The sequence below is a fragment of the Rhododendron vialii genome, chromosome 12a (assembly GCF_030253575.1).
Source record: "Rhododendron vialii isolate Sample 1 chromosome 12a, ASM3025357v1".
Lineage (NCBI taxonomy): Eukaryota > Viridiplantae > Streptophyta > Magnoliopsida > Ericales > Ericaceae > Rhododendron > Rhododendron vialii.
The window spans coordinates 24,101,095-24,243,346 of record NC_080568.1 but is presented as its reverse complement, the minus strand read 5'-3'; the positions used below and the strand labels follow the sequence as shown (position 1 = coordinate 24,243,346).

At 38.7% G+C, this 142,252-nt stretch overlaps 9 protein-coding genes and 2 long non-coding RNA genes across 27 annotated transcripts; 6 read left to right on the top strand and 5 right to left on the bottom strand.

Moving 5' to 3' along the window:
* Positions 1-478: 478 nt before the first annotated feature.
* On the bottom strand, positions 479-13,375 carry LOC131311678 (uncharacterized). 6 transcript variants are annotated; one of them, XM_058339218.1, is made up of 13 exons: positions 12,918-13,375; positions 12,582-12,842; positions 12,148-12,230; positions 11,928-12,038; positions 11,006-11,180; positions 10,839-10,895; positions 10,330-10,493; positions 10,161-10,220; positions 9,951-10,028; positions 9,328-9,401; positions 6,547-6,623; positions 3,587-3,663; positions 479-2,466 (listed from the first exon to the last, which is right to left on the bottom strand). In XM_058339218.1, exons 4-13 carry the CDS (start codon positions 12,009-12,011, stop codon positions 2,398-2,400), a joined length of 915 nt encoding a protein of 304 aa, XP_058195201.1. In that variant the 5' UTR covers positions 12,012-12,038; positions 12,148-12,230; positions 12,582-12,842; positions 12,918-13,375; the 3' UTR covers positions 479-2,397. The 6 variants fall into 6 exon arrangements, with proteins under 6 accessions (XP_058195201.1, XP_058195198.1, XP_058195199.1 ...); XM_058339215.1 differs by lacking the exon at positions 12,148-12,230 and having other exon boundaries at positions 12,582-12,680; positions 12,798-12,842; XM_058339216.1 differs by lacking the exon at positions 12,148-12,230 and having other exon boundaries at positions 10,330-10,466; positions 12,582-12,680; positions 12,798-12,842.
* A 14,196-nt stretch (positions 13,376-27,571) lies between these two features.
* On the top strand, positions 27,572-32,798 carry LOC131311965 (transcription factor BHLH089). 2 transcript variants are annotated; one of them, XM_058339636.1, is made up of 7 exons: positions 27,572-27,916; positions 28,075-28,515; positions 29,659-29,853; positions 30,045-30,110; positions 31,072-31,140; positions 31,243-31,314; positions 32,293-32,798. In XM_058339636.1, exons 2-7 carry the CDS (start codon positions 28,228-28,230, stop codon positions 32,419-32,421), a joined length of 819 nt encoding a protein of 272 aa, XP_058195619.1. In that variant the 5' UTR covers positions 27,572-27,916; positions 28,075-28,227; the 3' UTR covers positions 32,422-32,798. The 2 variants fall into 2 exon arrangements, with proteins under 2 accessions (XP_058195619.1, XP_058195617.1); XM_058339634.1 differs by having other exon boundaries at positions 27,572-28,515.
* A 1,530-nt stretch (positions 32,799-34,328) lies between these two features.
* On the top strand, positions 34,329-36,239 carry LOC131311966 (large ribosomal subunit protein eL21z/eL21y-like). The gene is made up of 2 exons (XM_058339637.1): positions 34,329-34,669; positions 35,861-36,239. Exons 1-2 carry the CDS (start codon positions 34,433-34,435, stop codon positions 36,116-36,118), a joined length of 495 nt encoding a protein of 164 aa, XP_058195620.1. The 5' UTR covers positions 34,329-34,432; the 3' UTR covers positions 36,119-36,239.
* A 736-nt stretch (positions 36,240-36,975) lies between these two features.
* Positions 36,976-44,156, bottom strand: LOC131310138 (protein SHORT HYPOCOTYL IN WHITE LIGHT 1-like). Of its 3 annotated transcripts, none has more exons than XM_058336977.1 (4): positions 43,827-44,156; positions 42,856-43,077; positions 38,190-38,255; positions 37,004-37,435 (listed from the first exon to the last, which is right to left on the bottom strand). In XM_058336977.1, the coding sequence occupies exons 1-4, from the start codon at positions 44,001-44,003 to the stop codon at positions 37,289-37,291; spliced, it is 612 nt and encodes a 203-aa protein (XP_058192960.1). In that variant the 5' UTR covers positions 44,004-44,156; the 3' UTR covers positions 37,004-37,288. The 3 variants fall into 3 exon arrangements, with proteins under 3 accessions (XP_058192962.1, XP_058192960.1, XP_058192961.1); XM_058336978.1 differs by having other exon boundaries at positions 37,106-37,435; positions 42,856-43,074; positions 43,827-44,154; XM_058336979.1 differs by lacking the exon at positions 38,190-38,255 and having other exon boundaries at positions 36,976-37,435.
* A 1,894-nt stretch (positions 44,157-46,050) lies between these two features.
* On the top strand, positions 46,051-69,144 carry LOC131310137 (phospholipid-transporting ATPase 3). 2 transcript variants are annotated; one of them, XM_058336976.1, is made up of 27 exons: positions 46,051-46,847; positions 52,860-52,925; positions 53,608-53,664; positions 55,957-56,038; positions 56,256-56,366; positions 56,944-57,021; positions 57,194-57,290; positions 58,672-58,778; positions 59,072-59,137; positions 59,505-59,626; positions 59,719-59,806; positions 59,888-59,965; positions 60,050-60,166; positions 60,439-60,588; positions 60,679-60,783; positions 61,423-61,565; positions 61,871-61,972; positions 62,062-62,125; positions 62,211-62,423; positions 64,928-65,093; positions 65,214-65,293; positions 65,396-65,635; positions 66,572-66,793; positions 66,884-67,051; positions 67,392-67,745; positions 68,012-68,115; positions 68,629-69,144. In XM_058336976.1, exons 1-27 carry the CDS (start codon positions 46,813-46,815, stop codon positions 68,933-68,935), a joined length of 3,522 nt encoding a protein of 1,173 aa, XP_058192959.1. In that variant the 5' UTR covers positions 46,051-46,812; the 3' UTR covers positions 68,936-69,144. The 2 variants fall into 2 exon arrangements, with proteins under 2 accessions (XP_058192959.1, XP_058192958.1); XM_058336975.1 differs by having other exon boundaries at positions 53,603-53,664.
* Positions 69,145-81,007: 11,863 nt separating this feature from the next.
* On the top strand, positions 81,008-83,815 carry LOC131310136 (CLAVATA3/ESR (CLE)-related protein 25-like). Its single transcript, XM_058336974.1, has 2 exons — positions 81,008-81,498; positions 83,274-83,815. Exons 1-2 carry the CDS (start codon positions 81,269-81,271, stop codon positions 83,311-83,313), a joined length of 270 nt encoding a protein of 89 aa, XP_058192957.1. The 5' UTR covers positions 81,008-81,268; the 3' UTR covers positions 83,314-83,815.
* Positions 83,816-105,055: 21,240 nt separating this feature from the next.
* Positions 105,056-108,182, bottom strand: LOC131310135 (transcription factor MYB1R1). The gene is made up of 3 exons (XM_058336973.1): positions 107,595-108,182; positions 107,002-107,210; positions 105,056-105,689 (listed from the first exon to the last, which is right to left on the bottom strand). The coding sequence occupies exons 1-3, from the start codon at positions 107,860-107,862 to the stop codon at positions 105,333-105,335; spliced, it is 834 nt and encodes a 277-aa protein (XP_058192956.1). The 5' UTR covers positions 107,863-108,182; the 3' UTR covers positions 105,056-105,332.
* Positions 108,183-113,690: 5,508 nt separating this feature from the next.
* LOC131310134 (uncharacterized) lies at positions 113,691-116,573 on the bottom strand. 3 transcript variants are annotated; one of them, XR_009195132.1, is made up of 6 exons: positions 116,439-116,573; positions 116,275-116,344; positions 114,860-115,170; positions 114,695-114,783; positions 114,496-114,591; positions 113,691-113,776 (listed from the first exon to the last, which is right to left on the bottom strand). It is a non-coding gene; the product is annotated as an uncharacterized LOC131310134 (long non-coding RNA). The 3 variants fall into 3 exon arrangements; XR_009195130.1 differs by lacking the exon at positions 113,691-113,776 and having other exon boundaries at positions 113,855-114,591; XR_009195131.1 differs by lacking the exon at positions 113,691-113,776 and having other exon boundaries at positions 113,856-114,591; positions 114,860-114,934.
* Positions 116,574-118,945: 2,372 nt separating this feature from the next.
* On the top strand, positions 118,946-124,322 carry LOC131310132 (protein COFACTOR ASSEMBLY OF COMPLEX C SUBUNIT B CCB4, chloroplastic-like). 5 transcript variants are annotated; one of them, XR_009195128.1, is made up of 9 exons: positions 118,966-119,163; positions 119,265-119,431; positions 120,630-120,729; positions 120,842-120,915; positions 121,331-121,575; positions 121,697-121,767; positions 123,068-123,151; positions 123,566-123,726; positions 123,832-124,322. XR_009195128.1 is itself a non-coding variant. In XM_058336970.1 (8 exons), exons 1-8 carry the CDS (start codon positions 119,023-119,025, stop codon positions 123,653-123,655), a joined length of 912 nt encoding a protein of 303 aa, XP_058192953.1. In that variant the 5' UTR covers positions 118,946-119,022; the 3' UTR covers positions 123,656-123,743. The 5 variants fall into 5 exon arrangements, 4 of the variants coding, with proteins under 4 accessions (XP_058192953.1, XP_058192952.1, XP_058192951.1 ...); XM_058336970.1 differs by lacking the exon at positions 123,832-124,322 and having other exon boundaries at positions 118,946-119,163; positions 121,391-121,575; positions 123,566-123,743; XM_058336969.1 differs by lacking the exon at positions 123,832-124,322 and having other exon boundaries at positions 121,358-121,575; positions 123,566-123,743.
* A 329-nt stretch (positions 124,323-124,651) lies between these two features.
* On the top strand, positions 124,652-125,158 carry LOC131310133 (uncharacterized). The gene is made up of 2 exons (XR_009195129.1): positions 124,652-124,842; positions 124,941-125,158. It is a non-coding gene; the product is annotated as an uncharacterized LOC131310133 (long non-coding RNA).
* On the bottom strand, positions 124,749-133,833 carry LOC131310131 (TORTIFOLIA1-like protein 5). Of its 2 annotated transcripts, XM_058336967.1 has the most exons (5): positions 132,420-133,833; positions 131,000-131,108; positions 127,443-128,293; positions 126,341-126,852; positions 124,749-125,152 (listed from the first exon to the last, which is right to left on the bottom strand). In XM_058336967.1, coding segments are annotated over exons 1-5 (2,298 nt in total). In that variant the 5' UTR covers positions 133,245-133,833; the 3' UTR covers positions 124,749-125,151. The 2 variants fall into 2 exon arrangements, with proteins under 2 accessions (XP_058192950.1, XP_058192949.1); XM_058336966.1 differs by lacking the exon at positions 124,749-125,152 and having other exon boundaries at positions 126,240-126,852.
* Positions 133,834-142,252: the final 8,419 nt, after the last annotated feature.

Below are 142,252 nucleotides of genomic sequence, written 5' to 3'. Positions count from 1 at the left end.
TGGTAACGTGTTCAGAGCGCCTTAAGCCAGCCGATAATTGTACTGGTAAACAAGAGAGTGGGGACAGGTGATCCAGCTTGCGTGTCGCCGTGTACCCCGCTACCCGGACAAAAACAAGTTTCAAATTTGGCAAGCCCAGCTCTCAATTCATATGCACTACTTGGAGGACCCCCACACGAGGGGGTGTCACTATCGAAACCTTCCCCGATCAAATAAAATAAAATGAGGATAAAACAAAAATAATAATAAAAATAAAATAAAAATCGGAAAGAAATTAATTTTGACACTCTGCTTTGTGTTTTTTTTTTCTTTTTTTCCACGGAAAGAAGCAAATTCATTAATCAACTCCAAACACAGAATAGGATATACGATAAGTACAGATTTCCACCCAAATACAAAAAAACAGAGACACAATACAAGAAAAGACTAAGAAACGAAACTAGTGTCTAGTACCTATACAAGAGCCAAACGCTCACTTCTTCACATCGTCAACATGGCCGGCTAATGTGGAGCTAGTACCCAGACACCAACGTCTCAGGATGGCGAAGCTCCGAATCAAAGATAACATTGAACTTGTGGAAATCAGTCACCCTATTTGGGAAAACCAGATCTGGACAAAACACTCGAGAAGACCTATCGGGACAAAAACCGGACCTAACATCCAGACAAAAACTGGCTAAAACAAAACAAAATATAAAATGCCACTAGCTAAAACTGAAGTGCCAAAATCACATCCCAAATTGAAACCTTCTCATTTACCAGAGAGAAAAGTATTTGTCATATCCTATAAGAGCATCCACAATATAATAATCAAAACCAAAAGGTTGCTAAAATTAGCAACGTTGCTCAAAAAAAGAGCTAAACATTGTAATGTAACCAAACTTTAGCAACTTCTTAACAACTCATCAAATTTTGGCCATTTGATAATCAAAACTAGCAATATTTTACCAATAACCAAATTTATTGGACCCCATATCTTTTCAATCAAATGCAACCATCATTGGTAAGTAAAACTCAATCTCCACGAAAACAAATGCTTTATGATTGTACATTTAACAATATTGATCGTTTTATGAATTTTAATAAAATGTTCTCCACTGTCATTTATTTTACTAGAATGTCAGTCAATGTAAACTACTCATATTAGATTGAAAAGAAAAAAAATTAACCGTTAGATTTGAATTTTTACCAATTCATTACTGACTTTAACAACCTAGCAAATCAAAAAAAAACTTTAACAACCTTTAAATAGATAATCAAAATTTGATGTGACAAATTTTGATTAGGAAAATGATTTTAGCACTCCACTTTTTTACAATGACACTCCCAAACTTGTTTTTTAGTGTATAAATTATACATAACAAGACATACTAAAAGACAAATTTTGAAATATCATCATAAAAAACTGGAGTGCCAAATATTTTTGATTACTCACATTTGATTATTACATTGAGCATTGAGGATGCTCTAATATGAATACTTGATTATCGTCAGGCCTTGAAAATCCTCATCAATTGGTTTCCTTTCCAAAAGCTATATAAGTCCAGAAATCGATGAGCTTATCTCTTTCACCAAAAAAGCTTCTACCTCAGTGTCCCCGCCATAAGAGAGAACAGAAATGAAACTTCCATCCCGCAGCAAAGGGAAAATCAAGAAGGCTCTGATTTTGTGAATACACTGAATAGCATTTTGTGGGAGAGTACTAATGCACTTTCCGAAACACTCTCAATGTTTTTTGTTTTATTATTATTTTGTTTTCTTGTGATAATAAATGAAACTTTTTCTTTCGCTGTTCCAGCAAAAAAACAAAGAAGGGCTCTGATACTTATGTGAACAGTTTTGATAGCAGGGGAAAAGTACGTTTCAGGCATCAGAAGATGCAATGATTTATCCAACTTGAGTTCACCAAGCAAAAAGTGAATTTTGTTCTTATTCAAATTTTTTTTAGCGTTTGTTAGTTTTACGCCAAATTTTTGTGAATTGTTGATTCGTCTCGACAAAAGCAACCGGAAAAACCCAAAAAATTTACTTTTACCCAAATATTTTGAAAAATATCCACCTTAAGCATAAAAGTGGACATTTCCAAAAATATTTTGGCTAAAAGTAAAAAATTTAACTTTTCTGATTCCTCTCATAGAGACGAATCAATAATCCACAAAAATTTGACGCAAAAAGCAAGAACGTGATTTTTTTTTTAATAAGGACAACTTTTAAAAAAATCCTAAAAATTAAGCGGAACTCAACCTCAGTCTGTTATCGAACTTATGGAGCCATGATTAAGTGAGACTTCTAGTTTAAAGAAAACGTCCACAAAAATGCAGCATAAAAAGGCTACTACATAGTACTTGAACCTGATCTTTTATTTAACACACACACACACAAAATAGAACCTGCATCCTATGGGTTTCTGCTTGGTGTTGTGGAGCTTTCTGAATCTTGATGGTGAACTAATGTTGTGCAGTTGTCCTGTACAATCAAGAAATCATATAAAGATGGCAGCTAGGTAGCTAAAACTTAAAGGAAGTCGTGTCAAAATTCAACCATTTTATTTATTCTTTACGTAGCTTAAAATTGTTTAAGAGGCATGTCGAAACCTTAATTCTACACTCAAAACCAACAAGATGTATTCCGTCACATTGTCCAAACCAAAAGACAAAGTATGAGAAAAGGCTAAAAGTGAAATAAATTTGTGTTGGGATTTCCAACCCACCACAGAAGCACACCACAAAATTAAGCAAGCACAAGAAAAAGAACACCACAAATAATTTATGTGATTCCGCCCCAGTACCTACTCCACGGACAAGAAACAATTCCATTATAGTGATTGAGTACAATGTGATAGAAAAATATGAATCCTCAAGCATTCGCTCGCTCATATTTTTTCCTCCCCCTAACTCTCTCAATACTTTTTCCTCTCATGCTCCGTTTTTCTCTCTCTCGCCAATTCTGTATAACACAAAGGCCATGCAGTGAGTGTTTTTATTTTTCAAAAAAGGGGAGACCGGGTTAAAAAAGAACCCAATCTGATGAGGCCCCTTTGCCCTTTTGGAGTGAGCTAGGAACAACTTTGTTTGTTCACTCCTTCACCAATAAGGAGATAAAAGTCCTAGACTCCTAGTGAACCTAGAATACCCAAGTTCTCATCCACTGTGAACTTTATCAGATTGATCAAAAAAATCCAAACCATGATATCACCAAAATCATGGCAGCACTCAAACACCACCCCACGATGGGTTTTCATGCCAGCTTCAAATCACCAATTTGAACAATCCAAATACAAATTCCAATACCACTTGCAAATTAACCATAGCAACTCAAAGGGTATTTATTCCAATACCACTTGGAAATTAACCATGGCAACTCAAAGGCTATTAATATTATTACTGGGTGAAGCACAACGCTTTGCTTCAGTTTCCGAAATGCTTTCCAAATTTTCTGCAGACTCAGGTTCTAAATAAGTTGGTTGTGGGGAAGAACAAGTAAACTGCTAATGCATCATTGCATAAGTATGTTTATTAACACATCATTGTACGAGGACTTAAGACAACTTCTTCCCCAGTAATTAGAGGGAGGGAAATCCACATACCTCTGAGATACAGGAGTCCAAATTGTTGTTCCCTTGCAAGGGATTGCATACAGAATCGTGCTCCTGGCCGATTGAAGCTGCATTGAAAGAAGATTAAAAGAAGGAAAAAGAATATGAAGTTGTGCTTCTGAAGTGGCATCCCACCGTGAAACTGGAGAAATGTGATATCAATTTCAACACCAGTTTGTCATTACTTTTAGGCTCTCACTATTAAACACCAGTTTACTTTTCTGTTTAACATGTTAAATTCTAGAATATCCTGGGATGACGTTTCATTTCTATCTATAATACTATGTGGAGATGACTCCATTCTGGAGGTTGATTTTCTTCCTCAAAATTTCAGAGGTATAGAGTGATTTAGCAATGCCCTAAATGATTACAAGCTCCAAAAAGAAGTATCCGTGAAAACACAATGAGTTAGCATATAACTTTCATACTGATCCAAATAACGACCCTTTCCAAAGAGGATCAGAAGAATCGCATTTGGGTCTCTGTTAGATAACCTCACGAGAGTCATGACTAAACCTACTTTTATTAAACACAAATAAATTTATGTAGTGTCAAAATAAGTAGTGTTGCCATTTGGAAGGCCCTCACCACAGGGGTGCATACAGGTAGGTCCATGCCCCACCGTTGTAGAGTAGACAAGGAAGCTAGATCCTCCGTCATTGCCCTTACAATGTCATGAATGTCACAAGAACCCCTTCTATAGTGGGGCATTATATCTCAAGGAGTTCTTAAGGAGATCTGCCCCATTGACCCTTAAGAGCAACCACCTCAGATTAGCTCCTTAGGAGTAGCTCGACAAGGTAAGCAACAACATAGCAGGTCTCTAAAAATAAAACACTCACCAGCTACTCATAAAGACTTTCACCATTTGCATAAAGTCCTGAAGGCTCATTTGTCTGGAGCTCCACAAAGTTAGGAGCCGCTTCCAACATCAGGAGCTCCTCCAAAATAAGGAGATCCTCCAAGGTCAAGATACCCTCTAAAGTCAATCATAGCCCCTCTGAACTAGGCTCTTTCCAAACTTCTCACTGAATTGATGCCAACAGACTTGAAATTTAAAATGCTTAAAAAATCATGTGTTTGGGTAGTATCCTCCTTTTACCCATCCATCTCTAGCTCCGGTTCACACTCTGAGCTATACTCTATCTTTCTCCAAAGAGGCACCTTTTCAAAAAGCATTATCCAGGAGCAGTCTCTGCCTTCCACCCTCAAGGCTTACAATACCTCACGGCCCTAGCTTACTTTTGAATTCCAGCGGAGCAACATTAGCTACCCTTTTACTTTTGGTTTAGATTCACAACCTCTGTAAGCATTTAAGATTGCAAGCCCCCATACCACGAGCGTAAGCTATACTCAATGTTCTAAAAATCGCTAGGCGCAAGTCGGCGGAAAAGGGGAGCCTAGGTGCCGACTAGTCGTCAGCCTAGCACCCTAGGCGGGGACCAAGGGCCAACTAGTCGACTGCCTAATCTAGGCGTTGGACTACCGCCTAGCGCCTAGCCAGGGGCTAGTCGGCCTAGGCGGCCGACTTTTAGAACACTTGTTGTACTCCACCGCTTCAACAATGTTTCTTCTCCAGAGATTATCCCTCGGAGAGTAACGTTTTCTCTTCACACTTGGAAGTGTATGATGCTCTAAAGCTTCCTTGAATCAAGGGGAAGGAGCATGTGCAAACCCCATGTAAAGGGAGACTGACTCCCTTCTCTCTGGGATAGCGAACTTGACATACTCCAAGAGACAGAATGAAGGAATGAACTCAGCTACAAATTATAGAGTTCGTATGCCCTTGTTTTCCTGTTGAGTTTAAGGGTAACCATTGCATGTTTCGTGATCATAAAAAGGGGAAGGACGTGATGCCTGGTATACATTATAAAAAATTGTTATCATGGCCTCATGCAACATTTCTAGCCACTCTCGCCTAGAGAAATCTTAAATCAGCTCCAGTCAAATCACCTGAGGCAGAGTCACCACAACAATGTTATTTCTTCACCCATAAGCACCTCTCTGTGGCGAACCTCCAAGCGATGTAGCTCCTCCATAGGAGTGTACACACATACAACGAGCCCTCATGGCCCATGACTTCTCCAAGGATTGATCTTCACTCTTCAGCAAGCGAGCTGCCTCGACTCCCCTCCAACCTAGAAAATGGTTTCTCGTTGAGAGCCACTGTCTTACTGTGGTCCTAAGTCCTAACCACTGCACCACGGGATCACGAGCCTAGCCTAATCTGGGGCTTAGTTATAGTTGGTTTGGCTTGGTTTGAGCCTTATACATCATCGAAGGCATCCACAGATAGCTGTGTGTTTTAAACAGATTACAGTGTTCCATGGTAGAAAGTCTATTCTGGAGTTCACAGTCACCGTCATGTGCAGACAACCAGAGTTAGAACAAAATAAACTACAGCTCTGTTGTCTACTTAGTGCTATTTCTGCTCCTAAAACGATTATCTACAAGTACCAAGCTGGAAGGCCCACCAGCTAGTGTGTCTCCCAAACCTATGAGGAAATAGAAAAGTCTTCACTACTTGTCATCATAATGAACAAAATGAAGACTAAGACAGGAGTTACATGGAAAATAAAAACCTTTTATCGGATTTGAACCAATGACTCTCGCTGTATGAAACCGCTGAGTCAAGGCCTTGCCAACCATCAAATACGAGATTGGGCCTCTTCTCAAAGATTTGATGGAATGGCCCATCCCAAAAAAGGAAGGTTATAGTACACAATGCGTTCCATTGGTATGAATCGTGAAGATACCACGCACAACAGGACATAGAGCCGCTAAACAAGTTTAGTTTCCTCCACAAATTCTAAATAGTGTACTTAAAGATTCCAAAGCAAACATGGGCCATACAATTTAATAAATACCATAAATTGAGAAAATATTGTTTGTTTCTTCTTTTATTATTACACAATGTCAAACCTCAACAGTAGAAAATAACAAGAGTAAACCTGCATTTTTAGCAGTGCCTCCCTCACAATCATGACTAGGATAATTCTCTTCGATATTTTGATCCACATCTTCAATCCTGAGATCATATCCAAGAAACAAGTTAGACCACAGTTGATAACAGGAGAAATACCTTCACGAAAAGGAAGAAGAATTCATTGTTAGCATTGTGGAAAGTATTTAGCTTTATCGTCGTTTATCATTTTTTAGAAGGGTAGTAGAGTATTTTTGGCTTCATGAGGGTTTGTTTAATGTTATTAGGGTTAGCATATAAATGTCTTTCTTTTTGTAAGACAATCTTTTGCAATACAATAACTTTTTTCTTCTCTCTATAATCAATCATAACATCAGAACTCAAGTTGCGAGAGCCGAGAGGTCATGGGTTCAAGTCTCTCTGTTTGCATTTTCTTCTCATTTGATTATATTTATCCCCTTTTGCATTCTTTCACAGCATGCTGCCCACATCTCCAAGTGCAAGACAGGGTTGCACGTGAGAGAGGGTGTTGAATAGCTTGATATATATTGTTGGCTCATTTCCTAACAGCTTAAGCCTTTGGGACAATTGATATCTTAATAAGTATCACAACATTTGGGATCTAAAAGGAGGAATACGAATAAGAAACAATAGAGGAATTATATTCCTTAATCCCCACAATTTCTTTGATCATCATCAACACAGCTATTCTCATTCTGCCATTGCAATAACTAGAATAAATATCGTAAGCAAAAGCACAAAATGAACAATCAATCATGCATTCAGACAGCAAATCTCTGGTTTCATAACAACAATCAATTCTGTTATGTTTGTTTATTCATTTGTTTAATTGTCTTGATGATCTAATTCCTATGGTTGCATGATAACATGACAATGAAGATAGAGAAAAATAAAACAAAACGCTCACCAATATAGTCGCATCCTTACGGATAGGAGCATCGGGCTCTACATATATGAATTGAATGCTTGATGAGCACCCAATATTGTAGATATTTGGTGCGACTAGTCCCGTTTTATGTTGTTTTATCTTGCGTTTATTTAGCTTTTATAGTGATATTGCACGTAAGGTAGGTTTTTGTGTATTTCAGGTAATTCGTACAACGCGTTTGAACGCCAAGGAATGCTTCAGGTGCAACCAAGTACTCAAGGCCACGTGCCACCCCGTGGTGGTGCTCGAAAAGTCATGAAAAGGTGGTTTGGAGGTTGCTCGGGTTGCCCAAGGGTCAAGGGAATTGAAGGACATGTGAGGGTTTTACCAAAGCAATTCATCTTCCGACCAGCTGAGGGTAGAATCGTCATAACTTTTGATGTACAAACTACTTTTGATCCAAACCTCTTGGGTTAGAAAGTAGACTCGACAAGCTTTCTAACGGTCCAAAGAACACCCAAATCCGAGTTTGGGAGTGTCTGGAGAGAGCCCACGAAGTTGCCCAAAAAATCTGTCATGCTTGTACCGGTACTGGCCAACTCCCAGTACCGGTACAGGGTGCCCAGAGATTGATTTTGCCAGTCCGTTGAAGCCTTGTACCGGTACTGAGGCATTTCTAGTACCGGTACAGCTTAGGAAAATCTGCAGATTTTTGGTTAACTTTTCAACCTTCCATTTATGGAAAGTTTCCACTTGTGAAATGTTTTTGGGATATTTTAGGGACCTTTTGGTCTTTTGTAAGGGATATTTTGCAAGCCCTATAAATAGGCTTGTATGCCTTTTATGGAAATGATGGCCATTTCTAGTCTTTTTAGTCCTAAGTTTTCTTTCTTGCTTTCTAGGAACTCCATTAATGTTCTTCAAGTTTTTCTAGTAATTTCCTTCAAGAACTCAAGTAAGTATTTGTCTTATGTTAATTTCTCGTTCATTAATTTTGTAGCTACGCCTTGGATCTTTGCATAAATCAAGTTTATTAACGTTTTCTTCGGTTAAATCTTTTGCTCTATTTTCTTACCATGTCTAGTCTTTTAGCTATGTGTGAGTAGTATCTTGGCTAAGTCTTGGGTTAATCTTTCCCAAAGACTTAGGTTGTCGTTTGGTTCTCGAACCTTCGGGCTTAAAATCATGGTTTTCGGAATTAAATTAACCTAGCCATTTTGGTCTAAGCGAGGGGTGTTAACTCCTTGATATGTCATTTAGTCAAGTAGTCTTGGCAAGCGATATACTGAGAGCTCGTGGCCTCCTACGTGTTAGATACATTAGCAAAAATAGGTTGGTTTAGTTCCGTTTAATCACATCTTTTGATAATCGTAGTCGTTAAAGCTAAATCCTCCAAGTGTGAGCGCGCGGTCGTGACTCTCATTTGAGTTATATTCGAGAACCGATAACGACCTTTGTTAAGGGATAGATGATCTATAAAGCACTTTTCTAGTCTTTTTCTTTGGCATTTCCACCTTTCAAAGTAAAACCACGTTGGCCATCTTAAACGCCGCAATCCACCATATTAAACCTTCAATCAGATTAAGCTATTTTCGATTCTCTGTGGGTACGATCCCGGACTTTCCGGTTATTATGCTACCGACGATCTAGCCCTACGCTTGGGGTTTTCAACCTTATTCGAAGGCAAGGTTCGGAGCTAAGCAATGCTGCAAGGTAACTCGTAAAGCAGATGGTCACATTATATTGGTGAGCATCTCTCTCTCTCTCTCTCTCTCTCTCTCTCTCTCTCTCTCTCTCTCTCATGCAACCATAGGTATATAGCCTCTACCTCTTGCACTTATTGTTATAAGGTATATGCTACTTTTAAAGTTAGTCTTCAACTTGAATACAGGAAAAGAGGACAAAATACATTTAGCCAACCTGTTATTTTCCTTTTCTTCAACAGGTGTACATTCTTCTTGGCCTCCTACTACTGAGGAGAATGTTCTTCTATCCTGGCATACCGATCAATGATATGATGAGAGTAGAAAATCATTTACAAAGAAAAGCTGCTGGAAGCTATAGTAAGGATATAATTGTGCATTTCTAGGTACTCCTTTGTGGCAGCCATCAGTGAAACCCGAAATGTCAGGCTGCTAGATGCATTAACAAGGCACAGATAATAGCTGATTTGAGAGGTCGAACCAAGTATAGCACAGTTTAGAATGACCAAATTAGACATTTTAACGGTTGCTTTCAAGTGGGTGACAGGAAAACCTTTGGTGGCACAGGCCACAAGATTATGTAAAAAATGGTCTTAGACTCTTAGTGGCAGATTAATACAATTCTATACAGTATCTTGGGTGAACAATCTCATCAAAGATTCCCATCTGCCCTTTTCATAGCCCCACAAGAGTGAGCAAATGGCAGATGTCCTATGATCCACCGCATGTGCATCACATGTTACTAGTCAAAAAGATCTTGTCACCACACAATATTTTGATAAGTTAATTGAAACCAAAATGGCTTGAATGTTACCCAACAACTCTCTTCCCACTTCTTACCTCATCATTCAACTGCGTGACAGCTTTCTGAATTTTGTGTAAGAAAACTCCCAGGCTCCGCAATTCCAATTGCAATGCCTAACCATTTGATTCTTACCAGGGAAGTTAGAAATCAATGATGACTAATGGAAATCAATCAGCTACAGATTTTCTCTCTATCCATCCTTTTTGTTCTATTTGGAGAAGAAAAAACAGAATCTCAGACCATACCTTTTTTTCCAACTGCAAATTTTGTATAACCTCATCCTTTGTTGATAGTGTATTCTGAAGGTGTGGCTAGTTAAGATATATCACTCCCAAGAAATATCTTTAGCAGGAAGTTCAAGTTATTAATCAGAGAATAGCAAATTTAGATATTAGACAATGCCAGTATGGATATCTCTTCTATCTGTGGTTGGCAGTTGTTACTAATTTTGGTTTCCTCCAGCTGTGCTTGCAGCAGCAAAATTGTTTTCTCCTTTCTTCGGAGCTCATGTTCACTATTTCCCAGTTTACTTTGCAAGTCAGAGATTTTTTCTGCGTGAAAAAGATTGCAACTCCAGCCTTACTGAACCAAAAACAATGCGCTCATGCAGCAAAATTAAGGCTTGAACAATTAGCTAAGGAGTAAAGATGACAGATATTACGATTCTGGAAAAATCACCAAAGTTGCTAGATAATTACAAAATCAATAATTCAATATGTTCTCTCAAATTTACTTAAATTCAGTGTTCTAGAAACTCGATGTCATTTGACGTGAAAGATGATCCAGAAGCACCCTAGAAAACTCCATAGAATTTGCCTTTAAATGTTAACATAAATAGCTAGGAGCATGGTCATCACTCGTCAGTTCCAATACAATCAAAGCCATAGGCTAAATAAGTTGAAAAAATGAGAATGTGGAATTACCAACAAATACTTTCTCATAAGCTGACAGCTCGTCCATTTTGCTCTTTAATCTGGCCACTGAACACAAAAGCAATGTTAAGAAGGAATATCATGCTGCCTTTAATGCTGCAGATCTATGCATGAACAATATAGCATACTTAAAATATTAAGTCGAGAAATCTACATGCCTATTCCCTCTTTTTCGCTCACAAGATGTTGCACATAATCCAAAACTTGCTTGACAGAGAAAGCCTCCTTTTCTATTGTATCAAATTGTGATAAATGAGCATCTATCTTCTCCGATAAAATAGCGAGCTTTCTATCTCTAGCTTGTATAGATCGCCTCATCTCACAAGTAGAGTCCTGCAATCCATATGAGGATGGATTTTTTGTTAATTAGCAGCATTGGATAGCGTATTGGTTGTGTCAAATACTTTATGTGACAAAGCCATAACCCTCACTGATATGGTTCATTCTATTCAAACACTTATGCGATTTGCAAATAGAAAGAAAAGAGAAATATTAAAACCCTTAACCAAATCGGCAATATATTCTGTGGCATAGAACCACAACATTGTTTCTAACATAAAACCAACATACAGTTGACTGCTGAATGCTAATACAATGAGCTTCAAGAAATTTAAGATACCAAATTGTAGATTCAGACACAGAAGTCTCCAAACTTTAAGCCACCAAACTGCCTATACCACAAACAATAACACAAAGGCACTTGCTATTTCTTTCAAATAGAAGTCAAATTCTCAGTTAGACGAATGCTCATAGTTTAACCCTATGCAGTTTCTCAACAAAAGTTCCAAGGCAATTAACATCACTTCATCCAGTACAGAACAAATAGATATATGCCAAACTGCCAGATCAAATTACATGAATGAACAGGTAGTTGTGTATATATTAAACCACTTCGGTTAAATTTTTACTTAGTCATAGGTTCTTAACTTTAGGCCTATGTTTCTCTCCAACAAGTTCTCATAACTAAAACGTCAAAACATATCCGTACACCTAATTGCAGATCTTTAAAAAAAAAAAAAACGATTGTCAGTATTAGCAATTGATGAAAACATAACTAAAACAAGTTTATCAGATACAAACCTCGTAAACTTTTACAAAAGATTCCCTTGCCTGCAGTAAGCTAGCTATAGTTCCCTTCAACTCTTTTTGCTTGTTTTCAAGCATAGCATTGTCATTCTCAAGGTAACTCACCTACAATGATGTACTTGAACAAATAAGGAGAATACAAGAATTAATTGACTGGAGAGGCTTTTTTAAAGTCCTAGATTGGACGGTCCAGTCCAAAGCGCGTAGGGCTCACCACAGATTCATTTCAAATCGTTCGCTCCACTCATCTTTTGCATCGCGATGTGAAGATCATCCTCTAAAAAGTTCAGCTTGAGCCTACAAAGGTAGCCAATCATACTTGCTTTTGTAGTATATTCCCAAAATATACCTCTCATCCAAATCTTATGGAAGCAATCATGCGCAAGTTATGTAGCTACGAATTGATTTATTTCAGTCTGATTTTTTCGTTGACGATCTATCAACTGTAACCAAAAAGACTAATGGATTGGAGCATCGAAACAGAACCCGTGGCGGGCACTAGGACGCTAGACACTAGAAGCCCTTCCCTGATCAACTATTCAGAAAAGAGACTGCTCAAACACTCACTTGATCTCTATCTACATTTGTACGAACAAAATATGTGCATAAAAAACCCACCACGTATTGAACTACGACTAGACTACAAACCTTCCTTCCGAGTTTTTGCCGAAGCTCATTGGACAAAGCCAATTCTGCTTGCAATTCCGATTGCTTTCTTTCAAATTCTTCCTTTGTATGCTTTTGTTTCTATGTTCAATCATCGACAGCCTTGTTAAAATTTCGATATCCCTGATCTTAGATAACTACGCATGCATTCAGGCAAAACGTATGAATGCATTGCAGCTGAAAGGTACCGAAATGAACCTGATTTGAAAGCGTGAGTTGTTCGGTGGCAAAGTGTCCTCTTTCCTGAAATGTACATGGATAAAGATGAGAGAGAGAGAGAGAGAGAGAGATGAATGAGAAGGCGAAGGAGAGACTCACTCTGAGTTGACGAACTTCGGTGACTAGGGCTTGAAGCTGGAGCTTGAATCTAGACAATTTGAGCACCTCCATTTTCCCTCCAAAGTTTCTCTCTCCTCACTAAGTTTTTGGCCTATGAATTGTGTGGTTGCGGGGTTCGCTGTTGTTTGGGAAGCGTATCCTCCCCAATTTCAGGGCTCGAAAGCACTCGACGTGGATGTCTTGACCCGAACTTCAGAATGGTTTTTTACGGCCCATGTTTCGAAGAAGGGTTAACAGAACTTCCACTGTGTCAGTCGATTGGGAACCCTCTTGTAACGGGGTGTTAATGGTGAACACGGAAGGTGCAGTGGATGATCTTGGTAATGCGGCTTGCGGGGACTGATTCGTGACCATAACGGTACTTTTATCGTGGGTTTCCAAAGGAAAATTGGGAGCTGCTCGGTGATGGCGGCAGAATTATGGGGCGTTAACAATGTAATAATTAAAATTAGATAATCAAAATTTGTCACATCATCCATTTAAGACATTGTTAAGATTAGCAATGTTGTGGTCCATAATGTAATAATTAAAATTGGATAACCAAAATTTATTGCGTCACATTTTCAAACTACAAAAATCTAAAAACTAAAAACTGTGATAATAACTTGAATAGTTTTTTTGAAAAAACTATAATTTTAAAAAAAGAGTTTAGTGAAAATATAAGTTTTTTTTAAAAGAAAACAATTTTTTTTTGTGTAAAAACGGTTTTGAAAACAGTTTTAAAAAAAAATAGTTTTCAAAATAACAGTTTTTTAAAACTATTTTTTTAAAGTTTCTAAAAAAAATAGTTTTTAAAAATTATTTTTTGAAAACATTGTTGAGAGAGAAAAGGTTTTGTGTAATGATGGGTGTACTTGATTGAGAAAATTTGAAGACCATTAGAGCATCCGCAATAGGAATAATCAAAATCGATAACCAAAATGTACCACGTCATCATTTGATTATCCATTTAGTTCATAATCAAACCTAACAAACTTGATCACCACATTGGTTATTTTTGTATCCCTATAAAAAAGCCCCCACAATATGCAATGTATCTATGTCCAATTGCAAACAAGTTCCAATCACGCGCCCGACCACACCAAATTATTCGTCTCAATGAGACGATTCTAATGTAAGGTGTTTTTTAATTTTTTAGTTTTGAATTTGGTTATTGGATTTGGTTATTGAGTTTTGGTTATTGGTAAAAGTTGTTAAGTTTGGTTATTCAAAGGTCAAAATTTGATGAGTTGCTAAGAGGTTGCTAATTTTGGTTATTACAATGTGAACACTTTTTTGAGCAAACATTGTTAATTTTAGCAATCTTTTAGTTTTGATTATTACATTGTGGATGCTCGTAGATTTGATTATTAGCAAAAAGTTGTTAGTTTTGATTATTCAAATGCCAAAATTTGATGAGTTGCTAAAAGGTTACTAAGTTTGGTTATTACAATGTGAGCACTTTTTTTAGCAAATATTGCTAACTTTTATAATCTTTTGGTTTTGATTATTACATTGCGGATGCTCTTAGGTATGGGCTCATGTTAGCTAAGGATCTTAATTGTTCAAATATTGTTGTTTGCGCCGATGCTATTGCAGTGATCAAAGCTAGGCTTGTTACAAACCCGAGCGGACCGAAAAAATCGATCGATCGATTCGGTTTTCGATCGGTCCAGAGGCGTTTTTTGGTGGTTCGGGGTGGGCCGAGACAAACCGAACCGAATCTAGGTCGGTTCGGTCTCGATTTTCTAAAAATCTATACGGGCCGAATCGACCGAACCAATGTAGGACCGAACTATATATATCATATACTATATTTATATTAATCGTTTTAATCTTGACCGAACCAAATGCGGACCGAACCAACCGATCCTGAACTGAATGGCCAAACAGTCTTTAGTAACTTAGGTTTTGGAAATTGGCCCAAATGGCCCTAAGGGCCCATTTCGAGGTGGACCAAAATCCCCAAACCGAACCAAAATTAATACCGGTTAGGATCGGTTCCGGACTTATATATTCCGAACCCGATCGGTTTTCGGCAAATCCACCTCAAACCGAATTGAACCCACCGAATAACACCCCTAATAAAGACCATTCAGGACCGGAGTCAATCAAGTGCTCATCCTCTTTGCAACTTGATTTTTTATTGCAGGTTTCTATTGGACGGTTTCACGGTGGTGCAAATCAAACATTGCTTTGTCGCAACCTAACCTCTTGAAAAGGTTCACACCCCAAGCGTAGGGCTAGGTCGTTAAAAGTATAATAACCGGTAAGACCGGAATTGTTCCTGTAGAGAAATCTTCTTTAGTGAATTTGGATTAGACGTTGTGTAGAGAGTTGTGGCGTTCAAGCGGCCAATTTTGGTTTTCGAATTGAATGACGAAATTTAAACTCGGAATTAAACTAGATTAAAGATGGTTAAGTCAAAGGGATTGATTTACCCACGACTTAGTCGTCAAACGGTTTCTTCATCTAACTTAAGAGTGGACCGAAACCGTCCAGATTCCACTCGAAGAATTAAAAGCTGAAGACTACTTATAACTTAATTTAAAGCTCTGATTCAAATTGAACTCATTTAACGCAAGTGAGAGACGAAAAAGGATCGTTCGCACGCGTAGGATTATCAAGCTCGTAGCACAAAGCGATAAACTTCATTGATCAAAGAAGCCACCAACCCCATGATCAAAACTAGACATTATGGGTTTAATTCATTCAAAACCTTGAAATTAAGCTAAAGTTTAAGAGAAACCATTTGAACAACTAAATCATAAAGTGAATCTCACCCCATGACCAAACCTATATACTACTCACACATAGCAAAAAGACTAGAAAAAAAGTTTAGCATAGAAAACATAATTCACCGATGAAAACGAAAATAAATTAGATTTAATAGAAGATCCAAACCATAACTACAACATTAATACATGAGAAAACATCAAAACACTTAAACTTACTTTAGTTGTTGAAGATTGAGAGCTTGAAAAACTAAGAACACAACATGAAAATCTTAGAAAGCAAGAAAAAAACTTAAGCCTAAAACTAACTATTGGCCATCCTTCCATAAATAGCATACAAGCTTATTTATAGAGCTTATAAAATCAGCCTTACAATGGACAAAAAGGCTCCCAAAATATCCAAAAAACATACTAGAAGTAGAAACTTTCCATATATGGAAGGTTGAAAAATTCAGCAAAAAAGTGCTGGTCGAAGGGCATTGGTACTGGTACCTCAAAAATGAGGTATTGGTACCAATCCAACTGTCTTCCATTTCAGTACCAAGGTACCGGTACCATGTTTTTGAGGTACCGGTACCATTGTCTACAAAACTGCAAAACATGGCAGCTTGGCCTTTGAGCTCTTGTGATGTCCCGATGGCCTTCCGATACTTCGAGACTCAATCAACGGGACTTGACGGAGGTGTGCCATGTGGCCTTGGTCTCTTGGATACCCTCGAGGGCCATCCTCGATGCATTTGCATTGCTTGCTAAGCTTTGGCACGCCCCTCGCCATTCTTGACCATTGAGTGGCCTCCGGGGCTTCTTGAGGTACCGTTAGGTTCCGCTAGCAGAGAAATGGGTACCGACGTGCACTTGAACACTTGGTTAAATTCCGGAACATCCCTTGGAGTTTAAAACCGCCTTACTAGCACATTTTACCTGAAACACACACAAAAATACCTTACGTGCATTGTCAAATAAAAACGACGACTTATGCATATAAAAGCTACAAATTAGAAGATTAAAGCCCCAAGATTATACAATCTTGGGTGCTAATCAAGCATGATTACCGGGAGGCTAATCGGTGTGCTGATATTCTAGCAAAGAATGCGTTGTCCCTAGCTTTGGGTTTTAGTTGTTTTAATGTTGTTCCGTCTTATTTGTTATTTCAATTAAATGTAGACTCTGTAGGGATTTAAATACCCCACACTTATTTCTATTTTGTAATCTATGTTTCTCCGTTCACTACCAAAAAAAATAAATTAAAGAACCATGCTACTGGTACATACAATCTGTGCACAGGTTGTGCACAGATTTTGTAATGGGACCCACCACGGGTCGCACATAAATGATCCGAGTCGTTCATTAAATGTAAAATATTTTTTCAAGAGTCCTCGTAAAAAATCAGCTCAATGTAATATCTATAAGTGCTCGATCCAATCATCTAAATTTTCATTCAGATTTTCGGGTAATGAAAAGTTAGATAATTAGATCAAGCACTTATAGGTATTGAATTGAGCTAATTTTTTACAGGAACCCTTGAAAAAATGTTTTACATTTAATGAACGGCTCGGATCATTTATGTGGGACCCGTGGTGTGCCCCACCACAAAATCTGTGCACATTTTGTGCACAGATTGTATTACCAGTAGCATTTCGGTAAATTAAATAGACGTTCTATTAAGAGGATCCTAGTAGAACTACTCATGTTATCATTCTTAAATTGATTGAATGGCCAATGTTGTTCTTATTAAATAATTATTTCTCTCTCCGAAATTTATATTCTCTCATTCGATAAATTTATATTGGATTTTTAAGTTATGAGTTGAGATATTGATCTTTATCGTTAAACTCAACTGTGCTAGTTAAGTAAATTGTTCCACTTCCTTAGGTATTGTTTGATTCTAAGAAAGAATGAAATGAGAGTTCAACCTGTACACATAATTCACACATATGTGAATTATTTTGCGGAGCTATGTGTATTGTGTACTCCCTTCGTCTCAATTTAAATGTTTCCTACGGCAAAAATTCGTGCATTTTCAAACTCAAAAAAAAATAAAAAATTTATTTTATTTTTTTATACCAAATTAAAGTATACATTAAGTACTTAGGCCACTAGCGCGTTGGCCTAAAAAAATCCGAAATGCTACTGGTACAGCAACCCTTGCACATACAGTATGTACAACGCGCTTTTGGGCCCGTCTTGGGTCTAACAAAATATTTTGTTTAGGGTCTATGCAAAAAATCAACTCCATCTAATATCTTCAAGGACGTTTACGAAATGTCCATATTTGCTAGCCTAAATTCTGGAGCAAAATTGAAGGTTTTGTATGTGTAGAATACTCTAAAAATATATGTGTAAAATGTTCTAAAAGGTAGTATCTACATACGAGTATTAGTTTAGAATATTCTAGATATTAGTCACATGTTGAATTACCACAAGAATATCTTAGGTCTAGAACCATCCATTGAGTATTATAAATAGGGAATGTGTCTAGCCACTTTGTGTAAGAAAAATCTTGAGTGTTTAATAAAAGTTTGATTGTTTCATTCACCTCTCTCACTTCCAAATCACTTCCTCCTTACAAATCTTAAACATCCTATAACCAACATCTCCAACATCCTCAGCTTGTGAACACATCCTCAGCTTGTGAACGGGCTTTGAAGTATTATCACAATATAAAAGTTCATCAGGAGCTAACGCACTAACCCCCAACTCTGTGAAAATTTCTCAATGGGTTTCTCGGCTCTGTACAAATACTGTACTCCCGATAGACGACGTGCAGTCCTACGTTTCGAGTGGGGTAACACTTGTGTACAAAATCTTAACACTTGTGTACAAAATCTTGATACCTCTGATCATGACAATGAACGCAGAAGCTTTGATAATCAGCACATTGAATATCACACATTGGACAGTACTTCACCGACTTCCCCTTTTTCATCTTGACTAGAATACCTAGCTAAATCATCAGTGTGGATGGATTTGGATTGGATTTTCAATCGTCCATTTTCAAGTTATTTGAAAAGAATAATGCTTTGTCACTAATTTCTTGTCCATTTTTTGACCCTAGTATTGGAGAAGTTTGGCTCTTGGAGGGCGTGGTCGTCAGTGTTAGAAAGAGGATTATGCGAAACACAAACAGTTCTCCCACAATGGCCATAAGTCGAAGTTGGAATTTTCCGCTTAAGCCTGTCGTCGATGCCATCAAGGATTTAATTCATCGCTTGTCTCCAACGTCTGTGTGGTGAATGAATACAGAAGGAATTAGAGGATGTGAGAATGATAATTTAAAAGGTGGCAGTGTTCACTGTTTTTTAAGGCAAGAAGTAACGCAATGCTTCTACTAAACGTTGTTGATTATTGCCGATTACAAAAACAGATTCACTGCAATTTAAAGTACGAAGCAACACAATGGACAATGGTTACACTTACGGGCTTACGGCTGTTTGGAAGATGAAAAAGTAGGAAACATTAATGTTTTGTTTGGATTGGAGTATGATTTTTTTTTTTGAAAAATAGTAAGGATAATAAATGGAAAGAGATAGAGAGAAAAATATTGAAATGAGAAAGAATCTAGAAATTTTTTTTTGTAAAATTCTTTTTAAATTGTAAAGAAAACAAGACATAATTCTTTGTCCTTTTAAAAAAAGAAGATGACTGAGATTTCAATGAGCCCTGCTACTGGTACAGAAATCTGTGCACAGATTGTGCACAGATTTTGTGGTGGGGCCCACCACGGGTCCCACACAAATGATCCAAGCCGTTCATTAAATGTAAAATATTTTTTTAAGCGTCCTCGTAGAAAATTAGCTCAATCTAATACCTATAAGTGCTCGATCCAATCATCTAAATTTTCATTCAGATTTTTGAGTAATGAAAAGTTAGATAATTAGATCAAGCACCTATAGGTATTGGATTCAGCTGATTTTTTACAAGAACCCTTGAAAAAATGTTTTGCATTTAATGAACGACTTGGATCATTTGTGTGAGACCCGTAGTGGACCCCACAAAAAATCTATGTACAAAATCTGTACCATTTTTTCTGTACCCATAGACTTTCTGGATTTCAATGTTTTATAACAGAAAGTCTACACACACATACAATCTGTGCACAGATTGTGCACAGATTTTATTGTGGGGCCCACCACGGGTCCCACACAAATCATCCGAACCGTTCATTAAATGTAAAATATTTTTTCAAGGGTCCCCATAAAAATAATCTCAATCCGATACCTATAGATACTCGATCCAATCGTATAACTTTTCATTATCCGAAAATCTGAATGAAAAGTTAGATGGTTGGATGAAGCACATATAGATATTGGATTGAGCTTATTTTTTACGTGGACTCTTGAAAAAATGTTTTACATTTAATGAACGGCTTGGATGATTTGTTTTTTACGGAGACTCTTGAAAAAATGTTTTACATTTAATGAACGGCTTGGATGATTTGTATGGGACCCGTGATGGGTCCCACAACAAAATCTGTGCACAATCCGTGCACAAAAATCTGTGTGGATAGCACAGCTCGTTTTATAACCCTGACCAACCGGTTGGCCCGTCAACCGGCTTCAATAGCAAGAACATTTCTAAACGCACAGGCGAACCACTGAACCATTCAGACCTGTACCGGATAAGTCAACCCGTACAGCTAAAAGAATTGAACTTGTTTCAAAGGTTGAGCGTGCGTACACGCTGCCTAGACTCACGTTTGGCATTTCAGGAACGAAAGGAATATTTTATAGATGAGGGTGGTCTCAAGAATTCCAAATTCCACCGATGTGGGATTGGAAAAAATGGGCACCGGCTACCATGCCCCAAAGCGGTATTGGGGCATCATGCCCCCTTTTTTTTAAACACTTTTGGATCTCTTCTTTCGATCTCAACCCTTGGATTCATGCCCCTCTCTCCTAGTAACCCTTAGATCCATCCCCCTCCCTCCTAAAATTATTTTGAAAACACCTAAAAACGTTGAAGTACAGCCTTTAGTTGTGGTAAAAGTGCCTTATTTTGTGATAAGTATCAACATAAAATATGGTAAGAAGAGCCAGTGTTCATGGCAAGTATAATGGTTGAAAAAAAGCAAAACCACCTTACTTTTAGGAGGTGGTTTTGATCCAAGGGTCCAGATTAACCTAAAATCTAATCTAGTGGTCTGTATTAAATGGGGGCATCAATACCATACTGGGGCATCATAGAAATTTTAACTCCATGGGGGAAATAGGCAAATAGGGATTGGCAGCTCCAATCTCCTCTCGAATGTGTCTCTCTATTTCTCAAAGTTTCTCTCACCAGAACCAACTTAATTAAAAACCTTAAAAATTGTAGAAAACACATCATATAGTTGTTGTGCGCCACAATCGTCCGAACGGGCTATGGACCAGAGATCCTGCAAGACCCCTTCTTCCGAACCCAGCAACCTCGTCCAAACGGCCCTCAGTCCCATCCGCCCGGACGATCTCACGAGTTCAGAATCCGAAGCCACACACAACACTTTACCCCGGTACCGGCGATTGTCAACAAAATCTGGTTTCCCTAACTATGATTGACCTAACAAAGTTTGGTTTGGTGTGCGGGACAAATACAAGTCCTCCTTCGCGTAAAGTAATTGTCCTGTCGAAAGCTTGCCTGTTGCGTATCAGTTCTAGTCAAGACATGTGATGCTATCACTATAAAGTGCGCCGTAGGGCTTCCTCTGTTCAGGAAAAAAACATCCAAATCAACTGATGAGTACTTTGGGTCGAGCGCAATTTATCACGTGTGTATATGGAAATCTTGCCTCCTTTGTGTTGGGATCGGATTCTTTTATGAGTCAGGTATTCTTTCGGGTGTTAAATTCTGGCACGTGGAAAATGTTGCGATGTCTTTGCTTTGATTGATGACCGATACCCTCAAAAGGTTTTTTTTTTTTTTTTCTTGGCAAAAGGGTGTTCGGGGCAATTTGCACTTACCTCGACTGATCCCGAGTTTGAAAGTAAATGATTGGACAAAATCTCTAGCGACCCAAGGTTTGGAACATTTTGCGTTCGTGAGATATACGACCTTGTTGCCCCTTGGAGGCAGACTCTTTGATTGTTGCGTCATGCCCTACTCGACCAAACCTCTTAGGTAACTGATACTCTCAAGAGCTGTTATATAACACGTGCGAAATGCATAAATTGTGAGTACTTGTGCCGTGGCATCAATAAAGGATCAGAGCGAAACATGTCGTGTGCTAAATTACTTGAAATGGTAATGCGTCTGAAAGTCCTTTTAGCTTTGGTGGGTTTTTTTTGAAGATGAAAATACAGCTTTGATGTTGGTTGTAGCATTATCTCTTCTTCTTATTTTTTATTTTTGTAAAAAGATGTAGCATAATCGGACTATACTTTGGAGATAATTAAATTGTGATACTAATATTTGTCGAAGAATCCTCCACGCAGCATATGCATCTCTCTCTCTCTCAGCCGACGGGGATCTGGGAATTTGGTCAGTGGAAGCGGGAGTAGTTGAAGAAACTGAGGGAAGCAAGACGCGTATGCCGCGGTTATGGTGGGAATTTTACTACTTAGTTTCCGACAGTTTTCTCCCGATGTACGTAGTTTTATGCACTGTAAAAATGATTTTTGAATAAGGCATAATCGGTATAACGAAAAGTCCATACAACTTCATTTTCCAGGTAACACCAAAGTAGTACTCTCGCTTCAGCAAGAGAGGTTTCCCTCTTCACCATCCATTGATTCTTTGTAAACAAAACAAAAAAAGAAAGAGAAAATTTGTGTCCCGAGAAATTCAAAAATTTACCTTTGAAGCAGATTCATCTCCTAGTACCAAACAAGCCTTACCAGAGTCGACGGCCTGCGGAAATAAACTTGATTATTTGTTAAAAAAAAAAAAAACTAAAATTTTCTTCTTAACGTCACGTTCAAATCGTTCTTTGTCAGTGATTACGCGCTTGGGATAGGAGCAGTTCCAGTTTAGTAAAAAAGGAAGTTTTAGAAAAGGAAGGTAGTTTCAAGCTCAAAAATTATGTGTTTAATAAAATAATTTTCCTACAATATGAATCTTGTTTGATAGATCTCATTGAGATCTTTTAAATGGTGCAAAAAAAATTTAAAAATTATTTTTCATTTTCGTTATATTTGAATTTGAAATTACCTTTTTACAAATATGGATCTCGTTTGATAGATCTTATTGAGATCTTTTAAACGGTGCAAAAAAAAATTTTTTTTTTTTTTTTTCATTATATTTGAATTTAAAATTACCTTTTTTTTTGAAAAAAAAAGTTTAAAAAGAAAGCGGAACGCCCCGTAGCCGGCTCCCTCGGCAACCGAATCTTGACCTCATTGAGAATCTCGATTAACCCATCTTGGATGAGCCTCCATAATTTCTTGTTCATTCTGATCGGTACAAAATTTGAATTCTAAAGCTTTATTTGGTTGGTAATTTAGTTTAGTTTAATTTTGGTAGTGAGTGGAGAAAAAAATATGGCAAAATTTGAATTCTAAAGTTTTATTTGGTTGGTAATTTAGTTTAGTTTAATTTTGGTAGTGAGTGGAGAGAGAAATAGGGTAATGATTGGAGGGAGGGATAATGATTAGAGGAAAAGATAATGATTGGAGAGAGATAGAGAGAGAAATGAAATTAATAATTGGAGATATAGGGTAATGATTAGAGAAATATATAAAGTAATGATTGAAAATAAAATTAAAACTAAAACTAAAACTAAAGTATCTTTTTTCCATTTAAGTCTTTTCTTGGTCAAAGGAAGTTGGCTACGGCTAACACTCTCTCCCTCTCTCTCTTCACTATTCATCATTAATGTTTTGAAAATCGGACCGGTGAGTGAACTGGAAAAAGAATGAATCATCGGTTAAACCACAATCGAACCATGAAGTCATAAATATGTTAAAATACATTTAAAATATATAACTAATCAAAATGAGCATGTAAAGATCTTCATTAATGGCCATGAAATGAGGAGGAATGAGGCAGAGACTATTCTGGACATTTTTTCGGAGTAGATACGCATGTGTATCAAACCACGTAAATCTCTTGTGTACTAGCTTTTTGTTTGTCTTGCTTTTCGTCCATCTTTATTGTCCGCATTGTGGATCGATTGCGCTAGTTTGAATCGTTGTGTCTTCTGCAAAACATAAACCAATTTTATCTCTGGGAGCAACAATTAACACTGTTGACTTTCGGCGAGCGAAAAAAAGAAAAAAAAGCAACGTTGGTAAATAAGATTCCCATCTCTTAATAACTACTTAGATTCGGGAGCTTGATGCGCCCTCATACGATGCCGTTTCGAAATCGAAACTCAATGTGAACTTCTCATGCCCTGGAACACGCGCGTGGGTACACGCGCGTTCTCTCTGTGCCTGTGCATTTCTCAATGCCGATCCGAACATCAGCATGAACTTAAAAAAAAAAAAAAAAAACTTGAACCAAGGTTCAAGCTTGTTTCAGTGTTTTGTTTGTGAATCCGTAATCATCAGTAAATTAAAAGTGGGAAGATGGGAAATGAGCTTTAAGAGCAGGGAGGCATATTCGTGGGCAATCCGTCCAGCAGTTATTAGCGGAGAGGAGTTCAACTCCCCTTCTAATGTCGGAAGGGGGGGCTGCTGTTCCCAGGGGACAGCAGCGTGCTGCTGTGCCCGATTTTTGGGCTCACTCTGGTCTCGTTTCGATAATCGGAATTATTCACTTTGTAGAGCTTGTCGAGTAGAATACTTAAGCTAAAAATCAGCTTAATTGGATATCATTAAGTGCCTAATCGGAGCACATATAACTCTCGGTCCATGGGTTACAGTGGATTTGATCCAGTGTTTCGGATCCATTTTTTTCAAGATAAAAAGGTTTCGATCAGGCACTTAATGATATCCAATTAAGCTGATTTTTTGCATAGTTGTTCTACTCGACGAGCTCTACAAAGTGAACGATTCCGATTATCGGAGCAAGATCGGAGTGGACCCAAAAATTGGGCACAACAGCACGCTGTTGTCCCAAGCAAAGTTGTCAATACCGTACCGGCCAGCGTACCGTTTTCACTACTGGAATGGTACGTACCGGTACCGGGCTGTATTCCGGTACTGTTCTGGATTTACCGCAATTAATATTTTATATATATATTTAATATATATCTACCAGAGGAATTTTCAAGTGAGGGATCCCTCATTTTGTTAAAATGAGGGACTTTCATTTTTTGATCAAATTTTGAAAATCCGAATCGTTCAATGTGTGCAGAATGTAATTTTAAGGGTCCTCGCGAGAAATCAGCAAAAAAAATGACCGGGAAGGGCGTTATCCGAGCAGTTTTTTTTGAACCGTTCAATGAAAACTGCTCGGATGAAGCCCTTCCCGGTCATTTTTTTTGCTGATTTCACATGGGGACCTTTAAAATCACGTTCTGATCACTTTGAGCGGCTCGGATCATCGAAATTCAATCAGGAAGGAAAGTCCCGCATTTTAATAAAATGAGGGATCCCTCACCGGAACCTAACTCATATCTACCATATTTTAAGTATAAACATAAATAAAATGTAAAAAAAAAAAAAGAGAGAGGGTAATTTTGTACCGGCCGGAACGCCGGAAAATATCCGGAACAGGCCGGTATTGTCCGGTACACCCGGTATTGGCCGGAACAGGCCGGTATTTTAACCGGAACGGAACATGACTTTTTGCGTTCCGTTTACACACCGGTACGGTACGTACCGGCCGGTACGGAACGGATTTGACAACTTTGGTCCCAAGGGGACAGCGCACCCCCCCCCTCTCTCTAATGTCTTGATCTAATTAGTTTTAACAACTTTCGCGGATAAGGAAAAAAAAGTTGGTGGCGCTTAAATGTCGTGGATTCAACTGTAATTTCAAATCGGTGCAGTTGGTCAGTCATTGCCTCTCCTTTGTGGAAGGTCTTGGGTTCGAGCCCCACAGAGGGCAGGTCTTTTAGGGGACCAGGGCTATGGATAGCTTCTGGTCTCCCCGTGCTAACTCTAACACCCCCACTAACCCCCGCTGATGTATATCGCCGTGGCCAAAAAAAAAAAAAAAAGTACAGAATTAGGGTCGGAGAAAACTATTTTTTTTCTCTAAATACCACGGCTATTATTCATGTCGGTTGTATAGGGAGGGCCATCTCCCAGGATTGCTTGTTAATTGGTTGAGCTTAATAAAAGTAGTGTACTTATAAAAAAAGGTAGTATTTTAAGTAATCATTCGTCTCAACTAAGGAAATGGAAGGAATGAAAATCAAAGATTTAAGTTTAAAAAATTCAAGTACGATGACCCTAAATGCACGTCTGCCAAAATATTTAAAAAAAAAAAACATTGACAAATAATGTGTACCGAGTAATTTTGTTCAAACATAATCTTACCAACTTTCAACTTCTGTATATTAGTGATTCAGAGTAACGAGAAAAACTTATCTAGAGAGGTTCCGTGAGCTAAGTTTTTACGGCACCTATTTTTGCGGTCGATTTTTTTTTTGGACGGTCCAGATTTTAAAAGAACTCTTTCAGGAATATTTTTTTGACGGTCTAGATTTTAGAAGAATTCTTCCACAAAAGAGTTAAACTCTTTAACTCTTTCTTAGAAGAGTTATTTTACAATTTGGACTATTGATTGCCGAGACAAACGAATGAGATTGTGCGTTGTCGTAAATAACTTATTCACGGAAGAGCCGTTGATAAGTTATTCTCCAAAGTAACATTGAGCTTTTTATAAAGTTTGTACGGGTGTATGAGTTTAAATATTTTAAAATTCAAAAGAAAAAAGGTCAATTTCAGTAGGAAGACTTGTCCAAAACAGTCTTTAGCAGTGGAAATTTAGGTTTACAATTTGTCAAAAGTGATACATCCAATGATCATAGTGATTAAGATATCATTATTCACTAATCTTTCTCATTATAGGTGGACCTCAGTGATTATGACCAACTAAAATGCTGGCTAATTATTTACTACTATCATGATTCATGACTTTAAGATCCAGTTACAGCTAAGCTTGCTTTTTCCCAAATATGGAAATTAACACTCCCCGCGTCATTGTTCATTACATTACTACAAATAGCAACAGGTTATAATACTTGTACTAATTAACTTTCACTTCTTTCTTTTTTTTGGTCAATCGGCAAGTTTATTAAATTACCCTTCACATCGGGAAAAATACTCAAGAGACAAGGATAAATTAGTAATTTTACATGAGTAAAAGACAAAAAAAGAGAGGGTGCCAATCGATAAAAAGAAATGTTAAAATTATTTCTCTATGTTACGGGTAGTAATATATACTTGTAAATATTGCAATAGTACTTATGTTATCGATATGAAAATACTTGTAGTTTGGGCCGTTTGTTCGCAAAAATTCTGCGTCGTCACCAACCATGGAATACTTCTTTAGGATAGGTTGCAAAAGTTTCTCCTGTAAATTACTTGGTCCAAATGTATGGCCTTCTTGTTATATAGTAGATAAAAAAAAGTAGTGATTTTACACTCCTCTATTCGATAATTTTACTTATTTTCTTGTCTTTTAGTGAAAAAATACACACAAAGCTTCACAGAAAGACAAAAAAAAATAGAGTTTCATTATTAAAAAGGAAAGTGTGAAAATTATTTTTCAAAAAAAAAAATTTTTACATAAAAAAAGAGAAAAAAAACGAGAGAAGAAGTTTACGTAATAAAATTTTTAGTTTCGATTACGTAAACTATTCAAAAAACCAATAAAAAAATTTAAAAAAATCCTCTCGATGTACTTGCTCCGTGGAAGATTTTTTTTATTTATTTTTGATCCGCGCTCCGTGGAAGATTACGAAGTACGAACGGTGTTTCCTTTACTTAACCCATCAACCGTCGATCCGACATAAAATCTGTTGACTGCTATCGCAGAATGATCGGACGGTAGAGAGCGAAAGTAGTTTCTACTCGGGAAAAGGACGGATTAATTATACAGTATAAGTCTCCTTGTCATCAAGCGTTAGACCCTCCGAGAAAACCTCACTCAAAAGTCACTTCTTTTACGCTCCCGAGGTCCAGTCTCAGTCCCTCTCTCTCTCTCTCTCTCTCTTCCAGTGTGTGGTGGTGGGAACCAGCGCGCGCCAGACGACACAGAACGCACATCAACAACCTCCACTGTCGAAGGAGATCACACAGCTTTAACTCTCCTGTTCCTCCTCTCTCTCTCTCTCTCTCTCTACACACGTACTCTCTCAGTTTCTCTTAATGGAAGCCCAGTAAATTCAACTCTCCTTCTCTCCGCCGGTACAGAACTTCAAATACCGAGACACTGATAAATACGCTACTGTGTATTGTAAGTGTCCACGATCCACCGAATCTTAGCTCTGTTTTTTTCGTCCCGCCGATTAAAAAAAACTTTCAAATAGCCCAAGTAATTCAACTCTCTTACTCTCCACTAGTATAGAACTTCAAATACCGAGATATTTATAAATACGCGACTGGGCATCGTAGGTACCACGATCCACTGAATCTCAGCTCTGCATTTTCGTCCCGCCGATTAAAAAAAAAAACCTTCAAATAGCCAGACAGACCGTGTTTAATTTGTCAATGCGCTGGAAATGACTGTGATGAGAAGTTCGGATCCGAATCGGGTGGAGAGTTGAGATGGATCCGAATGAGGGTGCGTTTCAGACGGCGCGGTACAATTACGCGGAGATCTGGCCGTTTCCAGTGAATGGCGGCGAGGCCGGGGGCGGGTTGGACTTGAGGAGGCTGCAGTTCGGGCAGAGCTTGGGTCTGTTTGCGGAGGATGTGAATGTGAATCGGGAGGTCGAAAACGATCCGACGGTTCCGGATCACGGACGGGCTCGGAATGGCGGGTCCAAGAAGCGGCGAGATCCGAATCCGGAGGAAGAGTCCGCCAAGGCTGTATCGACGGGGGGCAATGCCATGGTATTTTATATGAATTCTTGTTAGATTTTCGACTTAACTATTCAGCTTTTTTATTGGAATGAATTATTTCTTCTTAAAAAGTGAGAAATTATGACCAAAAGCTTGATTTTCACATCTTTTTTATAATTGCACTCTTTTAAACCCGTTTTGGCTAAATAGTTATGAGAAAGCAATAATTGCTCCTTCATGAGATCATAGGTTCTATTTTCAAAGAGGTCAAACATTTCAAACCTTTGAGCCATTGGGGTTATGCCTAGTTGTTATTTTCAGGGTCTCAAAATTAGTCAAGAGGCGTGCAAGCGGGCCTACACATCCGGTTATAAAAAAAAATAGTGAAATTAATTTAGTCCAAAAAATTTATCAGTAGCTAATACACGCGTAATATATGCACACTACGTATTTATATCTCATGGACTCTATGGAGTATATGTGTACTTCGTACGTATATAGCCAGCTGTGTTCTCATTGATTGGCGTATGTAACCTTCACTGCGTATGTTTAATTCCACGCTGAAGGAGTACTATGTAGGTGGACCAGTTTGCGCACATCCCGATTAATTTTGGGGCTTAAAGTTAACAATCAGACAAATCCTTCAATGGCCCGAAGGTTTTGAATATTCGGCCTTCGTGGGATGGAGAGTCCCAAAGTTTGGAATGTTTGGCTTTCATGAGATTCAGACATGTAACCTCCATATCATGGAGAGGACGGTACTTATTTAGTTATTTTATTGGGAGCCTTGCATCGGATTTGAAATCTCGAAGATTAAATTAATACTAGTTGTATTTATTTCGAATTAAATTAATACTAGTTGTATTTATTTCGAATTCATTATTGATACTAGTATTTATTTCGAATTCGTTATGATAAAGCTTTCTAACTCACTGATACCTATGTAAGCTACTACTAATTAATCGGAAATTGAGCTATTTTCAATGAATAATAAAGTCAAATCCTTTCATTTACAATCCTCTTTCCATACAAAGTCTTAGCGTCTTGGGCAACGGAGAAAATATATTAATGAATTTGAATTTTGATATGGATACAGTAGTTGAAAACTAGTTTATAGTAATGAATTTCACCTCATTAACGTACTATTGGAAGTTTAGAAATATGTAATGTGATGATTTTGGTTCAACTGGACAGGACGATTGTGACGGTAAACGTACTAAGATGGGGGGATCTAGTGATGAAAATCTTGATTCCAAAGTTGAAGCAGAAGCGAATTCAAGCAATCCCACAGAACAGAATACAAAACCACCCGAGCCACCTAAGCAAGATTACATCCACGTACGAGCAAGAAGAGGCCAAGCTACTGATAGCCACAGCTTAGCAGAAAGAGTAATTTACCTTTATACTCTTCAACTCTCAAACAATTTTGGAAATATTCAACTAATAATTGCAATAAGTCAGTCTCTAGAAATTCCTTTACAAGGTAGTTTTGGCACTGTTGGGAATCAACGATGGCTAAGTAGTCTATAACAATCTAAAACTTTTGTTTTAGTTTTCTAATTGAAGTTATTGGTGGACAGGCAAGAAGAGAAAAGATTAGTGAGAGAATGAAAATTCTACAAGATCTGGTGCCTGGTTGTAATAAGGTGGGTATCAGGATTTTTCAAACCTCATCTTGGAGGATTAATTTTTGGAGCTTTTTGCTAAGTTGGACTTCCTGCTTTCTTTTATTGTTGCTTTTAGTAGTTTTATTAAGTAATTGATTTGTAGCCGGAATAGAAACAAATCTTAAACTTGCCAAGCCACGAGTTCTAAAATATGAGCAAAGCGAACAGAGGCACTTTGAATGAGATTTTTTGCTGAAGTTACCCAACTTGTGAGGCAAAACTGAACCCTGACCAATCTCATTGCACGAGGGCTCTGCAGCAGGTCCAAATATGAATTAGACTGGATTGTTACTACAGACATATGCTTAATTATGTGCTTTACAAAATGGCGTGATGGTGCTTAGGTATACGAATCTCTTCTTCCTTCTTTTGTTCTCTTCTGCTATTTAAGTTTGGAGACCTTGATCCTGCTAAAGCAGCTGAACACCGAAATTGGATGCTAATAGAATAGAAATGAATAGCATTGAGAACCCTTAGGTATTAAGTGAAATATCCTACCTGTGCTATTTTTTATTAAAAAAAATCCCCTGCTTGTGCTTGCAACTTTTGCTAGTACTCCATGAAAATAAGATGTATCGACCCTAATGTATGGAAGGTAATGGATCAAAATCTGGCCAGGCATGCAGCTATTACAAGCACAATCCTATTGGTTCTTGTCACACGCTGAACTCTCAATTGCTCTCTTTCTCCATGTTTGCTCTGCAATGGATGCATTGTTGTCTTACTCAAAACAAGTTTCTTGTAAGCTAATCAATTGGGTTCATGAATATATCTAGGATGTTGTGGTTGTTTAACATAGGAAAAGTCCCTTTTATTGCTTCTGAAATTTCCCCAAACATCTGGATATGCTCACATCAACCTTCTGTTTTTCTTCTAAGGCATGAAGGTGATATGCTTTTTGCCAAGGTTTTTTTTTTGATGAGGTTTTATTTGGATTTAGGTCATTGGTAAGGCATTGGTCCTTGATGAGATAATTAATTATATACAGTCACTACAGCGCCAGGTTGAGGTACACATGCTTCTTTTCATCGTGATTTACTGTGCTGTTAAATTTTGATTTTGTTCCCATTTGAACTTGAAGATGAATAAGACAAGTTTGTGGTGGTTGTAGTTCTTGTCAATGAAGCTTGAAGCGGTAAATTCGAGAATGGAACCTGGCCCTGAAAGATTTCCTACAAAAGATGTGAGTCTTAAATTTTTGAATTTTTAACAAGAAACTTTGAATTATCAACTGTTTTCGCCTCTTTTGCTCCACAGTTCCTTTCCTGTAACTTCTTGTTGTACTGCGCCCGCACATTTGCATGTGCATAATTTGGGTGTGTACAAGTGTACCAGCGAATAAATGCGTTAGGAGCCTGTGAATCCGAAGCTGAAAATACCACTATGTTAGATTGTGGTAAGATCGAGGATGCTTTGCCTTTAAGTGGTAGTGGCACATCATTGAGGGTCTTGCCCCAGAGGGTAGAGGATACGGGAGTGTCTGGTTGTCTGATAATTGGCAAATGGAAATTGGTAGAGTTCGGAGTTTTGCTTGGGAGGGCGTGTGAACCTGAACTAAGATAGGGATACTGAGCATTTGTTGGGATTTATAGCACAACTTAAAACCAATTCATGAGGCCAGTGGGCCCAAAACAGACTGCATTATGCCGCTAGGTCAGCCGTTGGTGTATGAAAAATCTTTCATTCCAATTAAATTATTTAAGTCCCCTTTACTGACTTTGAAAATTACCATGTACATTGGGAACAGAGTGATTACCACACCTATGATCCATAAGTCTTTGGATTATATCATCATTTGCGTACTGTGAACTAATACAGTGTTTGTGCACTAGCTTGATAGTTTTAGCTACTCAAAAGTACTACATGGGATTAGATATATTAGCAATGCTATTGTGACCACGTTATTCTACCATGTTTTGTTTATTACCACAAAGGTCAGTACGATGGGTCCCAAAATGAATTCGACCAATGGCTGGAGGCATAAAACTATCCTTTCGAGTTTGGATTAAGTTTATTCAATTTTGTCAAAATACAGATTCATGGATGATTTTTTGTCTTTTTGTATGTGTGCTTGTGTATGTGGAGATTCCTTCGGATCCTTCCCTCTCCTTCCTTTCGTTTCCTTCCAAGTTTCTTACAACAAGCTGATATTGTGTTTCAGTTTGGTCAACAAACATTTGACACAGCTGGAGCGGCGTTTGGCTCACAAGCTACAAGGGAGTATGAAAGGAGTTCATCACCAGAATGGTTGCATATGCAGATTGGCGGTAGCTTTGAAAGAACGACATAATTTAGCTATACTACATCAATTGCTAATAAAGGCATTAAAGAGGCCACACTTCCTCCTTCAGTGAGTGCCAACAACACATACCCAATCAAATAGAGGCTTCATCTCCTTTGCACATCAGGCATGGAACCATGCTTAGTACCATTTTAGACTCCTAAAATTCATAAACGACTATCTCCATTTCTTTGGTTTTTCGGAAAATGTTTTTGTCGCCTCACATTCTCTGTTCCAGTATCTGAACAGTCTGTCCTACAAAATGTTGTAAAATTGCTTGTTTAGAATGTAAACCTTACACGTTTGTATACGCCTTGTTTAAATTTGGGTGTATTAAGAAGTTAAAGGTTCATGCAATAAGAAATTACTGAAAATTTCTACGAAAATGGCATATTTCGCATTTGGTCTATCGTCCACAATGGACTGAAACTAAACTGTTTTCATTGTTGACCCCTTGGGTGATGTTCACTGTCTGGTTGCTGGTAGGTATGAGAAAGTAATATGTTTTGGATGTTGAATATAGAGTCTCTGATGTGCTTGGTGGTACTTTTGTTTCTCTTTCTACTGGGGGTTTGTGGAATACTGAAACCTCAGGTCCTCGACTGCAAAAGATCTTTTTTTCACATTCTCAAAATTGTGATGTTTGGGTAATACTGGTTTCTCAAATTTTTTGAATGGAAGGAACATTGAGGCGGAACGAGGATGTGATGTCAAATCCTCACGATTTTTTCTGTTTGGAACAGACTTGAAGGGACTCCCATGGGAATGTGATCTCCCCCCTCCCCCATGGTAATCCTGGAGACGTGAACTTACTCTAATAAATTGCTAGGAATGTGATTTCCAAGCAATTACTGAATTAATCTAAACAACGAAATGTGTTAGTTCAAGTATTGAATTACTACGAATGTGATTTCTGGTAATGAAATTCTCATTCTCGCCAAAGATTATGAGCATCTAAACATAGCTACATCTTTTACCCATGCAAATGGAAGTGAATGATATATTCATTTGATGTTGTCACCTTAACACTGGAATCAAATTTCGAATGTGTTATTTTTCTCCAAAGAGAGATAGTGGAAATGATTGGTGTTTTAAGGATCTCTTGTTTTGCTTTTTGTCAAAAACTAATCACTCATCTCAATTAGACGAACTAAAAAACAAGAAGTCAAGACAATAAAATACAATAAAACATGTACTAGAGGACCCTGTAGTGCACCCCTGCACTACATGGATTTAGTTCAACATCTCAACGGTCCAAAAGTGTTTTTAATGATTCGGACCATTAATTATTGAAATGGACGGCTGAGATCATGCCACTACAAGGTCCTTGGATCCATCATCTCTCTTCGGTGTCTTTTGCTGTGTTTTTGTTCGTCTCATTCTACTTTCAGCTCAATCCTTATTTTTTTAATTTTCCTATTTTCCTCGTCGATGAGAATGACTAATCCGAAAATAATTTGATGTGAATGCGCTAAAATATTAGAAGTGGTTATAGAGACAGTGATAATAACATCCAACAGATAAATTCAGACGTACCCTTGATCTAGCAAAGAGATCTTTTTGTCTCTTTGAATACATTCTCAACACCCTGAATTCTGAATGAAAATTGAAAGATTAGATTAATTACTTACGATTACCCGATTGACTTAATTTTTTGTGCAAGATTACTTGATCAATTTATTTTAAAATTAATGAACCGCTCATGTCACTCGTGTACCTGGAGTGAGCCCCAAGCGTCTATCGGTCACTCGTGTACCTGGAGTGAGCCCCAAGCGTCTATTGGTATCGATTGGGTTGCCAACACCTTTTTTCTGGGCCCTTCTGTTTTTGGGTTGAATGAGTGGGCCTGTCGTAGAATCAGCTAACGGCCCAAACCACCAAAAGGAGAGCACCAAACCCTAGCATTTTCTCATTTTTCCATCATCCACAATTGCCGCATATAAAAGCCCTACCTCTAGGGTTTCACTGTCCTCGCCACCACACACAGACTAGAGAGAGAGAGAAAGAGAAGAGAGAGAAGATGCCGGCAGGTCACGGGCTGAGGTCGAGGACGAGAGATCTGTTCTCTCGGCCATTCCGCAAGAAGGGTACGATCCATCTCTCCACTTACCTGAGAACTTACCACACCGGAGACTATGTCGACATCAAGGTGAACGGCGCCGTTCACAAGGGCATGCCGCACAAGTTCTACCATGGGCGCACCGGACAGGTCTGGAACGTCACCAAACGATCCATTGGTGTCGAAATGAACAAACAGGTCTTCTCTCTCTCTCTCTCTCTCTCTCTCTCTCTCTCTCTCTCTCTCCTAGTATACGTAAATAATATGTAACGATGTAAGGTGGATTTCTGGTCTGTGGGTTTTTTAATGTTATGCTTTTGTTAAATTATTGAATAAATATCTGTTTTTTTTTTTTTTTTTTTTTTTCTAGTTTGGGTTTTTTTTATAGCTGAAATGAAGTGTGTTCTTTTGTTCGTTTATGTAATGTACTATATGTGACTGTAACATAATCTGTATCGTGTTTCGAAGCGTCTAATTAGTTTTCTAGTGATTCGACGAGTATTTGAGTTGTGTTTCATGGTGTGGTGTATAGCGAATGTAGAAGCCATAGTCCTGCTAATCATTTTTTTCTTTGGTGGAAAATAGTTTGTCTAGTGGACTTGGATTAGAGTAAAATGAAGTTTCCTGTCTTGGCATATTGCTGGTATCATTGATTGATTTATTTTTAGTGTGTGTTTCAATTTTATATACTTGTATTCCGTGGTGCCACTGTAGAAGAATCACATTTCATCCATGAAGGCATGTTTGATTCACGGATTAGATCATGGGTTGAAATTTGGATTGCCAATTCTGATTGGATGCAACAAGGTTGAGGGATTAAACATATCGTTCTACCGTACGGTGCTTTGGGTGATATAGTATGGGCGACCCCCTTCACATTCTAGTGTTTTCCCGTTAGTGTGACCAATAGATTGGGGCCAAAAGGAAATAGTACGACTTGTTCGCCACTTATTTTGTTGCCTTTTGTATTTTTGCTTTAAATAATGGTAATGATACAGATTATTTCTGTTGGTGTTGGTAATGGATTAGCTTTGATACGTAGGTTTACTGGTTATGGTGGTCAACAGTATGGCAATAAAGCTCTTATCTTACCTGTTTGTCCTCTCCTTCATGGGTAGTGTATCACATACCATAGTATGTGAAACGTATTGGATTGCTGCATTAGCTATTTATGCCAGCACTGCATCTATGTGTTGCGTTTCTTTGCATAATGTTTTGTTTATATTGTGCGTATAGTCTCAATATGATTGTGATTTTGCATTTTCGAATGCAGAGAATATTTTTGTGTATCAAGCACTTTCCGTTTTTCATTTCTGCCCGTTTTGTTTTCCTTCACCCTCTCTATGTGTAATCAAACTAATAAGTCATGCTGGATGTACATTATTACAGGTGGGTAACCGGATTATCAAGAAGAGGATCCATGTGCGCGTAGAACATGTTCAGCCTTCAAGGTGCACTGAGGATTTCAAACTGAGGAAGAAGAAGAATGATGAACTGAAGGCCGAGGCCAAGTCAAGAGGCGAGGTCATCAGCACAAAGAGGCAGCCAGAGGGACCTAAACCTGGTTTTATGGTGGAAGGTGCAACCTTGGAGACTGTTACTCCTATTCCTTATGATGTCGTCAATGATCTCAAGGGTGGTTACTAGGTTTACTTCTGGATGTTTTCTTTTGCTTGGTTTATGTGCTGTGAACTTCTAGACCTTGAATTTCATGTGCCGATTTTGTTTTGTTTTGTTTTTGGAAATGGAAGAGATTATTTTCTATGAATTTGCTCATAATATTTTCTTGCATGGTTATTTTTTCTTACGCAACTGTGTTCGTGATTGGTTTTCTGTTTGTTGAAATTGAAAGTGTGGCTAAATTCTGAGCAACCGTATGATAATCGGCCCCATGATAATCGGTATCAGGAGTCTAGTTACAGGAGAATTAAAAGTCCCGGAAAATGGTAAGTATTTGCACTATCCTAATTACTATATTTGACACAAATATTGTTTTGTAGTTTTTGAGAAATGCATTATACACATTTTTTTTGTATTTTTTGACAAATATGATATACTCATTTAACCAGTTTATTGAAAAAAGATGATCAGATTAGGGTTGAAAAAATCTTGCCACAAGCTTGAGATGGTGTAAAACGACGGGACATGATACCCTATCAAGTTATAATCTGCCGGCAGACTCTTTTTGTCCAAATATATTAGTACTAGACTGGCAAGAGAATGTTTGTATTACATTACCAAAATTTGCCATAAATTTTGTACAGTAATTTGTTAATTTGGTTGTAGAATAGATACGTAGCAATTAGTTCCATGAGATTAGTAACCAAATATTGTGTCCGATCTGTCCAATCAAACAGGTTTCTCACACAAGTCGGAAATCCGCAACATTTGTAACAATCATTTTTCCAGCCATGACGTGCATGATTTTTGTTTTTGTTTTTCTGTGGCTCACGACATGCTTGTCCGAAACGCCAGCTTCATGTCTCAGTAAGTTGTCTTAAGACTACTATGCAACCTTGAATATATGAACCAAAGAAGGAGAAAGTAGGTAGGGTCATACCGCCTCGCAAATCCCATGCTTAGCATTTGACTCATTCGACTTCCAATTGACAAACAAAGACCCTTAAATTTGCAAGGATAAAGCAAAGGGCCACGCCACGGTTCTTACTCAGGTAAAGCCATTAAATTAAAGATGCAAATCTAGTTTGCGACACTGCAAGCCAGAGTATGTTTTTCTAAATCTTCTACGACTATACAAACCTCAAAGGACTAAAAGCGTTACAAAAAGAGATGGAGATGGCTCCAGAGAGTTACAGATTATGTTACTGGTTGTGTTCTACCATAGGAAGTGCCACTTTGGCTGAAATTATTACCCCCACTTGCTTGAAAGTAGGAAGTAGTTGCCCAAATCGCAGGTAGGAGGAGGATTACCACGAATACAGTGCCTCCAATGGTGCAGGCCACCTACAAACAACGTTCATCACCATGTAGAAACTCAGTTCTTGCTTAATTTACCCATCAATGTGTTGAAGTTTATAAAACAACAAGAAGCAGAACTAGTAAACAAGGAGGAGCCATTAGGTACTGTAAATGAACGAGTGATCATAGATTACTATATATCATATGACAATTTCGCAAAAATCTCAGGTTAATGCACGGATGGAACCAGGATCTTCATCCGAGGGAGGGCAAAATTATAAGTAGTTAAGTATTGTTAAATGATCAAGAGGAAATTACAAGGGACAAGATAAATTACTTGGATTTTACATGGACCAAACTTTTACTTGGCTTTTCCTGAATTAATATCCAAATCATATGGCATATATGTTAAGAACTATGCCCGACATTGTTAAGATAGTACGAACTTTTCTTTCTTTTGTTCAAGTTCAGTCATGGATGTGGTTCCGCCCCTAGATTGTGCAGTGTCTCACTTGGCACTACAACGAGAATCTCCATTTTCCTTTCCTCTTTTAACTTCTCTCTTCCCCCCCCCCCCCCCCCCCCCCCTTTTCCCTTAACAGTTAATGTTGTTTTTCCAATAACCTAGTCCACAAATAACCCCACCTCTACCCAAAGGGAAAATGGAAGTAAAACATTTCCAAGAGTTCATCATGCACTTTCTTGATTGTATGAATAGGAGGTTAACACGAGCTACAAGCTAGCAGTAAGATCCAAGCTACTCGAAAATTGTGTGATGGGATTAATGGTGAAGCAATACCTCAAGAAGGGCCTTCAGGGTAGAAAGTGAAGCCAAAAGAAGTACCCCATCAACTACAAAAGAAACCTGTATCCCCCAAATGAAGTAGAGGTAGGGATAAGAGAAAGAACGATAATTAACTAGCTAGTTGGAAGCTAAACAGAGAGTGAAAACAAATCACAATTTTGAATACCTAAAGAAAGGGAACAATCCATGAAAGTTAACAAGCTAGGACAGGAATGATTCTCTTCCGTAACCAAATGGTGAATGTAATTTGCGTAAAGAACGATTAAAACCCATGATCCATCATAACCAGTTGTAGGCATCATGAGTCCATGACAGCCAATGTGACCTCAGATCAATTTCATGTTCCGAATCAAGGCTTACATCTACGATTTTACATAACACAAAGTAGTCACGAACTAGGGATGAAATTGGTTCGGTTCGGTCGGTTTTCTGCAACTTTTGGAACCGAACCGATACAGTCGGTTTTCAATTATCAAGAACCAAAACAGATTATTTTTTAAGAAAACCATTCGGTTCGGTTGGTTTGGTCGGTTTTGGGCTTAACTACGCCAAAAACCAAATCATGGGGAGAGAAGAGAGTTTGCAATCTGTTCTTCGGTTCTTCTGCCTTCGTGTGCTCAAAAAGAGAGAGGGAGAGAGATATCAGGCCATGGCTGTGTAAGTTTCGAGAGAGAGATCAAGTTCCATTCTCAATGGTGGGTTTGAAGGTCACGAACTGTCCCAAATCAACAAACACAAAATTAAGATTCGAACATTCATTCATTATACAACCAAGATATTCCTTGTATGGCACAGAGAGAGTGATCAGCCATGGATGTTTTAGTTTCGAAGGGGAAGGGTGGGAGGCGGTGGGCAAAAGTTCAGAGAAATTAGGATATTGGGGTCTTTTGGTCAGATCTACTCCTAACACGTACAGGGGAAAAAGAAATATGCATATTACATGGACATCTCAACGGCTAGGATTAAAAGAGAAGCCTGGTTAATATTATCGGTTCGGTTTGGTTCAAATCGGTTTGGGTTTCCTTGAAACCGAACCGAACTGAAGTTCAAATTTTTTTTAAAAATACGAAACCGAACCGAACCAAACCGACACAAAACTAAAACCGACCGAATTAAGCAAAAAATGTTCGGTTTGGTAGGTTGGTTCGGTTTTTCGGTTAAAATTTTCATCCCTATCACGAACAAACACAAACAAGAGTCACAAGACCCAACGTAGTAGCATGTCAATGACAGTCAGGTTAGAAGGCAAATTGCCATGCCACAAACACCTATTGACAAAATACTCATTAGTTATGGTATGATTTTGTGTTTAAATGTATTGCTCCATACCACCAAGGGGCACAATAACCACATTGGTGGAACAGTTGTAAAAATTACCATCTGCCCAGGATGCATGATGTAAAAACCCCATGCAACAAATTGATTTATTATTCGTGCTTCCTTGCATTCCACCTTTTGCTTAAGTAGCTAGGTCATCCTCTACTCATCAGCATATGATTACAAGAAAGAACAATAAAAAAGAAAGCGTGCTCGCTAGTTGAAAGACACAATCTATTATAGGATCAAAAGGCAATGCAAAGCAGATTAACTCTGGCAACATCTAAGCATAGACAGTGTGTCATTGCTCCACTGCAGATTAATCTCAAGCGATGACAGATTTTATACCAGAATGCCAGATGTTTCAGTTAAAAGGGAGATGTAAGCAGGTGCTTGCTGCAAAATGAAGTGGATGCTCTAAAAATGCTAAAATAAATACACTCATCTTTCTTCACAGCAAGGGGCTCTATGAATGGTTACATAATGCGGTGAAAACAAAATACTCCCTCCGTCCCAAAAAGGATGACAATTTTTGAAACTCGTGTTATTTTTCATCGCTTATATCTTTACAATCTATAATATTTTTCATGAGTTTGAAAACTTTGTATAATAGAACTAATCGAGAACTATCAAACAAGATCCATTTTGCATATTTTTTGAGATCCATATTGAAAGATATAAGGAATTGAAATTGGTACAGATATAAAAAATTGACATCCAATTTGGAACGGAGGGAGTACCAAATTTTAATAAGTATTCCAGCACAAGGGAAGTTATTTCAAGTTGGTTTGTTTAACTTTCACACATGGAGGGAACCATACGTGCTTCTATTATGAGCGTCAAAGTAACACTGGCTAGAAATCACAACTGAGATTCTCTTCCATAATCAAGGAAAAAACATTGTGTTTACACTAGAGGAATGAAAAGGACTTTTGCCCAAGAAAATTTATGGAACATAGCTCCAAAATTAAACCTCAAACCCGTCCCTCAATCCTCGCGGACCTCCACAAGAAAATATCAAACATCCATGAAAGAGAAAAGGGGAAGGGTTTCTTCCAAATGAGAATTCTAGGTCATATAAGTAGAGTATAACTTGTCATGTGAAATATGTCTCGTAAAAAGGGAGAATAACTTAACTCACAGCCAATCTAGTTGATTCCAGCCAAGGAACTTCCCCAGAAATTTAATTTGCATGAGCAACATAAATTCTTTCAATGCAGAGTATTGCAATAGAGATTGCTCATTGAAACTACCATAGCATACCTCAACATTGAGGCACCAGAGATATAAAATTAACAGAAAATCCTATAGCATTGATTAACTTGCTGCGCTCAAATCCCCATGCTTTGCAAATAAAACTGCCACCCAATCGATGATTTTTTTTATATTACTTAGCCAAAGTTGATCCATATCCAGATAAAACTAAAACTCCACCCAGTGGCGGACCGAGAAATTTAGCCTTGTGGGGGCACCTTAATAATAATAGTAATTGTGGAGATTTATTTTGCTAGTCAACCACAATATCATGGTAAACTAAGGCCATCCACAGTGGTATAATCAAAAATGGATAATCAAAAGTTGACATATCAGCTTTTGATTATTCACTTAAGAGGTTGCTAAGCTTAACAATGTTGAGGTTCACAATGGTCACTTCTAATCCATAACCAAAATATATAAGAGGTCTACTACAATTTCACACAATCTCTCTCTTCTCCTCTGTTTTCCGTTATCACTTCCTTCCATTAAATTTTTTTTTTTTGGGAAAAAATATATCAAACATGTGGTGTTCTTCCTAGTGTTATCTATCAAAACAACACCAAAACTTTTTTTTTTCTTCCTATTCATGTAGCCTATATCACAAATCCACCACTCTCTTAATCTTTTAAAAAAATCAGATCTGTTCTTGAATTTGGAAAAGAAGGCAAGATTCTTCCTTTTGTTTTTGCAAAGTTCTTCATTTACTCAACCATAGGTGAAGGAACAAAAAAAGAATAACTACTTTTTAGTCGAAAAAATCATTTTTTTTTGTTGCTAAAAAGTGATTATTTCTCAAAATAATTGGGTAAAAGTAAAAAAAAAAAATTACTTTTCCGATTTCTTTTGTCAAGACGAATTAATAACCCATAAAAATTTGATGCAAAACTAACAAATGCTAAAAAAATTCAAATAAAGACAATTTTCATATTTAAGTTAAGTTTAAGTTAAGTTCATAAGAATGCAGCCTAAAATAGAAACGAAAAAGAAGAGTGAAATACATTAATCCAACAACGATGGGTTAAATTGTAGATGATCGAGAAATATGAGTTTCACTTTTGGAGGAAAAAAAAAGAGAAACGTTTGTGGTTGAAGTGAAGAAAATATAAAACAGGTGAAGAAGAGAAGAAGAAGAAAATACTAATTGAAATACGCGTGTATATAATTTTGGAACCAGTTAACTTATGTGGTGTGGGGTTCACAAATTTTGATTATTGAAAAAAGTTGCTAGTTTTGGTTATCCAAAGCCCAAAATTTGATTATTTCTAAGGATGTTGTTAAGTTTGATTATACCATTGTGAGCCATTTTTTGTACCAATATTGTTAACTTTAACAATAATTGACTTTTGATTATACCACTGTGGATGGCCTAAGATATGCACTACTAACTACAAAAGTTTATAACACATACCTTTAATAAAGGTATCAAAAAATGAGCACAAAATGTTGGACAAATTTTTTAAGTATGTTTTCCATTGACATTGACAAGTTTTTAGAGTAGGTTTTTGAGATATATACAAGTATGTATGCTGAATGTATTCGGACACCTACAGAATTATATGGAATATACAAGATTATTAGAGGAATTATATGGAATATATTCGGGAGGCGTGTGCCCCCACTTAAATCCACTCCTGACTCCACCATCCAATAACAAATTGACATGCATTCTTTTCCTTTGACTGTTTTCCACTTTTCCTTTTCATTTGAAATCATGAGTCACTAATGAAACCGCCCATGCAAAAATTTGCCCGAGCACAATCCTTCCTTAATGACCATGCCACATGCCCACATGAAGCTTGGGGGTCAGGATGCAATTGAGGCCTACTGCAAATTTCCTATTGTTAATTTTCTGTTTGAAATAGATTCAGACTCACTTGTCAATTCCTCTTGAGACATAAGCAAAATTTGAAGAGAAGCAATAAACATCAAAGATAAGTTTCATTAACACATTGGCACTGGAAACTAGTCTGGTTATCATCAACAATAAATTACCATGATAATTGAGTACTATGCGTGAGTACATGAATGCCGGACACATGTACATATACCTAAATAAGTAAATATATACCGAGTGGTGAAATTTTACCAGCTGTGGAGGAACTACAGATGGTAGGACGGAATGAGAGGCCTTTCTAACACGCTTGGAGACCTTCTTAAACATCCTGTGAAGGAATCTGAATAGCAAATCAACACTGCTCTCCGTGTCATCCTCTTCATCACTCTCGTATTCTTCCTCAATCGCGTCGCTGCTATAAGAGAAAGCTTCATCATTCTCCAATTCTTCTTCCCCCAGTGAACCATTCAACTGCTAACAAAAATCCAAGTCGCTTCCAAATTAACAGCATATACAACCCCAAAGGTGTTATGTAAGAGCAAGACATTCCATCAACTCCACCAATAATACAGTGAAACAAAATGACATCATGACACAAGATATATGTGGTTTGACATTGTGCTTACGTCTCTAGTGAGAGGAACAACAATCCACTCTACACAATCACAATGGGCAAGTTTGTTTGGCCATCTAATTAGACTATGTATCAAAGAGTTTGGTTAAAAAATTCACGGTTCGGTTAAAAAATTTCTTTGGATTTTATATGCAACAGAGTATTAGGACGCCTGGGTTATATATAAGTATATAACTTTCACTATTACTCCTGTCGAACAAACTGGTCCAATATGAATTACAACTCTCACTCAGCCTCGTCTGCTGCTGCTCCTGCTCTTTTCTCTCTCTCTCTCTCTCTCTCTCTCTCACAAAAATGCTTATGTATGAAAAATAGGACCTTTTTTTTGTTTTGTTTGATATAGGTTAGTGTCCGAGCCATCTTATGCGCACCTCCACAATCAAAGGCCGGACATCACGCTTTGACTAGAGAATTCACAATAAATTACTTTCTTGCGGGCTGGTCCAATGGTGAACCTAAACAATTGTGTGGGAACACCCACTAACCACCTGGACTAACCCTCAGGGTTGTGACAAACTGACTTTAACCACCAGACTGTAAACACATATATCGACCCATAAATTTTCAGGGAGAGTACAGAGGGGGAAACCTTTGCACGTTGGACGGTGACAAGCCTCAAGCGTCCACTGTAGCTAGTTCTGTAGTGGCGGTGACGGAGAAGTAATAATTGAGGAAGAAACAACGTAATCCAAGGTGGTGAGACTGATGGGCGAAGATTGGTGCATGCGAGGCTGACGAGCGGCGATATTGCTGCATCTCCTGCCATCCGATCAGGAAGCAGATTCGATTTCTAGAAAACCGCATCTGAGGAGCTCGAGTTCATGTGGATCATTTCCGTTACAAATCACCAACGGAGTCACTAAATTGAACTTGTTGTCGAACGTAACCTCAAAACTACTGTGCACGCAATAGAATAAATTTTCTCTACATTTCTCTACTCGTTATTCTAAAAAAAAATTCTTTCAAAACTCAAACCGAACAAGGTCCAAATATCAAAAAATACAAGATATGAAAAATGCTATGTGAACTGACAATAGCACGGTGCACTGACTGTCATGCAGAGCCCACTCCGGATTTTCGCACAGATAATTCGGGCCGTTTAATACTTAAAAACCCGATTGAACCCGTGAAAAACCAATTTAATTCGATACGTGTAGGTGCTCGATCCAATCTTTTAATTTTTCATTTAGATTAAGGATCTACTCGGTTTTAAAAAAAATTAATTGAACTGCTCGCTCAGATCATTCGACCCGAAGTGGGCTCCGCGTGACATTGAATGCACTCCGATTGGTGGTCGTAGTCGCGTGACATTGAATGCACTTCCTATCAATACAGTAAGCAAGCACACCAAGCTCCAAATAACTCTAGAGTAGTAGTCAAGTACTGTTTGTCAAACCAACAACAGTCAAGTAACAACCAACTACAAGCAAGCAATAATATAAGCTAACAAAATGATCAACGATAAAGAAGTAAAGAGGAAGAATATGTCATTGATGAGCAATAAGCATTACAAAATAGACGAACGACCAACGGCTAACATAGTAAAGACAATGACACTATATTTACACAAACTAACTAGAGTGATAATAACCACGTCGGGTCAAGATTGAGGGTCTGTTTGGAGGTTACGATAAAGCAAGGATAGAATTAAGTACGTGTTCGGGAGATTCCCCCCCCCACCCACCCCCACCCACCCCCCACCCAAATTTTGAGATTCAAGTTTTTCAAAATTACTTTGTAGTGTTCGTAAAAAATTCAAGAGAATGAATTCTTGAATTCTACGGATTCTGAAAAAGCTAAAAAAGAAATGAGATTTTCAAAATCCTAAATCTGGTTTTGAGTGAGTAGTTTTTTAGATTCTGCAACACAAATTGTCAAAAAAGAATAAAATTCTCATTATTTCTCAACCGCAACAAAATAGGTTTCTTAACTTTTATTAAAATTTGTAATCCAAAATCTGCAACAAAATCTAAAGCTAAAATCTAAAATCTGTATCTACACCTATCCCAAGCACGTCCTAGTAAGAAAAGTGTGAGAAAAATGTAGACAAAATATATTGTGCGCAAAATTGAATTTTCTTATTTTTCTACTATCTCCCTCTTATTTTTTCATATGTTCCAAACAAATTTGATGCCAAAAGGACCAAATTGGAACTTGGGTGAAACTAAAGGGACGATTGTTGAAATTTATCATTTTTCAAAACATCACCATTCAAAAAACTGTTTTCACGATTAAAGAATAGTCAAACTGTATTCATTTCATCCACGATTGTATTGGTTAGTTTACCGTTGACATTGTGGACCGAGTTATATTTATTTATTTTTAAATTGGTCAATATCATATATTCATTTCTTTTCTAGCTTTTCAGAATCCGTAGAATTCAACGGTTTCGACCTATTGGACTTATATACTACTAATGTGAACCGTTCATTCCGTAGTCTTTACTAAGATTAACTCGTATGTTTAAAAATTAATTTACTTAATTATCATTGAACACATGAATAATTTGTATAAAAGGGACAATTCATATAATTTTAAACTTGAATTTTTTTTTAAGCATACATTGAATGGATGTTGGTCACGTCAGGATTGTTAACTTCAACCATGCACTGAATGAATAGCCAAAATATGATCTATTTTATCAGATTTTATCTCAACAATACACGGATGAACGATTGAAATCTATTCGATCGAAATAAAATTTGAGCCGTTCATTGCCGAGTATGAACAGCTCGAATAGGTCAGGGAGAGACAACAGGATCCCTCTAGAAACAATAATGCTTTGTTCGGAAGTCGAGGAAAGTGAGAAAAAAGAAAAGGAAGAAAAATGGGAGAAAATCGATAAGAAAAGGGAAATGATAGATTTTTCTATTTTCTCTCCTTTTGTTTTTAATTTTTCTTTCCTTCCTCTTCAAGTTCCAAACAGAGCCAGCTGTTCCACCCCCAATTGCCATTATCACCACCTTCTCTTCTGACAAGGGTTTTACCCAAAACTGGCAATATACTCCGAAATCATCGGCATCGCAAACCCAAAAATCTACGCTGGATTTGCTAATTACGGCGACCGGTACACAAAACGACATCGTCTGGCCAGATCCAATCCCTAATTCTTTCAACCCCCCGAACCTTCCCCAACTCACGGTGCGGCGCGTGTACCTCAACACGGGAACCCCATAAAGTGCGTAGCACAAACCACGCGCGGAAAGAGCGTTGCAGGAAAAACGACGCGAATGAGGATTTTTCTTTTACCCGATATATTTATATTTAACAGTTGGGTTTATTAATTTGTTCCTATTTTTTGTTTCAAAATAGGCCCCGAAGAAGAAGAAGAAGAAGAGGGAGAATAGAAGCGATCGGATATTCTCTGCAGTCGCATCTTTGGAATTGGGCAGCTTCTGGGTTGTTCTGTCCGGAGATCGGACGAATTGCTGAGAAGATGAACAGATGGGAGAGGTTGGGAGAGCCATCTGGATCGAGGCTTGGCGGCGCCCCCTCTCGCGCCCCCTCTCGCACCGTTACTCTCGGTGGTCGTGGTGTCCAGCCTCAGGCCCCTGGTCACCGCACCATCCACTGCAATGATCGAGAAGCCAATCTCATGGTCAAATTCAAGGTCCTCTCTCTCCGTCTCTATCTATTATATACATGTATATATGAACCCATGGGTAGGGATTTGGTGCTACGGGCATTTGCTCCAGCTTTGATTGGGCGGTGGGATTGGTTTCCAGGGTTGTTCGAGGTGCGCCTACAGGACACCTCAGTTATAAAAAATAAATTGCATGTACATACGGGGACGGATTCAGGAATGTTATTTAGTGGGGGCATCTTGTTAATCATAGTGGTGAAAATTTATTTTACTAGTTAACCACGATAACACCATATACAATTAAGGCATGCATTACAAACTATAGAAATATATAACACACACTTTCGCTTTAATTATGTAAAAATGAGTGCAAAATCTCAGACAAAATTTGAGAGTATATTTTACATGACATTGACAAGTTTTAAAATGATCGATATAGTTTTATTAATGATATTATTTTAAAATATTGTTCTTAGACTGTTAAAAATATGTACAATTTAAAAAGAATCGATTTAAATAGACAAATAGTTTGGAAACCAACAAGTATAAATGCTCCATATGACAAAATTGAAACATAAAACTAATTATATATGTATATTTTCGAGATATATGCAAGTGTGTATGTGTAGTAGCATACTTAATTTCATAATTATGCTAAATATACGAAAATATAACAAATTTATTTTAGTTTTGAGTGGGGGCACGTGCCCCCACATGCCCCCCTTTCCCTCCGTCCCTGTGTACATAGGTGTTTGTAATCGGGGCACTCGCGTATATTTTATGCGTTTGAGGGAAAGAACTTGATTCATTGTCTTTCTGCCATTTTAAAGAAATTTATTTGATGGTTCACAGGATCGAGTTTGGTTTTGACATCTCGCATTGATTTTAGAATTGAACAGTGAGTTTGCGTACTTGAGGTGAAAAGACCGGGGTGGAAGCATAATAAGACGATAGGCGTTGCCTATTTAATCAAATGTGTATTTATCGTGGGAAATGGATGCTTTATACTTCCTAATAGGGTCATAAAGAGAGGTCTAGGGTGTCAGATGATGTGGTTGCATTGGAATTTGCCATTAATAAGCCCCCATCTGAGCTTCAAAAATACCTAAATCAATTATTCTTTCTTTTTGCTTGATAAATTGATTCTAAGTTGCAATGATTGATTGCGCAATACACTGATAGTTTCTATTGGTTCTAATTATCGCATTAGTTTCTCCGGAACTGGTTCAATGGCAGGGTATAAGTTATATTAGTTCAAGCAAACTGCACTGGAAGCGCATGCGATGCCTAGTGTTGGGGACCTATTATATAATTATTAAAGGATTGCGATAAACTTGAATGAGGGAAACCGCGACAAGAAGAATGATCTTAGATTCTGCAACTTAAACTTTAGCTGTTACTTAGTTCTCCTACTAAACCAATTTCGCTATAGGTGTTGGAGTTATAATTTATTTTCTTGCTGCCCTTTGAAGGTATCTTCCCTAGTTATTCGTTTGCTTTAGCACAAAAGGAGGTCTTTTAGTAGGGGAGAAAAAAATGAAGAGGCTCTTTCCTCTTGGTGGGAATTGTTTGATCTTCTCTTGATGAAATTGTTCTTGCATAGGATTCAGTCTGCCCCTGTCAAATATAGTGGATTTAGAGCCTTCAATGTTGTCTTATGTTTTCAGGTCTGGCCTCTCTTTCACTTTTTGTTTTTGAATATTGAGTTTTGTAATGCAAACCAAAGATTCCATTAAAATTGTGGAGGGAGAAACTTCTCAAATGGGAATACAAAGAGTAATGTTCTTGATAATTTTATTGTTGAAAATGATTAAAACTACTATGGAAGGAAAACCTAGGCCAATATATATGGCTAACCAGGTACAAACGCTCAAAGCAAATATAAAAATATAATAGTACCGTATTACAACTTGCATGCTACAGCATGACTCAAAGAAACTCGTTCTCAAGTTACGGTAGAGTTTTCAAGCAAATAGGGCTTCAAAGTGTTCCACATTGAATGGTGTTGGAGATACTCAAATGAGAGGGTAATTGGACTTGGTAAGCATTATCATTGATCTTGCGCAAGACTTCACAAGGACCCACTTTCCGATCATTCAACTTTAGGCAAATAGGGCATCAAAGTGTTCCACATTGAATGGTGTTGGAGGTACTCAAATGAGAGGGTAATTGGACTTGGTAAGCATTATCATTGATCTTGCGCAAGACTTCACAAGGACCCACTTTCCGATCATTCAACTTCATGCAAGTGTCATGAGGATGCCTTTTCTTGCTCAAGATAACCCGTACCCATACAAAATCCCCTTCCTTGAATAGAACCTCCCTTTTGGGTGCATCAAAGGCCGCCTTGTACTTCGCATTAGACTTCTCAATTTGGAGCTTGACTAGGCGTGGATATTCTGCATAAAGGTAGCCATTTCTTTCGCCTTGGAATTTCCCTTCTTAGAAGTTGGCAAATGAACTTATCAACCACACTAGAAGGCTTTAACCCATAAAAAAAAATGGGGTGGTGTGAATGGTGCGATTTAGAGGAGAATCGCAAAAGCAAACTCCGCCAAGGGAAGAATGCCTTTCTAACTTTTTAGATGCTCACCAACTAAGCACGACAACAAATTTCCAAGACTCTGGTTAACCACTTCCGTTGGACCATTGGTTTGAGGATGTAAAGAAGTACTAAAGTGTAAGTTGGTACCAATTTTCTATTTTTCTTTCACAAAGTACTCCAAAAGTGGGCAAGGAACTAAACATCTCTATCTAAGATAGTAGAAGTAGGAACGCCATGCTATTTGTAGGCCTCCTTGAAATAGAGATTGACAATGTTACGGGTCATTTTCTTGAAACGATCACCATCATGATAGAATCAAATAGAGATTGACAATGTTACGGGTCATTTTCTTGAAACGATCACCATCATGATAGAATCACTATGCCTTTGTGTAGGAGGAAGCACCTGGACCTATGAAGCATAGACACTTCTAGAGGGCGGTTTGGACATGTCAAAATACATATGGGACACATAGAGTGTCCATTAAATTTGATCTATTTTTTTTGGGGACACGGCGGGGACACGGGAGGGACACGTATTGACGTATATGGTCACGATAGGGTTAAGTATGCAATTTTTTGAAGTTTTTTTTGGGGCAAATGTGTATTACTTGAAATACTTTGGGTTGAAAGCGTAATAAGATGTATTATGTATATATAATGTTTGTTTATATGCATTGATGCTTCATGCTTATACGTATATACGTGTGTTTCCAATGGTATTAGATAGATATTGTTCATTTATTTATTTATTTTTGCTGTGTTCCCTGAGGTATCTGTGTCCCCTTTATTTAGAAATCCCGTGTCTGTGCTACATAGCCCTGGATAAACACTCAAAGCAACTAAAGAGTGTAGAAAGACAACAGTACCCCTACTAAATACTACGTTGTTTTGTTCCAGGTATGAGTTATTTAGACCAGTATACGAGGTCTTTGCAAGGAAGACAAAGCCGATGTTATATGGGATCTATCTTATATAAGGGGATTATGTAAATGGTTGTTTTCCTTTTCTTTTCTACGCCCTTTGCGTTTGTCCTCTTGGAAAAGCATGCATTTTCTCGGACAAAAAATATTTTTCCTGTAGATAATTTGAAATGTATTTTTACACCAATCAAAGGAGCTCAATAAGATCTATTTAAGGTGTAAAAAAATTCAAAAAAATTCAACAAAATATGTATCTTTTGTTCGAGAAATGCACATTCTTCCAAGACGGATAAACAAAATCGGGCGGAGGAGTATTAGGTTTTTTGAATTACCCCTCAACTCCCCAGTAATGTCCCCTAGGGGGACTTTACATGAAATTGCCCTTTCATATGTCCTAGCTGTGATAAGGACCATCTCCAAAGCGATATACCAAAAATGACGGTGGAGGAGATCGGGAAACATTTCCAAATCTCAATCTTACAGATTCCTTCCTCCTTAGGGCAATAGATTCCTTCCTTCTTCGTCTTTTCACTCCTATATCAGTTGTGTCGCTGAAACTTTACCCTCCTGGCCTCTCCACACCTTTAATTAGGCTGCGTTCTTTTGCACATAACTTAAACTTAACTTAAAATGAGTTGGTTTGTCATTATTTGAATTTTTTCGCATTTGTTAGTTTTGCGCCAAACTTTTGTGGATTATTGATTTGTCTCGACGAGAGGAATCAGAAAAGTAAAAAATTTGTATTTTTACCTAAGTAATTTGAGAAATAACCAATTTTTAGCAGAAAAAGTGAAACAAGTTGAATTATTTTGAGAAATAAGTGGTTATTTCCCAAAATATTTGGGTAAAAGTGCAATTTTTTTACTTTTCCGATTCCTCTTGTCGAGACGAATCAATAATCCACAAAAGTTTGGCGCAAAACTAACAAATGCGAAAAAAATTCAAATAATGACAAACCAACTCATTTTAAGTTAAGTTTAAAAGAATGCAGCCTTAATTGCCATTCGGAGAATTGCTCCCCCGTTCGAAGTCCCTCTAAGAACTGTAATTTGCAACTACCACGCTTGTTCAATATGTATCTTACTTTGAAAATCATGGTAACTTCTTCAGCAAAAGTTCTTTGTCGAAAATAACTAGCCTCTATGCCTCCCTCCTGGGTGTACCATGTGCATATCGCAAGATGGTATTCCAAATCTTGCCAACCCATCTCAATGGATTTCATGCATACCTGTGATTCTGTGAAGGTAATGGACTTCTTTGGCAAATCACGTCTTGGTTAATGAAAACTCATAGTTGTCTTCGTTGAGACATTTTTTTCATGGAATTGGACGTGTTAAATTCAAGAACTGGACCTCCTTAGGTCGTAAATTGTAGGATATTGTGACATTGATCCAAAAATCGGAGGCAGATGCGTTGGCATTCTCAAAACATTAGATGTTGAGGTTAGTATGTATTGTACCTTATTACGTAGGAATATATATAATAGTGAGTGGTGTGGCGGGGAGTGAGGTGATTTCTATCCTTGATCCATGCGGGGGCCTAGAAACAAATGGAAACTCAGTGGGCCACGATCCATGTATTGCAAAAGTTCAATTAAATAAATTTCAGCGAGCTACTCCATTTGTGAATATTTATCGTCAAAAGTATGCTAGCATAGAAAGAGTTCCTTTCAAATTATTATCCTCCTGGCAAAACTATTTTACATGGATTCAGTTGTGTTTCAAGCATTGTCTTGATCATTTTTGATAGGGTGTCAAATATGTATCCAAAAGTTGGATATTAGAGCGTGGATATTTTCTGAACATTTGTATCTATTATCTATTGAAATGTTCTAGCATTAGATTGGATTGTTATTGGCTGTTCAAAAAAAAAATAGTGGATTGTTATTAAGTAGTGTACACGACAGTGAAAGGAGTTGGGAGAAAAGGTGATTTCTATAGTTCCCGTCCATGTGAGGGACTAGAATTTTTCCTAAAACATCAAACATAAGTTTGTTTCGATTGAAAATTAGAGGATCCAAGTGTATATGGGTTTCGGTCCGTCTCACACAATTTCTACGAGTTTACCCCGGTCATAGGAATTATATTTTGTGGACCCAGATACACAAAGGGGATAGAAGAGTACATTTATCATTGTGCAACCTACTTAAAACCCACCACCAAAATAAAGAAAAAATACCTATACATTGCAAATCTTAAGGAAAAAATGTTGCATTGAGATTTGACAGAGATGTGCTTTTGTCGGCATAAGAAAAACACTTTGGGTTTAAAACTGCAGTACCATATTTACTTGTAAGGTGCCATGAATGAAGTTGGTTGAGCAAGAAATTGTTGATCAGTAGAGGCTGTTAAGTTATTGAAATTTAGCTATTGGAGTGCCTATTGTAAATCATTATTCCCATTGTACGAGAACTTTTTTTTTAATGTTTCGTACCACGTTTTTTAGTTATACAATTAACTCTCCTCTTCATGGTGTTTATTGCTTGTACATGTAGTTGGATTTGCTTTTCAAGGGAAAAAGAACTACTTGGATTTATTGGGATTTTGACTGGAATTTGGATTTATTGTTTCAGGGAAATTCTATATCGACTACGAAGTACAACATTCTTACTTTTGTACCGAAGGGGCTGTTTGAACAGGTAAACTTGTTCTCTACCTCCGAGCAATAGAAGTGGTGATTGATTATCTTGCAATTAGTCCCTATTGAATTGTTGGGATATTATTGTAACCTTTGATCAGACTGCTAAATTAATCTGGTTGTTTTTGGTTCAGTTCAGAGTTGTTGAATTGTAGCCGGTCTGTTCATTGTTACGAAGAATGCGAACCATAGTATTTTATGATGCATTGATGTTTGAAATATTAGTTATAGGTTTTACTCATTGTTGGGAAATTTCCCCTCCATTTTTAGTTTGGAACTCGTCATTTTACCTAGATTTCTATTTTCTAATTTGGAAACGGTGGTGAAACTTCTGAAAACACGAAAAGATCAGAATCCTTTTAAAACCTTTTAATTTGAAGAAAGAAAACCATTTCTGGAAATTGTTGGAGTTTGAATTTTTGGTTAAGAGCTGGAATTCCTTTGAAATTTTTGAGTGTATGTACATCTTTGTTTAGTTGCATTTTGTACTTCCATTTGGAAACTATGGAATCAGAGGTGATACAAGCAGGAAATGTTATTTTTAAATTGAACTTTGTTGATATTGACAAAGTTGGTTTCCCCCTCCCCCCACCCCCCCCCACCACACACACACACACACACACACACCTTCTCTACTTTTTCTTTTGTGAAAAAAGGTTCTTGTTTTTCCTCTGACAGTTCAGGCGGGTGGCTAATCTCTACTTCCTCACGATCTCAATTTTATCGAGCACACCAGTCAGGTACGGCAAGTAAAATAAGAGCTATTTTTTCCCTCCATTTTCTCAAAGCATTCAGTAGAGCTACTAGAATGACACTGCAAAACAGCATGCTTCAGGATTGGCTGTCTGATAATGTGCCTTGTGAAAACTTAGTTGATGATAGCTTTAGCTATTGCGACCAGCTGTGGCTGAGTCAGTGGACACATTTGTCTGCAAAGTTTGGTCAATTCACTTCCACTTGTAGAGAATTGTTGTTGGACTCGGGGGTTTGTTGGGAGTTTTTGTTTCTCTTGGGGCAAGGGAGGTTGGTGGGAGGTGTGGAGCAAGGTTCTCCAACCATAGGTTTACTTATGCCCTATGTTACATGGACTTGGGTGCGGGTGCAAGTCCAAGCGTCGGACCTTTCTAAACTTTAATCTTAGGATACGTGGATATGTGTCCCCAACTTGGGTACGGGTAAGGGGACACGTCCTGAACTCTTGTTTGTGTTATATATTGCATAATTTTCTCAGATTATGTACCATAAACTATGTTTACAAATGTATTTAAACAATAAAGGGTTAAGAAAATTATGTTTTTGCTATTTTCCTATTTCCTGTCAATGTGAAATACACAAAATACCGCTTTTCTAGCTCATTTGATATTTTTTTTTGTAAGTATCTTAACAATTAGAGGATCCAAGTGCCCAAAAGGATACGGGTGTCGGACACATCGATAAGGGTACTTGAGCCAAAATGAAGGATCCATGTAACATAAAGTTATGCCCCACTATATCTGGTATTGCAAGGCTTACAGATTAATCTTGCGGATAACGAAACCTGAGGGGAGTAGAGCAACCGGCACGTGAGATGTGTTGTGCTTTTTAGAGTCCACTGGAGCAATTCATAATCTCCAACTTCCTAGCTTTTTTCCGTTTCTTTTTGTTTGAATTGTTTATTTTCTTTTTTGTGTGTCATATGTGCTTCGTTTCCTCTTTTCTCAGTAGTTGAAGCTTTTTTAAGTACTGGAGTCTTCATATTTACTGTAGACCTGCAGTTGCCGTAGTCAAGAAGAGTGACATGATAGTAGTGGATAGTAGGGTGAGGGGAAGAGGAAGACATAAACTGTCTTTGGATGCCGTGAAACGAAAGGATTTGGGCTTACTAAATTTAAGTGAATAGGTAGCCCTGGAGTCTGGACATAGCTCAATGGAAAAATAGGATTCATGTAGCCTACCCCAATCGAGTGGGACACAAGGCTCGGTTTAGTACTTTGGTTTAGAACTGTGCTGAATAATTCAGTGAATGTGATAGTATTGAGGACGGATTTTTTTCCTTCTTGGGATTTCAGCTGGGACTTGTCTTTAGCTACGTTTGTGTCATTTGTTTTTCTTCAATGCCTTTTCCCTTATCCATTTTAAACTACCTATAATAAGTATCTTGTATTCCTAATTGCTTACGTTTTCCTTCTCCCCACCTGTGGAGCTCTATCATTGATTATAGGCCTTGTATTGACAAATGCATCTATCCACGCCCGGCTCTTTCTGCGATGCATTTCTTGTCTCTCCTTATGCATGTTATATGTGCGTCTCTAGTGTTTCCCGCTTTCTCTTTTCCCCTCCGTGGAGCTCCTCCGATTGCTGCTAGTGTGGAAAGGTTTCTATTGCTGAATCTGTTTAACTACGACTGTGTCTTTTGGCCATGCATTTTGTTTCCTAGCCTATGTATTGTCTGCGTCTCTTGTCTTGTTTTCTACTTTGCTCACTGAATTCCCTTTCCCCACCTATGAGCTCCACTCACCCTTCGGTGGTTGGGCTTGATTTCGCATCTAGCACGAAGCAGAGGTATGCTAGGGCTTGGTTTAGTATATATTTTAGTAAAACTCATGTTTGTTTAATTGGTGATGATACAACCAGGACATTGGTCTTTGAAATTATTTAAAAACCAAGTTTGGTCTTCAATTCAAATTTACCTTGCTCTTTAAATTTTTTTCTTATGTTTCTTGATTGTAGTTACTAAAAGAAAAGGACATAAGAATTTTATATTATGAATTACACACGAAAGGAAAGGATGTATAACAATGAGGGTACATATTTTCAATGAAGGGATAGAGATCCTGGCTCTGCCCTGCATATACTTGTTGTTCCTCTTTCGTATTTTTGCGTGCATGATAACTTTGAAAGCGAGAAAAGCTACTGCTTATGTGGCCATGCTTTGATATACTGTTTCATGCTCTTCCCTTGACATGTATGTGTGGCTGAGATCATAAGAGATTTGCTAAAGTAGTTTTAATCATTGTTTTGCACCTGCACCTAATAAGTTTTGTTTCATGCAGTCCTGTATCTCCGATAACAAATGTGCTCCCCCTAAGTATGGTGCTTTTTGTATCCCTTGTGAAGGAGGCATGGGAAGACTGGGTGAGTTATATTCGCTCATTGGCTTCTAGTTTCCAAGTAGTGATCTTCTCCCCACGAAATGGTTTAAGAATATAGAATTGATTGCCTGTAATGCTTGCTTAGCTGGAAGTCATATGTCCTAACTTTCATTAATCTGCACGAGAGTATGGATAACAGAAAATTGCTCATTGCCCTTACTTTCTACTGTTTTTTTTTCCTCCTCCATTATGTGGAACAGAAGCGCTTTCAAAATGATAAGGCAATAAATAATTCTTCTGTGGACATGCTGCAAGATCAAAGGTGGGTAAGTGTCCCCTGGAAGAATTTGCAGGTTGGAGACGTTGTCAAAGTAAGTGTGCTACGATTTTGTATCTATATTTTTCAGCAGTTTGTTATATGACGAGACTATTTCTAATTCGTAACTTGAAAAGGCCTCCAATGTCATTGATATCATCTTGGCAGATTAGCCCCCTCCTCTTTGTTGGTCTTCACATCTTGTAATACCCATTTGTATCTCTTTTCTACTGTCAATTGTCTTGTTTGCGAGTCATGTTCTAACCTTTTAGTTCTTTTCTCTTTTCTCTTTTTTCTTTCTTTCTTCTTTTTGTTTTACCCTCGTACTCATAACCAATAGTTAATGTACATCCCATGTAGACTGAGAAGGAAAGCTTCTGCCATGTTTTCACCATTTATGAAGCAGATATTACCCACTCAGATAGCATTGTAATGGTTTCAACCATCTATGATAGAATTATTTCCAACCAGTGGTTAAATTGTATAGCAGTATTCCATAGACGATATACTGTTCCAGTTATACTCCTCGGGTTCCATCTTTCCATTATTTTTGGATTTCCAAATTTTACAGGAGTGAATTATTAGTACTGGAATTGTTTTATACTGAACTTTAAATGTTGCTACGGTTGCAGGTTAAGCAAGACGGATTCTTTCCTGCGGACCTGTTGTTCCTCGCTGGTACAAACGCAGACGGTGTCTGTTATGTTGAGGTTTCTACTCATAGCTGCATTTTCCCCATTTTACGAATCTTTTGTTCCTCTTTGAGAATTGGACTTGATTCCGTTGGAAAGGATCAAACATTTTGTTGATGTTAAATGGTTTTCTACATGCTCTCTCCCTCTGGGCCTATTAATATCCTTGCTTTTACTTCTTGCGTTTCAGACTGCAAATCTGGATGGTGAAACTAATTTGAAGATCAGAAAAGCATTGGAAAAGACTTGGGATTATGTGAATCCTGTAAAAGCATCTGAATTCAAAGGTTTACCTTTTGAGCATGGTTCATTGTAGTTAATTTTAAGGAGCAATTGTTGGATAATGGATATCCTTAAGGCTCTCCAATGAACATACTCCTAAAAATGACCACACGAGTATTGGGTGTGCATACGATATGGTACAATTGTAGGCACTCCGGGTACGTGAACTACGGAAAAGATTATTTTGTTACTTTTTCATTGTTGGGCGTGGCTCGTGTGCGTTTTGGGTATGCACCAGGCACTTATGTGGCTGTGGGTATGATGTTTATTATTTTGGGTTGGCGTGTATGGTCAGGTACATCTTGCCATGCATTGGGTACTCACATACAATTTTCTTACAAGTATAAGGGAAGCAGAATAAAAATACAAGTGCGTCAATTTATAAATAGAACAATTGAAGGGTGTATCGCTGGACATTTCCAAATCATAGAGAGCTTAGGATTCTCTCATCATGTGGGGCGCTTTTAGAACTGAACTTCAGTTTGTAATGTAACAACATCAAGCCCGCTGAATGGAGCTTGCTTTTGGCTTGAACTCTGGGATCTGGGTTATAGTGTGAATCCTTAACTTACTTTGATGTGAAACTTGATAGAGCTTGTCCCACACGGGTTAATTATAACATCCAAAACTAGTGAATGAGCCTGGGTGGCCTCTCCATTCATCGCCAATTGGTTCGCCAATTGGTTTGAGTTGGATGCTTTAAGATGGTATCAGAGCTAGGCTTTAGGAGTCTTTTGGACAAGACTCTCTTGATTGATTGCCCCGTTGTTTGTGCCATAAGTGCACCTTGTTTCATTTTGGTCCCAATATAATCGATCCTTTGTACGTCCGGGGGTGTGTTAGAGCTTGTTCCACATTGGTTGATTATAACATCCAAAACTAGTATATGAGTTTGGGCGGTCTCTCCACTCATTGCCAATTGGTTTTGAGTTGGATGCTTTAGCAAGACTCTTAGTTAGTACTTGCTTTAGCTACTTTTTAGTTTTGAAATTTCTTTTTCGTTCGGTATAATTTATCAAGTACTACCAATCAGAACTATTTTTTTGTCAACAACTTTGGCAATATCCATTCCCTTTTTTTTCCCATAAACGTTTTGCCTCAGATTCGTACCCGTGGTGTACTGGTACCAGTGTTAGTACTCATATTAGTGCTTCATAGAGGCCTTCGATTCGCTTCTCCTCTTCCTTGCACTAGATGTAACCATTTTTTCTTTCAATGTTGATGTTATATGATTTTACATTTAGAGTGCTGGCTCAAGCTTTTGGGTGTTGAGCTGGGGCCAGTTTGGCAAAAACTTTAGATAAGAGAGATAAAATCATGATGCATGCAAGATCCACTAGTCTTTATTTATTGTATGTTCTTATGATTGTTTTTCTGTTATTTTAGGTGAAGTGCAGTGTGAACAACCAAATAATTCGTTGTACACATTCACCGGCAATCTGATAATTGAAAATCAAACTTTACCCCTCAGTCCAAATCAACTGCTATTGCGAGTAAGACCTTTCTCGTTTTGTTTTCCATGTCCGTATACGCTGTCATATTCAAGTTTCTTTTCTATTTGAATTGAAATTTGACTGAAACTTTGGTATGCTTTGAGTTGGTATACGTACTTGCTCTTGCCTGCTTGGGTTTGATCTTTATGGACTTACATGAAGTACAAGTAATATGTTTTAGGACTGAGTATAGGTCTGCTAATTTTGTACGGTTCCTTAAAATTTTCTGTTAAAGTTTCATTGTTGGATCTAATATCAGATGTACCGATTAATTCTGGTTCTGTATATTTCAGGGTTGTAGTCTCAGGAACACGGAGTACATAATCGGAGCTGTTATTTTTAGTGGTCATGAAACAAAGGTTAAATAGTTCAGTTTGTAGCAACCATTGTCTTTTGCTTTTGGGTTTTGCATGTTGAGTTATTTCTGCAAGAACTGTTTATGGTTTGGAGATATCTATACCTTCATTTGAAATGCTAAACTTGATTGTGCTCTGGTTGCACGGGAGACGGTTTTGAGATAACTAATGCCATCTGTTGGCGGCTTGGTGTTGAGCGTAGAGTTAGTTACTCGATATCACTAGAAATTGTTGTGCACCAGATTAAGTTATTTGCTTCCTCTTTTGTTCTTTGTTTTCTTCCTTGCTAGCTTTATCTCTTCACTTGCTTTTTAATGTGGCCTGTATTGAATAGCATTATAAGTTATCATGAAAATTGATTGGATTGCAGGTCATGATGAATTCCATGAATGTTCCGTCCAAAAGAAGTACTCTAGAGAGGAAACTTGATAGACTTATAATCGCTCTTTTTGGAGTTCTCTTCTGTATGTGTCTCATTGGGGCCTTTGGAAGGTGTGCCATTAGCTAGTCTTTTCTTCGTATTGCAGTAGCTACTGTTTGCATTTTCTTTTTCGATGACATTCTTTATGCTTCTCAACTTACAGTGGATTATTTTTAAAACCCAAGTATTTCTACTTGGGTCTTCACGGTCCAGATCTATCAGCAGACATGAACCCCAGCAACATATTTTTGGTATTATTATTGTGCTGCAATAAGTGTACCCCCCTGGAATGAGTTTTTTTTTTTTCCTGACTACATTTATTGCTTCTGCAGGTTGGTCTTTTAAATATGTTTACCCTTATTACACTGTATTCTCCGATCATCCCCATTTCTCTTTATGTCTCAGTTGAGGTTGGTACTATACGGCCTTATTTGTGTTCCCAAGCTATGCATTTTCCTTTGGTTTATGGGTTAATTTTCTTCTTCTATTTTCAGATGGTCAAATTTATACAATCCACTCAATACATTAACAATGATTTGCATATGTACCACTTCGAAACCAACACCCCTGCCTTGGCACGAACATCCAATCTGAATGAGGAACTTGGACAGGTAAACTAGTGTCCTGCTGAGATTACGAACAATAGATTACAAGTTCTACCCTTTCTTCCTGTCAAGATTCTTAAATACAAGTTCTACCCTTTCTTCCTGTCAAGATTCTTAAAAAATTGCCTTTTAGGTTATAGTTCTCGAACCAACCTTGTGAGATTTGTTTATTCTTCAAAATTTGGGGTCATCTTCATAATTTCCCCTTTTCAATTTAGTCTCGTACCACTTTCAAAGTTGACTTTTCGCCTTCAATGACTTATTGTACCTTTGGCCAGGTGGAATATATCTTTTCTGATAAAACTGGAACCTTAACTAGAAACATGATGGAGTTCTTTAAGTGCTCGATTGGAGGAGAGGTATATGGAACTGGTGTTACGGAGATTGAGGTCGGAGGAGCACAGAGGAACGGCATGAAAGTCGACGAGGTATAAGTATAACCAAGCCACCATCACTTGGAAACTGGCACAACTTAATGTGACATCATGGATGATTCTGCTGTCATTCAATTCTCTCAGGCTAGGAAATCAGCAAACGTAGTACGTGAAAAGGGTTTCAACTTTGATGATGCCAGGATTATGAGAGGTGCCTGGAGGAATGAACCCAATCCTGATATGTGCAAGGTAGATGTGTTTAATGACTAAGATATGATTATTTGCCATTCTGTTACGAAGTGTGGTAGAACTTCCTATAATTTTGATGACACACTCTCCACATGTAGAGCATGGTTTATGTCAGTAGTTAGTTTTCGATTGAAAACCGTTAGAGCATGTGACAACAAATTATATGAATAGGATGGTTGCTGATATTAATAAAACAAGACATCTGAGTGTTTTCTATTATTAAGAAGACACGGACATGCTTGCTAATGTAACAAAGCATTGTATGTGTTTTTTTTTATTTCTTTGGTTACCTTGGTAAAATTGTTTTGTATATACTTTGAAGTATAATTCACAAACCAATATTCTAGTTTACACTAAATAGTTCATGCCTCATGGGAACGACTGGTTTCTAATTTTTAAGTTATAGTTTGTAGCTGTCTCTTCTATGGCGATTTATTGTGTAAGTCAAATTTTTGTCAGTACGTTGTGGAAAATGTGTTAATATAGCTCTACAGCTGCTAGAATCTGTTCAAAGTGGCTGTTGTATGTATGCTTGATCTGTGGCATGCTCATGCCACAGCAGGCAGGCAGACTGAAAATTGGTGTTGAATTATACAGGCAATTTGCAATTCATGGTGAATGCTTTTATTTTGTTTATAGGAATTCTTCAGATGCCTTGCTATATGCCATACCGTGCTGCCAGAAGGTGAGGAGACCCCAGAAAAAATTCGATATCAAGCTGCATCCCCAGATGAGGCTGCTTTGGTTACAGCAGCAAAGAACTTTGGCTTCTTCTTTTACAGGTCTTTATATGTATATATCTATTGCTTGTAGGCTTGTTACATTCTCTCTTTAACTATCAAGTTGTTTTCATTCCCATTTTGATATGATACCCTTTTGTTTATATCAAATAGTATTACATGGTAGAGTGGAATTACTTGGGATGTAAACCGAGTGGTTAAACTTGGATCCTCATCAGTTTTGTTTGATTTAGTTACGTAGGGAACTACAGAAAATTGTACTAAAGTGTCATCTCTTTCTTCATTAAGAGAATTTCTAGTAGTGAAAGAGTCTGCATGGTTTGCAGCTAATGATTTATTTTTCTCAGGCGCACGCCTACTTTGATCTATGTTCGTGAATCACATGTTGAGAAGATGGGAAAGGTCCAAGATGTTCCTTACGAAATCTTGAATGTCCTTGAGTTCAATAGGTGGGTACGTTCTTCTGGCTTGTTTTATCATTTGTTATTACATGCCTGATGATGCTAATGTTTGACTGTAAATTTTAATGAGTATCCAGTACAAGAAAGAGGCAGTCTGTTGTTTGCCGGTACCCGGATGGCAGGCTTATACTGTACTGTAAGGTAATAGGTTTTGTGTCTTTTTTTGGTGAATGGAAAATTTTGGTATGAAGTAAAATTACACTTGAACAGAACATGCCTTCTGCAGGGTGCTGATACTGTGATATATGAAAGATTGGCCGATGGGACCAATGATATTAGAAAAACAACCAGGGAACAGTTGGAACAATTTGGAGCGGCGGGATTGCGTACCCTTTGCCTGGCCTATAGAGAAATTAGTTCTGACACCTATGAAAATTGGAATGAGAAATTTATTCAGGCAAAATCCTCTCTTCGCGACCGTGAGAGGAAATTGGACGAGGTATTATAAACAAAAGGTGTTCTTTACTCTTTTTTTTTTTATCGGCGTGTTCTTTACTTATTTTCTAGCCATTCTTTTTCACTCTTTGAAAATTTTGGCATTTACTTTATCGTGTATACATATAGTTCTTGTCTGAGGTCTGTTTTTTCAGTAACCTTTAATTTTCAGTGTGACTTCTTTTTTCTTCAAGTTGATTGTTTAGCTTTCCATTTTCTTTGGCTTCTAGTGCACGGGGCCACGGAGTTTAACTGGGCCATGTTAATTCTGTTTTTCCCCATACATAGCAAAATTTCAAAGTTTTGGTAAAGTATCAATTGTTGGTCAGCAGGTTAACTACTAGTATCGTGGAAATACTCTGAATGCCTTCAAGAATAATTGGCGTTAAAAGTAAATGGCACGGTGGTGGAAAAAGCTCGAATTCATGTTGGTTTCTTACTTTCATTCTTTGACCTTAGTATATGGTCTAGAAGACATAGGTTGAAAGTGATTGAAAAAGAAAGGTCTATGCATAAGAACGTTCTTCATTTCTTAAATATCTCTTATGGAGGTACAATTACGATTTGAGGTCCACCATATCATAACCTAAGGAAGTTGAATTTTGCGTTGTGAATCTGCAGTAAGATTCCTATTTGTTATTTTAAAAAGAATGTCATAATATAGGATGTTCGAAATGTCCTTGGTACATATTATCATTCTGGTAGTGTTATTCTAGAGTTTTGATTTTGAGTAAAATAATACTTTTCCTCTGACTTTCTCTCTCATTTGCGGAGTGCTGAAATTATTGTGAAAGAAAAGAAGAGGGGAGATCTTGTCAGAAAGGAAAATTTTGGAGTCAAAATGTAAGCCTATAAGGCACCGACATGCCTAACTGTTGACATGTCAAGTCGGACATTGGGGACAGGCTTGGACACGTATGGGCATGTTGGCTCCTATTAACTTAGTTAATTTTAAGCAGGAGACACATTGGGGACAAGGTCGGTCAATAAAATTTGGAAAACTTAAGCTTATAGGTAAATTATGATGTTTAAAATATAAAGGTAAAACATGCAAATAAACAAAATTCAACCTCCTCCTTTAAGTCCTAATATTCAACAATAAAGGGAAAGAATTACGAATTGGAATATTAGTGATATGAATGACGACAATTTGATACAATATATGCATACGTATTTTCTGTTGTCTGCTCACCGTGTCCATGTCCCAATTTTTTTTAGAATTACAGTGTCCTTGTCTAAAAACATGTCCATGTTGGTATCCATGCCTTCTTAGATGTAAGCTTATCATGATTCATGAGATTGCCTGAGGGAGCTTAAATATGACGGAAACGGGCTGACAACTATGCCTTTAAAAAATGAGAGATACATGTAGTGTCCGTGTAGACCTTGCAAGTGCGACAATCTTTGTTGCTGTTATTAGTTGAGTGACATCGCGCACTTTCGGGCTTCCAGTTCACCTTCTCGTTTTAGGATAAAAACTAGGGTGAGGAACTTAGTATCTGTTTGAGTTTGACTTTGAGGTCTGTATTTTCTTGTTGCAACTGTGCTAATAAATAGGGGTGTTAAAAAACTGATGGACCGAAACCCCCCGAAAAATCCGACCGATCGGTTCGGTTTTTGGTCGGGGTGATGGTGGAATTTTTCCGAACCGAACCGAACCAAAATCGTTTCGGTCTCGGTTTCTTGGATTTTTCGCCGGACCGAACGGAATGACTATATATTTTACATTAAAAATAATATAATATTTATATAAATATGTATTTTTATATATATTTTACATATATACACTTAAAATTAAATGGAAATTTTATATTTCAGGTGGACCGAAATCCCTGACTGGACCGATCCCACCCGGAACCGAACTCAACTCCGGTCGGGATCGGTCCTAGAAATATTTGGACTGAATCGAATCGGTCTTCGGAAATTTCACCCCGAATCAAACCGAAATCACCCCTACTAGTAATAAAAATAATTGGTTTTGTGGGATGTGGCGACGAAGATGGGTTAGTTGAATTTTTTATCTGAATTTTGTATTAACTCAATTCAAATCTAGGTCAAATTACAAATATGCCAAGTTCCAGGGCTTTACAGGCTGCTGCTACGCTTCCTCATCTCGATAAGATGATTCATTCGTTTACTGGTTTATCTTATGCGGGAAGATGTATCTTATGCAGATGAGTCTTTACTTCCTACTAATTGCTTTTCACAAACCAGACTCATTTTTTTACTACTTTTGTTGCACAGGGATTCCAATCTAGTTGAACTTTTTGATAATGTGCTGTAAAGTTTACCAGATTTTCTAGGAATTTCTGGTTGCAGCTTCATATGTTAATTCAAATATCATGAATTAATGGGTTTGTTATCGTAATTGTATGATCTGGTTTACTGGTGTTAGTTGCTATCTCAGAAATAGAAGGATAGAAAGATGTCAATCCTCGTTGATAGTTAATTGCTCATCAGGAAAATAAATAGTGATCACTACCTTAAACCACACATACACTTGTGCAGGTTGCAGAACTCATAGAGAAGGATCTTGTTTTGATTGGGTGCACGGCTATAGAAGACAAACTTCAAGAAGGGGTACCTTCCTGTATAGAGACTCTTTCTAGAGCTGGAATCAAGATTTGGGTTCTAACAGGGGACAAAATGGAAACAGCCATTAATATAGCTTATGGTTAGTAGTTAGAAGAGTTTTTGAATCAATTTTCTTTTCCGTATATTTCCTACTTGATGTTGTGTTTCCTCTTTTGTATCTGCAAAAACTTGAATAAACTCTCCCTTTCCTTTGCCTCAGCATGCAAGTTGATCAATAATGACATGAAACAGTTCATTATTAGTTCAGAAACTGATGATATTCGAGAACTTGAAAGAAGGGTAAGGAGTTAATTTATGGGGTTTGATTGAAAGGAAATTAAAAAATTTGTAGAGGTTTAGAGTGTGTATTAGTTTGAAAGTTGCTTTACATTCTATGGCCAGGGAGACCAAGTTGAGATTGCACGCCATATGAGGGAAGCAGTGAAAAATCAGCTAAAGAAGTGCCACGAGGAAGCACAGAACTATTTTCAGACTTCATCTGGTCCAAAATTGGCACTTGTGATAGATGGGAAGTGTTTGATGTATGCACTAGACCCGAGTTTACGAGTAATGCTACTAAATCTGTGCTTGAATTGTAGTTCAGTCGTTTGCTGTCGAGTTTCTCCTTTGCAGAAAGCACAAGTAAGCTTCCTTATTGTGCCTTTTTAAAATTTATGCTATTATTTTTTTGGTGACATTTAAATTATCGTGGGACTTTAGGATCTCGTATATGTTGTTTGGGGTATACTCTGTGTTTAAGCTTATCCATGATGTTGCAAAGCAGAAACTTTTGATCTGCTTCAGGGTTTTAAATCGCGGTATCGGAAAATGCAATGGTATCAGTGATATGGCCATATACTGGGCCATATCGGGCTATATGTAAGTAAATAACGGTATCGGTGGTCCGAAATTCCGTTATGGAACAGCCGACGATATGTGATGGCCTTTATTTAAAACCCTGAATTTCTGCTTGTTTTTCAAAGCAAAAAATGAACACGTTATAGTTACTGCCACACCAATGATGGCCCTACTATTAATGGTGACGAGAAACAATTTTTAAAATTTTGATCACTTGGTCTATGTTTACAAATGCTTTATTTAGTGAAATGACAATGTATTTGTTGTTCCTAACCAAGGTGGGAGTTTGGTTTCGTGGAGGCTTAATACTCATAAACCACGGGTACTTCAGTATATAACAAGTTTTTCAATTGCTGATTGAAACCTTTTGAAATCAATTACGTCTTAGACTAGGAGAGCTGCTAAGGAAATTGAAAAAGTAGATTGGACTGGGTCCATGACTCCACATGCTATTTATATTTGATTTTGGAAAACTTCTGAGGTTTAATGTCCTGGTTTTTTGGCCTACTCCAAACAGGATTTTGAATTGTCATCTTATATGTTTGGCGTATGCCAAACTTGAGCGAAGTCAATGGAAACATCTCAAGCATTTTGGGGTTTTCCTTAGAAGCCCTTTACTTGACTTTATTACCTACTATCATTTGAATTTGTTAATTAGTTGACTGGCTAGAGCTTTATGTATGTTGGGTTGAAATCTGAAACACTTGATACTGTTTCCAGGTCACAAGCCTTGTCAAGAAAGTTGCACGAAAAATAACACTAAGTATTGGTGATGGTGCTAATGACGTCAGTATGATTCAAGCTGCTCATGTTGGTGTTGGAATAAGTGGTCTAGAAGGAATGCAAGCAGTAATGGCCAGTGATTTTGCAATTGCTCAGTTCCGCTTTCTTACGGATTTACTTCTTGTGCATGGACGATGGTCATACCTCAGAATATGCAAGGTTCTACTTTTGTACCATTTTGCTTGTATTTATTCTCATTCTCTGCCTGGAATTTTATTGTTTTCAATGGTTGAAAATTCTTTACTGCAGGTTGTTACATACTTCTTCTACAAGAATCTTACATTCACATTGACTCAATTTTGGTACACCTTTCATACGGGATTTTCTGGGCAAAGATTTTATGATGATTGGTTTCAATCTTTATATAACGTCATTTTCACAGCCCTACCTGTGATTATGGTTGGACTTTTTGAGAAGGTACTGCATTCCATTTTTCTATATATATGATCTAATATAAAAGGGTTACGATATTTCTGTAATTTATTTTGGTTCTTTCCAGTCCAATACTTCCTTAAATTTTGCTTTATTTAGCATTAGTTCTGCTTTAGTTTAGATTTATTCTGTAATTTGTGTCAAGAATAAGGATACAATTTATTGTTAGAGATTGTGTTGTTCATTTGGTTAAGTGTTCTTATTCTGGAAATCCTAATTTATGCAGACCAAGTAAGAGTATTTTTGCCCACTGTTTTGTTTTGCGTATTTATGCATCAAATGTTGGTGTAAATCAGCACTAAATGCTCAATTATGTCTTTGGCAGGATGTCAATGCATCTCTTTCCAGAAAGTACCCTGAGTTGTACAAAGAGGGAATAAGAAATACCTACTTCAAAAAGAGAGTTGTGGTGACCTTGGCTTTGTTTTCATTTTACCAATCGCTAGTTGTGTATACTTTTGTGGCCACTTCAAGTTCTAACAGTGTCGATTCATCTGGCAAGATGTTTGGTCTCTGGGATGTCAGCACGATGGCCTTCAACTGTATAGTAGTAACTGTTAATTTGCGCATTCTTTTGATGTGTGACACAATTACAAGGTGGCATCACATAAGTATTGGAGGCAGCATTTTGGCGTGGCTTATGTTTATCCTTGTATATTCAGGTGTTTACACTCCCAAGGTAAGTCTTCATCTTTTTTGTGCCAACCACTTGTTGAATTAGGGCCGGTTTGATTCTCATTACTTATTTGCTTACTAGTTACCAGTAGTATTTAGTAAGCAATAAGCAATATGCAAAACTAGGAGTAAGTAAACTCGTTTGACTGCCAATTGCTTGTTGGTTTTGTTTAAGAAACTCAAGAGTTACCAAATAGTCTTATCAAATAATGTAATCCAACGAGCCCTTAGTTCAAAACCTCACTTTGTTATCCTCTACATTCAATGCAGGGTATCTATTCTGTCTTCTACGTCTTGATCAGCACGGTTTATTTCTACGTCATGCTTCTTCTTGTTCCCATTGTTGCACTTCTTGGCGATTTCTTATATCAAGGGTAAGAATAAGATCTCGGACTTGCCTTCTTGAAGTAATCTCTAGTTACCATAAATGGGCAAGGGCATAACGGTGTGGGAAATATTGTACATTGGTAGCTTTGCACACTATATCTCAATTTAGTCCCATAATATTGATTCCTTTTAGAGATACTTTACTTGTTAGCGGAACAAAAATAATGCTCTCAGATATAAATTGGAAAGTATTTACTTTAAGTTTCACCCTTGTGATTCCACTTTGTCTATATTCGTAAGTACTCCTGAGGGTTAGAGACTTAAGAGTTGAAAGACTTGCATTTTGGGAGATCCTAAGGCAGCATTTAAGGAAAGGGGAAAGAAAATAGAGAAGTTGAAAGCTAAAATGGATAGGACTACCAATGTGGGTTTCATTTTGTTTTGTTATCATTTTGCATTTGTTCTATGTTCATTGAACGAATGCAATCCAATTCCAAACAGAGCCATACTTTGTACATCTTTGTCAAAGTTAATCTTCTTTATTTGTTATTTGGCTTCAGCATTCAGAGATGGTTCTTCCCATACGATTACCAGATCATTCAAGAAATGCACAGACACGAGCCTGATATGAGCAGTGCAGGGTTGCTGGGGATTGGCAATCAGCTCACGCCAGAGGAGCAGAGGAGCTTTGCAGTTGCACGGCTGCCTAGGGAGACATCCAAGCACACAGGTTTTGCTTTTGATTCGCCGGGTTATGAATCCTTTTTCGCTGAAAAAGCTGGTGTTTTTGCCCCTCAAAAGGCTTGGGATGTAGCAAGGAGAGCCAGTATGATGAGGTCAAAGCCGAAAACTCCTCGGAGGGATTGATATGTGGAGAATTTACATGTATATACGTTTTTTCTTTATTTTTCAACAATTTTCAGTTAGAAAAGATGTAAAACTAGATGTGTCATATCCTAGTTTTGATTCTTTTATACGAGCCTTCCTTCTTTTCAGGACTTTTAGTTGTCATTAGGATTTTCAGATACATACGAGGTTATATTATTGGACTAGCAATATCATTCTTTTGTTTTTTCTTTTTCTTTTTTAGATAGAAACACGATCATTCTTTCGTATCAGGGTCTTTTGTATCATTCCTTTGTTTTTTGTTTTTTGTTTTTAGATAGAAACACAATCATTCTTTGATTCTTTCGTATCAGGGTTTTTCGTTTTCTGGACTATGTATAAACCAATTCCAAAGGTGATTTCCAGGATTTTCCGGGGCATGTTGGTAGGAGCTTGTGATACTTTTGCAGCCTGAGATTTTGTGTTGTCTTAGCTGCCAAGGCCGGGTAATCTAATTAGGTTTTCTGGATACAAATTATTGTCTATCTTGTACCGTAAGACATTATTTTCCCACCCTCCTTTGCTCAAACTCCTCAAGACTATATTCGAATGCTTGTGATCTTGCGTAGCAACGAGAAATTGTTACTTGCTAGTATGAATCAAACCTCACCGCTCTACTATGAGATGAAATAAACCTCTCGAAAATTTTAGGCCAGCCTCGGCTTTTAGGTTACTCAGACAAACTTAAAAAATGGAACCTTTTATGACTTTGCTCGTGACGAGCAAAATCAAAGATTAGTCCGCTTAAAGCGCATAATTATTAGTAGTCACCGGATCATGATCTCGTGGCTACACAACTTGAGTTTCACTCCTTGGTCTCATGTTCTCCGATGAAATGATATCTCGTGTCGATGCGCTTACTACTATCATGAAGCGCAGATTCTCGACCTATGATAGTGCTAGTTTGTTGTCAATGCAAAACCTCTATTGACTCCTCTTGAGGCAAGTGGGGCATCTTCATCAAATTTTCAAGCCAAATAGCTTCACAAACACAAAAAGTCACTATAACATAAATAGCTTCGCACGTAGAAAGTGTATAATAGGTTGTTTTTTGAACTCCATGCAAACGCGGTCTCTCCCATGAAGAAAACAAATCGAGTAGTTCTTGTATAATCCGAGCTCCGGCTGAATCGCTATGGAATGACCCACATTTCTGGAAGAAATTGTCATAAATACGAAGTATTTTGCGAAGGTTCAGGCCCTACTTCCCACGAAATTACAGAGAGGTTTCAAAGGAATGGCACAACATTTTCCAAATACAAATAGCCACTAAGCATAAATGTCCATAGTCCCGCACGCATCTACAACTAAGACTGCTCCAACCGAAATAATAACCAACCAGGCAGTATACAATACGACGAGAGTACAAAGATCGCAAAATTTAAAATAGGGAGTACTACTGAGTCCAATAAACGTACTGAACAATAGTTTAGACAGAGAGAAGTTTTCACGATGTCATCAACGATCACAAGCAGGGCCGGCTCTGAGATTTTGGGGGCCTAAGACGGACGTAGACAATAAGGCCCTTAATAAAATTTATGAAAATAAAATAGTAATATATAAGTAGATAAATGATTTTTTTTCAATGCCAAATGCATGTATTTGACTAGGAGAAAATCCATACAAATACTAATTTCTGATCTTGTTTTCTCTCCTATGATCTCCACTTTATCTTCTTTTTTTATTGTGTGTTCATGAAAAGAGATTAGAGCTGTAAGGGTAAAATATGCATAAAACTTATCGAGGAATCCACCACGTGAGATCATTTTTCAAAGGCTCTACTTCATGAAGACAGGTCCGCCTGCGCGTGATCTACATTTTCTTTTTCCTTTTTTGTTTCCTCTGATTGAGCAAGTCAGGTTGGGCCCAACCATTGGGCTAGTGTCTCTTAAGTGTAGAATAGGTGGTTTGGGTTTTGAAATGGGCCCCTAGTGTTACTATATGTAAAAAGATTGGACATATATAATAGGTACCCAAGAAAATAGGAAGCCCAAGAAAATAGGAAGCTCTAATTTGTACACATTTTGGGGGCTTAAGGTCCGGGTCTCTTGGGCCTTAAGCCCAGAGCGGGCCCTGATCACAGGAATAATTACCCTGCAGTGACCATAACCATCCTCCCTCGCAAGTAGACGCGTATTCTTTTCCTACTTGTCAAAATTTGTCGAGTAAAGGAGGGTTATTGCAATTTGTTGGTGGATTTACTCCCCACACAATTGACCAGTGAATCTCTCTAGTCTTGGCGTGAATGACTTGCCTTTGACGTTACCGGGGAGGGAATTAGTCGAGATGCGCGTAAGTTGGCTTGGATACCTCTAACCGTAAAAATAAGGGAAACACCAAAAAAAGGGGGAAGAAGTACGTGATGAGATATGGAAGGAAGTGCATCCTTTTTCACCTTAACTCCAATTGGTTCTTCCAGCATGGAATTGTCTATTGGGCTCACTTTTGCCATAAATGTTATTCGTACCTCATTAAAAAATCATATCGAATTTTAGGGGACAACATCTAAAGTTGTCACGTACGAATCCACGCCCTCAGATAAGATTTTTTAAATTGGAAATTCTAATTCTTACACGGCGCTCACACAAAGGAGCACAAGCAAAAGATCAATTTGATTGGAGATTGATAGCTATACAGCCAACATAAATGAAGTAGCAAAGTATATGAATTTAATAAGAGAACTATTCGTATGGAGATCCTGTAGCGAGCAAAGTAACTATAGGATTGTAGTGAGCATCTCAACAGTCAATTTCAGCAATTAATGGTCTAGATTTAGAACAAATTCTTTCAGAAAAGACTCATCCTCTTCCGTGGAAGAATTTTATTTTAATCCGAACTGTTAAAAACACTTGACGGCTGAAATTGCTCATTACAACGTTGTAGTTCACTACAGAGTTCCTGGATTAGACAGCCAAGCATGATTCGGCAAAAATTCAGTTTGACCCCTGTGATTTGACTCTTGTGCACTTCCACCAGCTTCCATTCGATTATCAGCACGTAACCACCGTGCCGTTCATGGACTAATGTGCACATCTAACTCCGTTAACGGTAAGTAACATATATTTTCCCTTTTGTTCTCTAGCCTCCCTGTTTGGATGTTCTCTGTTGTTTTCATATTGAACCCTCCCTGCATGGAGGTATGTGGACCTCACTCTGTGTGGAAGTTTATGGTCCAATATTCTTTGTGGTGATTTTTTCCCTCTCCGTGCATCTTCGTGTTGAAGTTTTTATTGTACACTGATATACCTTATTGTCCGATTTTTTGTCGGTGATCGAACATTTTTAGGTTTCGTGCCTTTTGAATGAAAAAACACACACAGATAAAGTACAGTAGTCTGGAATCGGCCATTAATCTCTGTTGCACATTGTGGGAAATAGTTTAATGCTTTGGTCAATTAGTTTCTTTAAATTCTTTTGTTGAGCAGTGAATCTTATGAATACATGGAGAAGTAGAGGCATTTATCTCATTAAACTTCTATGGCTTGTTCATGACGAACAAAAATAATCAATGCGTTTTAAACGAGATGATTAATCATATGTAGTAGGCTGAATATTACGGTTGGGTCTAGGGCTGTAAGTGAATCAAGTAGCTCGCGAGCTCGGCTCGGTTCAGCTCGTTAAGACTCGGCTCGTTTAGTAAACGAGCTGAGCTCGAGCTTGAGTATTCGGCTCGTTTACTAAACGAGCCGAGTGGAGCTCGACACGTTCGACAAAAGCTCGGCTCGACTCAATTAAAGAGACTCATTTAGTAAATGACTAAGCTCGGCTCGTTAATGCTCTAGTCGAGCTTAGGCTCGAACCGAGCTCGAGTTTTTGGCTCGTTAAGCAAATGAGCTGAGCTTGAGCTCGCCAAAGCTCGGCTCGGCTCATTTACACTCCTAGTTGGGTCACAACCATGCTTGGCTTGTGGCCGAGCCCAACCCCTAAGCCCTGGATGGTGCACTTGAAGCCCTAAAAAGGGCTTGAAGGCTGAGGGCCGATGGCTGGTGTTTCTTGAGCATTACAGAACGAGTCCTAACTCTCCGCTGATCGGACAAGTGTGCGGCCATTTGGCTTGGCCAGACACCCTTGCCAGCTCACCCAGATGCACGCAGTTGTCTTATCCTAAGTGACGTATGTGACGTCGGCCGAGGAGGTTGCCTGACGAAGTAATCATGAGCGCATATGGGGTGATAGCTCACACACATAATTGCTAACCGCCTTATCTGCTATGTCAGCCGAAGCGTGCTTGGCACATGCCCCAACTTAGAGAGAAGCAAGGACACTCCTTCGGGCTGGATTAAGCTCCGCATCATTTAGCTCGACATCAAATGATGGCCCATTTGTTTCACTAACTCAAGACACCAGAATCTTGTCCTTCTCAGAATTCCTTTCTTCTACTACGTCTTTTTGTTTGCCGGTCCCTTTCGTCCCCGTGTCAGAATCAGCCACTATCATCCACCTCATCACTATCCTCCTCCTTCGCTGATTCTTCTTTTGTATTCGAGGAAAAATCGCACACTCAACTATTTTGAAAGACCAATCCCAACGTCGACTAGCAAGGCCCAAGTTAAGGACAGGACAACTTAATTCCAGTATAGACCAACCCAATAAGATCAGTTGATATACTTTGGAAGTTTCTGATCTCAGACCTAACTTTAAGCAAACCATATGTCTTTATTATGTCTTATTCACCCAATTCGCAGTTACATATATGATCACGAGGAAAACTCCACATGCGCCCAGAACTGTGATTTACCAATCATTCTACTACTACACCCATTTACACACCCAATTACACACCCACATTCACAACAAGGGTGGAGCCTGCATACACTACACATCCAATGTGTGCGGGCCCCCATCCTTGTTGTGAGTGTGGATGTGTAATTGGGTGTGTGAATGAGTGTGGTGTTAGAATTTTCCAAATGAAGAAAACAATATACTATTCTCCTACTGGTTTCTAGCAAAACAATGATAATAACAAAAAGTAAAAGTACAGGTAGAAAAGAATATATTATAAAAAAAATCCTACTAATTGGGATTTGAAGTTGATACTCTAACTTCAAAATATGAAAACATATATTTGAAGAATATGGTGGATCGAGCACCTTCAACTTGATTTTCACCTTCAGATTTTTCAACTTTTGTGTTTGTTACCTTTTCTAGAGATATGCTCTTAAGGTTGTACTATTAGACTAACATAAAGGAGACCGAGGCATTGGCCTAGGCTGAATCATGCACACCCAGACGCAGTCGAAGTGCCCAAAAGCCATTGGAAGCACTGGAATCAATTATTCTAAGGCTGGCAGTGGTGGAGTCAGAATTCGAAGCTGGCAGTGGTGGAGCCAGAATTCGAAGATGGAGCTAGTGGCACCTATAAATATCAATACTTCTGTCCCCAAAAAGAATGTCGGATCCAGATAAACTAAAAACTTTAAAAAGTATTTATACACACAAATTTAAACTTGTTTTCAAATATGAATAAAACTTGTTGATACCTAGTATTTTGCGAAAAGGAGTTTGAAATTTTTTGAACCAAATTGCATTTTTTAAGTTCTCATTTTGTAAACTGGACACTAATTTTAAGGACGGAGAGAGTTTTTTTTTCATCGACAAAAGTAACAATTTTATTAAAAAAACTTGATAAGGGTACAATAAAAGTTGAGAGAAGGGGGGAAAGGAATCAAACCAAAAGTGGGATAAAAGAAAACACCCAATGGGCCAAGCCTAAAATACCAAAATACGCAGAGCCCACACACCCAAAAGTACAAGGCCCAAAAGAGTCAAGCCCAGCTCAAGAACCAAAACCTAACCTTAGACAGTGAAACACCTAACCATCACCGGCACCACCAAACTGGCGCCGCTACTGTCACTCCCAGAAAACCACCAGACCGCAGGCCATCACCAAACGATACGGAGAGTTTTTTTTTTGGTAGGTCGGAAATTCTGGTGAAAGCTTCTTCATATAATATGTAGGCAATGAAACTTCCAAATGAAGCTGGGAGAATGATTTGATTCTCCCAACAACAAAAGCTTCGTTTTCTATAGTGAGATTCATGGGGTATGGATGGATGGGGCACATTGTGCCTTATGCTCTTCAGCCCAATTTGAGTTAGGCGTGCGATAATATTCCCCAATCAATCTCCTCCAAGATTGGAGAGAGACGAATATCTAAACGGTGATCCGGACGCAACAGTAAGCTAGTTGGAGTTGCGAAAACAACTTGTCTGCTTGCAGGCCCTGCTACGTACGGCGGAGTGATCTCTCGTGCCTCGGATAAACACTACTTTAATGTTCATCTGTTTCATGAACATTAAAGTTTTGATTTTACATTATTGGAATATATATATTCCAGTATTCCACTCGATATTTTAGCTGCCACTGATGAAGATGCTAATATATTACGGCAGTTTAAAAATTCGAAAGCTTGGCAAAAAAGATTAGGCCGTATATATGTGGTGGACCATAGCCAGCCGTAGTTGGAAACTTAAATCTGCTAAGTAAATACTCCTATAAATGGGACACCCAAAATGGATACAGCTATGCAGGATCAAAAGGAATAATAATTATTTACAGGTCCAGTAGCGTGATACCCACGTGGGCGTTTCCACTATCCTCGTTTTATCCTTATTCAATTTTTTTGATATTTGTTAATTTTGCGCCAAATTTTTATGTATTATTGGTTCATCCCGACAAGAGAAATCAAAAGAATACGAAACTATAACTTTTACACACATAGTTTTTAAAAAATCCTAGAAAAATGAAAAAAAAAATCAGCTAATTCTTGGGCTTTTTTTTGGACATTTTCCAAAATTCTTATATAAAAATCATAATTTTTTACTTTTTCGACTCTTCTCGTTGAGACAAACCAATAAAACATACAAACAAACGCAGAAAAAATTTCAATAAGTACACAATCAAAAAATTAGTTAGCGAAAAGCCAAAAACACCCCGTACAAGTTTGGCCCTGGGCATAAGTCTAGTAAACCAACTAGGCTCCCCAATTTTGGGCTCAATGTAGGGCCAGTAATCAGCATTCTACAATTCGTATCGGGGTGTAAACGATTCAGTTAATTTGGTCCGGTTTGCGCATTTTCTTAAATCAAACTAGACATTCCGGCTTCAACATTTTGCAAAATGAAGTCAAACTGTAACATGAATATATATATTTTTTGATAAACCAAATGTCCGGACTAACTTTAGACCGTAGGAGGAAGTAAAAGTCTTGGATTCTGACCACCAGACCAACTTTTTGGGGTTACCGAATATGAATATATTACAACCAATCAGACTATTTTCAATTTTTATTTTCCATTACACAAACTTATAGTTACTGTTAAATTTTTAATATGGCAAAATACGAGCGATCAATCCGAAACGGTATCCAGTATTTAATTCACTGGTACTTATGTATACGTGCCGTACTAGTAGACTAACCGGTACGATATTCAAAAAACAAATTTTCTTTTTGGTATTAATTAGAAGTGCATGCATTAAAAGTATAACGTAATTAAATAGTAAATACATCCCCAGGATAATGAAGCATTGGTAGGGCAGGCATCAGTAAATCGGTTTCCTTCGCGGTAGATGTGCTTGAGACTAATCTTGTCAAAGTGCTCAATCTGACAGAAGTTGGATTGACGCAAGAGACAGAAAAACCGTATGCGTAGCGTCGGATTCTATTACTATGTTTTAGTCTGTTTCCAAATCACCAACTAGTTCACAGCCGTTATTGGCGATTATCAAAATTTAAGATTTGTTTTTTTTTGTCAAAAATGATATCCAACCGATTTCCGCTATGTACTTTTCGATTCTCTCGATCAGGGACAGAACTATATATGGACTATGGGGGGGCCAGGCTCCTGTGTAGTTTTGGATTTTTTTAAATTTTTTTTAGAAAAATTTATATAAATAGTCTTCGTAGTTTCATCCGAGTTTCAGTTTCGTTCTCCAAGTATCAATTGAAACTCTTTTGATCTTCAAGTATGGTTTTCTTACCAAATTGGTCCAATTGATGACTTTGTCGTCCAAACTGGATTGAAAAAATCAGATTGATGGCAGTTTGGACGTTGCAGTTTATTCCACGTTGATCCAATTAATAATATCTGCCCTTAATTTGATTTTTTTCGTCCAGTTTAGCTGACCGATGTTATCAATTGGACCAATTTGGAACAAAAACCAAACTTGAAGATCAAAAGAGTTGCAATTAATACTTGGAGGACAAAAATGAGACTCGGGTGAAACTATGAGGACTATTTCTATAAATTTCCATTTTTTTAATATGAGTACTTCATTTTTTTTTCCTAAGAAAAAAGAATTTATTAATCTTTATAAAATATATTACAAAAGGATCAAGGGCACACCTGCAAAAAGCCACGTGAGACCTAAAAGATTAAGGCAAGACTTCAACTGAACACCAAAACGTACACCCACAAAACCCAACCTAAAACATCTAGGCACCAAAACGAGCCTCAGACCCTATACAAAAAACCTCAGCATCAATCAGACGAAAAGCCAAAGAGCCAACCAAACAAAATACTAAAAAATAATCACCGAGACATAAAAGAAAACATCATCCCCCATATGAGTACTTCATGTTCACACGACCAATAGAGAACTTCCAGGAATCGGGAATTTCAAATAACATTTTCAAGAATGAAGTTTAATCATTTTGAGCATAATGCATGTTGTTCGGCATCCGGAATTCGAACAATTAGAGAGTATTTCCAGACTATGTCAACGGTTGATTAAGACTAAAAGATCAACAATTTACTTTACTCAACAATTGGGAAGTATTTTCGTCCGTGGTCCCGATACTGTTACACTGCAACCGTTACCCTTGTGTGCTTGTCTCGAAATATACTCATGTTATTTCAAACCTAATCCTAACCTACGGTGTGCATACATACATATGCGGACATACATATCTACTTTTTTTTTTGGATCGATAGGCAAAACATAACGTGTATATAGGTATCTAACTTTAATATGCGCTCCTTTACTTCGTCCTGATGCAAACTCATGATTTTTTTCCCTTTGAATCTTTAGTAGTATCTACCAAGTAGCTAGCTTTCCTTTCTACTGAATCTCTCTGTCTCTCTCTCTCTCTCCTTTTCTTTTCTCTTCTTTTTTCTTTTTTGCAGATAGAGAGAGAAGCTTCGTTTGACAGCCACAGAGATGTGGAGCTAGATTTAAAGACAATAATGCCATTATCTTCTTCTTCTTCTTTTATGAAGGTCAAGAGGGTAATTTCACTTACCAACTCACCTTGATAATTGCTGACCAGGGAGAGGTTCAGTAAAACACATACACCCAAACCCAAACTTCCGATGCGGGAGCCAGCCCAACTGACGCAGGCCCAAGAGCCTCGTCGCGGATCGCAGCACTACAACAGACGAGCCCAAGACCAGAGGTTGCCATATAGGAATGTGGTCGTCCTCTTAAAATAGAATTAATCCATTATTTGCATTATTTTATTAGCATATATACTACTCCGTAATAGAGAGCAATTCTTCAATTCTCCAGGGCATAGTCATTTTAAATTACCATGGTGGATCGTTATAGAGTTGAAATAGTCAACACAAAAATTGTCAACTGTGTTCTGGGTACACTTATTTTCTTTGGTTTATGAGCAATATATTAATGGCATGCATTGGGAGAGTCAAATTGGAGGCATAATAGTGATAATTAATTAATCTCGCTGCAGCTGTTATTTTTTTAAATAGATTATAATAGCTTAAGTTTTTCTAATTAGGGTGCTTTTATTGTTCATATATATGATCATCAAAGTGACCCCCTTGAGCGTGACCATAAAATTTTTTTACCTAATGTAAAATTTACGATTAAGAGGTGCTTTTGTGAGGTAGTTATTGAACTGAAAAGAATAGTCCATCATCATAGCCTCACCTGAGTGCGAGTGAGCCACACAAAATTAAATATATTTAATTAACCGCTTTTAGGTAGGTGAACAAAATAAACTCAGTTTGCTTTAGAAAAAACAAAGTACACTTGGTCAAACCAGTGCAAACGTAATAACTAAGAAGTTTTTCAGTGCCGGGTGAGCACGGGCCACGTGGAGCCAAGCACGATCTCAGCCGTTCAAACGTGTTTTGGACTGCCCAAATCTATTTGGGTAATTTTTTTTAGTGTAAAATTACCAAAACAGCCCCTCAAGCCCAAACAGATCTGAACCGTCCAAAACACGTTTGGACGGCCGAGATGCGTGCTCGGTACCACGTGGCCCGTGCCCACATGGCACTGAAAATTTTCTCAATAACAAGGGCTTTCCTAAAACGCATAACTTACGTGGTACACCCCTTGCAGCGTACTAGGTTTGAGGCGTCACTGACTCACTTGGTTTAGGAACCAAAAATTCTTTTGTGCTCTTGGCCATATGCTCTGCCCCAAGCTCCTCCTTGTGGCTAAGTATATGTCTGTTATAAACCTCGATGTACTCTTTGTCGAATTTTAATAAATTTTGTTGTCGATCGAAAAAAAGAAAAAAGAATCAAGAAATTTATTGTCGATCGAAAAAAAGAAAAAAGAATCGAGAGTTTGGGGGTACTATAAGGCCAAGATGTTAGGTACCCGTTCTTGCCCAACCCGAAGGTTTGGCCTCTAGCTAGTTACTATGTGTTTTCAAACTTGTAGTATTGCTATACTTTTAATTTCTCACTTTTAGTGATCTCTGTGGAAACAAGGAATGTGCCAGTCTTTAAGAACCCTACTGTTATCCCTGGTGTATGATATATCATGACATTTGCAAAGCTAGAATGGCTCCATGGGTATCTATGGATCGATATTTGTATGGAGGATTCAATTATAATGCTACTTGTGCCAAGAAAAAGGCTGGGCAAACAGGGGAGCAGGGGCTTGGAATTATGAGCCAAGGGGGAGCCAAAGCCGCATTGGATTGAGGTTGGGTTTCTCCTAGAAAATTTGTCTAGCTATAACTTAAAGACTTTAAACAAGTTGTTTATGCTAAACAGACTTATAGTTAATAAAAGTAAGAAAACTGACATGTCTCAAAATTCATATTTTTGTGAACTTTTAACTAGTTTAAAGCATCTCCAACATCCTTGGCACTTGAGGCGTTCAGAGGTTTTGCCCGAGCAAAATTGCTCAAAACATAAACGCAGCAGCCTCACTTCACGATCGTCAATTTGGTATGCCAATACAGTAACTCGCTGGTCTTGGCGGGCTACTATAGCACTCACTCCCAGCAATATATTTCCCCTCTTTCTCTTTCCCCTTGCCTTCACAACCATCAGATCTGTGTGTTGTTGGCGTCATCGCCGTCGTTTGGCTCCGGCGAAGGTAAGAAAGGTTACCCCTCCCTCTCTTCTCTTCTTCTGGCAAGGGCTCCATTCCGTAGATTGCTTTTTCCGGCAAGGGCACTGTTTGGTAAATTGATTTTTCGGTGTGATTTTAGATGAGAGTTGGGAGGAGTTGGAGACTTGGAGGATTAGGAGGCCTAAATATCGATTTCCAACAAGGTTCCGATGAAGTTGTGGATTCCGGCGAGCTCTGACACTATGTTCTCTTTGCATAGCCCAATCGCCTCGGCTATTGGACATACACCTCAATCATTTGATGGCCAGCTAGCTAAATTATTTTTTCAGGTACTTCCTAGGCAATTTGCCCAAAAACAATAAACTTAAGACTATTGTAGATATTCTTAGTCCGTTTAGATAATAGATGCACTCAATCCGTTTAGATAATAGAAAAAAACCCGACATGAGTCTCGTACGTAGCAGGGTCCCCAAATCCTGCTCAATGGGGGGATGGCATGGGATTAAATATTTTTGTGCCATGGCGTGTTGTCCAAGAGATTTCTTATTTTACTACTCTCACTATTTTTTTTTTCTTTTTTTTCTTTTCTTTCTGCAGTTTTTCCCATCATTTGACTGTACGTAAGGAATGATAGTGACTTTGGGTACGTTGGTATCGTAGTAGTCTTGCATGAAAATACACAAAAATCAAAGTGGTAAAAGAAAGCTTGTCGTATAGTATTATAGTATAGCTAGGGACCTCTTCACTATAAAGCAAACCCTTCCCCTCCAACTCATATTCGAAACCTGCTCATCTCTCTCTCTCTCTCTCTCTCTCTCTCTCTCTAGAGGTTCGAGAAAGTGTATACCTAGCTATAAAGAAAACCAGCCACCCCTTCACCCCATCAAGTAAAAAAGCCACAAAATACTGCCCCCAAAAAAATATACTTGCCTTAGCCCTTATCCCCTATTTCTTTCTCTTCTTTCTTTCCTTCAACCACAAGCACTCCTTCTCATCTAAAAAGATCTCAAGCTCGTTCTGAAAAAGAAAAGAGTTACAGATATGGGTTGGAGTAGTGGAAGGCTGTTTAAGGCCTTGTTTGGGGTGCTGGCATTGGTTTTGGTTATTCGGTTGATGTTGGTGGGTGGTTTGGAGACGGCCGGAGGAACAAGTACTACGACGATGGTGAAAACCCGGCCGGATCAGGGAAGTTTTAAGCGTGTGAATCAGAAGGATCTCAACCACGTGAGCAAGAGAAGAATTCCAAATGGACCTGATCCAATACATAATAGGTATCTATTTGATTTCCATCATAAATATATATAGTATATATTATCGAGCTCTTAACTGTTTTGGCAGAAATTCCATCACGTTCTTAACTTTTACGCTTTTTGTATCTCCATTAAACTCATTGTTGGATGTCTTTTTTTGTTTGTTGCGTTGGTCAAACACTTTGCCTCATTATTTGCCGGCTCGTGTTTTTCCTTCTAGCTTTCTTTCGACCACCTTTATCGAGTTTTAATATATATCTTCTTTGCCGATAAAAAGAAGAAGAAGAAGAAACTATGAGAACGACAACAATCATAACTTGGATGCATTTGTATGTATATATTGCCTCTTATTGTCGTATCTTGTGAGCGATTATCTTTAGCTTTTAAGAGAAAGGACATGTAATTTATTTTTTTGAAAAGGAAGAAAAAATGACATGGAATTGAATAGTAGAAATTTTATGATTTAGAAACGATACTCATTTGTGGAGAAGATAAATATAGAAGTGCTGCAAACATGCTCCTATTGTGACGTGCTTACAATATCCGTTTTTGAGTCACCCTCAATTCATAACTTCAATCTTGAACTGAAAAATTTGTATAAAATTTCATAACATTTGCATATAAATTCATATCATCAACTTTGAACCAAGTTATAAAATTAAAAAAAAAAAACCTTTGAACCCATAACATTTTGTATGTTTTATGAAGTTTTTTTCTCGATGTAATTAGGAATTGTTTTTGCAAAGGTTAAGTGCTTTATGCAAATATTATGAATTTTAGGTACAAATGTTATACATGAACTTTTATGTACAAGGTTATTGAGTTCAAGGTATTCAATAGCTGCATACCGTACACACCCAAGTAGGATTATCATGAATAAGATTACTTCCCACGTATATACCGACACTTAAAAGTTAGTGGGAATGAACGCCTTATATCTATCTACACATATCTTGATTTTCTGTCTTAATTAAAGAAGTTTCTTGCCTAAGATGAAATTATAGTCCTCGTCTTGTTCCCAAAATCACGGTATGGATCTAATTCAGCTTGATTATAAATCCACGATGTTTGGATCACCTTACACGCACCTCAAATAATCTTTAGGATCCAATCTCATCGTCCACTGGTTGAAAATGTCCGACTAAAGTTTGGGTAAAGCCCCGTATGGACTGGTCGATCAATATAGTCGATTCTTGCACCTACAAACTTTAATTTTGCTATTATTCTCATTCCTTGACTGTTTCAAGTTCTATTCCTTGACATAAAGCATTAAAATGGTACTTGGCAATTAGATATAAGAAAGACTGTCTCTTCCCTTCACTTTATTCCCCCTCTTAATCATGTCATTAAAGCCACTTAACATTTCAGGATCGATAATTTGATGCTTTAGTACTTAACCTTTTCATGCTGCCTTTCTTTCCTTCACTCCTTTGCCAGTACCTATAGATCTAATTATTCGCAGTACCACAACTCCAAAGCTAAAGAATATATGCTCTAGTTTTGTCTAGACAGAACAAGGCCTATTTCATCAAGTATTTTATTTTCTTTCTAAAGAACATGAAGATATATATCCAACATGGCTGCCAACCAAAATATCCTAATTAATTTAAGGATTTATTTGATTAGGAATTTCAAATTCTTGATGTTTTTATATGCTATATACGTACCTTCCATGCCATTCTCAAAACCAAGTAAGAAAATAACATTAACAAAGTATCTATTCTCTTTCATCAACACTTCTAGGCAGGTAGCTATCCCCGAATAAGATTTTGAATTTTGTTTTATTTCTTTTTCAGGAGAGCGGGGAACTCTGGAGCGCCGCCTAATCAAGTTTAGGACTCAGAATCTGAGAAGCTTCAGCAAAAACATGCGAAAACACGACGCAATCGAGATGTCTTTCATCTTGTATGTATTTTTTAGAAAATGGTGGCACAAATACTCCTGGAAAAGAAAAAAAAACATTAGAAGATCCCAAATTCCTGATTTGTGGGGTGTTTTTATTAGGTAGTCCTAACTTTACACGAATTGTTGTGGTGAGGTTTTTGGGGGAGTTAAGGAAAAAGGAAGCTTCTCACTCGAAAAATACACCCAGAAAAAAAAAATCTCGGGGGATAGATTAAACAGCCTTTGCAGAATTAACCCTACTTTAGTTTTTGTGTGATGTCCATTTATTTATTTGTTTGAGGCAGTGAAATTGAAGAATTCGATTTGGTAGCAAATAAGAAAATACTAAGAGGAGAAAAGTAGGGGGGAACACTAATCGAGAAATACTATTGCAGTCATGCATGCATGTCTATATGGATCGATCTCTATGTGTATATAAGATCATATTTATAGAGATGACACGTGCTATGTAGGACAATGCTTGATGTTTGGAATTACGCTTTTTTATAACTCAAGTGTTCGTATCAGCTTACGCAAGAATATATATATATATATATATATATATATATATATATAAAAGAGTTTTTGTGATTTTAGATATGATTTTTATTTTTATTGGAAAATAAGTTGTAGTCCAACATACGATCGAATTTGTTTTGAGCATATGAAGAAATATCGTGGCTTGCGTTATGAGATGTGTGGTGCAATATACGAACTCATATAAATTTCTCCGGTCCAACGTATGAAATTTTGTGGTTCAAATTGAAAAGTCTTCGCAAAGGTTAAAATTATGCGCAAGAATATGAATGTTACGGTGTTGGTTATGGAAATTTGCGGTCCGAAATTCAAATTTCTGTGGTCCAAGATCGAAATCTTTATGGTATTTGATTATGAGATTTTATGGTAAGATATGAATCTTTGTGGCTGGAGATACAAAAGTATTGCATACCGTATACTCTTGTAGGGGGCGTCTAGCGTAACTGCTCCCGAACGAGTCGTCATAACTTATTCTTTTCGATTTGCAAAATGAATTTGCTTATTGGATAGTACTTGTGGAGTGAGATAAAATAAGTGATCTAATAAAGCAACTATATATATCAAATATATTCCTGCGTGTATATATATATATATATATATATATATATAGAGAGAGAGAGAGAGAGAGAGAGAGAGAGAGAGAGAGAGAGAGAGAGAGAGAGAGAGAGAGAGAGCTAGATGTGCATATATTCTAATTCCCTTGCAAAAAGGGAAAAACTTTCACTGCTATCTAGTTTTATATATGTGATCTGTATTCTCTCAAAGAACAAATCGCTTTGAGGTGGCATGCATTGTGTTCCCAACTTAAAGCAAATCCACCACAGATAAAGGTGTGGGCATTGCACCCCTGATAAAAGAAAAGGTGTGTTTTGCATCTTGGGGGTGGCCGGGGGTTAGTCTTTTTCACTACTGGATTCTTTGCTACTGTTTTGGTCTTTGGTCCCATTCAAACTTCTTGTAAAACTGCGTGATGAGATTCTTCAGTTCCTTCTTCGTATGCATGCATCAAAAACACAAAAATTAAAAAAGCAGACACCAAATTATTTGTAGTCTCTCTAGCCCTTCAAAGTGCAGGACAAAAAAGTACTCTCTCTCTCTCTCTCTCTCTCTCTCTCTCTCTCTCTCTCTCTCTCTCTCTCTCTCAGGGAGTATTAATCGCGCTGTCATCTCCGTCATAGAGAATCGCCCTGTCAAAACCAGAAATTAATTAATCTCAGGGACTCCGCAACAACGTCGGGATCGAAGCTTAGGTCCTACCGCCACATATGGATGGTGTATGTAGTTTATTTAGACAGGACTCGAACCCGAGTCTTGTCTAAGCAATTGAGTTTTTCATCACCGAATCAACCCCTTGTCCTTATGCTCTCCATCCCCTCTTTCACTTTCTTTTGTACTCCATGGTTGGATTGAGAAACAAAGACCTGGTCTAAAGCTGTTGAGATTCAAATTGGGATGGTTACCGAAAAGGGCCAAAAAAAGTAAAAGGAGATCCATAACCATGAAGCTTTAATTTTGTTGCATGCATGCGTGTGTTACGATGGCATGGGCTCGTGTTTGAAACATTGGGTGTTGCGCTGTATCACAAGTATAGGACTTGAGGACCCGTTCGTTTAAGGGTTTTGGATTCTAATCATTATCATATTTCTCTCCGATCATTACTCTCATTTTTCTCTCTCCAATTATTAAAATTGTAATAATTGTGTTCCCTTATACAGTTGGAATCTCGACGCCACGAGATCCCCAGTCCGACCCCCTTCCAGATAGTGGCCTATCCGATCTCCTCATGGCCGTTGATCTTGCAAATCAACGGTTGAGATGGGCTTAGCACTTTTTGCTCCAAAACAACGTCGTTTTAAGCAAGAAGTGCTCGGCCCATCTCAGCCGTTGATTTGCGAGATCAACGATTGAGAAGGGTGGGACAGGCGCCTGTCCCGAAAGGGGTTGGACAGTGGATCCGAACTCCCAAAAAGGACTAAAGAATAGGGACAAAGGGAGCATATGGGGCCTACACATATGTGAGATCGAGGAGTGTGGTTGGTAGGTGTGTACGTAACATTCCTAATTTGCATTTGTCGTAGAGAAGAATATTGTAAAGCGGAGTCCTACATCGCTTGGTATCAAAATAATATGAAGAATATATATAAGCACGAGGGCACCCTGACTTTAAGAGCTAGCTTTTTGGGATAAGTTCTATACAAGACCGCGTAATATGATATCAGAGCCGAGTATGCCAAGGATGGATAGGATGCGTGTCTCTGGCCCGCACGCGGCAAGTGTTGCCAACTAGTGAGTACGCTGGGCGTGAGGGAGGGTGTGAAACAAAGTCCAACATCGCTTGGTACCAAATTAAGTAATATGAAGAATATAAACATGAGAGCAGCTAGCTTTTGGGGCTGTGTAGCAGAAAACTATGAGAAATTAAAAGTCATAAATTTTTTTAGTCAACTGTTTAAATTTTTTCACATTTGTTTAGTTTTGCAACAATTTTTTGGTCATTGATTCGTGGATGGAAAGAAATGGAAAATCAAAACATTACGATTCAAATGAAAATATATATAAATTACTCTCGTCGAGACGAACCAATAATGCGCGAAAAATTGATACAAGAATAACATATGTGAGTTTTTTTCAATATATAGAGACAAAAAATTAAGCCGACTTTTTTTATTTAGGCCAAACCGGCCCACAGAAATGAGATGGGACTACACAACATTTTACAGATTTAAGTGAGGGACCATATCTAGACGTAGGGACTGAGAAGCAGCACCCACATCAAAATGTGTGGAGGAATTACAGTACCTTCAGAACTAGGTGAAGCATTTTGTTGAAACCAAAGTAAAACCGGCAATCCAACGAAGTTCGAATCCCAAGACCTGGGGCTGCTGCCAAGCACCCTGATGTAAAGCGGATGCCGAGCGACATCCGACCGTTTATTTTGGTGGACGGCTCGAATTGAATTTGAGCGGATACAGATATGAACTGTCGATTGTTCGGTCAAAATCTGAGGCACCTTCGATTGCTAAGAAGAACGGCTGGATAGGCTGCTCGGCACCTTTGTCAAGCACCCCGTGCTTGACAGCGTCTCCCAATCCAGAATCCCAGCCCTCGACATTCATGAGCCAAAAGGGCCCATCACCAATCAAGAACCCAAAACTACCCTAACAGCCGCCGCCCTCCAACCTGCCACCATCCAACCACCAATAGAAAACCCTCCTCGGCCGAGATAAGATCCGGACACTGACAAGTATTTCCTACATGTTAGACTGTTTTAGGCAAGCATTGACTAGGTTAATTAGGTATCTTTCCCTGGCTGCTGCTGCTGTTGTTGTTGTTTACTTTATGCTGCTGCTGTTGTTGTTTACTTTATGCATCCTGTTGCATGTTTGAATTACGATAGACTATCCTAACAAGGCACGCAAACTCCCCTAGCGTCCCAGATCACATTCTTCGAATCGAAAGGGGAAGGAAGCCTATGCATCCATCGGCACCGATCTACATTTTTCCATTAAAGTACTAACTCACTTATGGGATTCGGCCACTGATTGAAGCAGATGTACCACTGAAGCTTCAAACAATCTATATAGGAAATTGTTCTATTAGCGAGCTGATTGAAAGGAAGATGGGACAAATTGACCCACGCAACTGATCAACCGGGAAGAGCTCACAATGCGATCTCTATTCCAAGTTTTAACTCGATCGGAACCATCAACGCTAAAAAGCATTCTCAACTTAGTTTTTCACAATACATAATTTTGGTTACCTAATTTGACCAGAACGAGTGAGTGAACTTGAGAACAAGAAACACCAACGCTGGTGGAAGAACTATAGTCCTGAGAACTCTCTGTTTTTTATGTGCTGGTTGAGCATTCTGTGCTTCTTCTTTAACGCCATTGATGTATGATTTCAGATAATCAATTAAACTTGCTAGAAATCAGTAAAATATAGACTATATAGTTAGGTTAATTGACAAGTAATCGAGCAGAAATGAAATCCGTTAGGATAAAGACGTCTTTCAGGCTCGTTTTTTGTTTTGGTTTGATAGTTAAGATGTCGGGGCCAGCTTACGCGCACATCAATTATTCCCCTTTCCGATCGGCCAGCCAATGACAGGCCATTCATGTACGCCCGAACTAGAAGATTCACAAGAGATTTTTCGATTGTAGCCTGACCAGAAAGAAAGTACAGAGAAGAAAAGAAAGGAAATTGAATTCGTTGGTTTATTGTATTGTGCAATGGAATTGAGCACATGTCCATAAGAGATGCTCTCATACTCGTACTCCCAGTTCCACCTACGACTACACCTGCCAGTAGGGGCGGAGGTAGTTAGTGGGGAGATGTCACGTGCCACTCCCATTTTGAAAAATAAAAAATAAATTACGCATAATAAGGTTAAATAAAAAGACTTGTGAAGAATCTTTCATAAAACTATCCACGGTTTAGAGGCCGCAAACATTTTTTTGAGGCATCAGTTCCAGGGTTCGAATCCCCTAGCGCCCTGGTTTTTTTTTTTGTTTTCCAAACACTCTCTCTCTCTCTCTTTGCATTCTTACAAGGTTTGGAATTCTTTTCCATTAATTGGAACTGAATGTACGCAGGGGCCACAATATAGCCAAAGCATTAATAACATTTAGAACCTCTAACCTTATTGTTAATTGTCTTTGAGATGGATATAAAATTTCTACGTAGTATCAAAGCGGGGCCTATTCCACCCAATATTTTAAAAATTCACAATTTACACCCCACGACAACAAAGCAACTAACGCGATAGACCTTAAATGCCGCTGCACGTGAGGGAGAATGTTAAGGGAATAGAATCTCATATTACTTGGGAGTGAAATGAGTGATTACTTAATAACATTTGCGACATCTCCACTCCAATTATTGCCAATTAATTTTGAGATGGATATAGAGTGTGATAACTCAATTTAAACCTTCAAAATTTTTCTTGCAATTTTGTCACCCTAGTCATTCTCGGAATAAATATCCTAACTTATGATAAATTTTGAATACTTCTTTAAGAACAAAAGCCGAGCAATCACACTGATTTTCTTAACTCTCTATCTCTCTTTCCCCGAACATAACATCTCCCTGACACTCTCCAACTGAACTAACATTTAATGGGTCACTTACCGTTAAGATTTAGAGAATATATTAACTTGTGACTTAAGATTTATAAAAGTAGAGTATTTTTCGATGTAACTGTCAATTTTTATAAGACTTTACAGATATCACCATAACCTTTTAAACAACATCAGAGTACAGGAATAAGGCACTAGTTACTACAAAGGCGAAAAGAATAATCCAGAAAGAATCGGATTAAATTCCCTAGATTTTGTGGATTTTATTGGATTCGCAAAGATTTAATATAGATACACTTAGATTTTATTAGATTCCCTAAGATTTGATTAGATATTATTAGATATAGTTGGATTTTCTTATATTATGTAAGATTTGATTTAGATATTATTGGATTTGATTAGATTATATTGGATCATTCTAGAAGATATGGTTAGATTTTGTGAAAGATAATGTAAGATATGGTTAGATTTTGTTGGATATTATAAGATTATATAAGATTTGCTCTAGATTTTGTTAGATAATATTGAATTTTATTAGATATTATATAGATTTTGTTAGATATTATTAGATTATATAAGATATTATTAGATTACATAAGATTATGATCATGATTTGATTTGATTTTCTAGATTTGATCTAGATTTTTCTTCCATTAGTATAAATAGGCCTCCCCTCCCTTCCCCTCCACACACCACACCTACACACACACTACACACATGACACTTAGTTAAAAGAAAGGAAGGAAGGAAAGAGAGAGAGAGAGAGAGAGAGAGAGAAAGAGAGAAAGAGAGAAAAGAAGAAAGAAAAGAGAGAAATCAAGGAAAGAGGAGAAGGAAAAATAAATTTAAAACAAGATGTTCCGGAATAAATATGTAGATTTTCGCATGGTAATTGTGCTTCTCGAACGAGGTGAGTTACGAATATACTCTGGGTACATATTATTTTTCTAAAACTTGTTTGGTGATTATTTTATTAAATCTTATGTTGAATAAAAATAAATTATATAAGTATAATTGTGAAAAGAAAAAGATTTTTATAAAAATACATGGGATTGATTTTCTTAAAAGGAAGTTTAATGAATATTGGTGTAACATCTAGGCGAAGAGCTCTGACAAGCTATGTTTGAGTTGGCGCCTATGAATTGTGGAAAGGATACGGCCGGGTATCCATTAGATTGATATCAATTCCATTGTTTTGCTGGGGTCGCTCCCCGGGCTACCGGATTACCGCCCTAGATGATGGCCAAGATGATGGTCAAGGTGAAACTATGATGGTTAATATGATGATTGATATATCTCTCTTTGTCTCACTTGTGGTGATTGCAACTGGAATATGATTGTTCTCTCTTTTACGATTTTGCAAGCTGACGGATTATTATACTATATGTTTTTTTTTATCCTACTTAATTCCATATTTATATGTGGCCTTAGTATATCGTAACTTACTGAATTGGTTTTGTGTTTCATAAAACTTTTTCAGGAAATCAGGGTTAAAGAAGGCTTATCCATTGCGTGTTAAAGATATCAGTTGTCATGGCTAAATAAGAAAAAAATAATGTGCTAATGAGTGGCGTTTTGTGTGTGCGAGCCACAATTATGTAATTTTAAAGGTTTAATCAATGAGCACGCTAGACAGCTCTGAATATAATATTTTATTTTTAATTTACGGTTCTGGGAGTTTTGAATAAAAAAATAATGATAATATTTTTGTTGTTGTGTGATATCCAGGCCTGGGGTGATTTTTAAATCACAAATCACTGGCCATGTCACGAATTTCTACCCATCGAATTTGGGTCGTGACATAAAGTTTCTACAATCTTAACAATCCAGTTAACTTTATATCCCACTCTATTCTCCCACGGTCCCACCTCTAAACACGCCATAAGGTTGAGTTTGAACTGAAATAATTCTTTTTAAAGATAATTTGTCTTATTAGTGTTCATTAAATTTTTTTAATTTTTTTTCTTTTATCAAAATTCTTGTAATTAATCACTCATCTCGATGATCGAGAAGAATTGAAAAATATAAATGTATCAATCGAAATGATAATAGAAAGTGAAGAAAAGTTCTGTAAAACTGTCATTTAAAAGAAAAAAAAGAAGGGGGTCATTTTCAACCTTTTCATCTTTAGCAACAAATATCTTTTTTTTCGTCAATTTTTTATTTTCGTTTTTAAATTACAGTCAACAAGATGAACAACAAAAGTTGAAAACGGACAACCAAAAAGATGGTAGGCAAAAAGTTTTATCTAAATTAACTTCAGAACTACGTTAGATTTGGGTCTCAAAATCCAACTCATCTTCATGTGCACAGTTTTCAATAAATTTGTAGCAGGCCGAACATGAAGTTCGCTATGTAACGACCGAGCCCATGCCGTGCCGAGCTCGAACCTTGAACACGACTCCCGTCCCTGTTCTACGTCGACCATTTCTTTTGCCACGGACTCATCGGCAGGTCAGCTCGTTCTCGGCCACCTTCCACGGCGGGTCACTTGTGACTGTCCTCTCCCGTCGATCATGTGCCCGATCGGTAAAGGCGTGTTCGGCCACCCGCAGAGCAAGGCTGCTGCCGACCATGGCTAGCCGCTATTTGCATGTCTTTCCACGTATAAAAGCGGTTATAACAGAAGATGATCATGGGCGCACATGGGTGTGCCAGCTCAGCCCTAAAAACGGTTACCAGATCTATTTGGTGACATCATGATGATACAGCCTGACCCGCGCAAGGCACGTGCTGGTGCTTGGAGAGCAAGTGAGGGAGCTCTATAAATACCTAGCGGTGGTAACCCTAAAGAGGTAGATGCTACTACATACTCATGCTCATAATCTTCTGCCTACTCTCTCTGCACATTGTTCATCCTCACGCCGGAGGGCCTTGCCGGGACAACCCCCGGCCTGGTCTTTAGTCGTGCGTTCACTGTGCAGGCTAGGAGAAGACTCAAACCACCAACGGAGGAGAAGATCGAGGATCACGGGCCACACAATTGGTGAACCCGACGTGAAATCGCTTCTGATTCAAACGGCTCTCACGTCCTCCAAACACTCTACTCCTCCGTAAAACGACGACCAAACCGCTCACCATGGGCGGAGATCAGACGGATGTGGCCATCTCAGGGACCAAAGACACTAGCGGAAATGTCATCCCCACAACACCCCATGAGAGGCACATGTCCATCTCCCTCGCATCAGGATCCGGTCTCTCACCAGTCGTGGACGACGTAACGACGGCCTACATCCGTTTGCTGCAACGTCGCGACGACGAACGCGATAACGAGTTGGCCGCATTAAAGGCGGAGGTGGCCCAAATGAAACAGCACATGCAGCAAGACACCACCCCGCCGCATCCAGATCTGGTGGAGGAGGGGGTAAAAGAAGGCGAACACCACCTCCACAGCAAAGACGTTAGGACGAGGGAGGCCAATGCGGGTCCGTGAAAGACCGCCTAGGCTTCACCCCGGCTCCGGGCGACGCCAGAGGAATTATCCTTTACAAGCAACCCACCGCATCTGGAACACACCGTTCTAGAAGCCATCACGAGCGGACTAGGACGAGGGATACCGAGTCATTTACAAGTACGTACTCAACTGGTCGTGCGGAGTTCTCTCGCACAACGGTCTCGCACCATAGCCGAGATTCCGCACGGACCAGACCCCATGTCTCTGAACGTCTAGGGAACATTCTGCCCGAGAATCTAGATGAAGAACACCATGCACGGCGAAACGGGAAAGCCGTACGCACCGAGGGTGCGAACGAAGACAACAGAACCCGCCGTAACAAAGACAAAACCATCGACGGCCCACGCCGAACAACGACGGACCTTCGAGACAAGCTTCGGCGCAGGGACGCCGAGAAGGCGTCAGAAAATGAAAACCAGGAAAGGATTTCAAAGAGAACAAAGACAGACGAGCACGGCAAACCGCCGTACCTAGGATTTGAAAGACAACTAAAGGATCTCAGCGTCTCTCCCTTCACCTCCCACATCATCAACACGACACCGGAATCAACTTTCCATCTGCCCAAATTCACTAAGTTCGACCCAGCAACCTGCGAGGCCTACACTCACCTAATCCACTTTCGGCAGACCATTGAGCTCTGCACACTAAAAGATGAAGTAAAATGTAAGGCGTTCCCGTCCAGCCTCGGCTCCCTAAGACTCCAGGGGTTCAACAAGTTGCCCGCTGGATCCATACGGAACCTGGCCGACCTTGAACGTGCCTTCAACACACGCTTCATCACAAGCAACAAAACGGCTAAAGAGCTTAAGTCCTTATCTCAGATGAGGAAACTCCCTTCCGAAACACTCAGACAATACGCCGAGCGTTATTGGCAGCTGTTCAACGAAATTCCAGGAATCGATGAATATTGGGCTGCGCGCACTTTCAAAAACGGTCTGGAAACCGGCAGTAAGATCCTTGACGAACTCGCCATCCGCCCACCACACGGCATGGGAGAATTAATGTGCATCGTGGAGAGATTCTGTGCTCTCGAAAAGTTTTATGCGGACCGTGCGGCCCAAGGAATCCCGAGCACAACCACACCATTTTTCTCGGCCGCACCTCAGTCGCCGCCTGCAATCACCCAACACTCGCAGCCCAAGAAGCAGGTACACAACATCAAGGAAGGGAAAAAGCGCCAGCCAAAGGAGCACGACTACGTGGCCGAAACCACCCACTTCAAGGAACCAATTTGGTCTTTTCTGAAAGAGATAATGAGGCAACCATGGTTCGAATGGCCGACGGGCAAGCTCAGCACGAATAACGGCCAAGCTGATCAGAACCCAAGAAAGAAGTGCTCGTATCACAACGAGCTCGGCCACTACACAACGGCATGTGCCCCCTACAAGGCTTTGTTGGAACGTTTGGTGACTCAAGGCCATCTCGACCAATACATTGACCGATCAAAAACGCCCACCCGGCAGACAAATCCTAACCCCAATGAACAGCGCCCACTGATACACGTCATCCACGGCCCAGTGACAAAGGAATTTGAATCAACTCTTCAGGCCGACCTTAGTCGCGCATCAACTTCAAGGCAGGTACTCGCAGTAGGACCTGGATCCAAACGTCCACGAACAGAAGAGTTGCCCAAATGGAGGATTACTTTTACCGAGCACGATCTTGAACGTGTGCAAACACCACACTCCGACGCCCTCGTCGTAACCGTCCAAATTGGAGTACATGATGTCAAACGCATTCTTATTGATCAAGGAAGTTCAGCAAAGGTCATGTACTATGACCTTTCCAAAAAGTTGGATCTACCTGAGTCAGCCCTACAACCTACCGACGTACCCCTCATCGGCTTCAACGGTGCACCTGTCTGGCCGCTTGGCCTAATCTTCCTCCCAGTCGTCGTTGGCTCAAAAACTCTGACCGTCGAATTCATTGTCGTCAACGCACCAAGCCCATACAACGCCATCCTTGGCCGAACCTGGCTCCATGGAATGCAAGCCATTGCTTCTACCTACCACCAGGTCGTCCGCTTCATCGGCGCCACAGGAAGACAGGAAGATTTACGAGGTGACCAAGTGGCCTCCAAAAAATGCTATGTCTCTGCCGTCCACAACTCCGCCAAAGCCAAACAAGTACAATGGGTTGAAATTCCCGACATAGCAGAAATCGACGACGTCGGCCAAAAAGCCGAAGACAAAGCAGAGGAAGACCTCGTCCAAATGCCAATCAAAGAGGATGGCTCGCGATTCTTCCTCATCAGTTCTTCCATCAGCGAGGCTGACCGCGAAGAAATATTCCAATACTTAAAGAAAAATATCGAAGTCTTTGCTTGGACCCCCAACGAAATGCCGGGGGTCGACCCCAAATTTATCAGTCACTCCCTCAACATCAAGAAGGACGCTAAACCTGTCATCCAGAAGGCACGTCGTTCTGCAGCCAAACACGCCGACGCAGTCGTCGAAGAAGTCAAGTGTCTGCTGGAGGCTAATGCAATCCAAGAAGTACAGTACCCAACATGGCTATCTAACACTGTGGTTGTTAAAAAGAAAAACGGCAAATGGCGAGTTTGCATGGATTATACCAATCTCAACAACGCTTGTCCAAAGGATTGGTTCCCACTGCCAAAGATTGATTAACTTGTGGACGCAACAGCAGGCCATGCTCGGCTAAGCTTTCTGGACGCCTACCGTGGCTACCACCAAATTGCCATGGACCCCGACGACATGGAGAAAACTGCTTTCATCACGCCATATGGCATCTTTTGCTACCGCGTCATGCCCTTTGGACTCAAGAATTCAGGGGCAACATTCAACAGAGCAATACTCAAGATGTTGGAAGAACAAATCGGCCACACTGTGGAGGCTTACATTAATGACCTGGTCATCAAAAGCAAGAAGGAATCCAACCACCTGCGAGACTTGGCCGAAGTTTTTGACATCCTCAAGCTACACAAGCTACGGCTGAATCCTGAAAAGTGCGCGTTCGGGGTAAGCGCTGGGAAATTTCTCGGACACCTGGTCACTCGAAGAGGTATCGAGGCCGACCCTAACCAAATCAAAGCTGTTCAAGATTTGTGCCCACCCAGGACGATCAAGGAAGTTCAAAGGCTCACTGGGATGGCAGCGGCTCTCAACCGATTCATCAGCAAATCCTCAGACAAATGCCACGCATTCTTCCACGCCTTGAAGGGCAAAAGCCGACGCAGCTTTGAATGGACCCCGGATTGTGACTCAGCCTTTGCCGAACTAAAAGACTACTTGAAATCGGCCCCGCTATTGGTAAAACCTAAAGAATTCGAAACTCTTTACCTCTATCTCGCCGTGTCCGCCCACGCAACCAGTTCTGCACTTGTACGGCGGGAAGGCGCCGATGACAAGCCCATCTATTTCACAAGCAAGACACTCCTTCCAGCTCAAACTCGCTACCTACCACTTGAAAAGTTAGCCCTTGCTCTCGTCTCAGCGGCCAGGAAGCTCTTGCCCTACTTCCAATCACACTCAATCGTCGTCTTAGCAGAACGCCCCCTCAAAGCTCTCTTTCGAAAGGCGGATCTGTCTAACAGGGTCTCCAAGTGGGCAGTTGAGCTAGCAAACTTTGATATCCGTTTCGAACCACGAATGGCAATCAAAGGACAGGTTCTTGCAGATTTCATTGCTGAGCTTACTCCAGCAGACACTGAACTCCTCAACATACCCATCCCAACACAAACCGTCGCCGAGCATCAATTGTCGCCAGCACCTTGGCACCTTTTCCAAGGCGACATATGGTGTCTGCATGTCGACGGAGCGTCAAACAGCAACGGAGCAGGGGCCGGGGTCGTCCTAGTCTCCCCATGTGGAACACTACACAAAAGTGCTATCAGCATCGACTTCCCTGCCACCAACAACGAAGCCGAATATGAAGCGCTCCTAGCTGGCTTTCGCTCTGCCGTGGCCATGGAAATCTCCAACCTTGTCGTTTTCTGTGACTCCCAACTCATAGTTAACCAAGTACTTGGGGACTATGAGGCTCGGGATCCGCGAATGTCAAAATACCAGGCAACCGTAGCCGAACTAATCACCAACTTCCCCAATTTCAAAATTGAGCAGATCAACCGCGAACACAACGCGCATGCCGACGCACTCGCTGGCCTTGCCTCAGCTTCTAAAGCCTCAGGATTCCGAACTATCAACTTCGGCAGCATTGGTCGCCCGTCTTTTACTACAGAGGTACTCAATGTTGAACTCGGTCCCAGCTAGATGGATGAGATCGTTGCGTTCCTAAAGCACGACACCCTGCCCACAGACAAGAAGGAGGCTTACCGTGTGAGGAACAAGGCTGCTTACTACTGGCTTTCTGAAAGCGGCCACTTATACAGGAAATCCATCTTCGGACCGTATCTCTTCGTTGTCCACCCCACCCAAGTGCTCGAAATCCTGACAGAACTTCATTCAGGCAGCTGCGGCTGCCACTCTGGCGGCCGCTCCCTTTGTCAACGTGCCATGAGCCAAGGCTACTTCTGGAAGAACATGAAGAAAGACTGCGAAGAAGTTGTCCGCAAATGCCGACCATGCCAGCTGTTTTCCCCCATACCAAAGCAACCCGCCCAGAATCTCTCTCCTATTACCAGCCCGTGGCCCTTTGCACAATGGGGGCTCGACATTGTCGGAAAACTACCAACAGCTCTAGGAGGATTCAAGTTCTTGATCACCGCAACAGACTACTTCTCCAAATGGGTAGAGGCCGAGCCTCTTGTGACAATCACAGAAGTTGACGTTCGCAGATTTGTCTGGCGAAACATTGTAACCAGATTCAGAGTTCCGTACGCCATCGTATCAGACAATGGAAGCCAATTTGTCGATAAAGACCTAACCAGCCTCTGTGAGGAATTTGGGATACGCTTCTTCAACTCCACACCAACATACCCCCAAGGGAACGGACAAGCCGAGGCTACAAACAAGACCGTCTGCGCCGGGATTAAGCGACGACTGAACTCCAAGAGAGGAAAATGGGCTGAAGAATTACCACGTGTCCTCTGGGCTTACCGCTCTACACCCCGGCGCTTAACTGGCCAAACCCCTTTTTCAATGGCATTCGGCATAGAGGCAGTAATCCCACTGGAGTCCAAGTTCCCCACTCTAAGGATTGAGAATTTTGATCCAAAGACTAATGAAGAGGCAGTGGAACAAGAATTGATTTTGGCAGAAGAAAAGCGCGACGACGCTTAGCTAAAGCTCGCCGAATACCAAGAACAAGTAGCAAGAGGCTACAACCGAAGTGTTCGAACAAAGACCTTCAAACCAGATGACTTGGTGTGGCGAAAAGTGATGCAAGCTAGCAAGAAGCAGAAGTTCAAACCCAACTGGGAGGGTCCCTTTCATATTGTCAAGATCGCTGGTGAAGGTGCCTATGTGCTAGAAGACATGAACGGGAAAGTTCTAACAAACCCATGGAATGCACAGAACCTCAAGAAGGCATACATGTAGCCGGAATTCCAATAGTGTGCCTCATGTTCGGCCACTCATTATCCAATTTTTCTTTCGCTTCGGATCAAGTCTTTTCATTTCAAACTGTACTTCATGTTCGTGAAATCAAAGAAATTTTCTGGCATTCGTCATTTACATTTCCAAACTTCTTTTCATTTACTTTATATTTTTACCTCGGCTTACTTGGCCAAACACAAATGTTGACCTCGGTCACACCCACAAACGGCTCCTATGCCTCTGCTTTGGCCACTATTGCTGCCCAAAAGAAGCAAACACGGATATCAGGTCCACCGAGCCCAAAAACACACAATATGGCTGGAATTTGGGCTCGGGTTTGGCTTAGCAAGACATTATGGTCGGCTACAGCCCGGTTACACTCACGCTTTGGTGAGCAAACCACCCACAAACATTAAACACTTTACTTACAGACTAAGGGCTGACAAATTTACCGAGCCCAAACTACGGTTGTGTGCCCTCCACAACTTTGGCGACCAATCTCAGTATCAACTATACTAGCAACTTACCGAGACCAACAAACGCTCGGCAAACTCTCTTTATTCTATTACTCTACTTTGGTTCACGCTCGGCAATACCTACAGCTAGTAACTTAAACAATTGGACAAGAATTCCTACCATTAGGCCGAACCCAAACCAAAATGGGGGCTACAGGATAACTACTACTCCATTAGCCAAGGCTCGACAAACTTTCACATCAACACACATCTAATATGGCCCAGGCTCGGCTCTATTATCATCATGCATTGTTCAAGCTCGGCCAACACCAAATGGTGAAGAAGTTTCTACTTCGCTACATGTCAACATAACTCAGCCGACCCAAAACCATAAAAGGGGCTACGGATAACCATAACCTCGAACAAATTTCAAACCAAGCAAACCTATTCAAATCAGATGTCATACAGAATATCAATCCAAGTTCGGCAAAGAAGACACATCGCAAACACAGAAATCAAAGAGCTACGGCATTCAACTTTCAAATAGAAAGACAAAATGTTACTAAAAATCATAAACGAAGAGGTACGGCGTAAAAAATTGTTCGGTACCGACCCCTCATCAACTATTACACCTGGCACGGCAAAATCCAAACTCGGATCCGTCCAGTCTAACAAGAGTCAAAAATTGAAAGAAAAACAAATATTAGCAAGTAGAAGTATTTTAGCCTCGGCTTCAGCAGCCTCAACCTTGGGCAGCATCTTCAGCAATAACCTCAGTTGCAGCTGCGTCCAAACCGACCACAGCACCACTACTGCCAGCACCATCTTCGGCAAGAACATCCTTATCAACATTTAATGGCTCCTGCTCGGCATCTCCAACCACCTTTTCAGCAACTTCATCAACAATTTTTTCACCAACTGCAGCTTGCCTAGTGGCCCCCACCTCACCACCGTCACCAGAAACCTCTTCGAACTCATCGTCACTGTCAGGAAACTCCTCGGGAGGGAGGGGTGGACACTCCTCCTCGGTATAAGGCAAAACTAGCTCGGGAGTAACTGGGGCTGGAATAGACTTCGTCAAGTTCATGTCCGCCTCTAGCTGCATCACTCCACAGGAAGCCTTCACACCATCCTTGTACCCCGTTCGGAAGGCGATGGGGATCCTCATCCGGATGGCATCATTTACCATTGACCGAGCCTCCCGCATGTACTCGGCTCCAGCTCGGTCAAAACCAGCTTGATACGCCGCCCCATCTACCTCTTTCATCTTCCTCTTCTCTCTCTTAAGCACCTTCGCCACCTCACGCTCGGCATTCTTCATCCTCTCCTCCATCTCATCTCTTTCCTTCTCGAGCTCGGCAACCTGAGTTTTCACCGTCTTCAAGCTTCCCTTATAGCTCCTCACCTTCTCCCGCTCAACCTTCAAATCTTCATGAAAATGAGCGCGCTCGGCTAGCACAAGCTCAGCATCCTTTGATGAGCGCAGCAAGGCCTGTCCTGCCTGGTAAACAAAAAGCGTCGGCATAAAAATACTCAAGGATAAAAAGCGAAGTAAAATTACCAAGGTCGGATAATACCTGAACAAGATAAGCACCAGCATGAACCAAACTTGGCTGGAGACCTTGAGGGATTTTCTGCATATCCTTCGGCAATGCCAGACCTTGGAGAATGGCAGTGGCCAACCCAGGTTCAACCTTCACAGAGTCCCCCACCGTCATGACTCTGCCCTCGGCCAAGGCATATGACGGAGTGAACTCCTGAGCAACGACGGGGCCAGTCGAACCTAAAGGCCGTTCGGCTGTCTTTGAGCCACCAGCCGCTGATGACTTTGTCTTCTCCCTCTCGCTCGATTGGAACACAGCGGCTTGGTCGGGAAGAAGTCATGGGTGACTTTTTGCCTCTTCTCAGCAGGCTCGGCAAACCCAGATTCTTGTCGAACCGCTTTGCCATCTCTTATATTAACACGGACAACGTTCCGTCGGCCCATGTCACTGGTAAGAACGGGCACGAGAGTTTTTAATGGAACGTTAATTCCTGGGTGTTCGGCTTGTTGATCCTCTCCGAACCAAAACTCTGCTGGTTTCCTGAACGTCGGCAGCTTCACCCTCGGCTGCTTACTGCCTCCTGTCGGCCTCGCCTTCTTTCCTCGGCTCTGGCCTTCTGTGCTCGGCGCCGCCTCCCTTCCCCTCCTCCTTAGCTTTCCCTTGTAAGAAGCTCGTAGCCAAGAAGCGTCGGCGCGTCCCTACAAGCCTGAGACAGGAGTATGTCAGCGTGCGCCTCAACGGACAAAGATTGCTGAGTCTTTGTTATGGCTCGGTGATCTGCAAAAGCATTCAACTGTTAGGAAAATCACATGCATTGAAAAAAGTTAACGTTGGCAAAGCAGAAGAAACGTGATTACCTCGAAAATCTTTCGTCTTCGGCACTATATACTTACGTACGGTCTGGTCGCCGAACTCAAAATTGCCCCTCACTTCAACATAAAAATTTGCCCATTTGTCAGTGTCGGGCAAACCGTCTACTAATGGTTGTTTCTTGCCACGTGTGGACAAGTACCGACGCTCGGTTTGGCCGTGCTTAGACATAATGTAAGTATGGAAAAGGTCGGCTACGGTGAACTCAAGGTTGTGAAGCTCCTTCAACTTAATTACCGACATTACTATTCGGTAGCTGTTGATGGCAAAATAATGTGGGACGATGCTAAACCGAGCAAGAAGTTCCCTCAAGAAGGGATGGAGAGGGAACCTCAAACCAGCCTTACTTATCGCCATCAATGGGACAGTGATATGCTCGGGATGGTCCCCCCTAGTATCCTTGATTCTGTTGCTCGCCACTTGGTTAACTATTACGTCGTTGGGGATGCTGTATTCTCGGCAAAAATCTTGGTAATCCCTAGCACTTCCGGTGAAGAAATGGGCATGGGGGTAAACTTGGCCCCTCTCATAAAGATCGTCTACCCCTCTACCCTCGGATTGGGATTCACTATGCCCTGAAAGGATAGGGGTTGGGGCGTCGGCCTGAGGGACAAATCTGGACTCGGCTTCTGGTCCCAGATGAGGCTCAGCATCAGAATGGGTCGATGTTGTGAACAATATCTCGGGATCGGTTACAAACTCGTCGGCACCATATTCAAAAACACGTTCGGCATTCGAGTCACAGGAGTCGGAAGACATGTTTGAGGCAATGGACGATATTTGGTGTCGGCGTCTGTGTTTTTCCAACCACTCACGGAAAAACGAATCTCCAGAACCTCCCCCTGAGCTTTCAGAGTCAGAAGAGATGACAATGGTTGGGTGAGCCAGACCTAACAAAAACAAGAAGAAAACAATGAGAAACCTCGTCATCGGCCAGAAGGCAAGGGATCTCTATGCACGGCTACCCTATTGGCCCACCCTATTTGTCTCTTCGAGATTCAGGCTCGGGAAATACTAAAACACGAAATGGGGCTCGGCCTATCCGCGCCCTACGGTGGGCTCGGCAAATCCCAACAAAGGCCAAGCACGGGCGTTGTTGCAGACTCGTGCTCGGAAGAACAGATTGAAGATGAAGATGAACAGTCATTCATCTCCAAACCTCGTACTGTTCATTCAGAACAGCAAAACTCCCTAAACCCAAGAAAACAGAAAGGAAAGCATAGAAAAATTACACAAACTATAAGAGGGATGAAGATCGAACACATACCTGAAAGTTTCAACGAGATTTGATGAAAATCTGCTGAGAATCAAGGCTGGAAGATGAACGAGCGAGGGACGAAGTTCTGGCTATGGAGGTTTAGAGAAAGAAAGCAACGGTGGCTTCTCTCTCTACCCGTCTGCCCTTTATATAAAGGTAGGGTTTGGGATTTTGAGTTTCCCGCTCAAATCACTGTACCACCGAACCTACAACCAATGAGCATCTGACGTGTGGCCTGACGAGACGGGCTGGCAGAGCTCCACGCATGCCCACCGTCTCTCTATCAGCCGTACCCAACAAGAAATGGACACCTGGCGTATCCCCATTGATCCACGACCATGGCGGTTTGTTGAAAAGGGTTTAGGCACGGCTCAGTTCAGTCCAGTAACCGAGATCCATGCTCGGCCAAAGTTAACATCAATCCCAACCGTGCACTCGGCGACGACTGAGATTGAGGGGCTATTGTAGTAGGCCGAACATGAAGTTCGCTATGTAACGACCGAGCCCATGCCGTGCCGAGCTCGAACCTTGAACACGGCTCCCGTCCCTGTTCTATGTCGACCATTTCTTTTGCCACGGACTCGTCGGCAGGTCAGCTCGTTCTCAGCCACCTTCCACGGCGGGTCACTTATGACTGTCCTCTCCCGTCGATCATGTGCCCGATCGGTAAAGGCGTGTTCGGCCACCCGCAGAGCAAGGCCGTTGCCGACCATGGCTAGCCGCTATTTGCATGTCTTTCCACGTATAAAAGCAGTTATAACAGAAGATGATCATGGGCGCACATGGGTGTGCCAGCTCAGCCCTAAAAACGGTTACCAGATCTATTTGGTGACATCATGATGATACAGCCTGACCCGCACAAGGCACGTGCTGGTGCTTGGAGAGCAAGTGAGTGAGCTCTATAAATACCTAGCGGTGGTAACCCTAAAGAGGTAGATGCTACTACATACTCACGCTCATAATCTTCTGCCTACTCTCTCTGCACATTGCTCATCCTCACGCCGGAGGGCCTTACCGGGACAACCCCCGGCCTGGTCTTTAGTCATGCGTTCACTGTGCAGGCTAGGAGAAGACTCAAACCACCAACGGAGGAGAAGATCGAGGATCATGGGCCACACAAAATTTTCTATTTAATTATTATTCTTATTTTTCCAATCAATTTCTATTACTCATTACTCCAAAAACCTCTCTCAAAACTTTAACCAAATGAATTACAGTATATAACACTTTCCATATATAATAAGCTACAACTATTTGATTTTGACTTAGAAAATAAAATCACCACGAATCATGACTGTGTTTGCTTTGAATATCCAAAATCTACGTCTTTTTGTACCACCCTGAATAAATCTTCTTTCCAATTATTACAGCTATTTGCTTTTAGTAATGGCTGAAATAAAAGAATGAAAATTCTAAAATCAGCCCAGTGGGCTGACAATAGTGAGTGTGAATATGTATTAAAGGGTATAAAAAGTACACAGAAATACATATTTTTCTTGTCTTATAGTGTGTTTATCGTTAGCCCATTGGGCTGACAATAGCAAGACCGATAAAACAAACCCAAAAAAATATGAATGATAGCTCTAACATGAAGGATTTGAGCAGGGGGCCAAACAAGTATTCTGGATTATGATCAGTTATATTCTATGCGTCACTTGCTAGGTTTGACAAAGAGACAAAATTGCGTGTATATATATTATTGTCTTTTAAGTTTACATGTGTGACCCAAAAAAATGATTGATAACGTAGAATTTTGGGGAGTTTTTTTTCACATGTATAGAAAATTTAAGAATTTTATGCGTTTAAGTGACTTACAGGAGCCAATCTCATATAATTTTTTAAAATTAACCCGAAAAACTAGTAAATATAATACGAATATTTTTGAGTTGTGCCGGAGCCCGGGTACCCCGGATCCGGGGGCGCAGCACCCCCTACCCAGCATGGGTAAACGACACCGTTTGTTTTAAAAACAAATTCCTAACCATCAACTTGTAATCCTATAGAGCAGAAATATGATTATGAGAGCTTTAGAGACAAAATTTGATTATGTCTCTTAAGAATAATATGATCAGAATAATAAGATCTTCACACCCGTATAAACGGATTAAAAATTAAAGTACTTAATTTTTTAACTATATTTTTTAATATATAAACAGTCTTTAATATATAACAGTCTAAAAAAAATTAAGTGTGAAAATTTTCACCCCGTTTGAATCGGTACAAAAAATCTTGCTATTCTGATCGTATTAACAAGATCTTTGCACCGATTCAAATGAAGTGAAAATTTACACACTTAATTACTTAATTTTTTGAGACAGTTTATATATTAAAAAATATAGTTAAAAAATTAAGTGCTTTAATTTTTAATTTGTTTGTACGGGTGTGAAGATCTTATTATTCTGATCATATTATTCTAACGAGACATAATCAAATTTTATCTCTAGAGCTCTCATAATCACATTTCTGCTTCATAGAATTGCAAGTTGATGGTTAGGAATTTGTTTTTAAACCAAACGTGTCGTTTACCCATGCTGGTGGGGGTACTGCGCCCCCGGGCAGCAGGGTAGGGGGTACTGCGCCCCCGGGCAGCAGAGCCCCCGGATCCGGGTACCCCGCCCTTGCTCCAACAGACCTTTCCAGCTTAATCTCCACCATGGACTGGAAAGGCATATTACCGGAATATACCCATTCAGATATTTTCCTTCTTTCGAGTTGCAATTTCTAAAAATAGAAAAGAAGACAAAATGACAGATTACCTGGTGCTGTTGTGAACAATAAGTTTCTTAGGACCCGGCGGCTACCACACACGTGGTACCCTTGTGGTTAATAAAATTTTCGTCGCTATTTAAGAAAACATGCATGGTGTTCCATCAGTGATTTCAGTAGTTCAAATGCATTTTGGACAGTTCAAATTTTACTGAGAGAAGAAGAGAGGAGAAAGTGGTTGGGTGATGAGAGAAAGAGGGAATAAATTTGGATTGTCTAAAATACATTTGGACAGCTAAAATCACCGACAGAATACCGTCACGTGGTACCCGCTCGTCATCCAAAAATTTCTGGAACACAATTGACCAACCAACCATAATAGAGTAATACTACATGAACCAGAATCCCCCCACTAACTGAAAACGACAAACCACATCAAATCCCACAAATCTTTCTCCACTGTACAAACAAGGAATCACCTGTTTTAATAACCTAATCTTAATCCCTAATCCAACCTAAATAATAATACTAATCCCCACTTTAAACTTTTATATCTACAATTACATACTTTGCACGCAGCATAGGAACTTAAATATGGAGAGTACTATATTCTTCAAGCAACACTGATGATGCTATCCCCACTACTATTACTAGTGTTGTTGAAGCTACCGGACATTCCCTGAAAACCCGAAGAGTGTCTCGCCGGCGGCGGCTTCTGATCCGACGGCGGCGGTGGCGGCAGCAGGGATTCTGATGCAGAGAGCTTCAGAGATAAAGGAGGCAAGGGGTCCACGTTTGGTGGTGGGTTGTTCAAATTGAGACCAGCCATTTTTGAAGATGGAGGGAGGACAGGTAACAACACCGGGCTTCGCGGTGCCTGAAAAGCTGGGAATCCCTTGAGATTGCTGTGAGCCAGTGGCTGTGAGATGATTTCTTGCTGAATTTGATCTTCCATTACTGAATCCATACACTGTTTCGAGGAAATTAAATCAAAAGTCAATAAATTGAACAGAGTAACGGAACAACGCCAAATCTATAAGAGCATCCAATCAGCTTACAAATTCACCGTTCTGGATTAGGTTCTGGATCAAAGTATTCGAACACTTGGTTATAAAGTTAGTAAAAGGTATTCATTCATTTTAGATTAGAGATTATGCTTTGTTCTCTTCACAACTTAAAAAGTATTTTTCAAAATATTCCCCCTAGATTCTCCTACTTCTAACATTTATCTCTTTATCTCTCTCCTTTTATTATCCCTATCATTTCTCAAATTTTTTTTCAAATCTCAATCCAAACATAAATTTTTCACAAATTTGGTGTCCACGCCAACTTATGCATGCCTCGAAATCTGAGGACAAATCTTACCGTTCGCTGGCTGAGGCCAAGGGCGGAACCAGTGAAGGGTTGCCTGGGGCTGTAGCCCAGGTGGACCTTCAAAAAACCCACAAAAAAAAAATTTTATTATATGTAAATTTCGGTCCAAAATTTTTAACCCAACCCATTTTTGTTACAGAAAGAGCGTGTTTAGTTATGAAGCATGTGAAAATTGATCTCTGTATCAAAATGGAGGATGATTTTCTAGCGAATTCTATGATTATTTAGGCCTCGTTTGATAACAATAATAGATATGTAAGTTTCGTATAATATAATTAAAAAATTAAGTTCTCCAATTTTTAATTCGTTTAAACCAGTGCGAAGATCTTATTATTCTGATCATATTATTCTCAAGAATCATAATTAAATTTTGTCTTTAGGGCTCTCATAATTAAGTTTCTGTTTTTTAATTGGGACCCTATAAAGCAGAAACTTAATTATGAAAGTTTTAGAGACAAAATTTAATTATAATCATTTAAAATAATATGATCAACAAAATAACATCTTCGCACCGGTTCAAACAGATTGAAAATTGAAACACTTAATTTTGTAACCATATTTTTTTAATATATAACACAATTTTAAAAAATGAAGTGCTTTAATTTTCAATTTCTTTGAACCGGTACGAAGATATTGTTATTCTGATCATATTAACAATGGTCATAATTAAATTTTGTCTCTAGAGCTCTCATAATTAAATTTTTGCTCTCATAATTAAATTTTGTCTCTAAAACTCTCATAAAAATATAGCTAAAAATATGGTATATATATATATATATATATATATATATATATATATATTGTTGGGGCCAATTAAAATTAATTCATAATTCTGTCTTTGGTTGAGGCCAATTAAAATATAAGAGTATGGACGACATATTGAAGTTTGTACGGGTGATTGAGATTACCGCGTCGGTGGTGATATCAAAGAGACTAGAACGGCGGCGCCTCCTGTTGTGGTTGCTACGTCGGAGGAAATACTTCTGAGCATGGCTCGCCACCTGAGTAGGCGTACGTGTCTTCACGAAATTCCTCGAAATCCCCCTCCAATCCCCTTTCCCCACCTTCTCCAACCCTATCAAGAATAGCTTGTGCTCTTCCTCCGTCCACGGCACTCCTATACCCACACATCAATTCAATTCTGTTAATGTTATTGGAGGTTACAGACGAGCTGAATCGAGTTCAACCCTCTTAGGCTCAAGCTCAGTAAATTATCGTTAGTCTTTCTAAATTGAATTGCAATTACCAATATATTAGCCTGGACTCGATTCGAGCTTGGATAATCAAGCTCGAGTTCGAGTTCGTTTAAAATTTTCAAAATTCGGATCCGGTTCGTTAAAACTCGTTAAAGTCAAACGAGCCGAATTCAGACTTGAGTTGGACAAAATTATTTTTTTTCAAACCGTAGCAGATCAAATTATCTTAAACGAGCAACAAAAAATTCCAAACAAGATCACGGCCAGACTGAACAAATAGAGATGGATATATATGGCCTGGGTACCTCTTTTGCGCTCACGATTGGGAGCGGAGGCGTGGACGACGTCGTCGGAGGCGTAACCCGCGGCGAGGTCGGAGTTGGAGTCGAGGAGAGGTTGATCGTCGTACTGCGCGAGGTTGGTCATGCTAGCGCTTTTCCTGAACGATCCGATTCCCTCCGCGACTCGGACGCCGAACAACATGATGCCGCCGCTGCCGGAGGCTCCGGCGCCCTCCGAGCACGTGCGCGAGTTGTGGCCGTTGTTTCCGCACAGCGAACACACCCGAGACATCGCCGGCGGTTCGCGGTTCTTGTTAACAGGTAGCTAGCTAGTAACGCTTTTATTGAAGGCGCATATGAAAAAGGAAATACTGTGAAGGAGAGAGAATGGAGGAGAGAGAAAGTGAAGTAAGGAATGAGACAAAGGGGGTGGTCTGGATTCATATACTCCAGTAGTAGTAACGTGTTTGGTTAAGAAAAACTGATCCTCTTCGGTTTCTTCGGAAATGGACTGGGAGGTCATGGGAAGGTATGAGGAAGCAGATGCGTTTCATTTCTTTTTCGAGATTGGACGGTTCTCTTGGATTCTTTTTGTGTAGCGAGTACTCCACTTGTTCAATTTGGATTTAGAAAGAGGTTTTTGAGAGTAACGAGTGGAAAGAAATAGATAAAAAAAAAAAATTATTAGGGACCGACCCTAAATGAACAAAGAGAAACTCCTGACATTAATACATTGAATTTGAACATGTTTATGTTGAGATAAATATCTCTAATCACGTGTTGATTATTATGGAAATGGGCCATCTCCAATCCCTGGATGGTCTGGTCCGGTCCGGTTCGTTTTTGGGTTCTTTTTGAGCTGATTTAGATGGTCGGATTGTTCAATTCTGAGACAACGTCGTCAAGAACATTAGTACCTTCAAAAACCATGGTTATAAGACATCGTTTGATATATTTTTAAAGCATGTTTATCTTTGTATGATTTGATCACCAGAAAAATAAGTTCAAAAATATTGCAACACGAAATCAAATCCAATTTTCTCAAGATAATTTTTTTCTGAAAACGTATTAAACGATGTCCTAGACATGTTTTTTTAGCTTAGCTAGCTAATGTACTCGACGGGGAAATCGGCCTCCTATTTGGCATCCATTTGCTTGGACCTAAACAATGATCAGGTTTTTAGCGTGGATTTGGCTTTAAAAGTCAAAAAATAACTTATTTTTCGTCTTTATTTAAATAGTAACTTTTTCTTTTTTTAATTTTTTTTGTTTTTTTAAAAAAAATCCTAAGTTTCGATCAATTTTTTTTTTTACTTTTTCGGTTCTTATCGTCAAGACGAATCAACAAGTTACAAAAGTTAGATACAAAATAAATAAATGCAAAAAAAAATTCTAAAAAAGATTAAAAAAAAAAAAAAAAATTACTTAACTCTTTAATGCAAACCCACCCTTAATCTCCCTACTAGTTCCAAAATACACGTGATTGGTGTTTTGGTTAAATGACCTTAAAATAGTGTTCTGCATTGGAGACTAAATTCGTTTATTTACGCGGTACACTATGTCGAAAAGAAAAACAAAAAGTTATAGTGCATGAATCTGTCATACAAATGTAATAAATTAAATGAGATTAGGTCCCATAATGATATGACATATAGAATCCAATATTTTTTACGAATTGGTACAGATTTTTCATCTTTACCAAGCCAGAACAGATCTGTTTTGGGTCCGTTTCGGATTTCGAAAAAATGATCGGAACCGCTCATTTTGTTTAGAACATATATTTTAAAGTCAATTGCGAAAATTCAGCTAAATCCAACATCGTTAAGGGGATTTACAAAACATCTAACTTTGTTCCAGAATATAGGCCTAAATTCTGAAGCAAATTAGGATGTTTCGTTAACACCTTTGTTGGTGTTGGATTCAACTGAATTTTTGCAAAGACTTTAAAATATATATTCTAAACAAAATGAACGATTCCGATTATTTTTTTGAGACCCAAAATATATTTGTTCTGGCTGATACAGATTTTTCATATGTACCATTAGCAGGGCTCTATTTTTTGGCTAAGCTATGATCATGTAGAGGGTGAGAAATTCAACGGAAGCTTATGGGAAGCTATCGCGCTGGATCCTTTCCGGTCCCTTTACCAAGAACATCAACCACCCTTAAAATTGACATGTTTTCCAAACAGATCAAAAAATAAGTTTTAATCCACTTTGTAATTTTTTTTCCCCTCAAAAGCGTGTTTTGAAAATACTATATCAAACAATAATACTTTTTAACGTGACTGATATTTTTAATCATTGAGATGAGCCCAAAATAATGCCCTAAAAACCGAGACGGTCTTCTTCAAAATTAGGGAAGCGGGGGTTGCTGTGAGCAAACACAACAGCGTACGGCTGTGCTCCATCTTACCATCCATCTCGGCAATCGCTGGTCCGAATTTTAAAAAGAGTCTTTTTAAAATCCGAACCATCCAAAACACGGTGAGATTAAACAATGCTGCATGTTGATGTGTTTTGCTCACAATAGCCCCGAGTTCCCCAAAATTAGCGGTGAGCCGGATCCCATAAATAAACAAAGAGGATGTGGAGGGGGCGGAGTGACTCTCCACCGTCAACTTTGCATATTCTCAGCTTCCTTCTTGTGGAAATTTGGTCGTCCTTTTTCTCTTCCATAAGAGAAAAATATTCATTCCTTTTTATAGCCACACGACACGACTGTATGAATAAAAAAGGACCGTAAATTGTAGTGGGGAGATGATGTTTTGAGTTCGATTCTAGGAATAGGTTCATCCCCAGAAGAGACTGAACGATTTTTCCCCAGCTTATCTGATGGTCGAAGCGTTATTTTTTAAAGTCCTCAAACGTATGGGTTATTCAAAAAATCATGTTAATTTGATATCGTTCGATAATAATTTAAAAAGATTTCTATGTTAGGGACGGCAACAGTGCCATATCCTGATCTTGAAAAGACCACCTGGCCCCGACCCCAACTAAACCCCGACCTGGTTTATGTGTGGGTATCTCCATTCCCGCCCTGCACCCATAAAAATGAGAAGAAAAATTGTTTATCCAAAAAGTAAAATGGGAGAAAATTTGTTAATTATAAGGGAGAAAATACAAGGGTAAATCTATCATTTTATACGCTAAAAAATTTTTGGAATGGGTTCAAGGCGGGACAACATTACTTCATACTCTACCCGAACCCCACCCAGTACCCGAAAATCTAGCAAAACCCAGTCCCGATCGGCAAATGGGTTGGGGTTAGGACAGGGTCGGGACGGGGCCAATTGAATAGCCTATTTTTAGCCGAGTAAAAAAGTTTTGCGGAACTCATAAAATTGTTTTCAACATTGAGATGTGTCCTTGGGCATTAGAAATTAGAAAGTAGGTTTCACCATCACCGTTGGTGGTGGGTGTGGTGTGTGAGGATAAGGTGATTGGGGGGACCCTAGTGATGACCCTTAGAAAGAAAGTACCTTTCACCTTCACCTTTCCCTTCATCTCCCTCACCTCGACCTTTCGATGTGCCTGCACCATCGATATATATATATATATATATATATATATATATATATATACACACACACACACACTATAATATATGCATTGTTTTGTTTGCTTAATTTCTTTTCATTTTCTATTCGATTCTTGTGCTTTACTCTAACATTTGTCCATTGGATTTCTGGCACGTGGAAGTTGATTACTCTACCACCTCCTCCTTGGGGTCCGATGGGACCTGAGGAGATCGGACACCCAATGGGCAAATAATCTAAGGTTTCGTTCTAGAACACTTTCTTAAAAAATAAGTATTTATTTTATATTTTCAAACTCAAAAATAATGTAAATGAAAAATAATTTTTTAATTTTTTTGCACCGTATAAAAGATCTCAATGAGATCTATTAACAAGATCCATATTGATAGAAAAATTATTTGCGTAAGCACATGATTTTTGAGTTTGAAATTACTTTTTTTTAAAATAAGTAATTATTTTCCTTTCGGAAACAGGGCCTAAGTAAGTTTCAATTAAACTATGGAGTATTGGCCCATTTAATATGGGAAAATTATTCGCAAGACTTAAGAGTCGATGAATTTAAAACTCTTCAAGTTTTTTTTTTAAAAAAAATGTTTATATTTGGGTGTTTGTTCAAGGTTAGTCCTTTACTAATAGAATGGAAGTGAGATTTCCACACATCGTGGGCGAGTATGCCGATGTTTTTCCTGAAGAACTTCCTGGCTTATCGCCTTAAGGAGAAATAGACTTCTCTATAGAACTTTAACCGGGGATGGCACCAATCTCTATGGCACCATACCAAATGGCCCTGCTGAACTCAAGGAGCTCAAGACCCAATCGAAGGAGCTGATGTACAAAGGATTTACTAGGCCGAGTACGTCACCATGGGAAGCACCAGCATTGTTCGAGAAGAAGAAAGAAGGCACGCTTCGACTGTGAGAGGTTATGAAGGTTTATCTTTCCGTGACTGTAAAGGTTCCTTCAGTGCCTTTGCGAAAAAATAAATTAATGCCTATGATAGGAATACCCTCTCTATAACATTTCAATTACTTATTTCACTTTCTCCCGCCACTCCATCATCACTTCCACCAGCAACCACTTTCGTAGGTCAACTCCGGCAACCGAGACATTTTCCAACATCATAACTTATGGCAACAAGATGTGGTAAACAAATTTCTCTACTTTTTTGGTTCACTATTTACACATTAATTTTTACAGCATAAAATTTCACCAGTGAGCATTGCTATATATATATATACTAGCGAATGCCCGTGTCTGAAGGCACGGGTCGAGCAAGAGCAAAAGGAGCACATGTTGCAAAAAATGGATAGGAACGAAAGAAAATACAATATATGAGCACGAAAAATTGAGGTGCAAAGAACATTCAAGTAGGTCAAAAATTTCCAAAATTCATAAATCACCCAAAACACGGAATAAAAATTAAATAAAGCCAAACCAAATATATATTTGTAAAACTTAACGTAAAAAATAAAATGTCATTATGAAATTCTCAATGTCTTAACAAAGCTCTTATCACGACGACCCAATTGTTACTTTGTCAATCCTCGACATTCCTACATAAATAAGAATTTTTAATCTTATTTATGTATAATCTAGGTATGACAATAAAATAAGAATAGCCTTGCTTTAGATTGCTCTCTCATTCTCGTTGGGCCATTACATTTTTTGATATAATATTGCTATTGAGTACCTAAAATATCGACACAGTGCTCATCCCGAGCAACCTCAATATTTATTTCGTGTAGAGGTTGTGTCTATAAATAGACAATGAACTGTTTAGTCAATTGCACCTATTTGAATTGATGGTTGTATCGTCTATCATATTTGTTGCCTTTAATTTTATTTTGCATGTCATTGTTTTTATTCAAAAGAGTCTTACCCTAGTATCCCCTAGCAAGTGTTGTTCTGATCGCCGTGCAGTGCTATGCTTTAGGATTCGCTCTCGTTCTCGTCGCGCATGTTGTGCCAGTGTTAATTTTGATATCTTTTTACCAACTTGTGGCTAAAGAATTTGTAGAAGCAATTTTCATGTCATAATTAGTATCCCAATACTCCTTAAAAAAATATCAGTATTATTAAAGCACTAATATTTGTTTTCCAAATGGAAGATAGAAGTTAGGTGTCAAATGTGTATACCTGTGAGTTTTCCAAATGGAAGATAGAAGAGCAAGAATATTTAATAAAATAAAAAACACACTAAGAGTCTCCCTAGGGAAGCCCACATCCACCATATTGATGTTTTCTCCATGTGCACCTATCCATGAGAATAGAATTCAAGTTGAAACTTTTTTTCCCTTGACCTGGGTTTGTATCCCCTCAAATTAGTTTTTCGTCCCCAGCTTGCATGGAAGTTTGCTGCCTGCAATCTTCTGGAAAGAAAAACAAAAAAAAAGTAGCTCTATTCGATAACAAAAACGCATAGTCTTATTGTCTGCAAATATCATTAACCCCTAAGCTCCAACTCCAACTCCACTTTCAAATTACCTATAAACTACTCACTTTCAAACTACCCATAAAGTTGATAACTTGATGCTTAGACTAACCTTTTACTAAGGTTAATAATTAGTCAAATTTGACTTTTTCCAAATGTGTCCTTACCGGTTACTAATCAATATCACTATAACAATTCATTTGGTCCAAATGCGTCCTTTTGAGCAAGCACAACCACCTATGGTTCGAGTGAGGAAGGAGTTAGTCTTTATATGAATGTGGAAAATCACCACTAACAACAAAGCAAAATAAAATAAAATGTTATACCTAACTTTGATGGAATATAAAAAAGGACCAACAAAAAAATTGGTAATATCACTTCAATATTGAATGAGGAAGCCTTGAATTCCATTTGGTCCAAAATCCCCACCACAAATGCTAAACCTGAAGTTTCTCTATCCCCAAAATGATTGAATGCTAAGTAAATGATTACTAATTTTGCTTTAGTCCAATCTCCCATTTGATGGTACCATATCAAATAGCTTTATCAACTCTCATATCAAAATTTCATGTGGTCCAAATCCTTGGCTTCATTAGAATGGGTTAGTTTCTGCAATTACTCTCTCACTGTTATTAACAACCTAGCGAAGGACATAACAAATGGTCACGCCACGGATCAAAGAAGCATTGAACTTAACAATCTCAGTAGAATGCTTCAAAAGATTGGATATTGGCTTCAAGCCTGAGTAGTGAGTACTAATCCTTTCCAGCCATTCTCAAAATCATGTGCTGCAATTGCAGATACCAAATTGGGAAAATGGCTACCTTTCCATGCTATTAAATCGGGTAAGTTCAATTAGACTCAAAGAAGACAAAGGTGTAATTTAGAGATGCTCCACAATTTGCTATTTGACTCCGGATATTTATTAAAACTATCAAAAGAAAGATAAAAGATACCCGTGAATTTTCCTTTCCATTCCCAACATGGATGACATCGTGGTCCCACTCATCGCAGATTACTATTCCAATATTTCTGTCTCGAAGAGGTTGAATCTGCATGCATGTACAAAGTCGGTTGAGAAATGTTAATAACAGCATTAGAAGATGACATCTCTATTTAATTCGAAAAAAGTTTAGAGAAATGAAATTGTCATACCCGTTCATTTTCATTTCCCATGGCATAGGTTGCCTTTTCTTTCCCTTTGACATTTGTTTTGGTTGAGTCGATTCTTGTCTTCCATCGTCCTATAAAAGTAGGGTATGGTGTATTGTCAAAGTTTACCAAAATAATAGTGAATATATATGTAACTTATGGTCTTACCATTGCTACGGATGCCACTGACGTTTTGCTTGTCATGTATCACAATCCCAACATTGCTTATTGAGGAGGTCGAACCTGCGTAGTGTTGATAGAGAGACTTGAAAGATGTCCAACCTGCGTAGTGTTGATAGAGAAACTTGAAAGATGTCGAACCTGCGTACGGTAAATAAAAAAATAAGTATGCTATATACTTTTTTTGTAAGAACTCTATACAAATTCAAAGAATCATTCCGATGCATTTTCCTTTCCCTTAACGCAAGTTGTTCCCTTGGCAGTACTTCGTGTACTCTTTTTTTCTCGGGCCATTAAGCCTTCTTTTCGTAATACATGTAGGAGGCAGAAGGAAAAAAAACAAAAGACTATTCAAGATATTAGAATAAATCCAAAGTAAAAAAAGATACAAAAGAAAAAAAGCATTCTAATTTTGAATTGAGAGGATTGCAATTGTTTGTTAAAAAGATATGGGTGGGTTGGTTTTGTAGATTTTACGGAGAGACCAAGTAGAGGACAAAATCTATTAGGTTTGGGTTTGATTAAACATAGTGTTTCTTATTGTTTAAGCAATTGAAGCATTAGCACTTCTCTCACTCATACCAAATTTGGTTGTTTCCAGTCCAAATTTCATAGATTCAACCAAATTACGAAGCCTCTCAAATGGCATGAATAAAGAAAACTAAAAGCCACCCAGGTAGATGTGTTTCTTTGTTCCATTGAGGCATTCTTACAAACATCTCAAATGCAATTTTTAAAGTCTCGAATAAAGGAAAAAAAACCTAAAAGCCAAAGGACTTTTAAGAAAACCCACCAAACTTTGAAGGCAAATGAAAATCATTTCCAACAAAATAAAATCCCCAATTCAGTTGGTCTAACCTGAACCCTAGCTCAAAACTTCATTCCAACCGCTGACAAACCAACAAAAGGATCCGAATTTGCCTTAAAATCAACAATTTTAACTGATAACAAACAACAGGGTAAACGTAGCCAAAAGCACGTCCCTTAGGTTTCTAAGACCCAATTCGACTCTTGAGAAGAATTCTTTTTTTTTTAGTAAAAAAACCAAACTTTGAAGGCGCGCAAATGATAATCGTTTCCATTTTCCAATAAAATAAAATCCCCCAATTCAGTTGCTTTAACCTTAACCCTAGCTCGAAACTTCATTATAAAATCAAACAAATAACCATATAGAAACTTTATAAACACACAGAAAACCAAAAAGGTTCCAAATTTGACATACCTGATAATCAACGGCAAGATAAACATAACCAAAAGCAATTCTTTATCAGACTCGATTCTAGACCAAACTTGACCTTTCCCCCGATCCGTAGGTCTACTGAAGCACACAAATAATCGAACATTTTACAGTGCATATGTTCTTTCAAAAAAAAAAAATTTCAGGATGAGCCATTACATAAAACCTTTGCTCTGATCATCGATGAAGGGCCACCCACTTATCGAAATGCAGTTCCCTTTGCTGGTTTCCCACCACTGAATCACAATACCATGGAATTAGACAAATGAAATCAAACATGAAGCAAGAATTGAAGTCCATAAATGACGATGAGAGAAAAAATTGTAGTACTTGCTCCGTTTGGTGCAAACACTCTGATTCGCCATCGAAAATCCACACCTCAACACATATGGGCTTAAACAACTCTTGCTGAAGCAACAACCACTTGGCCACTGCTGCTGCCGGAGAACTCCCTTCGCCGTTGCCGCCTACTGATCTTGACTTAAGTGAAACGGATTGGCTGCCGTTGACGCAGAGAGGTCCCACAGGGACTTAAGGTTTGGTTGGAGGGAGAGAAAGGGAGTCGACAGAGGGAGGCAAGAGAGGGGTGTGGTGGTGCGGTGGGTCGATTGGAGAGAGAGAGAAAGAGAGAGTCGCGAGAGAGGGGGAGATTGGGGGAGATAGAGTCGCTGGATTATTTGTGTGTGGCTAGGGCTCCCACTCAGCTGATTGATTTTCAAATTTTGAAAATCAAATCAAATCAAATCAAATCAAAATTTTACCAAAATTCCATTTAGGATAGCCCTTGGATGGATTAAGTATTTACAAAAAAACCTTCTGTAGGATGAAGGGTAGAGATTTATGTAGGCATGAGGATAAATCTAGAGCGTTGGTTATCTTTTGGATTCAAACACAGCTCTGTTTTATTATATAGATATATATACACACACACACCACGGATCTAATAAGGGATCCCTTACCAGTCTACCGTGCGGACCTCCCCTTTCCCGATCGAATTACGACGATCCGAGCCGCTCAATGTGTTCAGAACGTGATTTTAAGGGTACTCGCGAGAAATCAACAAAAAAAATGATCGGGAAGGGCTTGATCCGAGCATTTGTTTACTGAACCGTTCAATAAAAAACTGCTCGGATCAAGCTCTTCCCGATCATTTTTTTTGCTGATTTCACACGGGTACCCTTAAAATCACGTTCTGATCACTTTGAGCAGCTCGGATCTTCCCAATTCGATCGGGAAATGGAAGTCTCGCACGGTAAGCCCGTGCGGGATCCCTTAAGGGAACCGGACTCTATATATATATACAGTCGGGTTCCGGTAAGGGATCCCGCATTTTTTTAAAATGCGGGACTCCCCTTCCCGATTGAATTTCGATGATCCGAGCCGCTCAAAGTGATCAGAACGTGATTTTAAGGGTCCCCGCGAGAAATCAGCAAAAAAAATGACCGGGAAGGGCTTCATCCGAGCAGTTTTCATTGAACGGTTCAAAAAAAACTGCTCGGATGAAGCCCTTCCCGGTCATTTTTTTTGCTGATTTCTCGCGGGAACCCTTAAAATCACGTTCTGCACACATTGAACGGTTCGGATTTTCAAAATTTGATCGGAAAATGAAAGTCCCTCATTTTAAAAAAATGAGGGATCCCTCACTTGATAATTTGTGTATATATATATATATATATATTGTTCGATTTGGCCTAATAGGCTTTAGGAGTTGAGATTTCTTTTATGAAACCAAAATAGTTAAAGAAATTGATTTTCACACTCCCCTTTGTCTAAAGTGTATTTCATTTTTTGTCTTCATTCATGTTAAATCACAAAATACCCCTCACACACTTTACACATGAAAAGAGTAATTATGTAATTTCACATCACTATAAAACAAAAAAGGAGTGCATTTGGCCAAAATCAATTCCCACTAGTTAAAGGTAAAAATGCACTATGAAAAAGAAAGGTTTCTCACAAGTGGGAGAATGAAGATGGAGTAAAATGAAAAATTCTCCGAATTTGGGTGAGTTTATGCTATATTCTTTTTGTTCAGATAGGCAACAAAATAACACATGTTCCCGCTTAAAAAATATAGAAAAATTAGTCTTAGGTCTATTATATGAATTTCATAAGCCCACAAGTCTACCTATTAATTTTGTAAGAGTAGTGCTACTGGTACAGCAGCTGCTGTACAGCAGCTGCGTACAGATCCCCTTTAAATTTTGAAGCAAAGTTGGATGATTCGTAAACACCCTTCTCAATATCGGATTGAGGTGATTTTTTTCAGGGACCTTGAACGACGTATTTTGAACAAAATGAGCGGTTCCGATCATCTTTGCGGGACCCAAGGCGGGCGCAAAGGGGATCTGTACGCAGCTGATTTTGATTTTGTAAAGTCTCAAGTCCATTTTAGGGTATCTTAAAGTAGAATAGGGTACTATAGGATTTAGGCACTTTTATAAAATTTTAGTGTGAACTTTTTAATTATATAATGGGGTATCCTAGGATAAGGTAGATTACCCTAGCATAAGGTACCCTAGCGTATGGTACCCTAGGATTTAGACAATTTTATAGAATTTTATGGTGCACTTTTTTATTATAAGGTTTTAGTGGTTTAGACACTTTTATAGGGTTTAGCATTTTAGGCACTTTCATTGGATACCCTAGAATTTAGGTTGTGTGGATTTGTGGTTTTACAAAACTATTAAGTGAACTTGTGGACTTATGAAATGTCTACGGTGAACCTATCACTAAATCTCAAAAAAAAAAAATTTACCAAAATTACCATTTAAACCAGAAAGTTGTCTTCAAATGTGGGCATTTTTTGGTTAAAATACGGAAAATACAGTAAATAGTATCCAGTACTGTATTTGTTTGTAAGAGCCTCCACCGTCATCAGACGAAGAAATCAAAGAGCAGTTGAAGGGGTACGATGGAAGCGGGAAATCTTCTTCTTCGTCGTCCAATCGTCATCCGAATATTCAACCCCAAACAACCACCACCACCCCCTTCCCTTCCTCCTCGTCTCCCCTCCTCCTTCCCGCCCTCCTTTAGGGTTTCTTCCGACTTACAGGTATACAATGCACGCACACACACGTCTATATCTTTATCTCTATCTATCTTCATTGTATAGATTTTACACTCTCTCACCGAGTATCTTGGGACCAATGAAAGCGAGGTTACAGGGGACCGAAGCCGAGAAGGGAATGGGTGGCAGACTGGGTATCAAGAAACGACGACGCCGTGCGGAGCTTGCCAATCTACGTCGGCGCCGTCTCTCTGTTGGCTGTTCTCGTCAATCGCGGCGTTTCGGGCATAGCTCCTGTTGCCAATGCCAGTAGGTAAAAGTATTAACCTCTGCTTCTTAGTACTTGCTAATTGTATACTCCTACTATTCTAAAAGCTACACACGGATGAGGAAATAGAGAACGGGATGCGAAATTCTGATTGTGCTTATGGATGGGATAAATAATACTTTCTTTGGAAGTTTCAATTTGGTCGTATTTAGTTGGATATTCAAATACCCTATCGCACCGTGTAGTTTAAGGTTATTGCTAGAGCCTTGGATAAGTTGAGGGCCTCTCCAGTCATGAGGGACCTCTCCCCTCATTGGTATGGAATGAGAGATCACGAGGGACCTCTCTACTTATTGCCAATTGGTTTTGGTTGAATAAAGTTTCCACAACTTTTGCTATGTGCTCCACGTATTAATCTAAGGTTATCTGTCTGAGGTCTTGGTAGACAAGCAAAACATTTGAGGAGAGTGAAGCAAGATAATCTCAGGATATTAAATATGACGTTGAAGGTAATTCAGTGATATAAACATGATGTCTATTTAGAATTTACTTGACGGGGGCAAAATAGGAGTTGCTACGAAACTTCGGGGAATTTGCTAAAGCAAAAGGATACTGGCTGACAAGCATTTAATAAGGGACGTTATCGGGGGTTAGTGAAGATAACCTTTTTGCTAGGGCAGATTCCCATCTTTTGTGAAATCCTACGGCACTAATCGTCGAGTTAGATTATGTATATTTGTGGTGTAGAGAACTAGGATAGAAAATGAAGAAACAATAGGAGCTCTAGATTGCAGTGTCAAGCATCATTAGTGATTGACAGACAACAAACTAAAAGGGATTGCATCCCTAGGGAAGGGAACAATGGTCCGTTGAAAGGTCTGAATTGATGGAGTATCAGCATTCTGTCCCGAGTTTCTGATATCCCCTGTTAAGTTGCACATATCATTTCTGTATGCTACGCAATAGGTAGTCCAGTTATTATTATATTGCCGAGTTTTGTTTAGTTTGTTTTATTTTAGTTTTAAGTGTGTCTAGAGATTGGTACACCTGGTTAGTGGTTTCCTTCCTGCAAGTTGTAATTTGTTACAGATGTCTTAGTTTTAATAAGTAGCCGCCACATTATTGCATTCTTTTTTTTCACAAGCATGTTTAAATAGCTACCGTCATAAATGCTTTCCTATTTTTACGAAGTATGTTTAAATATGAAAACTCAATACTTATGTAAAACCTTTTCTTCAAGCAGTTCACAGTCTAGAGCAGATCTATTGACACTTGGTTTGGCAGTAACAAATATTCTGGCAGGACTGGTATGGCTGTCAATTCGGCCAAAAACTATAGTAGCGGTGAGGACTCCACATTTTTTTTCTTCCCGATTTAATTGGCCTCCTCCCTTGGTTGAATTTCTACCAATTCAATCTTAGAAAGCACTAAGAATTTTTAAAATTTTGGCTGCAGGTAAGTCCTCAAGGCGTGGAGTGTCTGAGGCTAAATTCCCATCTTCCAGATTTTGTAATTTCTGAGTTAATATGGTATGAAGCTTCTGTAACTCGTGCATTCTGTCCATCTTGTTTAGTTCCGGTAAATCTTCGTGTCACTATAGGAAAGAAACATAAAAGTTTGAACACAAAACATGGCTGTATTCTTGTCCATGTGAAAAGCTAGAAATGTTTCTTTTCTAACTGATGAGTTTTGTTAAATGTCATAAGAAAAATAGTGGATCCAACCGCCAACTTCTATTTTAGGACTTGAACACATATCACATACACTTACCCTTCTGAACCTACTACTTAGATTTCTGTGATGTTATGTGCGGATGGTTACATTTCACCAAGGTTATGAAAGACAACTGTAGCAATGCGAATATGCATCAGATAGAAGTAATTGAGATCTCATGAATTATTAAGATTAGCTTATTACTATAACAGTGAATTTTATACTCAACAGGAGAAGTTTCTCATATGTCCTTCACAGGCTGCTTTTTGACAATCTTTGTACCTTTCCCAGGATTTGGGAATCTCTGTCAGCTGCGACTTGCTGCAGATCTCTAGCTATTGTTTATGATAGCAAACTTATCCTTCAAACAGGGGTTGCTGCATCATCCTCTGCTAACGACAGGGAAGCAGTGCCTATCGATGCCAGTACCTTAATGCAAGGTGCACTCTACCGAAGTGTTTTAGACTCGGGGTCACGTAAGATGATATGAACCAACTGCTTATCTGTTTCATTTCCCCCTAATTTTTATATGATTCCATTTCAAACCTATGACCTTGAAAAGATGATCTCCACAAATCTATATTTCCTGCCTTTTAGAGAGCTACTTGGCAAATCTCTCTCTTTATCCTGGGAAGTCAGAACTACCATTTCTGCCTCCTAATATGCAGGTAATCGGACTTTATCTTCCATGAATCCGTTTTATCCTTGTTTAAAAACTTGTTGATTATGTTTATTAGACTTGTTGAAGCTCTGTTTCATCATGCCAAAATATTGCTGTTTTTTAGAGTTATTAGATTTGGTAAACAGGATGATGGTCACCTGGGCACCGCAGTCTTGCCTAATGGTTGAGCGATAGATGCCTTTCTGAGTTTCTGTGATATAGCCAGCTGTTTTGGTCGTCTTCCAGGAACCAATAACATTAAAACCATGTCAACCCAAGACTAATAAATGTTCAAATGAAACGAGTAAGAAACCTAAGTGGAAAGGTTAATAATTTCTCATCAAGGACATCAGTTCACTGTTGTAGTGACTGTATAGATGATGACAGCTAGGATAGTTGAGGGAAGGTTTGCTGTTAACTTTGAGCAACTTTCACCATTTAGTATTGCGTATTGGTTTGAAATTCTAGGAAAAGATTTCTGCAACCTGTCAGTGATCCTGGAGCCCTTTGTGAAGCATGAGAGCTTCGGTAGTAGATACGATCATGCAACAAGAGAACCTTAACCACCTGGTGGTAAGCAACAAGATTTGTCAATGTAGACGTGGATCTTCTGGGATAAAAGATGAAACTATACATGGATAAAACTCCTTTTACTATGCAAGATTTTGGCTGGCTAAGTTTTTTTTTTGAGGAAAAATTGGATTTTAGCTGTGATACTGCGGCAGGATTTCGTTATTCGTGCCTTTCTGGTTGTAGGCTGTGTGATTTCGATGTAAATAAGATTGGTCCAAAAGAGTTGAACGAAAAATGAGCTTAGAAATAATATAATTAGGCTAAGAGGTTGATACTTGATAGTATTTTTATTAGATAAATTCAGTGGAAGCTTGTACAGAAGTTTGTCATATTCTTGTGGTCACGCAACTTTTGATAGGCTTATGGCGTCATGGTTGCTGTTTTTCACTAGTGACTTGTGAGTAGTAGAACCAGTGCAAGTGAACTCTTTCTTTGCCCTGCTCCAGTCTTGTGCAATTTTCTATGGTTATGTCTGTAGCTTTTTGTTGCTGTTGGTGTCGTCTGCACATTTTTGCAAACCTTAGAACTTGTCTCCCGTGGCACACTGGCATTTTGTTGATTGATATTTGTGTGAAGTAGTTAATTCAGGCTCGTTTACTGGTATTCTCTGTGTTTGTTTTTTCCAAGTGATGTTTTATGTTTCTCTTTCATGTGTTGTCCTTTGTCAGTATTCTTTCATATGTATGCTAATTCAAGCTTCTTCAAGACTGCTGATACAAGTGTTAACATGCTAGGCGGTCATCTTGCAACCGCTTGGAGACAAAGGAATTGCAATTATTGGTGGAGATACGATTAGGGGATTTACAACTTCTGACCAGGTAACACCTTAGCATTAGAAATTTTGGCTCTGTGGTTGTCTACTATAGCATCTCTGTGTATCTACTGACCTTCCATACTTCTAATCACTGTATCTAGCAAGCGCCTTACTGGGGAAATCAGCTCTGCATGTTTCACAGCACAATCATGTCTCTGTCTTCACCTACATCTTCTTTTCCTTTTGATGTTCCAAATGTTTCGGACCTCCTCTTTTCTATTTGAGAACTTTTTTATCAACTTTTGTTTTTTCCCAAGTTCACTTGTACTTTTTTACATTACGTAATATAATTCATTTTTGTGTATTATCTTGTAGTCCTTTTTGTGAACCATCAAACTCCTTACCATGTATTCGTTTAACAAGCATCATCAGATAGACTGTTTACTCATCTTATTCGCATCATTCCTTTTCCTTGCAGGCATGGATTTCGTTACTTGGAGATAAGTTGGATGCTACGCTTACAAAATGTGCAAACAACCTTGCTGTGGCCGTGCAAGATAGAGACTGAAATCAACAACTTGTACATGTATCTTGATTTTATGTCAGCTCAACGTTCCTCGAAGCTTTTCTTCAATCCAAGTAATCTTGTTGTTCTAGTTACATTGTTTTCCCTGAGCGGCCGGAATCTAGGTAGCGCCATCTAAACTTGTTGTTCCCATCGATTTGGGTTTTTCCGAATGATAGAGGGAAGAACAAAGTTAACAACAGAACAGACTTAGAAGGATGAGGATCATGGGTTCGAAAGGCAGCCAACCAATACTTAATAAGTAGAAGTCACAGGGCTCATACTAAGATGAGGAACTAATGACTGGAACGGTAGGGTAGGGGCAAGATGAGGAACGAAAGCTAGGGTATTCTCAGACTGACTTTAGAGGAAAGAAGGATTCCTTTTAGTACTGAGCCTTGGCTCAAAAGGACCTAAATGAAGAAGGCTCTGCAAGAAATCTTGGGAGGCGGTGTTTTCTCGTTCAATATTTGTGCAATTTTGATGTGCTTCCCATCTTTATGTCAGAAATTCTTCTCGTAGTTTGACTAGAGTTTTAGGTATACTTCGAATATGCAAAAACGCGTCCATTATTTCCCGATCTCCTCCATTGATTTTGCTGCTTCTTTCGATTATACTCCAAATAATTCACTATTCGGAATTAATTTTCTTTAAAAGATTAGCTACCTAATGCCCCTTTCTCTCCACATTAATCAGCTTTTGATTTGTTCCATGTCTTATATAACCTTATATGATCCACCTTTGGGTTTATAAAAAGCAATAGTACTATTTTATATTGCTGTTGGAAATGAAGATCTACGTCATGGCTAGAGTTGTTGAAACAAAACAAGTTATAGAAATACTACCCTGCTGGGGGGAGGTAAAACATCAAGAGTAGCTGATCAAAAAAAAAAAAGGTTTCAAAAGAGTAAGCATGCACCAGAAACACCCCATGCCCAAACCTATACTGAAACTGGAAACTAGAAGTTGTGAATGGGTGAGGTAGTAGGACTCTTTTTACAAAGACGTAGATTCTGCACCTTCAAAAAACTAGAATTCAGGTCCTTCTAAACAAGTTTAGTTCGGTGCCACTGTAGAGTATTAAGGACAATTGAGGTAGTAGGAGTTCCTTTTATTTCTTCGGCTTATGTGAAAGGATTACCAGCTGAACCACAAGAAAACAGAAAACATGAATCACTGTACACGACAATGTTGCAAAACCAAACATGTATGCATACTACCTCCACCAAATTACACCGGAAATCGGCTGCACGACTAGCTTAGCAATGTCGTCAATACTCTATCGCAGCCCTCAAAACTAAGGATTTCATAGTAGTGTCAATACTATTCTGAGAAATACTACGAAGTTGCATTCAATTTGAGGTCTCATTTCTGTGCGCATAGGAGTAATTTGTCTGCATGAATCAGCTTCATTCTCGTTTTCTTCTGGTGATGAAAGAGCAAAATGTTTCTCTTAGAGGAATAGTTTGGGAAATTGAACCCCCACGTTAAGCACATGATCTGAAAGAGACAAATAAACAATTACGTTAGTTCTACATGAAAACAAGATCTTAGGAGCAAAAACATGAAAATATAGAGTACGGAAAACAAAAGTTGTACTAGCAAATCTACCAATATTTATGCCCTGTCTTGCATAGAATTTACCGTATAAATGCTGTGAGATTAAATGTCAACGCAATAAAAGTGGATGTTTTTCTTTAATTTTCTTCTTCCGTCCTTTGAAGAAACACAAAATACTAGGGAAAAGCGATAAAGGGAATATTATGCCCAATATGGCTGCTTCTGGCATTAAAATTTACAAGTCAGATCTTGCCGGCACTGTAAGCACTTGAACAACACCAATATCCACACCACATCGCACTTGAAAAACCCCAGTGCCCATTTCATGATAAAAATAGCCATAAATATATGCTGTGAATTCTTGAATCTAGGAGTCATTGTACGTCAGGTAAAAGGCCTTGTTCATATTATAATTGGTAAAAAAGTGTGCAACAGAGAAATGAAGGGGTAAAGACAACTTGAAATAACTTCAGGATTACTGGTACAAAATATACAAGTGCAGTGCCAAGAATGAAGGGAAGCCGGGACAACAGTGATTGTAAGGATGGAATGTTCATTCTTAAAGTGTTTGAAATGATGTGACAAACCTAAAAAAAAACTATCATGACCAATTGCATGTTAGCAAATCCATTATTCCACACGACAAAAAAATACAAAAAGCATCCGCTCCGTTTTTTTCCTCTGTCATCACAGAAAGCAGCTAAGCAAGACCCTACTCCCCCAAACCCCCACCACACAACCCCTGAGGCTTATAAAGGGCAGTGAGAGAAGAGAGGAAAGAAGGCCCAAGATGGAATATACTGTCTTTGAGCTATATGTGAAACACAAGATATGTGAAAAAAGACTCCAAAACAGGGGAACAGAGAAACAATGAGGGATGAACAAAAAAAAATATCACCCTCTCTCCCTCACAAACGGGAACAAATAAGACATGCGCAGAAGTTCCAGTCATGCACAAACGTTCTTCTCACTATAAAAGAGAGAATTCTTCAACTCTAATCATGTGAAACTGCATAGGAGACCACAAAAAGAAGAAAAAAGCAGATATGCAATATTTTAAAGCATCGATGTCCTTGAGTCCAATAATGAGGATTTAATGACAGTTTGCAGGTTTAAACATAAATTTACCATCTGATCATGTTTGCTGCAGCAGCACAACCAGGAATCAAAGTCCCCTCAAGGCCACCAACGCCACATGCTATTAACTTATCAGCATCTTGACTTATCTTCAGATTTTTACTTGAGCATGACTTTAGGCCTCCCCTTAAGTTCCTGTGAGGATTTGCTACCGGGCTTGCCACAAATCTATGCCAACTTTGGCACCGATCATTTGGGCTACCCAGATTAGAAATTTCAACATATGCATCTTTATTTGGCATACTTAGCATGGCTGGCAGCAAATGATTTCTTCCGGGGAAAGAAAACCGAGAAGAATACTGGCCTTCTGCTCTCTTCCAAAACTTTGGACTCAAAAAGTCTGCAGCAGGTAACAAGCAACATGCATTTCCCGCAGAGTCGGTGTTTGAAATCTTGCCAGTAGATAGTGCCAAATCATATGATATTTCGTCCAGTGCCTTCTCAAGGCCATTTACACGTGTCTCCAGGGAATTCATTCCACTTTGGGAGCTACCAATGAACCTCTGCAAGAAAGACAAGTTGAAGTCAACAGTCAACAGATGCGTTTTAAATTTCACCCCGTAGGAAATGGCATGTGACTTTTATTGACATAAAACCATCAATAAGCAATGTGTCCATGACAGAGAATAAAGAGGCATATCAGTAATCGTCGTGTTCTTGGCCCAAAGACGAGATGTCATGACAAGACTTCAGTCCAAAAGGACGAGGATATGTTGAGTTCAGTTCGGGAGGTGATCCTTCTTTGCATCATTAGTTGACATCAGTAACGTGAACTGCCAAATTTGACCTTAATTCAGACTAGTAAACTTTATTGACAAATAATTTTAACACTCACTTTTTTATAGCACACCTCCACAACTCTTTTTTTATCCTTATTGTGTCCAAGTACAATATAAATGTTGCATTCGTCAATTCTTAATACACTTTTTCAAAATGAACAGGTAACTAGGTCAACTTACAGTAAGAAAGAAAAAATAAGGAGTTTTACTATTAAACATGGGAGGGTGAACACTCATTGCCTTTTCCCAGGTAGTTAGTAACTTTTAACCTAGCACAGAAACACTGCAAAAGGAGAGATTTCATTGTATCATACCTGGAGGAGGTTAAAAAGACTGGATTGTTGATTTTCAATCTGAACAAGCTGTTTACGGACCAAATTTAGACCCTCAATATCTTTCTGGTTCCCATCGACATCTTCAATAGCATTGCTCTGTACAACATCCGACTCGCAGTCATCAATCTCACAGACGGGAACCACACGAGACCCAGATCTCAAACCACCAAGTTTAGGCAATTTTTGACAGGGTTCACTGAAGAGGACACGTTTTGTTTCTGATTTCAAATTCCTGCTGCTCTCATACGTTATTGAATCCGCAACTCCAACATTTCCATCCTTAAAATCAACATTACGAGCCACTTGTAAAGATGAAGGCTGTGGCACAGCAATTTTAATAATGCTCTGGTCAGAATTCTTCTTAACAACATCCGACTTGCAGTCATCAATCTCACAGACGGGAACAACACGAGACCCAGATCTCAAACCAACAAGTTTATGCAATTTTTCATGACAGGGTTCACTGAAGAGGACACTTTTTGTTTCTGATTTCAAATTCCTGCTGCTCTCATACGTTATTGAATCCACAACTCCAACATTTCCATCCTTAAAATCAACATTACTAGCCACTTGTAAAGATGAAGGCTGTGGCACAGCAATTTTAATGCTCCAGTCAGAATTATTCTTTACGTCTACCTTACCCATCGTGGTTATACTAGGTTTCTTGTCGATGCTCTTCGAAGGACTTCTTTTTAGGGCGATGTTAGCAAATGAAGTATCAGACGAAGGCAGCCTGCTTGCGGGAGGAGTTTTCTTCAGTTTAGGAGTTTCAAAAGAGTCATCAGAGGAACTTCTTGATACAGAAGGGGAGCATTGAACACCAACATCACCTATGCAATGGAGAACCAAATAATAAACCCACATTAGCTAGTTTCAAGCTATGTTGGTTAAAATTTGGAAGTAAAACAGCAGATGACACATACTTTTGCCATAAGTCAACAGTCACAAACAACCCAATAGTATGGATGGATTCCTTCTATCAAGAGTTCCTTAGTTTGCTTTTAAAATCTCATTGGTGTTAAGCGATGAGGAAACTTTATATCCAACCCTAAAGCTTAAGCTATTACGTGAAGACATCCCAATATTATATTAAGTGATCACCCATTCCATACCCAAGCTATGTGGGATTGTAATCTTTAACATCCTCCCTCACGTGCACCCCGTTCCATGTAGAAACTTTACATCCAACCCAAAAACTTTAGCTACTAGATGGAGGGGTAACTTTATTTTTTATATCCTTAACAAGGGAAAACTGATTTTCATCCATCATAACAGAAAACCCCCATTGATATCACTATTCTGTGTAAACATTAAACAACAGTATAATGATTGCATGATGATTGGAGGTACTAGACATGGGGAATTTCTAAAATGTAGACACAGGCACACAAGAATATGTTGTGTATGTGCCAATGTTATGAATACCGTACCGGCCAGGGTACCGGTTTTCCTACTGGTACGGTACCGGTACCGGTCAAATACCGGGTACCGTTTCGGATTTACCGCAACTACAATATTTATAATAATTATAATTCAAAAAATTCCCCCATACCATGCAATTCATCATAAAACACCTATGTATTTGTCTTTTGTCCCACATTGCCTTGTTACAAAACTCTTTCCATCTTAAATGACTTTGCACACTAGTGAACTTGTGAATGAAGATCCAAGAAGAAGTCTCGCGCGCTCAGGAAAATGGGCCGTGGCCAAAGGCAATTTGGACAAAAAGATTCGGAAACCAATTAACCGGGTGCGCGTCACGGGTTATTCGCGCGCAGGGAGGGTGCAAATCCGGGATTTGAGCCTTGCGCACGTACTATGGTTAAGCCCACGTTTTGCTAAAATTCTGAAACCGGCAACTTTTTTTTATTATTATAAACTATAAACGTTCCAGAACAAGAAGGAAAAAAAAAACGCTCGGAAAAAAAAAACGCTCGGAAAAAAAAAATTTCTTAAGCGTTCCAGAGAACCAAAAACAAAAAAAAAATTTTAAGTGTCCCAGAAATTTTTTTAAGCGTCCCAGAAAACAGGGAAAAAAAAAACTGCAAAATTCCGGACGGAATTACCGGTAACTGTTTTCCAGCCGGTATTTGGTCCGGAACGGTATTTGGGTGTTAGGGTACCGGTTTTCTTCAAATCCAGTATGTACCGGCCGGTACGGTACGGGATTGACAACTATGGTATGTGCTATTGAGAATCTATTAATACCAAAGATCAACAGTTATCAAGCATGAACATTCTTGTTGAACGATCTTAGATGATTAAACTAGAAAGTACCGTTACCATAACTTACTTATTGCTATGTTTGAATCTTGACTTGACAAGGTAAAGGAAAATAAAATGAAAATATAGGAGTACTAAACTGTACGTCTTCGTTATGTGATTTGTTTTGACATACTTTTAATATTCCTTTCCTTCCCATGTGCCCAAACCAAACAAAAAAAGAGAAGAAAGACAGTAATTGTCTTTTCTATATCCTGATATTTTCCATTTCATTTCCCCCCCTCAACTAGCCACCCCAAAAACCAGAATCCAAGCACAGCATCAAGAAAACGAAATTACTATTTAAAAGAAAAAGTATGACATTCCTTCCACTGTTCAACTTCATAAAAGATTCAGAAAGTCTACACACACATACAATCTGTGCACAGATTGTGCACAGATTTTGTTATGGGGCCCACCACGGGTCCCACACAAATCATCCGAACCGTTCATTAAATGTAAAATATTTTTTCAAGAGTCCCCGTAAAAAATAATCTCAATCCGATACCTATAGATACTCGATCTAATAGCATAACTTTTCATTATCCGAAAATCTGAATAAAAAGTTAGATGGTTGGATGAAGCAGATATAGGTATTGGATTGAGCTTATTTTTTACGGGGCCCCTTGAAAAAATGTTTTACATTTAATGAACAGCTTGGATGATTTGTGTGGGACCCATGGTGGGCCCCACAACAAAATCTGTGCACAATCTGTGCACAGAAATCTGTGTGGATAGCACAGCTCTAAAAGATTTAGGCAGATGTTTTCTACAAGTATACAAAAAGATGTCAAAATCTTGGTCCACAAAAAAAAAAAAAATCAAACAAACAAACAAACTTGGGAAAGTCCAACCATGCCAAGTTTGCCAACTGTTAATAGAGGAAAGTGTTTTTGATACCATAGCCATCTTAGTCTTGACCCACACAAATAGCTCCACTGGAGAACCAACAAAATGCCTTTTCTCTCTAGTATATTGACGAAAAAGGTTATCCAAAATTACATTACTGAATTGCTGCGCATTTACCCATCTTCAATCCATTGGAAACAAACATTTTCGTGGTTTCTTCCCAACATACGCATACACGTACAAGAATCTTATTGACTTCCTAATAAGTTTCTAAGACACCAAAGAAGAAGAAGTTGGGAACTTGCTTGTGTGCATAATTAGCAATGTTGATTCGGAACATTGCTAATTATGCAACAGCTCTAGTTTACATATTCACAAAATTAGCAATGTTGATCCATCATTCTATAAATTTAAGGCACAATTACCTTTCGACGATGATTTAGATTGAGACCGAGTCAAAAGCCTTTCAGGATCCCCCGGGACCTCCTTCCAAAGCTCCAGTGTGCGATTCATTGTTTCACGAACAATCTTGACCTGTTGCATCGAATCAAATTAGCTCAAATTTCAACAAAATTTTCAAAAACAGATGTCATAAAAGTCATGAGCCCCACTATAGTCATTTACTCGCGAGTTCGCATAAAATCTTTCTAAGCCCGTTCCGCAACGCAAAAAAAAAGCCCTTATTTTTTAAGAAGACAGTTTCAAACTCAAAAATTATGAACATATTGAAATCTTAAAAATATGCAATATGGATCTTGTTTGAAAGATCTCATCAAGATTTTTTATACGATGGAAAAAAAAATTGAAAATTTATTTTTCATTTACATTATTTTTGAGTTTAAAAATGTGAAATAAACTATTTATTTTTTAAAAAGATTACTGGAACGGGCTCAAGACACAATAGAAACGGTCTTGCTATTGTCAGCCCACTGGGCTGACGATAAACACACTAAAAGACAAGAAAAATACGTATTTTTGTATACTTTTTATACCCTTTAATACACATTCACACACTCATTATTATCAGCCCACTGGACTGATTTTAGAATTTTCCCAATAGAAATGCTGTATATGAAAGGGAATCTCATAAGTACTTTACGTCACAGCCTAGTCCTAGTTGGATGCCCTTGATTGGATTTCATGTTCAGAAAAATTACGTCAAGGTAAACGTACAGAAAATTTATGAAAACAAAAACCAACCACCAAATATTCCCAAATCAAATTGTAAAAGAAGTCAGAAGATTTTACCTTATCGAATCTTAAATTGGGCTTCCAGTTTTTTTCTTTTTTTGGAGGAAGAGCAAGGAATTCCATTAATAAAGAAAAATACAAATGTGCTATCGCCGTAAGATCAATGTTGAATTAATTACAGCCGAAGCTTATCCGATTAGATCCGACTAACAATTAATCTTCGATTACTAATTAATATGCACTGATTAATCATTCGAAAGTGACCGACCGCCCAACTAGCGTTTAGAAATTTTTAGATGATCGCGTAAGATAGACGGCGCGGGCCCTAGCAACAAGTGAACGCCAAAATATAAATTGGGCTACTAGTGGGGCTTGGGGACTTAATATCATCAAAATCCAGATACTTGCATTTTCTTACAGCATGAAGAGTTTGGACTAAATTATTTTTTGTTAAAGAAAGTTGGTATTACTAATTTACCTTTTCATAATTTTTTGTTTTTATATCACATTGTTTTTTAATAGAATTAGAAAAAGTACAAAAATACTCTACAAATAATAAATGAAGTACGGAGTAAAAATTAAGAGAAAATAATCAAAAAGACCCAAAATTTTCAGAAAAGGGGACTTTTTTAAAAAGGAAGTCGAAGATTTTACCTTATCGAATCTCCGACTCTCCAACGACGCCAAACATGCCGACTTGAACTCCGCCACCAGATCCCTCTCCGCCACCGCCAACCTACCCAACGCCTCCGCCGCGGCCTTCCTCGCCGCCCAATCCTCACTGCTCAGAAACTCCCCCAACCCCGCAACCAAACTCCCCGCCACATTCCGACTCGACGCCCCTCCCGCGCCGACAACGCTCCCGATAGCCGCCAACACCGCCGCCTTCGCCTTGTACCCCTCGCTCCTAACCAGTTTTAAAAACCTAGGCAAGAGCTTCTGCAGCTGCGCCCTGTCCACGTCACCTTTGGCCGCCTCGATCGCAGCCGATAGGCACAGCGCCGAGCCAATTTGGGAGTTGTGATCCTGGTTGTGTAAAACGGCGTCGGCGAGGGGGTTGAGGAAGGAGGAGAAGGGGGGTTTGGTGATATTTTGGGCCATGAGGGAGACGGAGTGGACGCAGGCGGAGCGGAGGGCGGAGTCGGAGGCGGAGTCGCGGAGGCGGGGGAGGAGGAGGGAGGAGAGGATTTTCGGGAGGTGCGGGGAGAGGGCGTCGCCGTGGGCGGAGGAGAGGAGGCCGAGGAGGCGGACGCAGTGCTTCTTGACGGGGGATTTGTCGGAGGAGGAGGAGGCGGTGGAGAGGCAGGAGAGGAAGGGGGAGAGGGAGTGCGGGGGGAGGGCGAGGGCAATGGAGTCGAGCTCGGCGGAGGCGAGGGAGAGGGTGTCGCGGTCTGAGAGCTTGGCGAGGCAGAGGAGGACTCGTTGTTTGAGGTCGGTGGGGGAAGTGGCGGCGGCAGCGGTGGCGGTGGAGAGAGACATTGTCGTGTGGCTGTGGTGGTGGTCGTGTCCGTGCAAGGAAGATCGGGAAACTAGGCTTGTATTCTGGGCTCTTTTATCCCGGAGGCGGCGTGGCTATCACTGTTTGCGCAGAGAAGGCGGAGCCGCTAAACGTCTGGAAGAGAGCAATCTAATGGGTATTTGGTACTTAGTATTTTTGTACTTTGCTTACCAGATTGTGAGGGGAACGATTCCCTGCTCACTCATCTCATTGTTTCCGACAGGTTGTGATAGGCGGCAGGCGGCAGAGGGGGCGGGCGGCCGGTGGAGACGGCGGCGGCATAGGCGAGGCAAGGGGAAGAGTGAGAGTCAGAGAGAGAGAGAGAGAGAGAGAGAGAGGTGCAGAATAAAGAGCACTGGAGTCGAGGTCGTGTTTCTAAATTTCTGAATGTGAGAATAAAAGCATAGGGATAGGGAAAGCCAAAGTGACAATTAAACCACTATTCCAGGCGGAAATCTATGGAGTCTAGTTCAATTTTGTGAGGGAAAAAACGAAGATCTTAAATAAATAGTCCTTCCGTCCCCAATTTTTTTAGTCTCAGTTAGCAATTTTTGTTATTTCAAAATTATTGTCCCATTTCGAAACTAAATTAATATAAGTTTTAATCTATCTTTCTACTTTTAAATCAATAATATGGTGATTAGACCTATACTGAATACATTTTCTTGTATAGTTGAAATTCCTAAAAAAAATTGTTGGAGATCGCCTCACATCGGTTAATTATCTCTTTCAAAACTAGTATATGAGTTTAGGTGGCCTGTTGTAACGTCCCGACTTTTCGGAAGCAAAATAAAATAACGAGTGCACCATAAAACCCTATAAAAGTATTTAAATCCTAGGGTCCCCTATCCCATAATAAAAAAAATGCATCCTAAAATTTCATAAAAGTACATAAACCCAAGGGTACGTAAAATGGACTTGAGACCTTACAAAATTAATAGGTGAACTTATGAGCTAATGAAATTCATATAATAGACCTAAGACTAATTTTCTAAAATTGTGAGACGGAGAGAAAGGAAATTTATGGAAAAAGTGTGAAGGAAATTTATCATGTTGGATTATTTATTTTGTTATTTTCTTCCTTGTTTCCTCTCTAACCAAACAAAGAAAATAACCTTTCAACTTAGTTTCCTTTCTTTTCCCTAAGTTCCAAATTAATCCTAAGAGTTAAACTATAACGATTTTTTCTTTCCAAGAATTCACCATTCTCTTATCTCTCCTATAAACTTCTGTTGTTCTCGCTCCAATCTTCTCACCTCTAAACTCTTAATACAAATTATAAATTATATAGAAGAAAACTTCCAAAAATCATGCCAACTTACTAAAATAATGATAATATAATAGTATTACAGAATTACAAAAAACTTCATCATGCAAAATATTATACAATATCCTCTTTTACAGAAATTATGATAAATACCATTATACATGAGTTGCGATAGACTTTGCCATGCTCTTAGTTATGAGAAATTTATCATAATAATTGAATCTATCATAAGATATGGCAAAGTTATAGTGATACATAAACGTGATAAAATTGTGTAAAACTCTAATAATTGGGTCGACGGGATATTAAAATACTTATATTGCTAACGGTTATCATGAAATTAACGAAACTATGAAGTGTATATAGCAAATTTATCATTTCCAATAAGAAAACATCATTACATGAGTTCAGAATACATATTTATCAAAAAAAAGTCATAATATAATTCATGACTATTAACATCAAATGAAACAACATACTTACTTACTAAAGTCGCTTGCGATGAAAAACTAACAATACACTTACGATTCAAACAAATAAAACTTTGATGACTCAAACGATGAAAAAGATGGAGGAGTACAATACTGTTTGGGTTTCCTTCAGAAAAATACCTAGAAAATTTTAATGTGTAGACCATTTTATTATATTCAGCATGATCCCCATTTCATTGTCCTTTTTATTTATTTATGGATATAGAAACTGTTTTCCACTCAATGATTGATAGTCCAAAGCGATCATATTCTACAAATGCAAATTGTATACGTCCTATCTTATATGTAAAAAATAATATACTAATAAAAAATATCGATCTAGTATCGAAATTAAGCGACATGAACGAAACACTTCTTCTATCCAAGACAAATTTAACAAATTATATGAATTTAAGACAATTTCAAGACAACATGTCTCAACCGTATCGCTGCCAATGCCGGGTCGATATGAATTTTTGCACGCACAGGATAGCAAGGCCTAGTGTGCTCCAAATTCAATTGCAAACATCAGACCCCCCACAGTTCGTAGGAGGAAGTGCCTGTGAATGTGGAGGGCATGTGAATAGAATATGGGGAAGCACCATTTGTTACTGTATATGTTAATCATGTCCTCTAAGCACAGTTAATCACGTGACACTGCAGGCGGGATATTTTAATGGGGAAGGAGCAAAGCAAGAACATGCCGGCATTACCCACCATGTGCTGCACCAGGGTTTAGATTTGGAATCCATTTGCTAGATTAATCAACAACTCTCTCACTGAATTCATCATTGGACCTTAGATTTTTGCGTACGTGATTGGTCTGACTTTTTGCACAGTGCAATGCCTTGTTTGGACAAGTCTTTTGGCGACCCGGGGTGCTGTAATGCACCCCGCACTGCACGTGTAATATTGCCAATCCGGTCGTTCATCTCGGTAATGGACTTTTAGGATTTGTAGGAGCTCGGATAAAAATCTAAGTCGTCCACACCGAGATGGACGGTCGCATCGGCCGCACTACACAGTGTAGTGCGGCGGGTGCACTACAGTCCCTCCCATTCCGTCTTTTGTGTAACTGTTTTATGGAATTAGATCCTCTCGTGTCCTTAATTTGGACTGGATGGGAAGGTTAAGAATCTGGATTGTCCATTGCTATAATTTATGGTTCGAATTTGCCGAGTTTCTAAGCAAATTCAGATAATTAATTATACCAATGTAGGGCTCAAATTTAAACTGTCTAGTATAGTTCAAAACTTGAACCGAAGAAAATCTGAACTCTTATTTTATATAGCTTTGGGAAAATGACGACCAAAAACGTGTTTTGATAATTAATATATGCTAAGGACATTTTCAACATTAACAAATGTTTCTTAGCTTGTCCTTGGCACGTATTAATTATCAAAACACGTTCTAGACCGTAATTTTTCCTTTAGCCTTCATGTCTTTTTATTCATAGTGTTCTTAGTTTGGGCCGAGTTAAGTAAAGACCGGCTACAAAGAACATGTGCGAAACATTTACAGAAAAGCTGATAACAAATTTATGAAATGCAAATATGCAATGATCCCAGAATCGGTTACCGGATGCTCTTATGATAAGAGATTCTCATTTTTTATCTTTTGAAATAAAAAACAGGACTTTGTTTGGTTGAGGATTTGGATTTTGGACTCTAAATTATTACCGTACTCTAAAATATAATCATTACTTTCATTTTTATCTTTATCTTTCCAATCATTACCCTAATTATTACCCCTATCTCGCTACCCTAATCAATACAAATTCAAATCTAAAATCTCCAAAACGAACAAACTCGTGGTACCCAGCTTTGTATTTATTGGTGATGAGATTTCGTATAGATCTGTTTGGGATGATTTAATTTATCCACGCAAAACATGCGTTTATCAAACAGTAATTGGTATGAACCATTAGTTTCTGATCCAGAAGGCAAGCAATTCTTCCTGATCCAAACAGGCCTTAGGCCCCGTTCCAGAACACTTTCTTAAAAAATAAGTACTTATTTCACATTTTCAAACTCAAAAATAATGTAAATGAAAAATAACTTTTCAATTTTTTTTGCATCGTATTAAAGATCTCAATAAGATCTATCAAACAAGATCCATATTGCATATTTTTAGATTTCAATAAGCCTATAATTTTTGAGCTTGAAATTGTCTTCTTAAAAAATAAGAACTTAAAACGCGTTCTGGAACGGGGCCTTAATGTTTCCTTCATCTTGAACATCTATTGGATTTTTAAATCTTTTTTCCCTTTCTTTTATTAACGGGGGAGATTCATTGGATGGAGGTACTTCCTCTTTGATCCCATTGAATGATGTGATACATGTGACCCTGACCTCATGCTGATATGATCATTTATTCCCTAGGGAGAAAAGGCCTCCAACTCCTCTATCCATCTACCCAATTGCCATTTTTTAGACTTGTTTGGTGAAAAAGATGAACTTGTTTGGTGAAAAAGAATGAATATGCCTACTTACCCACAAAAAATGAACTAAATGAAGATGGCCCCACCAGGCGATTTTAGTTTATGAGAAAATCTTTTCCACGGTTCCGCCGCAAATAGTTGTTCACGGTGCTAATAGGGACCGTTCAAAAGTGTCTCCAATGCATGTGTATGCGTGCATCAACTAGTTAAGATTGAAATCAGTGTGTCCAATCTATGTTTTAAAATTGTGTTCCTAACAATACAGGAAATAGATCCTCTCTAATTCTTAATTTGGATTGGACAAGTCAGTCCAAATTTGAATCGTCCATTGCTGTAATTAATGGTTTGAATTTGTTCAAAAATTCTTAACAGTGAGAGCCTTTGAGGAAATTCGATTCATTAATTGCACCAATATATGATTCAGATTTGGACTGTCACGTTCAGTCCAAAACTTGGACCGAAAAAGAATCCGAACCGATCGAGATGCAATAGCCAATATGCATAAGAGCATCCACATTTGCCTAGCTTCTTCTCATCCAACGGCATAATAAAGAGGAAAACACCCAAAAATCTCCTGCATCAACCTCACCTAAGCCCTCGCTACTTTGCAATTGGGATAGTTTTGCTACAGTGGTTCGTGTGTTTACACGAGGCACTATTCATCACATTACTTATTAATTTACTACTATTTATTCTGTACCCCATTTATATACGAGTCTTTTGTTATTCTTTTTTTTTTTTTTGATAAACGGATGTCCGAGCCCGCTAACGCACACCCCACATAATTAAGTATCTACTCTATAGGGTCATAATTAATATTTGTCGTATTTTTTTGATCATTTTATCTTAGTAGGTCATAATTAATATTTGTCTCTAGGGCTCTTATAATAATATATCTGCTCTTTATGGTCCCAAATAAAGAGCAGATACTTAATTAATTATGAGAGCCTTAAAAACAAAATTTAATTATGATCCTTTAGAATAATATGATACGAAAAATAAGATTTCCGCCTCAAGATCCTAAAAATCGCAATGGAAGAAAGAATGGGTGAAAGAGAAAATCGGTGAAAGAGGAAGAGAGAATCCGTGAGAGAGAAAGACAGTTTGATTGGAGAAAAGAGGTTTGGTTTATGCCAAAGTGAGAGAGAAAGGGGCCTGGTTTGATCGAAGAAAAACGGGTTTGCTTTTCGCTGGAGAGAGAGAGAGAGAGAGAGAGAGAGAGAGAGAGAGAGAGAGAGATTTGGGCCGTAGGAGGGGTTCGCAGTGGAAGAAAGAATGGGTGAAAGAGGAAATCGGTGAAAGGGTGAGAGAAAATCCATGAGAGAGAAAGAGGCCTGATTTGATCGAAGAAAAATGGGTTCGCTTTTCGCTGGAGAGAGAGAAAAAAAAATGATTTGGGCCGTAGGAGGGGTTCGCTTTCCCTATAAGCGAGGTTTTTTTTGTATTAAAAAGGAAATACAAAAATAGGAATATTTAATTGAAAGGGAGTATGAGTAAAGAGCATGATGCAGTAAACATTTTAAAAGTTGGTAGCCAAAGTAATAAAATGATTTTTTACTCTCTAATTTGATCCAAAATTTAAAAATACTGATGTGGATGTTCTAACATTGAACACTTGACTTGTTGGGAAGATGGGTGACACCTGACAAAAATAGTACTATAAGCTAGGATTTGTGCATGTGAGCCCCTATGGATTTGTTAGGCTTCCTATACAGGCAAAAGCTTTGGCAGCTGATTTGCCTTTTGTTGTTCTTTATCAGATTCAAATCCAAACAAGAAGCCAGTTCTATACTCATGTGATGGTTGTATTGTGGCATTTCCTTCTTTAGCCTTCTTTAGCATTCGGATATAGGAGGTAACATGTTGGAATTTGCTGTTGTAAGGTTCAAAAATAAATATGCTTTTGTGCATTATTGCATGCATGATACATGTTGATGACCGTAAATGATAAACATTAACTAAAAAAAAAAAAGGTACATCATACACATAAGGGACTCACAAGAGAAATGCTTTAACGAACAATACTCTCGAAAAAAGATGCACCACATGACCGCTTATGTATATTTATGGTCCAAGTTATGAATGCTATACTCCTAGTCCTACTGGTCCATCGTTTGAAAGGAAAGAACTTCAACTGCTATGCAAGAAACACAGCAACGTAAGGAAACAAATACTAGAATAGAACATAGAGTAGATTAGAACACATAGGTGTTTTTATACTTATCATTTGTAGAGATGGTGGACTTGAATAACTGAATGTTTGATCGTAGAAACACATATGTGTTCTAATCTACTATGTGTTCTATTCTATTTGTTTCCTTATGTCGTCGTGTTTCTTGCATAGCAATTGAAGTTCTCGGAAAAGGGATGCACCTCAAAATTCAAATTCTAAAGGTTAATATAATATATATCGGAAATGATACTCACACAACCGTTGTGTGTGTTGTGTAACAAATTCTGACCGTTCAGATGTGTTTAGACGCTCTAGATTTTACAAAGATGCTCTTCCAACGAAAAAGTTTAATTCTTCTAAGGAAAAATTTGAACGAATTTTGACCATTTATTACAACAATGGACCGATGAAAATTGATTATGTTTGATGTTTTGCACAACCGTTGTGCATATAGCATCTTTGTATATATATATATATAGGGCAGTCTATCAATCTTTCCCTTATCATCCGGACAAATATTTGTTCGCATCCTTAGCTGAGGTGTGGCATACGTTGGACGAAATTACTTGGTTGCTCTGTCGTGGCTTTATGTGGTGGCGCCGAAAGGATGTGATCTTCAATATTGCACTAGCGTGCCCTCATCCTGTTGTGCGTGTTGCTAATAAATACTTCATGCCCCAAGCCACATCTACTACCCTTTTATTTATACTCCTTCCGTCCTTAAATGTTTGGCACTTTTGGGAGTTCTAACTTTTAATGAACAAATATTATTGTATTGTGCAAAAATCAAATGTCCAATCTTACCCTTCTAGTGTACTTTAAATAGTACTTGAAAATTTGAATTTGAAATTTGGTGCCCAAAAGAAAAGAGTAACATAGGAAATTTATCATATTTGCTTTTGACTTTTCAAAATGGACAAATAATATGGGACAATAAAAAGCATGAAAGTGCCAAACATTTAGGGACGGAGGGAGTATATATGTATAGTTATCTTCAAATGAGGAGATTTTTATTTTAACTAAAATGAATACCTCTCTATTTCTCTCATTTCTTGTTCGAATTTCGATAATTCGAGCCGCTCAATGTGTTCATAACGTGATTTTAAGAATACCCGCAAGGAATCAGCAAAAAAAATGACCGGGAAGGGCTTCATCCAAGCAGTTTTTATTTGAACCGTTCGATAAAAAACAAACAAAAATTGCTTGGATAAAGCCTTTCCGGTCATTTTTTTTTGCTGATTTCTCGCGGGTACCCTCAAAATCACGTTTTGAACACATTAAGCGGCTTGGATCATCGAAATTCTATTAAGTTAAGGAGGTCATTAGGAGAAGGAGATTCATATATATATATATATATATATATATATATATATATATATATATACTAGAATAGAATACAATAGACTGAAAGTAGAGAGAAGTAGGAGAGTAAAAAGAGAGGAGAGAAAACGAGAGAGGTTTTAGAGAGAGAAATTCTCCTACCACTTCCCCTGTTCCTCATCCTCTGTAGTAAACCCAGTCATTGCTGAGTATCAATATACTCCAGCAACCCTTGTAAACCAGTAAACTGCCATGTACTGTTTCTGATTCAGCAATTGAATTCAGATTGTTTTAGTAAGTAATTCATTCCAGTAATTTTGTTGTTCAAATTACTAGTAAAGCTATTCTATAAAATTATAGAGCTATTATATAATTGATTAATTCATTGTTCTTTCATAGATTCAAATTTATTCATTATTCACTATTCATCAATACTATTCACGTGTTACTATTCATCCGTCACTATTCATCACTATTCACTCACGAATTTACTATTCATCCATCACTATTCACCATAGGTACCATAGCCTTTTGTTTGATTCTTTTGGTAACATTAGTACCCCAGTAAACATTAGTACTCCAATTCCCACTGTCTTTACTCTGACCCACATGTTCTTCCCCCTTGTCCGTGCATTGAGGGGGGCGGAAGCACGGACAAGGGGGAAGAACATGTGGGTCAGAGTAAAGACAGTAGGAATTGGAGTACTAATGTTTACTGGGGTACTAATGTTACCAAAAGAATCAAACAAAGGTTACAAAAGAATCAAACAAAAGGCTATGGTACCTATGGTGAATAGTGACGTGAATAGTGACGGATGAATAGTAAATTCGTGAGTGAATAGTGATGAATAGTGACAGATGAATAGTGACACGTGAATAGTGTCGGGTGAATAGTGAATAATGAATAAATTTGAATCTATGAAAGAACAATGAATGAATCAATTATATAATAGCTCTATAATTTTATAGAATAGCTTTACTAGTAATTTGAACAACAAAATTACTGAAATGAATTACTTACTAAAACAATCTGAATTCAATTGCTGAATCAGAAACAGTACATGGCAGTTTACTGGTTTACAAGGGTTGCTGGAGTATATTGATACTCAGTAATGACTGGGTTTACTACAGAGGATGAGGAACAGGGGAAGTGGTAGGAGAATTTTTCTCTCTAAAACCTCTCTCGTTTTCTCTCCCCTCTTTTTACTCTCCTACTTCTCTCTACTTTCAGTCTATTGTATTCTATTCTAGTCCATTCTAGTCACTGACTTCTCGGATCCTTTTATAAAATAAGGATCAGAGAAATTACAAACATTGAA

Coding starts and splice junctions, on each gene's coding strand:
- LOC131310132 (XM_058336968.1), top strand. CDS start 119,023: ATGGAAGCGGGAAATCTTCTTCTTCGTCGTCCAATCGTCATCCGAATA. Junction 119,432..120,629: donor CCTGTTGCCAATGCCAGTAG/GTAAAAGTATTA, acceptor TTCTTCAAGCAG/TTCACAGTCTAGAGCAGATC. Junction 120,730..120,841: donor GGCCAAAAACTATAGTAGCG/GTGAGGACTCCA, acceptor TTTTGGCTGCAG/GTAAGTCCTCAAGGCGTGGA.
- LOC131311965 (XM_058339636.1), top strand. CDS start 28,228: ATGGATCCGAATGAGGGTGCGTTTCAGACGGCGCGGTACAATTACGCG. Junction 29,854..30,044: donor GCCACAGCTTAGCAGAAAGA/GTAATTTACCTT, acceptor ATTGGTGGACAG/GCAAGAAGAGAAAAGATTAG. Junction 31,141..31,242: donor CACTACAGCGCCAGGTTGAG/GTACACATGCTT, acceptor TGGTGGTTGTAG/TTCTTGTCAATGAAGCTTGA.
- LOC131311678 (XM_058339215.1), bottom strand. CDS start 12,989: ATGGAGGTGCTCAAATTGTCTAGATTCAAGCTCCAGCTTCAAGCCCTA. Junction 6,624..9,327: donor GAAGAAAAGGAAAATAACAG/GTTGGCTAAATG, acceptor ATATGATCTCAG/GATTGAAGATGTGGATCAAA. Junction 2,467..3,586: donor TGGACTCCTGTATCTCAGAG/GTATGTGGATTT, acceptor TTGATTGTACAG/GACAACTGCACAACATTAGT.
- LOC131311966 (XM_058339637.1), top strand. CDS start 34,433: ATGCCGGCAGGTCACGGGCTGAGGTCGAGGACGAGAGATCTGTTCTCT. Junction 34,670..35,860: donor GTGTCGAAATGAACAAACAG/GTCTTCTCTCTC, acceptor ACATTATTACAG/GTGGGTAACCGGATTATCAA.
- LOC131310136 (XM_058336974.1), top strand. CDS start 81,269: ATGGGTTGGAGTAGTGGAAGGCTGTTTAAGGCCTTGTTTGGGGTGCTG. Junction 81,499..83,273: donor CCTGATCCAATACATAATAG/GTATCTATTTGA, acceptor TTTCTTTTTCAG/GAGAGCGGGGAACTCTGGAG.
- LOC131310131 (XM_058336966.1), bottom strand. CDS start 133,244: ATGTCTCTCTCCACCGCCACCGCTGCCGCCGCCACTTCCCCCACCGAC. Junction 128,294..130,999: donor ATCTAAATCATCGTCGAAAG/GTAATTGTGCCT, acceptor TCCATTGCATAG/GTGATGTTGGTGTTCAATGC. Junction 126,853..127,442: donor GTCTTTTTAACCTCCTCCAG/GTATGATACAAT, acceptor TCTTTCTTGCAG/AGGTTCATTGGTAGCTCCCA.
- LOC131310138 (XM_058336977.1), bottom strand. CDS start 44,003: ATGGCAGGAGATGCAGCAATATCGCCGCTCGTCAGCCTCGCATGCACC. Junction 43,078..43,826: donor TCACCGTCCAACGTGCAAAG/GTTTCCCCCTCT, acceptor GATTTTTGTTAG/CAGTTGAATGGTTCACTGGG. Junction 38,256..42,855: donor CTGTAGTTCCTCCACAGCTG/GTAAAATTTCAC, acceptor TGGGGGATACAG/GTTTCTTTTGTAGTTGATGG.
- LOC131310135 (XM_058336973.1), bottom strand. CDS start 107,862: ATGTCTCGGGTGTGTTCGCTGTGCGGAAACAACGGCCACAACTCGCGC. Junction 107,211..107,594: donor CAATCGTGAGCGCAAAAGAG/GTACCCAGGCCA, acceptor GTGTGGGTATAG/GAGTGCCGTGGACGGAGGAA. Junction 105,690..107,001: donor TTGATATCACCACCGACGCG/GTAATCTCAATC, acceptor TCCTCGAAACAG/TGTATGGATTCAGTAATGGA.
- LOC131310137 (XM_058336975.1), top strand. CDS start 46,674: ATGAACAGATGGGAGAGGTTGGGAGAGCCATCTGGATCGAGGCTTGGC. Junction 60,784..61,422: donor CCAATCCTGATATGTGCAAG/GTAGATGTGTTT, acceptor TTTTGTTTATAG/GAATTCTTCAGATGCCTTGC. Junction 67,746..68,011: donor CAGGTGTTTACACTCCCAAG/GTAAGTCTTCAT, acceptor CATTCAATGCAG/GGTATCTATTCTGTCTTCTA.